The 144,179-nt window shown below is 38.5% G+C and overlaps 4 protein-coding genes across 4 annotated transcripts; 3 read left to right on the forward strand and 1 right to left on the reverse strand.

Annotated features, from left to right (window-relative positions):
* The first annotated feature begins 27,408 nt into the window (after window positions 1-27,408).
* LOC139740917 (A.superbus venom factor 1-like) lies at window positions 27,409-51,761 on the forward strand. Its single transcript, XM_071651506.1, has 9 exons — window positions 27,409-27,573; window positions 35,962-36,128; window positions 37,471-37,671; window positions 38,476-38,528; window positions 44,762-44,915; window positions 45,439-45,481; window positions 46,422-46,509; window positions 48,927-49,029; window positions 51,715-51,761. Exons 1-5 carry the CDS (start codon window positions 27,503-27,505, stop codon window positions 44,801-44,803), a joined length of 534 nt encoding a protein of 177 aa, XP_071507607.1. The 5' UTR covers window positions 27,409-27,502; the 3' UTR covers window positions 44,804-44,915; window positions 45,439-45,481; window positions 46,422-46,509; window positions 48,927-49,029; window positions 51,715-51,761.
* Window positions 51,762-55,625: 3,864 nt separating this feature from the next.
* On the forward strand, window positions 55,626-91,624 carry LOC139740952 (complement C3-like). Its single transcript, XM_071651539.1, has 24 exons — window positions 55,626-55,736; window positions 56,181-56,306; window positions 57,759-57,830; window positions 58,133-58,333; window positions 59,136-59,285; window positions 61,737-61,811; window positions 62,999-63,053; window positions 64,500-64,547; window positions 66,271-66,419; window positions 67,110-67,252; window positions 68,709-68,937; window positions 70,660-70,872; window positions 71,973-72,081; window positions 73,553-73,657; window positions 77,147-77,335; window positions 78,309-78,387; window positions 78,866-79,028; window positions 82,905-82,991; window positions 85,232-85,451; window positions 85,955-86,166; window positions 87,134-87,292; window positions 88,367-88,432; window positions 89,747-89,871; window positions 91,564-91,624. The coding sequence occupies exons 1-24, from the start codon at window positions 55,641-55,643 to the stop codon at window positions 91,622-91,624; spliced, it is 3,132 nt and encodes a 1,043-aa protein (XP_071507640.1). The 5' UTR covers window positions 55,626-55,640.
* Window positions 91,625-91,856: 232 nt separating this feature from the next.
* Window positions 91,857-105,575, forward strand: LOC139740929 (complement C3 alpha chain-like). Its single transcript, XM_071651517.1, has 8 exons — window positions 91,857-91,942; window positions 92,395-92,466; window positions 99,543-99,648; window positions 100,535-100,624; window positions 100,863-100,940; window positions 102,672-102,755; window positions 104,271-104,412; window positions 105,176-105,575. Exons 1-8 carry the CDS (start codon window positions 91,880-91,882, stop codon window positions 105,294-105,296), a joined length of 756 nt encoding a protein of 251 aa, XP_071507618.1. The 5' UTR covers window positions 91,857-91,879; the 3' UTR covers window positions 105,297-105,575.
* A 27,403-nt stretch (window positions 105,576-132,978) lies between these two features.
* LOC139740953 (cytochrome P450 2D17-like) lies at window positions 132,979-136,298 on the reverse strand. Its single transcript, XM_071651540.1, is given in 4 exon segments — window positions 132,979-133,165; window positions 133,535-133,767; window positions 134,964-135,197; window positions 136,212-136,298. Coding segments are annotated over 4 exon segments (741 nt in total).
* Between the last annotated feature and the right edge of the window lie 7,881 nt (window positions 136,299-144,179).

The raw sequence follows: 144,179 nt of genomic DNA on the forward strand, positions 1-144,179 counted from the left end.
ATGTATTGAAAGCTGGCACATACTAGTCTATTTGTAAAGGTTTTGCTGAAAATTCATGTACCATTATCCCTGAATAAAAAGACTCTATAAGGCATTCAAATGTCATAGTAATGAAACGCTTTGAGGAAAATAAAAAAGTTTGAAAAGACTCTAAGTGGCCAGCTTTTAGACCGTTTCCGTAAGATTTTAATGTACCGCTCTCTCGCTCGAGTTTGAAATTCTCCCGCTCTGTAGTATCTGTGTCTCCCGATTATTAAGACGTTAGATTTCTCCTGCCCAGCATAACTTGGTGAAACATAGTTCAAAACACACAAAATAGCACCAGACAGCACATATAGTGACCCTAGAGATTCTTGGGCCGTTCACCTGATCAATTAAGTGAGCGAGCACTTGCCTCCGGCAGCAAGGGACGTCGCGCTTTTTCATAATCAGAAAGAAAAACAGATTGCGGAAGTAAGCTGGTGCTTAAAAAGAATCGCTTAATCATTTTAAGAATTTTACGAAAAGTGTGTAACTATCCCTATGTTCTCTGTTCCAAACAACATCCGGTCGTTAATGCAAGTCACATGAGATCCCAGATCCCTGTAAGATTGAGGACCGTCATATTAACTCAAAAATTAGTAATCTTACACCAGCAATTATTTTCCATGACACTAAATAAAACAAAAATAGCGCGTCATATACCAAAATGCAATTCCTCTTCTCGTACTTCCTATATCCTACTTGCATGCAGAACATGTTTTGAAAACTAAACAAAGTCACTTATCATGTGAACCTTAGTCAAAACACCGTGTTCACTGCATTCTACCGGAACACACATCCAGTATTTTATACGTCACCTACATCTCAATACATGATCTTCTTTGAAGCGTGGAGTACACTTTTCACTTCAATATAATTTGATATGTTTGGTATGACAGAGCGATACAGCCCTGAACTGTCCATTGTATGTGTGTGTGTGTGTGTGTGTGTGTGTGTGTGTGTGTGTGAGGGGCAGTTCGATGAAAAAAGAGTTTCCAGGGATGTTGTGCTTGAACGGATTGTTAGCTGGAGCTGCTCCGCCCACTTCTATTTTAGACACACCCCTTTTTGATCATTGGCTGACAAAAATCCCTTGTCAGATTGTTTGATTGGCCGCCGAAGGAAGCATAACGAAAGCTTCCTGCAGTTTCACGTTCCTGAGGCGTTTCATCAAGCGTTTTGTCAGATACAGCTTTCTTCTGACAAATTTGCTCTCAGCCAATCAGGTGTAAGGATTTCAGGAGCTTAGAACAGTTTGTCAAAAAAAGAAGAAAATGGCCAAACTCTTGATGAAAGCCCCCCCCCTCCCACCCCCACTCATCGTTTTCACCGTGATCTTTCATTGGCTAACTCTTTTACTTGTTGACAAAAGGAAGGTGGTGTATCAAAATCCAGCACGAGCCAAGGATATTATTGCTATGACAAGGATCGATTTCTTTTGTGAATCGAAAGTCAATTGGTAGAACAGGCTCAATTGTCTTCAAATCCCTAACGTAGACCTTATTTAGTCGTTATGTTCAACTACTAGTTAATTTGGTCATTGTTAATCACAGTACAGGCAAAAAGGGGGGGGGGATGCAAAAATGACAAACCCATGTACATTCACAACATCACACATATACAAAAACGCACACTCATAGAGTTATTATATTGTGCAAGTGATATATGTCACGATATCAAGAGAAAATTAAAAGTTTACATAGATTCTAGCTTTGGCGACTACTATACATGTAGATTGGCCTTGGATATGGCCATTTTAATAGTAATATGTGTAGAAGGCGTTCCTCATACACTTATGTCCTTTCTGTGCATGCTTTTCTGCAAAACGAGTAAATGAAGTCTATGTGCACTGTTCGTAATGAGAAGCCAATCACTCGACCGCGGATTTGCCGATCTCTGAATGTCCCCAAACCTCAAATGCACACACACACACACACACACACACAGATAGACATGAACAACAACGAAAAGAACGTAAAGAATTTCTATTTGAAAAGACAATTTTACATCGATTTGGACAACTGAATTAATCTCTTGTGAACAAAAATCACTGTTATTTTGATAATCTTAAAAAAGAACTAAAGATGATAAAAACACTTTCCAATCAAGTTGCATGTGAAAGGGACATTTAAACCAATACTCTGAATACCAAAAACATATAACATTGAACAAGGATGATGACATAGGAGGCTCAAATATTGCAGTAATGTAGCGATGTAATTCCACATCTTCACTGCCTGTCGCCATTTTTATTCATCATCCCAATTAAAACGTATGAAATTCTGTACCCAGGAATACCAATTCAGAAATGTCAAAATGCTTAAGCCTAAAAATTATCTGGAAGTCTCCTTTAATAAATGGAAGATGATATCCAAATCGTATCGACTCAATGTAACATATAAGACTGACAAAAAAAAAATCCGAATATAGTGTATAATTCGACTTTTAACCAGCCACCTGAGAGCTGTGGAGTCAGGATCGAGTCATGTGACAGGTTTCAAGTAATTTTTGCTTGTTTGTGACGATGCTCTTTGTTGGACTCAGGTTTAAAACATTCCTAAGTGAGATAATGAGAAGCCTTTTATCAAACATGAAATGGCATGTAATTTTAAGAAGGATTGAACGTTTATTTGATGAAAATTGGTATTCAAATGGCTGAGATATCCCCCAAAAAGTGGTAAAGGCGACAGGCCACGCCTCTTATTAGGATCTCTTTGTTTCACCTTGTTTTTTGATATCTTAGCCATTTCGAAACCGATTTTTATCAAATAAACTTTTGATTCCCCTTAGAATTGCATGCTCTTTGACATCACATAGAGTGGTCCATCAAATCCTTTTATTTCAGTTTTAAAAATGCGCGAAGCTTCGTCAAATGGGAGGGGCATCCCCCTCTTATACATCCCCTTCCCTCCCACCTCCATAAAATTAGTATATAGTGGCGAATCACACGTAGAACAATAGGTGGGAGATAGGACATCCACATTTTCCATTTTGTATTTATTATGTCTTCCTTTTTATCAGGAAAACTCCTAATCTTTCACGAAAAGTGTGCACCCTTCTGACAATTCAAAAGCTCCCATGTATACTACACACTAGTGGTACACTTACGAGTTGAAGGACACGATGAGAATTCAGGAGACTGTGGAGCAGATAGGCAAAGGTCGACAGGCGACTGAGAAGAATGGTCTTCCAGGTAAACTTAAACGCTGGTGCCTTCAACTTGGTCTGGTGTCATGCATCATAATGTGACCGTCAACCGTCTACGATGTTTATTGTCCCATGCTGGAGCTATGGAACGGAAGACTAATTGATGGCTATAGTCAAGAGGTGACTGAATGCAGTTCCCGATTGCCTGACTAATGTTGCCCTTCAAAGCAGTCAGATGAAGCTGAACTTTCAAGTCAATTTCTTGGTTGATAAGTTCAAAGTTGCAAAGGTTAGTTGGTTCATGGTGTTCCGAAAGTCTCACGATCTGGTCATCAAGAATTATCAGCCAATTAAGGTGAAGTCGGGTAGAAGGTGGCGTGCTCAGGATAGCAGTAGAGTAAGCTAAGTCAAGGCTGATGCATAAAGAAATGGCTTGTGCGACCCAAACAGGTCGTGTGAGTCTATGGTGTGGTGTGGACCTCATAACCAAGAAGTGGTCAAGAGCTTCAGTCAAGGATAGAGCAACGTGGCCTTGTTTTGCAAGAGATTCGTGAGGCTATAAGGAGAAGAGATTGCCCACAGCAGTAGGCCAGGTTCAACAGTGTTCCTGGACAGAATGAGAAGGAGTAGAAACTAGGAACCTGACATGATCTGTATTATGGCAAATGGAGCCAGTCCGAATCTCTTTCCTTGTTGGATCAGCATACGACCTTCTGTCAACGTACTGTTATCCTTAATAAGTGGTACAATGAGCCTGATAATTACAGTGTGAAGAAAGAGGAACCCTCCAGGACACTCTGAGTGCCTGTGAGATCAGTCTTGGATGTGTAATGTACACATGGAGACGCAATCAACTCTTGAAGATCATCGTAGAGGCTGTAGAGAAGAGGGTACCCTGCCACAATTCCACGAGTGGTACCTCCGATGTTGGTTGGTTCCAGTAAGATTTTGTTGAGCAGGGGACAGAGCCAAAGCATTTTGTCATAAACTCACGACTAGCAGGTGAAGTGTGATCTGGACAGGAAGGCTTTTTTGTTTGTTTGTTTTTTCTACAACATGTGGCGCTCACCTACCTGTGTCCAGACAGAGTACTGGTGTGGGCTGACTCGATCAAAGAGATTATCTTTGGAGTGTTGACTGTCCCACGGTAGGACAACATCGTTAACGCCAATCAGCGTAAGCTTAAAAGAGATATTCTGATTTGGCAGAAGAGTGCTCGGACAAAAAGTGGAAGGTTTTTCATGTGAGGGTGGCTATCGCGGGTTTATGGCTCGCTCGTTGAAGAAGTGGTTTTGGGATTAGCATTAATTCTTCAAACAGAGAAACTGTTAGTCCATGGTCCAAGACCCGAAAAATGGGTTATTGGTACCACCTGAGGTGGCAAACCCTTTTCGGTGTCATTTTGTTTGTCGGGCATAGATATGCTTATCAAGCTATGGTAGCATATCCAAATGAGTAGCTTAGTCATAATCAATGAATTTTTAACCATTTGCTCTCGTTGTTATATCCTCAACTTCTGAATCGAGACTAACCGCTATACAAAGAAAAGCAGTGTCCTCTGTATGTCCACAGGTGTTCTGTTGTAAACGCCGTGCGCTTAGTGTTTATTCAAGGCAGCGAAGGTAATATCCAAAGGGTTATGATGTCCACAGGTGTTCTGTTTTATAAATCGCAGGACGCTTAAGTCTTTATTCAAGACGGCGAAGGGAATATCCAATGCTAATGATACAGACTGTATGTCCCTTTATCTAAAAAAAAGGGCAATTCCTCGTGGATTTTGCCGTGTTTTTCAATTATTCATCCTTTTCCGGTGAAAACGCTACGGTGAAAATGCTATTGCCACGCCAATGTCACTTTATTTCCGTCCAACAATGAAAGATAATGCAAAAACAATGTACTGGTACACTACACTACATTCTAATAAATAATATTGTAAATGAACAGAGTGATATTTGTTTAAAACTGATGTATTTGTTGAGAGGGTAGTATAAAAACAGTATAGATGATCCCTTTTATTAGGAACTTTAGATATGATTACGGTACATTGTTTTGTTTTGTTTTTCTTTTTAGCAGTGTCTACCAGAATATTGTTGGTAATTAGGCCAAACACACACACACACACACACACACAGAGATACGGAACAACTTATGTCACATAATTAGTCCATGGGCCAAGACCCGAAAATGGGTTATTGGTACCACCTGAGGTGGCAAGTTGTAGTTGTGCATTTTCATAAGCTTTGGATATTCCCTTCGCCGTCTTGAATAAAGACTGAGCGCTGTGGACATCATAACCTTTGGATATTCCCTTCGCTGCCTTGAATACAGACTAAGCGCACCGCGTTTACAACCAAAAAAACATTAAACCAAAAAAAAAAAAACAAAAAACAAACAGTGAGACAATTTTTGCACTGCTTAAGAATGGATAATATTGGCTTAAATTATAATCTTTTTATTGCAGAAGCATGATACCGGGCTATGTGAAAGATGTGGAGTATCAGAAACCACGAAACATTTTCTAATCGAATGCCCTAGATTTATAATAGAAAGATCAATGTTGTTAGCTGAAACAAATTGTAAGGAAGTAAAGAACATTTTGAGACTTCTAAATTCATCAGAATATTTAAACCAAAAAGCATTGGTGGCCTTCGTAAGAAGGACACAGAGATTCTCCTTCCTATAATTATTATACAATAAATCGTTGAAGATAACAATTATGTACGTATGTATTTTATATGTAAGTGCACGTATGTGTATGTATGTAAAACAAAAATGTACGTAAGAAGTATATTATGATCATCTGCACCTCGAGAAGCCCAGAATGTCTGCTTTGATTTTATGTTATAATGGTTTCAAAATTATTATATTTTGTTTTTTGGTTTCAGTGATTCAACCGGAAAAGGAGACATTCACATTAACAGACATCATCCCAGTCTTGGCCGGTATTGGAGGGGCCTAGGCTTGCACGCGCGCATGCGCAAGCTGAGAAGCCTGTTCACGACGAACCGGGCTGACCAGAAAATACACAAAAACGGCCAATGATGGGTGGGTGACAGTCTGTTTATAAAATCTCCACAATTGCAGCAATAATGTAGCGGATAATTTTTGAATTTGTGTTGAATAATAATAATCACAAAGATATTTGTTTAAATTTTAACAGGCATTAGGCGTAAATATTCATAAATGAATGATACACGCCAAAAAATTGAAATAACAACAACAACAACAACAAACAACAAAGCGCACCACGTTTACAAATGGCGTGATTCACGCCATTAAAACCAAAATAATAACAACAACAACAACAACAACAGAACACCTGGGGGCATTTCATGAAGGAACTTGTCGGATAAAATATCTGACAAGTCAATTATATCCGACAAGTTTTGAGAAATTCTTTAGTCTGATTGGCTGATTTCTCTGAACTTGTCGGATATAATTGACTTGTCGGACATTTTATCCGACAAGTTCCTTTATGAAATGCCCTCCTGTGGACATGCAGAAGACAGTGCTCTTTTTATATAGCGGTTAGTCTCGATTCAGAAGTTGAGGATACAAAAACGAGACCAAAATGGTTAGAAATTCATTTATCATGACTAAGCTACTCATTTGCAAATGCTATCATAGCTTGATAAGCATATCTATGCCCGACAAACAAAATGACACCAAAAGGTTTTGCCACCTCAGGTGGTATACCAATATCTGGCCTGGCCCATGGACTATGTAGGCATGCATGCAGAGCTGCATCTGAGCAGGGAACTTACCTCCCTGATCTGAGGCAGCGGATAAAGGTGTGTGTGGATTTGTACCAAGTATACGTCCCAAAGCTAAAAGTGACCAGCATTTATACTTTCCTTTCTTTTCTGTTATTAGTGGGGAAGGTGGTGCATTGGACTGCTGACCTACCACCAAGAGGGAGTATCGTTGATCCGGGTGCACGTCACAAGACCGACACCCACAAGTCATACAGCCCACGAGTCATACAGCTCACAAGTCATACAGCCCATGAGTTATACAGCTCACGAGTCATACGGCCCATGAGTTCGACACTAAGTTAACAAGGCCCGCGAGACCGACACATTAAGTCCCGTGTTGTATCTGTCCAACCCGTGGGCTGTTTTTACCTAGTGTCGAACTCATATGGGTTTTATTTTCTTAAGCCCCTTTTACACTTTCACGGATCGCATCACGGATGAACACGGATCGTCGAACCGGGTTCATCCGTACTGTTTCCGGCATAACCTTGTTGACACCTTGAAGTCATCCGGCATTATCCTTGATCATTCGTAATGTCCGAGGAAAAAATTAAGCTTGCTTAATTTTTCATCCCGGACATCACGGATAAAAATCAATACGAACTCTTCCTTGCTGGCGCCGTCTACTCCGTGTTGCTTCCGTATTCCTTCCTTGTAGGCACCGGCTATTCCGTGTTGCCTCCGTACTCATTCCGGGACAATCCGTGAAGACATCGGGACGTCCGTATTAATAGCATCGGCTCCATCCGGGATGAAAAATACGTGTATTTTGCCAATACAAGCTCATAAAGCCCATGAAATGTGCTCACATCTTACCCCATCAGTGCAGACAGCAACCCCTCATACTGTTTGTATAATGGTCGTCTGAGAAGCTTCAGTGACCCACACACATTTCTTTGATGTTGTTTTTTTTTTGAGGGGGGTGTTTTGATTTATTTTGTTTTGTTTTGTATTGTTTTGCTTTGTTTATGTCATGATGTGAATGAGACTTTGCAACAAGAGATTTGCCTGATGTCGACAAGCCGAGGCGTATAGGCTGCTGTAGATTTTCTGGTGTGCTTGTTATTATTTCTAGAGGCATTTTGCCCGAGAATGATAAAAGTATCAAATGCAAATGTAAATGTCATCTGTCAACATTTTTGAGATATCCGTGTAGAGACCGAGAAGGGACCCAGTTGCATCCGTGCTCTTCCGTAATATCCGTGTTAGCTCCGTATCGTTTCTGCTGTGGTCCGCGTTCGTTCCTTGTCTGTCCGTGTAGGCACCGTACATGTCCGTGTAGCCTCCGTACTTCTCCGTGTAGACACCCAGTTAGGATCGTATTCACACCGGCGTAGAGAGGAAAATCGATATTTTGCATGCCGGAACACCACGGATGACGATCCGTGGTCATCCGTGAAGCAATCCGTGAAAGTGTAAAAGGGGCTTTAGTGTCGAACTCATGGGCTACAATGTATGACTCGTGAGCTGTATGACTCATGGATCTATTTTCAATTTCGAACTAGTGGTCTGTATGACTTGTGGGTTCGGTGTAAAAATGGCAGAGGTAAAAATGGCAGGGGTAAAAATGGCAGGGGTAAAAATGGCAGGGGTAAAAATGGCAGGGGTAAAAATGGCAGGGGTAAAAATGGCAGGGGTGGCAGGGGTAAAAATGGCAGGGGTAAAAATGGCAGGGGTAAAAATGGCAGGGGTAAAAATGGCAGGGGTAAAAATGGCAGGGGTAAAAATGGCAGGGGTAAAAGTGGCAGGGGTAAAAATGGCAGGGGTAAAAATGGCAGGGGTAAAAATGGCAGGGGTAAAAATGGCAGAGGTAAAAATGGCAGAGGTAAAAATGGCAGAGGTAAAAATGGCAGGGGTAAAAATGGCAGGGGTAAAAATGGCAGAGGTAAAAATGGCAGAGGTAAAAATGGCAGGGGTAAAAATGGCAGAGGTAAAAATGGCAGAGGTAAAAATGGCAGAGGTAAATAATTATGTGGTAAAAATGTCATAGGTAAAGTTGTCAGTGGTCGAAATGTCAGTGGTCAAAATGCTAGAGATAAAAATGCCATTGATAAGAATTTAGTCGTTGAAATGCAAGAGGACAAGGTAAAAGTGACAGAGATTTTTTTTCTTCATGTTTCTGACACCTTTCTCGCAATACGCGCGAAATGATACGCCTGAAATAAAGCACGGGGGAGACCGGGGAGAAATGGGACACGGGAAGAAATATGGGACACTCATGTAACTTGAAAAATGCTCGGCCAGTCAACAATCCAATTATATCAGTAAAATGATAAGCCTCGGTACACCTGAAAATGGACATATTAAACACTAAACAGCTCGACATGTATCTTGTCAGTAAAATATCAAACTTACTTTAGATCTGGTAGGGCCTATACTATGTTAATAAGTATTTCAAAAAGTGTGTAAGCTTCTGAAAATACAATTGCTTGATAACAGACATGCAGGTATGACAAATTGGCAGGGATCTTTTATTGTTTCTGTTACCACTGGGAGAAATCTAAAAGGGCAGTGTTACATTTCTCCCCGCGGCACATGTAAAGAGAGTCTTGCAGAGCTTCAGCGATCCTTGTGTAAATTGAATCGCGATCATTATGGTAGTCATGGACGGTGATTTCAATCTACATGGATGGGATTGGATTGGATTTTCTTACTGTTGTTGTATAACGAGGGAACAACGTTATTTTCGGTGGCTGAATCTATCAATCTTTAGCAACACACCATGTTGATAACATAATTGAATCTGACTTTGGAGCAACAGCTAAGTTTGAAAGGCATCAAACATTTACATTTTTTCGCCTGCGAATTCGTTGAACAATGGTTGAAAGAAATCCCAAGCAAACTATCAGTTTTTACTCTCACTAGTAGAACCGTTTATTGCTCTAAAGTTCGTCTCCAGTTTTAATAGGCATAAGTTGGTAAAGTGACCATAAAGTGTTCATTAAACTTCGAGATATTTGTTTTTGCGCCATGTGATACTTGAACAATGTAATACAATATTTCGCAAGAGCTTACTTATGTCTGCCGATACATCTGCTGTAGTTTGTTTTCTGTGTTTTGTATTTCTACTTCTACATTATGTCGTGATCAGGCCTTGTGAGATAAATAGGCTCCTACGAAACCTGAATGTGAGAAAATAATATTGAACAGGTGAAAAATTAGCGGTTTGCTTCGACTATGTCTCCTTCAGTTCTTTACACTAAACAGTTCAAAAATATGAAAAGTAATGACAATATACTAGCCTGGACGTGAGCGGAATTCGTTTGTGCAAGACTGTGTATGTGAGAGTATGTATAATTTGCGTATATGTTTATACCCAAAGTGGGTTCGTGAGTGTGTGTATGTGTGTGTGTGTGTGTGTGTGTGATAACTTCATTGGGCGAAACAACGTAAGATTATACTGTTTAAGGGCTTTGCAGCATTGTTGGAACCCCCTTATAATGATAGATAATAATAATAATAATAATAATGATAATAATAATAATAATAATAATAATAATAATAATAATGATAATAATAATAATAATAATAATAATAATAATACTGGATAATAAAAATAATTTCCCATAGGCCTACTAGGCTCTTAGCTGGTTTATTATTTCTCTGCACACAGACAGATTACGCCACTGCACTTGAATCAAATTCAGAATAATGAGAGAGCTCTAATCTTTTTAAAACATAATTAAATCAATATTCTTCAAATCTGCAATTTGGATTTGATAATTCCATAAATGCAGTTTGTTCTGACTAGGTTATCATTCAAAACCTCTTCATACGATTATATCTGACGAAACCGCTCTCATTACTTCTGACATTTTACTTCTGCCATTTTTACCTCTGCCATTATTACCTCTGCCATTTTTACCCCTGCCATTTTTACCTCTGCCATCATACCTCTGCCATTTTTACCCCTGCCATTTTTACCCCTGCCATTTTTACCTCTGCCATTTTTACCCCTGCCATTTTTACCTCTGCCATTTTTACCTCTGCCATTTTTACCCCTGCCATTTTAACCTCTGCCATTTTTACTTCTGCCATTTTTACCTCTGCCATTTTTACCCCTGCCATTTTTACCCCTGCCATTTTTACCTCTGCCATTTTTACCTCTGCCATTTTTACCTCTGCCATTTTTATCTCTGCCATTTTTACCCCTGCCATTTTTACCTCTGCCATTTTTACCTCTGCCATTTTTACCTCTGCCATTTTTACCTCTGCCATTTTTACCTGGCACCGACTTGTGGGGGTCGGTCTTGTGGGATGACCCCGTTCATCCGGGCCGAAACTCCCGGCAAATGGTGGAGAACAACTGATGGTACCCCGGCAATGCATGTGGTTTTGGACACCCTACTAGCATCTCGTATTTACCTTAAAGGGTGTGTAGGGCCTACAGTTCTGGTCGAGGTGAGGATTTAGCTTTTAACGTTTTGCGAGATATTCAGAAACCACTCTATGAGATGTCAAAGAACATGCAATTCTAAGGGGTATCAAAAGTTTATTGATTTTGAGAAGGCCAAGATATCCAAAAACAAGGTGAAACAAAGAGATCCTAATAAAGTTGTGGCCTGTAGTCTTTTATTATTATCACTTTTTTTTTGGATATCTCAGGCATTTGAAAACCAATTTTCATCAAATAAACGTTGAACCCTTCTTAACATTGCATGCTCTTTCATATTTCATATGAGGTTTCTCATTATCTCACCTAGGAATGTAAAAAACATGAATCCCCACCTCTACCAGTACTGTACAGCCCCTTTAACAATCTTTATCCCTACACTCTATGTGGGGACTGTGTGATTCACCCTCACGTGCGCCCGCTCACACATACACACACGCAGTCATTGTCCGAGACAGGAAATGCAAACCTACCCGCACAACTACAGGCACGCACCAACAAACATCCTGTATTGTAAACAAGTGATGGGATATCGTACCCTGGGACATTGCTAAAACGAAAGTGTATGGTAGATGTTATACTCATCTCTGATATTACCTTACTTAAATTAAGGTATACTCACCTCGGGAAACACATATCCCTCGCATTTATTGTTACGGAAAAAAGCTATTCGTATCATTTGCAATGAATCATGGAGCAGTCACACTGATGTCTTATTTCATGAAAATAGAATTTTAAAGAGAAGGATTTGTATTTTTGACGTTTCGGACAATTATGTACAAACTTATCAACGATCCTCTCCCATCCAACTCATTTAATAGATGGGGCTATTTTTCCTAATCTATATTTTCTTTACCGGCCCTAAATTTTGGAATTCTCTTGATAATAGTATGAAAGAAAGCTTTAAGTTTAAACACATTTACATTCTTATTGAGGAACTTGTTCATAAATTCTTATATAGCGGAATGAGTTACTTTTTAGTTAGTTTTAACTTTGAGCTCTCTTTCATATTCGTCATACTCATTATTTTTTATCTATTTCTTATATTCATATCAGTGATCCATCGCTTCTTGTTCCTTGCGCGTGTTGGTATAGACCTTTCATCTCCTCTTTCTTCTCGCCTTTACGCCTTTCCCTGCTCTCATGTCTCCTTCTGTTCCTTCTTCCCAGAGATTCCTTCTTTTCTTTTATTTTTGTTGGTTTTCTCTCTCTCTCTTTTTCTCTTTAACAGGTGCGCTTACTTGTGTTTGACTGTCCGTCTGTTTGTTTATTTGTATAAGTAGGCCTATGTATCAATATGTGCGTACGTGTTTCTTTTTTTATCTAAAGCAACTGATCTCTTGGTGTTATTAGCTTTGTTCAGAATTTAGTTATATCGTCCACGAGGAGACTGCAAAATACAAGCTTGGCTTTTGAGTACGTCTCCTCCATTTCCTGCAATTTTAATTTTATGTCGATATCATGTGACAGCGATGCATAGTATTATCAACTTCACGTATTTTTCGTCGTTACTACGTTGTATTGATTTTGTGTATATAAATATTTTTTGCATTGTTGGAAATGATATAAAATAAAATTAAATTAAATCATCAAAGATTACATATATACACAATACGTATATCTTTATATTCTGTCCGTCAGCCGTAATAGTAGGGTGGTAATTTATGCAGATTTGTATATTAGCACTTGTTACATTGGCTCATTTCTAAATTTGTGAATGTATTTTGAACGATATTTTCCTGATGTACGGGATATTTGGAAGAGCAGTTTCGTTTTACAGTAGTTTATCGCATTTCTCTTGTTTGTTTGTTTGTTTGTTTGTTTGTTTTTTGATAAAAATGAAGGCGTCTGGCATTGGACGATAGCCAGATGGAACTGTAATTTAATGTACAATGTAGATTGCCAGATGGGGATACTTTCTGAACTGCCCGCGTCTCCTGCTGATCTATTAAAAAAAAAAAACACTTAAAACATTTGGATCCGGATTGTGTTCCAGACAAATACTTACAATTTTAATTCCTTCGCCCATTTGTGACTTTTGTGTCAAAAATTCGCGATATTTTTTTTTTCTTCTTCTTCTTTTTTTTTTTTTTTTTTTGGGGGGGGGGAATGATTTTCTCATCACCCATAACGTATTACAGAAAAAAAATAACCTTTAGTAGTATGACAGTAGCTGTTTTTTTTCTCTTACATAGAATTATCTCGCTGTTAGAAAACCTCTTTTCCATGCACTGTATTTTGTTAGCCGTATAACTGACACAAAAACAATGTGAAAGTTATGCTCAGTCTCTTATTGAGAAAGGACCATTCAAAGGAGTCATCCCATGAGACCGACAACCACGAGTCATGCATAGAAACTAGGCCCATGAGTCATACAGCCCACGAGTTATTCAGCCCACGAGTCATTCAGCCGCTTAAGTTCGACCGAGGCAAATAAATCCCATGAGTTAATTAGACATCCGGCAAAAAGAAAAAAAGGCTCATGAGACCGACACTATATGCAAAGAAGGCTCACGAGACCGACACTACGCAAACAAAGCTCACGTATATATAATAGGCCTAACATATTGTAGGGCTACATAATGCTAATTACGTGATTGTGCTAATTAGGCCAATTACAAAATAAAGCTGTCCAAGGTTGCCAAGGTATAGCAACCAGGCTAAATTTATTTCAATACTCATCTAGTACAAACAAAAACAAAAACAACACCAACCACAAGAACAGTAACAAGAACAACAAAAACAATAACAAAAACAACAATACCTTGTACATGTACTTAACAGCCTTTCCGGGTCTGAAAAGTCTTTATATTGATTGTTAGGTATCATGGAAGTTCATGTTAACTTTGTGTATAAATAATTATTTTAAAAATGGTGGTATTATTTATAAGTTAAAGCAGTTTTTCCTAAGCATATTTTGCATTCATTGTACTATTCTTTTTTATTTGCCTTATATAAATTATGGAATTCCGGCCTAGGAAAACTGCGGTACATTACAAGACTAAATTTTTATCACTGATGCAGAAAAGACCCATATGGATAATATTGATCTCGCAACCTTCCTGGAACACATTAATGCTTTTTTCAGTTAAACACTTTGAAGGTCCAGTATTTGTTTTATTTCAATATTGGATCATTTATGTTTCAGTTGAATACATGTCAATGATCCCCAGACTTGTTTTCATCGATAAGAATTACCTGAAGAATACCAAAGTAAATTCTTATCTGTATACGAGACAAGAACATGTTTGTATTATTATTTATTGTTATCACTATTATTATTATCATTACTATTATCATTATTATTATTATCATTAACATTACTATTATTATTATTATCATTATTATTATTATTATTATTATTAATATTATTATTATTATTATCATTATTATTATCATTATTATTTTCTCCTGTACGGACTGTATTTGCTCTTGAAACAGTAACCTGTATACCACAGGAGCGTAATTCTGCATTGACCTGGATAGACAAAATTCATTCTCAGTCTCTTGAATCATTTTAGCTTATTTCGCACTATATAGCACACACTGAATCATTGCTCCATGATTTAAAGACACTCAAATCGCCTGATATACTCAATACACATAATATGGAAAATTGCAACATTCATGTGTAAACACACCTAGGTGGCCTATAACAACCTCCCTTCAATGTTTAAAGATATATCTATCTCAAACTCCAGCATTCACCAATATCCTACCAGTCATGCAGATCAATATCATTTTAAAAATACCAAATTTATTATTGCACAAAAATCCACGAGACATTGTTGACCTGATGTTTGGAACTCATTATCTGTGGATCTTAGACGCAGTGTCTCTCTTTGCAATTTGATAAAATCATCTTACAAAAAGTGTTTCTAAAAGAAGTATTATCGAATAATAATCCCACTTATTAATCTAGTGTACATTTCAGTTATTTACCCCCTGTTGTTGCTCATGTTAACATTTGGGCTTGAATGTTCAATACATATAATTTATAGGTAATCAATTTGTTTTCTTGAATACGATTAGAAAGTAGCTCCAATCCTTCAAAAACTGTTCATCTCTTTTCTCCCTTCTCTCTACTCCTGTTATCCCCTTCTTTCTCCTTCGCATTCGTCTTGTTAAAGTCCTTAGTTTAACGTTTAATGCATTCTATTCACTGCACATGTAAAATTGTAGGTTATTTGCAATGATTTTTTTTTTTTTTTGTCGTTCCTCCTTCAACTCAAATTAGAACTCGATTTTCTAATGTATCAAACAATGTCATCCGAGGCCGTCATCCCAGAAAAGCACATTGCTTATTGACTGATGTCGGTCTCGTTCACTCGTACCTCGAAATGTGTAATTTTTCACACGTATAACGTCACTTCCTTTTGTGTATACCTGTATGTCTATGTCACGGGTAACATTAGCAGTTCCAGGTTTTGTCATTTTCATCGTGCATTTTATGTATTTTTCTACAAGTGGACAAATAACATCAAACTGAAACGGAAACGGAAACGGAAACGGAAACTGCACTCAAACTCATTTTTCTGAATTCATACCTGTATTGATCTTTTTTTTTTATCTTCCTGGGCTTTCTACGTGCATGTACTTTGTATTTCCGTTATACTATTCGCCCCTCGCTCGGGTGATCACGCCACTATCTGGTAGTCTTGTGTAGCGGACATTGTTACGACCAAAATCACTCTGAGAATGATCGCACAAAAGAAACAATCAACTGATGTTCAGGCGGTTTATTAACAGTGATATTGTGGGTACAGACTGGTAATCGGTTTCACATCAGTACAATAATGATCAATAGAAACAAATATAGTCAGTAATGGAATCACTTACGTACGCATTACACGCAATATCCCTGGAAATGTCCAAATACGATGCTCGATGCACAAACGAATGATCCGCGATGCACCGATGACGTAACTCCAGAGGTACAGGTTACGATAGTCCACGGTATAGATCCGGGGTAAAATCCACGATATACGTCCACGGCGAAACGTGCAGAGTCCAAATGTTGTGACGACCACGTCCAGTTGATGCGTTGAATGATGATTCACTTAATATTGTCCAGCTAGGAATCCAGACCGTCACAGCTTTTCCGTAGCAATGTCCATTGACATAGAAATATGGAGTCTATCTTCAATGTAGGCAAATTAATTATCTGCAGGCAAAATGTCTCCCAGGCCTTATCTCCACAAACATAACAGGTCAGCAGGTAACACAGGACTGACTATAACAAGTCGCTTCAGAGCCAGAAGTGACGTAACTCTCAGAGCAGAGGTGTTGGGTACTCTGCCTACTGCAGAATTTCTCTGGCTTATATACTATCCATTCACCCCCTTCTAGCACATTCTATAACTCTCTCCAACCTACTAGCCAGTCTAAGTTCCAGGAAACCTGGATGACTCACTGCCTAACTATGTACAAAACATCACTGCCAAGAATAACTACCAATCACATTGGGCTACAGGGACAGTGCCTCACTCAGCCAAATATGTTAGCACTTCCCAGAACTTTCTGGAATGGGTGAAATCATTCTAGATTGAGTGAGCTATAATGTATTTCCTGTTACATGCATGTACTGTATAGCTACATTGTATACCACCTAGAAAATTCTCCACTTATCTGGTCAGCCTGTATGTACTATATCTATACCACATAGAATGTTCTCCATTAATCTGGTCAACCTGTGTACATACACATTAAAACAGCCATGCATACAGTACATCATACTGTACATAACTACTATAGTGTGTACATTTGTGACACCATCCCCCATGGGAAAAAGAAAGCCTTGCTGTAGCAAGGGTTTCTTTTACCTTCACAATTTCTCATTGTTCTTTACAACGAATGTGAGGTAAAGTCCAAGTCAAGCAACAATAATCACATACTATCACATGCCTTTTGGATAGCTATATTAATTCCATGTTCTCTTTTCATGGATACTATTTACAATGATATTGCTTGGATTCTCGGAGCTTATACAATCATATCAAACTGTTTTGCACACATTAATGAATATGCTTAACACATACACTGGAAATGATATGCGGTGAAAACTTTTCACCTTTGATACTCTCTTCATGTTACACTCTTGACAGAGCGTCGGCAATTACATTGTTTTTGCCTGCCACATGTTTGATTTTGAGTGCATATGGCTGCGTCATCATGCTCCATCTGAACAACCTGTTCTTCTTCATTTTGAACCGGTCTAAAAAGACCAAGGGGTTGTGGTCAGTATAGACTGTGACCTCCCCTTTGCTATTTGTCAAGTACACTTCGTATTGCTGGAGGGCAAGGATGAGACTGAGAGCCTCCTTCTCAATTGTGGAGTACTTCTTCTGGTATGCGTTCAATTTTTTGGAGAAGTAGCTAACTGGTCGTTCAGTGCCTTCTTCATCTTCTTGGAGCAAAACCGCTCCCACTCCTACATCGCTAGCATCTATTGCCACCTTGAATGGCTTTGCGAAGTCAGGAGCTGCCAAAACAGGCTCATTAGCAAGGACTGCCTTTAGTTTCTCGAAGGCTCTTTGACACTCATCAGTCCAGGTGTACTTTGCCTTGCCCTTCAGCAGGTTTGTTAGGGGGGTGACTACAGTGCTGAAATTCGGTACAAATTTCCTGTAGAAACCAGCCATGCCCAGAAATCTGAGCAACTCCTTCTTGGATTGGGGGATGGGAAAGCCTAGTATAGCCTCTACCTTGGCTTCTCTTGGCAATACTTGTCCCTGACCGACTACATGCCCGAGATACACCACTTTGGCCTTTGCAAATTCACTCTTTGCCAGATTAATCACCAATCCGGCCTCCCTGAGTCGATCAAAAAGTTGCCGCAAGTGTGTAATGTGCTCCTCCCACGTGTCACTATACACAAGGATGTCATCAATGTATACTACACAGTGGTCAAGTCTGGCAATGATTTGGTTTGTCAGCCGTTGGAAGGTGGCTGGAGCATTTTTCATGCCGAATGGCATTACTTTGCATTGGAACAAGCCATCTGGTGTAGCAAAGGCAGAAATCTCTCTGGCTTTGTCGGTCAAGGGCACCTGCCAGTATCCCTTTAGAAGGTCTATTTTACTGACATATGCAGAATTTCCGACCCTGTCAATGCAACCTTCTAATCTGGGAATGGGGAAAGAGTCTGTTTTCGTCACGGCATTCACCTTTCTGTAATCTATACAGAATCTTTGAGACCCATCCGGTTTGGGCACCATGACGATTGGGGAGCTCCAACTGCTTTTACTCGGTTCTATTATGTCATTGTCTAGCATGTATTGAACCTCTTCCTTTACTTTTTGCAGTTTGCTCGGGTTTAACCTGTAAGGGTTTTGCTTGATAGGGTCAGCATCTCCTACATCAACATCATGTATAGCCAGAGGGGTGCAACCTGGTTTGTCTTTACACAGTTCTTTGTACTCATGTAACAGACTAGTCACATCTTTCCTCTGATTTTCAGGTAGGTAGTTCAGTGCCTCATCTACTTTCCCTAACATCTCTGAGTTAGACAACCTGGCACTAGAGGGCTCACTTCCATTCTCATCTTGAGCTTCTCCCTCTTCATCTACTTCTTCTACTACCACCTGAGCTACGCCTACCGGCTGACTAGCCTTTCTCTCGTAGTACTCTTTCAGCATGTTTATGTGACACACCCTCTGATCTTTTCGTCTATCTGGCGTACTGATCACATAGTTCACATCATTGAGTTTCTTTTTGACACTGTATGGGCCACTGAACTTGGCTTTCAGTGGTTCACCTTGTATGGGCAGCAGTACAAGAACTTTGTCACCTGGGTTGAAAGTTCGGGCTTTGGCATTTTTGTCTGCCTTTCTCTTCATAGAGTCTTGTGACACTTTCAAGTGTTGCCTAGCTACCTCACAAGCCTTTGAAAGCCTTTCACGAAACTTTGACACATAGTCAAGTAGGTGGACCTCATCATCCTCAGTCATGAATTTCTCTTTGATGAGCTTCAGTGGGCCCCTGACTTCATGACCGTACACCAACTCAAATGGGCTGAAACCCGTTGACTCATTTGGGGAGTCCCTCGTTGCGAACAGTAGGAAAGGGATGCCCTTATCCCAATCCTCGGGATACTCCTCACAGAACGCCCTAATCATTGTCTTTAGGGTCTGGTGGTAGCGCTCCAACGCACCTTGGGATTGGGGATGATAAGCTGATGACTTCAGCTGCCTCACACCCAAACGATACATCACCTCTTGAAATATGCCTGACATGAAATTTGACCCTTGGTCAGACTGCACTTCCTTGGGCAACCCATACCTAGTGAAAAACTGCACTAGAGCATCTACCACTGTCTTAGCAGTGATATTTCGCAAGGGGATAGCCTCTGGAAACCGTGCAGACATATCCATGATTGTCAAGAGGTACTTATGACCCGACCTAGTCCTAGGCAAAGGTCCAACACAGTCAACTAGAACCCGACTGAATGGTTCTTCAAACGCAGGTATCGGAATCAATGGCGCCGGCTTCACTGAATGCTGTGGTTTACCAGCCACCTGACATGTGTGACAAGTCTTGCAAAACTCAGCCACATCCACATTCAACCCCGGCCAATAGAAATGCCTCATGATCCGATCCTTTGTCTTTCTGACGCCTAAATGGCCGCCAACAGGTAACTCGTGAGCAATCCTCAAGATCTCACCGCGGTAACTAGGAGGGACAACAACTTGACGGACCACCGTCCAATCCTCATCAGCTGGCCTATGGGGAGGTCTCCACTTCCTCATCAAAATGCCATCTTTGACATAATAGCACTCAGGGACCTTTTCAGCCTCAGCCTCAGAACACGCCGTCTGAGACAAGCCTTTCAACTCAGAGTCTGCCTGCTGTGCTTCAACCAAGGAAGACTTGCTAAACAGCCCATCACTGTTAGCCTTGGAGCCTAATACAGCAACCCCATCATTCAAATCCTTGAAAAAGGTTTCTGCCAACCAAACACCGGAATTCTCCTCCACATCAACAGAATCCGCATCATCTTGAACAGCTCTACGAGCGTGAGACCTAGTCACAACACAATCTGGGAAAATTCCAGGAAACTCCTCCTGCAACTGCTCAGTTTCAGCAACCACCACTGGTTTATCCGAAACAACTGGAGACGCAACCACCTTGTCCCCAGCCAAGTAATTCCCCAACAGGAAGTCAATGCCTGCCATGGGCAACTCAGGAACAACTCCAACAGTAACAGGACCAGAAACTAGGTCACACTTCAAATCCACTCTATACAGTGGCACTGACATATAACTGCCATCAACAGTCTGAATCAAGACTTTTGCATTCACTGCACTATCTGGTGGAAAAGTCATACCACCACCCACCATCAACGACTGAGAGGCCCCCGTATCCCGCAGGATGACCACTGGCTTACCTGCCTCACCAGAAGTACATGGGGTCACCTCCCCATCGAACAAAAAGCTACGATAGCTCTCATCCACCTGCTTCATCCTATCTTTGAATTTGGGAGATTGACTTTCAATGGCCTGTGTTTCACTGAACGGGACACTGTTTTCGGGTAGGACACTTTTTGACATAACAAATCCCAAGTCCTTCTTTGTTTTGTTTTGCAACTTCCAACACTGTGACTTTACATGCCCTGTCTTATTACAGTGAAAACATTTGATGACATTTGCACTTGTACTGGACCCTTTGTCAGATTGAGGCTTTGGTGCCAATGAAGTTTCAGAACTCGTGCCTTTTTCAGAACCAACATTCTTTGGACTGCTCGACTGAATTTTGTCTCTCTTATTTCCAAAGAAATTCCTGAAAGGTGGTCTGTTGTCATTTCTGTGGGTCAGCTCATACTCATCAGCCATCAAGGCTGCTTTATGGAAACTTGTCACTTTGTGATCATCCAAATGTGACCTCACACTGAAAGCAACACTCTTTTTGAATTCTTCCAAGAGAACAACCTCACATAGGTTATCAAAGTCCTGATCCACTTTCAGGGATCTGTACCACCTATCAAACATCATTTCTTTTTCACGAGCAAACTCAACATGTGTCTGGCCTGGTTTGCGGTACGAATTTCTGAACTTGTGTCTGTACGCCTCTGGCACCAACTCATAAGCATTCAACACTGCCTTCTTGACTGTAGCATAGTCACGTGATTGCTCTTTTGAGAGAGATGAGTACACATCGGCTGCTTTGCCGACAAACACACTTTGAAGGAGCATGGGCCAAAATTCCTGTGGCCAGTTCAAACTGTCAGCCACCTTCTCAAATGACACAAAATATGCATCGACTCTGTTTTCTTCAAACTTTGGCACCAATCGAATGTTCTTGGCCAAATTCAAATTCAGAGGGAGCCCTTTCATGATTTCCAACAGTCTGTGCATGAGTCAATTCCATCTCACGCAATTTCAGTTGTTGCTCCATTTCCTTTTCAATTCTCTTCATTTCTATTCTTTCCTTCATTTCTAATCTCATCTTCTCTTTCTCCATTTCCAATCTAGCAAGTTCAAGCCGTGTTTGATCAGAAATTTGAGCTTGATCTGGAGTGTCAATTTCTTCTTTGAGCTCCATGTGACCAGCTACTAAGTCAAGAATCTCTGCCTTTCTTGCACCTTGTGGAACATCTACATTCAAATGCTGTGCAACAGCAGTCAAATCACATTTGCGTAACCTTTGCAAATCTTTGAGGGACAAATCTGTCCTCTGAACAAATGCCTGAACATCCATTGTACTGATTGACATTGTTACAATGTATAACACACAATATACAATTGAACAATCAACTCAACTGGTATTTTGTCTGTACCAATATTCTGGATTCCGGAACGTTCCAAATTCTAAGTTTTGGCTTAAATTCACTTCCCGGACACAAGCCCCCAATTTTGTTACGACCAAAATCACTCTGAGAATGATCGCACAAAAGAAACAATCAACTGATGTTCAGGCGGTTTATTAACAGTGATATTGTGGGTACAGACTGGTAATCGGTTTCACATCAGTACAATAATGATCAATAGAAACAAATATAGTCAGTAATGGAATCACTTACGTACGCATTACACGCAATATCCCTGGAAATGTCCAAATACGATGCTCGATGCACAAACGAATGATCCGCGATGCACCGATGAATGATTCCTCTGACGTAACTCCAGAGGTACAGGTTACGATAGTCCACGGTATAGATCCGGGGTAAAATCCACGATATACGTCCACGGCGAAACGTGCAGAGTCCAAATGTTGTGACGACCACGTCCAGTTGATGCGTTGAATGATGATTCACTTAATATTGTCCAGCTAGGAATCCAGCCCGTCACAGCTTTTCCGTAGCAATGTCCATTGACATAAAAATATGGAGTCTATCTTCAATGTAGGCAAATTAATTATCTGCAGGCAAAATGTCTCCCAGGCCTTATCTCCACAAGCATAACAGGTCAGCAGGTAACACAGGACTGACTATAACAAGTCGCTTCAGAGCCAGAAGTGACGTAACTCTCAGAGCAGAGGTGTTGGGTACTCTGCCTACTGCAGAATTTCTCTGGCTTATATACTATCCATTCACCCCCTTCTAGCACATTCTATAACTCTCTCCAACCTACTAGCCAGTCTAAGTTCCAGGAAACCTGGATGACTCACTGCCTAACTATGTACAAAACATCACTGCCAAGAATAACTACCAATCACATTGGGCTACAGGGACAGTGCCTCACTCAGCCAAATATGTTAGCACTTCCCAGAACTTTCTGGAATGGGTGAAATCATTCTAGATTGAGTGAGCTATAATGTATTTCCTGTTACATGCATGTACTGTATAGCTACATTGTATACCACCTAGAAAATTCTCCACTTATCTGGTCAGCCTGTATGTACTATATCTATACCACATAGAATGTTCTCCATTAATCTGGTCAACCTGTGTACATACACATTAAAACAGCCATGCATACAGTACATCATACTGTACATAACTACTAGTGTGTACATTTGTGACAACATTGATTTCTTTTTTTTTTCTTTTCTTATATTCCCAGACGTCTTCATTTTCCTCTTTCATACGTCTAATGGTCTTCTTTGCTGTATTCGACGATTCACTCAGGGTTTTTTTTTTTTTTGATATGTTTATTTTTTATTTTAAAACGCGGAATACATGTTTTTCAATTTCAATTTCAATATATTTTTCATAATTCTCGACGAAAAAGTACATCAAATAAAAAAGAATAACACATTATATCCAGCTAGGAAACAAAATATAACAGAATGAAATAATACATGATATCCAGCTGGGAGCCATAGCAGAGTATTGCAAACATATTATATAGAGGTCGATCTATGAAAGCTGGAAAATGAGAATGAATGCTAAAGAAATGTGATGGAACCTACTTAGAAGCAAGCTTGGAACATAATACATACAAATGGAACATAAAACATTCAAACAACAAACCCACACACACAGACACAGTATAAACACAGACGGACAGACACACACACACATCCACACATCATCATCATCATCATCATCATCATCTTTTTCAGGGCTCATTGAAGGCTGTAGACCCCCTTATCATTGTATTCCACACAATGACAAGTAGGCCAAAGTTTCCCTAAACCGACATACTACAATAAACTTATAACGAACACACATCATGTTCGTCAGCTTCTGTATAATATGCCTACACATAGGCAAGCATGAGTTTGGGTGCTTCTGCACCAAAAATTTTATTTTTCACAGAGGTGTTATCTCCTTTCCCCAAAAGTCAAGGGTGCTGCAGCATCCCCAGCACCCACGGCTCTCAGCTGCCTGACCCGCGGGGGAAACGAGAAGAGGGGTCGGCCAAGAAAAAGTGTATTGACTGGGATGATGGCGGAAATATTTGCGATTGTGGTCTCAATAGGGAACTTCCCTAAAAGGACCAGATATGAAAAGAAAAAGAAAACAAAAGAAAAGAAAACAAAGGCAAACATTCCACAGCATCCTTGTTTGGATTCCTAAACTTATATCTTTCTTTCTACGTCTTTCTCATCTACTTCTTATTAAAGGAGAAGGAACTTTAATATACATGTGGATTCCTGAATGTAAAGAGATAACCATTAGAATTACGCAGTTGTCTGAGATTAAAACAGGGCATCCATAATACAGATACGTCCAAAAGTTACTTATTTTTGATACTAATTGCTTTCATCTCCGGATAAAAAGACCGTACCAATTCGTGATGTTACAGTAGGGCAACGGGATATAGGGTAAATCATGTTTATGTCCGATTTCCCTCAAACTTCACAGAACATGTACAAGTCTACATTAAGTTCCTGAATCCCCGCACATAATTTTAGGTAGATTCCCCTTTCAGTTCCCGCGATCACAATCCGGATGTCGTCGCTACCCAGCACTAGTAAAATCTATCGCGAAGTTCGAGGGGGTCATGTGGATACGTCAATGACGTTTGAAAGTCAGCAGTGGATCACATTGCATCTTAAAGGGTGTCAGCATTAACTAGGTTGTGTGACATACACAGGACCAGCTCTAAAGAGAGCACGGTCAATACCTATGATGCTACCCTGGATAAAGAAGATCGTATTACATACCTGTTGAGTTACCTATTAATTCAAACCTATCATTAAATTTTGCACATACAGTGCAGTGCATGAACGGTATAATAAGTCATTCAGTTTCGTTGTTAGGGCAGCCAAAATCGCCTCCAGTCATTCAGGTTTTACAAAAAAAGAAAAAGAAACAAAAGATGCACGTACTCGAGTATCCTTTCACTGTGGTTATTCAAGCATGATTTAAGTAGGGGGAGGGGAAAGAGGGTAAAAATATGTTTAATATGTATCTTTGTGTTGGGGGAAGGGCACGCAAGCGAAGGTATTTTTGCCACAGCAGGGAGCTTTTACATTTTTAGAATTAAAATTCAACGATTTGGTGCACACTTTGATAGAATATTTGCAATTTTTTCAATCAAGTAAAGGAAGAAAAATAAGTATTTGCAGAAAAAGTGAACGGCTGATTCGTGATTTCAGTTATTTCGTCTCTTTCATGCACGTCTGCATCTGCTGGTGGGCTGGTGGGGGGGGGGGGGGACTAAACAACCGTCCCCCACCTTCGCATCCATCCCTTTCGGCTTCGCCACTCCACTATTATGATGTTGCAGGTTGGGAAAAACGTACAAAGAATGTATTAATTAAGATCTCACAATCACACAGAACATCAAAAACATAATTGCTAAATCTCAGTATATCAGACATGCCTTGAAATAAACATTTAAGAAACCAGGGCCCTGTTTTATGAAGGGTGAAGTTGATTGTATTGTTGATTTCGACTGTAAGTCTATGACAGCCTACGTGGTAAGGAAATTTAAAAGCGATTTTATCTTTTGATAAAACGGGGCCCCAGAAGGAAGAATTGCGCGTACAGAAATTACAACATTCATAAAGAAAATAATCTTTGAATGAGTGATGTAAAATATAAGTAATAATGATTATCATTGTAAATACTATGTCATACCGTGTACATGTGAAAATAGTGCGTTCCAATGCCCATCACGCTTTTTTGGATGCACGATAACGATTTTGAATAACTATGTCAGGGGCGGATCCAGGAATTCTGTAAAGGGGGAGGGGCGTGACTAATATTTTTGGTGCCACTTCTGGGTTTCATTTCATTTTTTTTCTTTTTATTTCTTTTGTTTTTAACGAAAAATAAAGGGGGGGGGGCGTGCGCCGGTTGCGCCCCCCCCCCCCCTCTGGATCCGTCACTGTATGTTGATTTGTACTTTTTTTGGCACTTTGGCGATATTGAATCATCGATCTATACTCTTGAATGTCTGTACAGTGTAAGTGTGAAATTTGACGGAAAAACCTCCATTACATCGAAGGGATAGATGGAAGTTATGCTACAGGCCAATTAAGGGGGAAGGCGCATTCCATGTGTTATTTTACAAATTGTTTTTAGTACGTGTACTTTAGCAACAAAAATTGACATATGAGGTCACAAGTGATATTGATGTGGTAGATTATTACTTTTTGGTCGACGTATATATGTCGAAGTATTCTGGAGAAAATTGTGACAAAAAATATTATACAATATATGAAAGCTGATTAGATTATTACTTGTCCACCAAATAGATGTCGAAAGTATATCACGAATCATCACAAGTCAACATGTGTTCGCATTACACCATTCTTTTTAAGACGGATAAAGACAAACTCTTTTAATAGCATATGGGGTTAACCCAAAAGAAAAAAAGTGGATTGAGTGAAAGCAGCAACGGTAGCAGAACATATCAGTGAAAGTTTGAGGAAAATGGGACAATCGATGCAAAAATGTTGAATTTTTAAAGTTTTGGTGTTGGAACCGCTGGATGAGGAGACCACTAGAGGTTATGGGGTCATGTTTGGACTACAATACCATGAAAATATAAAGGGAATACCCCCCCCCCCCCCAAAAAAAAAAAAAAAAAAAAAAAAAAATCATGAAAATTGCTCATTGCATCAACTTGATACTGACATTAAGGGCAGCAATTACTCTTCCTGCTTTCTGAAAGCGGTTTGTCAAGTGCTCTTTCATTACGCTAGAAAAGTGAATTTTTGTGGAATTTTCTTTTTATTTCTGAAGTGTTCTACTAATGTTGCTGCTTTCACTCAATCCACATTGCTCTTTGGGTTTGCGTTTCCTATAACAGTGGATAACCCTGTCGACAGGAGTCTGTGCCAAAAAGCCTACATGAACCACTGGCACGTTGATTGGCCTTGCTGTCCCATGATGGTGCAGCTTCAGCGCAGGAAATATTGTGCATGCAAAGACGCAGTGAGAGGGATCATACTTTGACTGAGATCCCTTTCTACCAACAAGGTTTTTGCTTGCAAACTACTCATTATTATGCGTTGTAGACTTTGAGCTGATTTTTATTTTTTTTTATTTTTTTTTAACTCTTCCAGGCTAAGACTCAAGATTTCTAGGAAAAAAAAAATCATAGTTTACTGCGCAGGACCATTGCACAGATCCGGAAGGAGTAACCAAACATTTTTTTTTTTTTTTTAGTGAGAGCGGAGCTTGCACTTACTTGAAAGCTGTTATATTGGCAAGCAATGACTGTCAGAAGTCAGTTCTCTTAGAAACCACTAAGAGAACAGAAGGTAAAGTTTTGGCAAGTTGGCACTACTCACCGCTGAGTCAAAAAGTCATCGTCATCCTACTACCACCGACATCACCCCGAGCGGCAGCATGGCGCCCTGGCAGCTTAGTCTAGCTCTGGCTGCTGCGGTAGTACTGATTTCACGGGGAGCTGCAGAACCGTAAGTATACATTTTGAGTGATTTTTATTCATCAACTTCAGATTTTCTTACTGGTTGATCATCATATTCAGAAGTTTTCGAGCATATTGTTTGAAATTTATACCCAGCGTTGCTAATCGGTGCAAAAGATAGGTATCATATACAAGCGCCATCGGCCGTTTTTATGTCAGGTTGAAGTCATATTTTGTTCTGTTCATTACAAATTCAACAGCAGACGATATCGTTACAATGGAGGCAAACATTATTCTAGATAAAAGCAGAGACATAATAACTGAACATTGATATTATAAAACATAAAAGGGGACCATAACAAACTGAAAAGGGATCAACAGGACGAAGCACTGAGCCTAATAAAATGCTGACACCTATAGAATGCTAAGGAAAAATTAGAGAAGAAAGAGAGAGAGAGAGAGAAACAGAGAAGAAAAAGAAAGGCAGATAGGAAGAAAGAAAAATGAATGGATAGGTATAATCAAAGTGCAATTGCTATATTCAGTTCGAATGAGAGTATGAATTTAATAATATAATTGTAAGCATACTTAAGAAAATTCCAAGATTTTTTTATGTATACACTCAGCAAAAAAAAAAAAGACAGTGAACACTTTCTTGAGTTCAAAATTTTCATAGAAAATTTTCATGAAAATCAATATATTTCATACTACATTAAAGGTAATTTAATTGGCTATCAATCTAGTAGGTCAATATGAAGGAAAACTTTACCCATGAGTGAACGCATTTGTTTTTGTCCTCAAAGGCACAAAAGTAAAAATCGCAAAAATTGACATATTATTGTCTGTCATTTGCAAATGCCCTTTAAGACAACAATGATAACAAAAGACCAGTTCAACACAATGAAAGGCACAAATAAATGGCAAAAATAAGTTTACATTCTCTTTATCTCTGTAAAACCTCAAACAAAATAAAAGTGGGAAACTTTTTCCCTCAACTCAAACTTCAAGTGACATAGGGAGTAAGGGCACGGAGATGATTAAATGGACAGAATATCTTTATTTCATTTCATTTCATTTTATTGTTTCTGTATGGTACAATATAATCAACTCTGATCACTTTCAGAAATAAACACATGATTCATAATAATTCATGGCTGATTTTGCACATGACAGGTTATCAGATCATTGTGACAAAGAACGAAGACATAATGATAATAAACAAAAAGTCAAGGTACCATATATGAGGATCCCCAGTAAGCCGAGCTTGATATTGGGGCCTCGTACACAGATAAATAAGATCAACCAACTGTCGGTTTACTTAACTACAACAAGACAAACTACTTTTACACAACAAAAACAGTTACACAACAAAACATACACGGACATGTACGCAGGTGATGCTAAGAAAGAAAAACAGAGAAGAAGGGATTCTTCATTGATGCAATGTAGTAATAGGAGAATTCATAAGAGAAATTCAAGAACCAAATATAATTTACAATTTTCCTAATTTGAATATTCAATTCAAAATTCTACCATTTTTGTTAATGTTACTTCTTCTCTCATTTCATGTGAATTTGGATTTGACAGAATATTCTTCATTTTCCTCCATTATTTTTAGCCTTCATTGCTCTTTTGGGCTTTAAAGATATTATAGAGATCATAGGTATGTTTTTGCAACTGAACCCATGTTCATTATTGTGTTAAATTTGTCTTTTGTTCTTATTGTTAAATGGAAGAGCATTTACGCATGAATGACAACTTGATCATTTTTGCAATTTTCACTCTTGTGCCTTGGAAGAGAAAAACAAACGTGTTCACTCATGCGTAAAGTTTCCCCTTTTATTGACTTACCAAGTTGATAGATAATTAAATTATCTTTCATAGGGTATATAATACGTTAACATTTCACTGAAAAATCTATGAGAAATTTAAACTTGAAGAAGTGTTTACTTTCTTCTTTTGCTGAGTGACGATATATATATATATATATATATATTATATATACATAATATCAATGATACGTCGTTCCATAATTTATGAGGACCTGTATTCTTTGAAACATTATATTGTTCTAACACAATCATGTTGGTTAATGGGATTTCGGGCGCTATATACGGTCATGTATTTATATCAGAATTCAATGCATTTAGGGTGAAATTTGAAGGAGGTTAAAGTATCTTTGAGCAATTTAACGTAGAGATATGTTTATAACGGTTTTAAAGGAGAATACCAAACTAGTTTAAAATAATTAAAAAACAAAGAATACGATTCCATGAGCACAAAAGTGAACATTTTGCTCAACTTTGCATAAAAATTAGTTAAAGTTATGAGATCATGAAGTTTTGCTGATTTTTATTCACAAATATATACTTTTGGCATAATAAATGTGAGCTGATAATGTCATTTCTGTACAATTTTTGTTGATCGTTCGTACAAAAGAATGCAGTAAAATTGTCGTCACACTCGTACACAATTTATTAAATGTAAACGTTTCACATCTTCCAAGAAACAGCTATGCCTTGCAGAAAGTCATGCTTAATGTTAGATATAGGTAATGCGGTGATGTCAAAATAAGAAGAACATGATATTTTTGAATTTTCACCCTTTTGTTTTAAGATTTTTGTGTCATAATTTTTGTGTGTTTTTTTTTTTTGTTTTTTGGTTTTGGATGTTGGGTAAGGGTGAATATTGAAATTAGAAATTAGGAAATCAGTGAACACCGAGGGAAGTTGATTGTAGTTGTATTTGTGCACAAGAATTGCCGTTTGGAAGTCGGAGTTTGGGGTGCACATCACAAGACCGACACCAGCGAGTCATATACAGCCCGCGAGTCATACAGCTCACAAGACATACATCCCATGAGTTTTACAGCTCACGAGTCATACAGCCCATAAGTTCGGCCAACGAGACAGACACATTAAGCCCCGTGTTGTATCTGTCGAACTCGTGGGCTGTTTTCACCTATAAAGTAACTCATGGGCTGTATGACTTGTGAGCTGCATGTATTACTCATGGTCCTGTTTTCAGTGTTGAACTCGTGGGCTGTATGACTCGTGTGTGTCTGTCTAGTGGGATGACCCCGGAGTTTTTAATCAGCCACTTTCCTCGTTTTTGTAAAAGCAACATTGAGTTTGTTTTAGATGTACCACAATTTCTCCATACGATGTTACAATACATAATATCAAAACATTACACAAAATAAACAAAGGTATCTGACAACCAAGTTTCTCAGGTGGTATAAAATTCCGATGCGTCAAGAAACTGAAGTAGTAACATTGTGTTAATGATCATTTCAAGACAAATGCGAATTAATAATAATACCTAAGATTTAAGTAGATATCTTTTTTCAAAAATTAGCTGTCCCTCAATATAAATACAATAATCAGTGTAGTCCATATTTTTATGAGGAATTATGGATCTTAAATCTGACAAAATTTGTCTCAGAAATACTTGGTGACAACTTATTGCATATAACCCATTGGTATACTTTTCTTATCTCCGAATTGAATGTGGTAATAAGACTTTCAAATACTTTATGAGAGTTGAAAAAAAATGTTTGTATCAGAAGCAAAAAAAAAAGTATAAAACTGAGGATGAATATGATATCATTAGTATGAATCAGAAAAAGCAGTGGACTCAGTATGGATCCTTGGGCGTGTTGGGGGACACCACAAGTAATAGGGAGCTTTAGATCTTGACGCGCGGACGTTTGAGACGACGTCACGACGAGTGCGCTGGACGTTCTCCTCCCCCCTGCGTCGTGCTGAAAAGTAGCTTTAGATTACGCTGGGACGCAACGTATAAAAAATAAAATCGCGCCCCCACATGATCAGTGCATGAAGTAGCTCTCTACGTTGCAAACTGTGCGGACGTAAAAATTGCCCAGTACGCGTAGTGAAAAACTCAGGCGACGCAAGCTAAAAATAGATCGACTTGACGCGTGCTTCTGCGCACGTTCAGAACATATTTTTTTCCCTCTGAACGTCCGCGCGTCTAAAATCTAAAGCTCCCTAATATTTGGAGGACTCTGATTAGTGAGATACTGCAAATTATTTTCTGTTGAATAAACAATCACTCATCCCTGATAAGGCTATACCTCGGACGATATATCTCATCAGTTTATCAGTCAAAATGCAAAGATTGATGGTATCAAATGCCTTTGATAAATCAATGAAAACGCCAATCAGATACCCCTTATTCGTAAGACATTCTGTCACCTTGTTCAATAACTGGACAATAGCATAATCAGCGGAGTGTGTTTTTACTAAATCCGAATTGGTTAGCGACAAGCAAATGATTAATATGTAAAATAAAGAAATAGACAACCGTTTACGAATAACTTTCTCCAGAATTGTAGACATACGGGGTGATATGGTAATCGGTCGATAATTTGTCAAAAGTGAAGGATCGTCTTTTTGAAAAAGTAGAAACACTTTCGCTATTTTAAGGACGTTTCTCAGTTAAAGTAAAGTGCATGTCATTTTCTTCAAACTTTCTTTACCGTAACTTTGACCCACCCGAAGCCCAAATTTATCAATAATACCACACGTTCATGTGCTTGTTTTTCTTCTACGGGACTTTGAAGAAAATGACATTCTACCGTCCAGTACCAAAAAGATAGCGTTACAGGATCAAGATCATGATTGGGAACAAAATCTGCAATGATAAACTTAAATCCCCATAATTCTTTCGAAATCCAAGGTATTTTCTCCAAATTTGCAAGAATTGTAAAGAAAGGTACCCAAAACGAGGAAAAGGTTAAAAAATTGGGGTTCACACTCTCATTCTTGAGCAAGCAGCGCCCTCAAGCGGCAGAAAACACCGAAATCTCTCAAATCTTTGTCAGGGACGTTTTCTGTTAGGGGTGAGCTAAAGGACAGGGTTCATAAAACTTATGCAGTACATTCAAAACCCATGCCATTTTCACGAAACTTGACCAAATTGTAGAGGGAGACTTACCGACTCCAGAAAAATAGTCAAAAGTGGGGATTCAAGTGCTCATTTTTGAGCTGACAGCGCCCCCATGCGACATATATTATCGAAAGACCCCAGTATCTGGTCAGGAACCAATGCAGAGATGCCCTGACAGGGTGGGTCCATCAATCTCACACTTTACATTCAAAACCCATGTCATTTTCACTAAACTTGACCAAAGTGTAGAAGGAGGCTTACTTATTCCAGAAAAAACAATCAAAAGTGGGGGTTCATGTACTCGTTTTTGTGCTAGCAGCGCCCACATGCGACCATTGTCATCGTAAATCCCCCAATTCTGGTCAGGAACGTATGCAGGGATGCCCTGATAGGGCGGGTTCATAAACCTTATGCTGTACATTCAAAACCCATGTCATTTTCGCGAAACTTGACCAAATTGAAGAAGAAGGCATACTAATTCCAGAAAAATGATAAAAAGTAGAGGTCATGTTCTCGTTTTTGTGCTGGCGGCACCCTCATATGATAGAAATCATCCTAGGACCCCAAAATCTGGTTATAAACCTATCGTGGGCATGGTGGGTGCCCTGATTAGGTGGTTCATGAATGTCATGCTGTACATTCAAAACCCATGTCATTTTTAACGAAACTTTATCGAATTGTAGAACTAGAAAAGCACTCTGAGAGTGCAGACCCCCGCCAAGCATCTACTTTCCACATTGATCTTGCTCTTCCATAGAGATAGTGAGCAAGTGATAGAGAGTAAGTGTGGAAAACTCCACAGTGGCATGTTTGTTTGTTTGTTTGTTTTGTAATCATGTGCAGAAAGTGATAATGGGGAAGAAGAAAGAATATAAGGAAATGGGAGTTTTGGCATTAGTGTGACGGTCCTCCAAAGGAAAAACAAATATTAACTGAATGACGTTGATTGTAGATTGCATGTGTTGGTTGTTGCAGCGGTTGGTAAAGTGCATGTTGTAAACTATGGAGATGTACCTTGAGTACCCCCCCCCCCCCCCAAAAAAAAAAAAAAAAAAAACACGAAATAATTCTTTGATTCTCCTTTTGTTACACCATATTTGGTAATAAAAAATTACTATCTGAATGGTGAAAGTGACAAATACTCTATTGTTTGATATTACTTTCGTGTCCTTTTTTTTGTAACCAAAATTTAAAATAAAAATTGTATTAGTAATGACATGTTTAGATTTAATTTAGATTTTAACTGAGACACTCAGATTATTTTAGTTGTTACACCTTAAGATGAACTGTATATCATATGTTTGTTTTGTTGTTGTTGTTGTTGCTGCTGCTGCTGCTGTTGTTTTTAACACCTAGTCTAGTGGACTAGTAGTCCCCGACTATAGGGCCTATTGGCACGGCTAGGTACCTTAGCACTCGACTTGACCATGTTGATGAACAGATAGTGAACTGCATGTCACAAAACAGATCTATGGATTGAAAATGTAAACAGCTCAGTTCCACGTCCAAGCTTCCCGATTCCGTCGATCAGTGTTCTGCTACCATGACCATGCGGCTCGGACGGCTTAATTTTGCGTAGTGTAGGGCCCAGTGCACTGGTAGGGCCTACAGATTGTAACGGTGGGGAGCTGTCGGGTTTCCGTACGTACCACACTCTAGCTCGATCTACTAGTAGCTGCTCAGCTAGCTCAGCTCATCACTCGTGAGTGCGTTTCTACGCTCTTTGTTACGTCACTGCCATCATGCGCAACTAGGATGCGCACAAACTCAACTGAGGAACGTTAAAAGAACTGGAAAATTTACCCGTACATATAGATAAATTCAAAAAAATAAAGGCCTACGTAAGAGGTTTAACTATACTCGAAATAATTTTCTTCAGTAGACGCACGCTAAGTCCGTCATGGCCGGGTGACCTGCTATAAAGGGTTCTAACAATCTGAAAATTTTCTTCCTCTTCTGCTGGAGTAAGAAAAAAGTGTCATTAGGTAAATATGTCGATATGTATAAAGCTTTAATTTTGATGATGAGACATAGACTCACGTTAAGGTAAAGCATAAAGTGAAAGAGGGAAAATCGGGGAAAAATCGAGTTTGGAAGGGAGAATAAGATCTCACTAAAGAAAAAGGAAAAGTCGGGAGGAGGTACCTTGTCATACCCAGGAAAAAAAAAAGATATGTTCTGCGGTTCTAGGGCAATGGACTTTTGAACAATTACCCCAAACCCTTCCCCTGACCCATACCCTAATCCTTGTAACAAACCTTTTCCTAAACCTTACCCTAACTCTACCTCTAACCGCCAACCCAACCCCAAGCCTAATCTGTTAATAATACCTCATCATTAACCGGTATTTAGCCGGAGGGTAAATTGTCCTCGGGTGTAATTGTCCTGATACGAGGTTCTGCACATAAACCACGGAGATGTCTCCCTCCAACGCTTCCCTTCATACACGATTGTTCCCTATATCGAAATCCAAACTAATGTTTGACATGATCCTGACATTCAATTGAAAAACTGAGAACACACTCATACAGCCCATTAAAAGTGTCAGCTATGAACAACATTATCAATATCTGGGAGAAATTAACCTAAGGACAAATTATCAGCGGCTATAGTCTGGGTGCCAAAGACAGGTTTAGGGGTAACCTTGTTTTGCCGTCTGCCCGATGTTTTTGATGGTTGTATCCTATCTCGGGGGTGCTGAACCCGAATCTAGATGACGGAACTTTTGTTATCATTGAGTATTTTTAGCTATTCAAGATGGCCGCCAAAAACGGAAAGTCCAAAGTATTTCCTTCTAAATGGTTAAAAGATAAAGATAATTCGTGGTTCTACACTATTTCGACGGTGATAAATCTTAATCGGCAAGATGCAAATCTTGATCATTGCTAAAATAGCCATTAAAACGGATGTCCTAATGTATTTCCTCTAAAATGGTAAAAAAAAATAAGAACACGGTTTTGCCCTTTTTCGAGGGTCCTGCAGCCGGATCGGGCTGAAGCAACTTTTGCATTCTTGAGGATTTTGAGTTGTTCCAGAGTGGGATCCCCCCCCCCCCAAAAAAAAAAAAAAAAGAAGAGAAGGGATTCATATTTAGCGCCCTCGAAATAGGGTAAAACCAGCAATTGTTTCAGATTTTCACGAATAACATGTAAATACTAACAGGAATTTCAGTATTTGGCTGCCATCTTGAATATCTCAAAACTCTCAAGGATACAAGAGCTGCATAATATTGATTCGGTTTCAGACTCGAAATAGGGTAAAACCTTCATTTTTTTCATTTTTCACCCCTTAAAAGGAAACAAATAGGAATTTCCATTTTGGGCGACCATTTTGGCGGCCATCTCAAAACCTTCAAGTATGCAAGAGTTGAATCATTCAGATTCGGTTTCAGTGCCAGCGAAATCGAGAAAAACGATTCTGTTTCACTATTGAAAGCCATCCATCCAGGTGAACACTACTGTAGATCGCTGTTAAAGGTCAAAGTAGAAATGCCAATAAATTATGTCACTTCCCACTTTATTGTCAGAGTTTTCTTCGCCACTGCACCCGAAGTGTTTCGGGTCGGCGTGGACGAGACCGTGTTCTTGAGCGTGGATGGAAACGTGGCTGATGATGTCCCGATGTTGGTGTATCTGACTCTGCCGAATTCAAACAGGCAACTTACGAACACGACGGCTGTCATTCCTCGATCAGGTAAGATGCTGTACTGGCAAATAATACTACTTACTGCCTAGGTTACAACGCTATGTATCTGGGTTGTTTTTGTGTGTGTGTGTGTGTTGTTTTTTTTTGATGCATATGAAGACCTACATATTATTTATACTTACAAGTCGCATCATGATAGAAAAAAAAGGGGGTGCAAGAAATGCGATTTATACTTTTCGTATGGATATTCTGAGTCTATCAGTTTTGTCAATGCATTTTATTCGTTTTTATGTTTGGTGAGCCGGTTCATGGTCCGGATGTAGGAAGCTTTTATAGGACGCGTGCGCAGCTGTAGGGCGGTAGCCTTTGGACAAGGCCTCCGCTGTCTTGAATGTAGACTAGGCGTGTCCTCCTGAGTTGGCGTTTGCAACAGTGTTCTACGGCGCGAGCTGCGTCATCCTGAAGTCCTGCGTCGCGAGGAAAGTCCCACACCGCACTAATAGGGAGCTTAAGATTTTCGGCGTGGATGTTTGACGTTCTCCTCTCCCTAGATTGCGTCGTGCTGAAAAGCAGCTTTAGATTACGCTGGGACGCAACGTATAAGATCTAAAATTGCTCCCCCATTTTATGATCGGTGCATGAAGAATCTCTCTACATCGTGAATTGAGCGGACGTAAAAATAGCCCAGAACGCGTTGTGAAAAACTTAAGAAGCTACAAATAGATCGATTTTGATAGGCGATTTTGCGCATGCTCACAACATGTGTTTTTTTTTCCCCTCTGGACGTCCCCGTCGCGAAAATCTAAAACTCCCTTGTATGCCTCGTGAACGCCGCGCAATTGCCCCCACAGCTCGGAGACAGGTGGTGGTAGTGTTGACGGTTAATCGTGTAGTATCACCACTAGATTTCTCCTAACTGTTCCATAGTATAGTCTGAACATGGGTTATACTAAGAAGCATCGTTGCTAGGTCATCCTTGATTAAGACTTTAATTCGAAGAATGCAACTTTAAATTGTATTATCTGTGAAAAACAAGAAGATCTCTAGAAAGGTCTACATGCGAGACTTGTCAAATTAATGAAGACATAAACTCCTCTAGTTACTTGCTAGTTTTGACGTATGTAATGCATATGTTGTATCACAATTTCGGGAAAACGTTTGTGTTTGTGTTTTTTTTTTTCCTTTTGTTAGTGTTGCCCCGGTATCTATAAAACCTCTACTCTTCTGTTTAACATTTTTTAAATCTAAGCCAAATTGAACATGATATTGTATTGCTCTCAATATACCAGTGCATGAGTAATCACCCTCTTCTTTAGAAATTTTGACGTGAATTCAAGAAATAAGGGACAGTGAGTTCATTCGAATTTCCGACATGGCCTCTTCTGACCAGGTTCACAGGCGGTGACAACGACCATCAGGGTTGAGCCCAGGTACCTCCCTGCCCATGTGGCCCAGCACCATGTGAAGCTGGGAGTTAGGTCTCAGAGTCCGAGCTACCCATTTCAAGATGAGCAGAGAGTGCTAGTCACGTTCAAGTCTGGATTCGTGTTCATACGGACAGACAAGCCTATCTACGTACCGAACTCAGAAGGTACTCTTTAACCTTTATATGACGCTGATACGAAAGTTGGAAACGTGCCTGTCACGTATGCTTAGGTTGTTAAGAAGCACCAAAAAAGTATTGTTAACCTTGAAAAGCACAAACTATATCCGGTCTTATGAGAGTTAATTGAAAATGGTGATAATAAACACGGTAATTTATGTTCGTATTTCATAGTATTTACTCCGGGATGTTGATGGATGAATGTCAGTGATTGTCCGCAAAACTTTTTGATAATGGGATCCCCACATATTCTGTGATGAATCATTTCAGAGTTTTCGACGAGCGACAGCTCACTGTACTCAAGGCTTAATTGAAAATAATGGAATGAATCAACTATTCTGTCGGACGCCAAAGAAGTATCTTTCATCCACATACATGTATCTTTTGTTTGTAGGGATGCGAGCACATCAAGCACTACTTTGCTTGTAGCTTGTATTTGTATGTTTGTGCAAATGTTTTCAGTATGCTCTTCGTTTGTTTCCCACTCTTTTTGTATACACAGATGTCACATTTCTTGCGACTTTCTGTGTAATATTTTTGACTTTCTACAAGTAGGCTTCTGCGAAGTAATGAAACAGGGGAACCACGGAAGAAGTGGAAAAGCTAACTATAATTTGGCAAAGAAATGAATGCACTCGAACGCATGCCAGAACATTATTTATCATGTTTTCTGTTTAATCTGGAAAAATTGTGACAAGACACGATTAGTGTTACGATTTGCATATTCAAAACGTTTAGATTCATCATACACTATTATTATTATTAAGATACCTTGCTCACATTCATTTCCAGTTAAAACCCATGTGATTTCCTTGGATCAGAATATGCAGCCGTCCTCCCGTAAGGTAAGTGGTCAGATTACAGATACAGTGGCATCACAATACTACTTTTTATAAGTGGATTATATATTGGAGTATTTAAAGATTAGCTTAAATAAATGAATAGCATCTATCCTATAGTCAAGAAGCTGGTTGTATCCCCCAAGGTATCAACCATTGTCTGGTGACTGTCCGACTGTCATTGCCTAGAAAGTGTAGGGATTATGCCACAATGATCAACGCCTACGCACCCACAATGACCAGCCCCGATGGTGTCAAGGAAAGGTTCTATGAGGATCATGCAAGGGACCATTTCTGCAGTGCCCACAGCAGATAAACTCATCATCCTTGGTGACTTCAACGATAGGGTCGGCACCAACTACGCATTCTGAAAAGTAATCCTAGGGAAGAATGGACTTGGCAAATGCAAATGCAATGGTTACTGCTACTAGAAACCTGCACTGCACACTAGGAACTAATTACTAACGGTCTTTCGTCTCATTCAACCGTAATAAGACGTCATGAATGCATCCTCGCTCCAACCACTGGCACTTCCTAGATTACTGGAAATCATCGTCAGACAAGGGGACAGAAAAGACCTTAGAAGCTCCAAAGTCATGTGCGGTGCAGAGTGCCGGACAGATCACTGCTTGTTGATTTCAAAACTCAGTATCAGGATTCAACTACTCAGACGCCCGCAAGGAAATACAGCAGCATTGAAAAGTCTAGATGTCGACTCAAAACTGGAGAGGGAGAGGGAGAGAGAGAGAGAGAGAGAGACAATAAGCTGCAGCAAGAGAGTTCAACTCCCTGGAGGTTCAGTCCAGCTGGACTCTCTCTCGCAGCATTGTTTATAGCGTTGCCTCAAAGGCGGTAGATCTCACGAAGGCACTAGGACTGGTTCGATGACAACAACGACGAACGCATCCAGTCTTTGCTGGAAGAGAAACGTCACCTTTACCGACCGCACCTCAACGACCTCATCGTCCAAGAAAGCTCCTTTTTACATCATCATCAGAAGAGTACAGGGGAGCTACGCCAAATGCAGGAAGCGTAACTGAACGATAAAGCCGATGAGATCCATTCTTATGCTAACCACAACGACATGAGAGACTTCCACAAAGTGCTCAAGACTACGGACAAACATCGTCGGGATTGTTTCCCCTACTCATTGCAGAAGAAAACATTCTGACCACGGACAAGAAAAAGGTTTTTGAACTCTGGGCAGGACACTTAAGAAATGTCCTCAACCATATATTTTCCATATCATCACAAGGCTAGCTGCCCCAGGTTCCAGCCAATCACTCTCTTTCTGACATCCGTATTGAAACTGCAGTGTAAAATACAGTGAAGCATTATGTCCTGTGGAAAAGCACCTGGTGCTGACTCCATCCTTAGAGAAAACTACGCCTCTGATGGCCAAACCCTCACTAGAAAAGTTTCTGAGCTAATCCAGTCCATTTGGAACCAAGAGAAAACCCCAAAGGAACTTAAAGATGCTTCTAGAGTTCACTTGTACAAGGGGCAAAGGAAATCGAAAGGCGTACGACAGCCACCGCGGCATCTCGCTACTTTCTGTTGCCGGAAAGATTTTGGACAGAGACTTGCTGAACTGCCTGAATGACCATTCGGAGGAAGGTTTTCTACCAGAACGTAAATACGGCTTCTGCAGGGTTCTGCAGCGCGTAAACTCCAGGAAAAATGCCAGGAGCAAAATGTCGGTCTACACAATCTTCGTAGACATGACCAAGACTTTCGACACCGCCTGGCGAGAAGGGCTCTGGAAGATCATGGCGAAGTTTCGGGTACCCTGCAAAGTTCATTTCACTGACCAGTCAGTTTAATGGCGGCATGCAGGATAGCCTGCAAGTTATACGGAAACCACTCAGCGCCATTCCCTGTCACTACGCTGCCCCACACCTCGCCCCAACCCTGTTCACAGCCATATCGACATATGCTTTCCATGGTGACATCAGAGTCGGCTTCAGAAAATTCAGAACTGATGGAAAGCTCTACAACCTAATAGAGACAGCAGGCAAAATCGAGAGTGCAGAAAGACATCCCCGTGACATTCTCTTTCCTTTCGACAGTGAACTGTATATGAGTATAGCCCCTACCTAGTCAGACATGCAGGAAAGCTTTGACCAATTCGCCAAAGCCTACGACGACTTCGGTCTAACGATAAGCACAAAGAAGACTGAGGTCATACATTGAATAGCCAGCTCTTGCAATTCTCTGCACGGAGCCGACCATCACGGTCAACGGCGAGAAATCTAAAGTGGCCGACAAATTAATTTGTGTACCTTGGCAGCACATTGTCACGAAATATCAGCATCGACGAAGAAGTCTCCTGCAGAATTGCCAGGGCCTGCTAAGCTTTCGACAGACTCAGAGATGGGGTGTGGGAGAGAAGAGGAATAAGTCTTCAAACCAAACTTAAGGTGTACCGCGCAGTCAACCTGCCCTATGCGAGATCTCTACATGTACCCCTGAGAAACATGGACAGTGTACAACCGGTATACCAGGCAGCTGTACTCTTTTCTCATAAAATGCCTGATCGCTGCACATCAAAAAGGCAGGACAAAGTGCCAGACACAGACGTACTTCGGAGAGCCCGAATGGACAGTATTCATTATATGCGATGCTCAAGCGCTCCCAGCTCAGAGGGGAAGAACATTTACTCCGACTGTCCGACGATCGAACCTTTGTCAAAGAGACTGCTCGACGTGGTGAAGCGCTCTCACGGAGGTGAGAGGAAGCGCTACAAGGACACACTAAAAGCTTTCAAGTACAAAATACCGCAGCATCCGCTCTTACGAGTGGGAAGCAACGGCTGTATACGCGTGTAATACGGAACCGCCTTGCCATCAGTAGTCATCTCTGCTGTGTCAGGCTGCGAAGTGAGACCTGCGGAGGAACAGGGACAGAGATGTCAACGTCGAAAAAAACCCCAACAACAACAACAGAGCAAGCACCACCTGCGCTAGCCTGGCTAATGCCTATACGGCATTTGCACGTCCACATTGCACTATATAGTAGTGAGGATCGGACTGACAGAACCATCTTGGCACTCACGTAATAAGAAATATGAGAAGTTGTGTGTGTGTGTGTGTGTGTGTGTGCGCGCGCGCGCGTATGTATATATATGTATATATATATATTACTATATATATATACATATATATATATATATATATACTAGGTGTTTCAAAAAACATTTCCCACTTTTGATCGTTAATAGTTCAATAACTATTCATTCAATAAAACTGTCATTAATAGGAGTAATAGCTGAATAGTGTACAATTTTGTTGAAGGTAATTAAAATGTGAAAGCATAAGTCAGTATCATTAAATCTAAGATTGATATTGAAGTAAGGTTTCAGATTTTGGTCAAATTTTAACCCTCTGTACAAAAATGAACTTTGCACAGGAACCAATGATGTGTATGTGAGTGTGTGCTGACAATGGCCCTGAACAATGGACATGCCTGAACCACCTGTTGACTAGGCGTCAGTCTCGCGCTCCCAGGCACATGAATGCCTAATCAATAATTCATGTGGATTGCCCTCGGCACTGCTAGTCTGAATTAATGCTCGGTAAAGGGTAATATGCATGCACATGGAAAAAGTAAGCACATGGAAACTTGCAAACACCACATTTCATTCCAGCTGGCAATCATTTTCAAATTTTGCTTCACATATCACTAAATTTAGGATATAAATAAGCATAAATGATCGAAAATTCCTAATTTTAGTACAACTGTCTCCTAATTAAATAGTCTGACAAATTTGTCGCTATTTCGATAAAAAGAGATCATTTTTGGTAAAGAGTTCAGCAGCATTTATCAATGGGGCGATTTGTTTCACAGTAGATTAAGGCTCCATATACACAAGTGTATACTCTAATTGATTCTCTTCGCTTCCTGTCACCATGTTTACGATAGAACAGAAGTTATTCATTGTAATTTCGTTTTCCAGAAGTAGAGAGAGCACTGTCGCGACTCAGTGACGGTATATCGGCAGGCGTTTGACTTTACACAGATACTGCCAGAGGCTGAATAAAGACTAGTTGTGATAGTGGAATTTCTCATGAATAAATAATGAAGCATTCAAACCCTGGCCATTGTTCAGGACCATTGTCAGGCTGTTAACCACACACTCCCATACACACCCATTGACCCCTGTGCAGAGTGAAATTTTGTACAGAGGGTTGAAAATGGAGCAAAATCTGGAACCTAACTGTAAAATTAATCATTGATTTCATGAAACTGATATATTCTTTCATATTTAAACCGCCTTCAACTAAATTGTACACTATTCAGCTATCACTCATATCAATTACAGTGTTATCCAATGTATACTTTTCGTATTATTAAGAAACAAAAGTGGAAAATGTTTTTTGAAACACCTAGTATATATATATAAAACTACATTGTATATATATATATATATATATATATATAACTATATATATATATATATATATATATATATATATATATATAATTATAATTATATACAGGGTGTCCAAAAAAAAACCAAACAACTATACACTTTTGAAATGGCTGCCGAATAAGAAATATATGATTCTGGGGGAAAATGTTTATATGTATGAATAGCTTATGGACTCAACTTTCATATGACACCAAAAAGTCTACAAATAAATCATGCTTGAATGAGCACAGCTCACTTTTGTAAAGGGTATGAAATTTAGGCTGCGCAGGAATTAGCCTTTTAAATTTTGCGACAGGTGAGTCCGTTGGAGCTTACAAAACTGAAGTTGATATAATAAATTTATGATCAAGTGCGATCAGTTTGGGTTTGCTGAATGAATTTGATGGCTTTTTAAACCAAACCATTTTGCATGAGTGAACCGCAGTTGCAAATTGTTTTATTGTAGCATTGAAAATTTCCCTGGTAGACTCAGTAATGTGTTCATGTGAGTCAGGATGAGGTGATGATACATTTTGCAATTTCCATGTTACACACTCTTATTTGTTCAATGTGGGGTGGAGGTTTTTATTAAAAGTCAGTGATGTTAAAAAACTAACAGTGTGTAACAGTGTGTCACTTGATCATGATACATTAAGAATGAATTAAGAGCTGTAAGTTGTTAGTCAGCCCTCATTCATCTTGGAGTCTTGGACTGACAACCAAAGATGGAGAGGCCTCAGTTCACACCGCAGCAGCGTTCTTTTATGGTAACAGAATACCACTTAGGTGTCATATGAAAGATGAAACCATATTGTAACTATCCTTACAAATACATCTTTTCCCACAGATTGCAATTGATCGTAAATTTAGGCCTATCATATCAACTTCAGTTTTGTAAGCTCCAACGGACTCACCTCTCGCAAAATTGGAAGGCTATTTCCCGCGCAGCCTAATTTTCATACCCTTTACAAAAGAGAGCAGTACTCATTCAAGCATGAATTATTTTTAAACTTTTTGGTGTCATATAAAAGTTGAGTCCCTAAGCTATCAATACGTATAAACATTTTCCCCCAGAATCATATATTTCTTATTTGGCAGCCATTTTAAAAGTGTATAGTGTTTTTTTTTAGACACACGGTATATATGTAAATATGAATATATGATATATGTATATAGGGACGAATCTAGGAATTCCGTAAATTGATAGCCCCTTCACAAAATCAAGGGGGGGCGCACGCACCTCCTTTTTTTCTTTTTATTTCTTTGCTTTTAACAAAAAAATAAAGGGGGCGCGTCCCCTCTGGATATGCCTCTATTTATATAAAATTCTTCGTTTTCATCTCTTTACCTATAATTGTTTGTATCTATAATGTCATATTTTCTAGAAATGCTCAGCATCATACGTACTTGAAAATTGAAAAAGCCACCTTTACTGAACGTATTATCTGTTTCGTTACATCATTCTGTTTCTATATATTTCAAGACTTGGTAGTATAATGCATCTATTTTTGCTGGTGGTCAAAAGAGTTGACATGTGTACAAGTTGATAGACACTCCCTGCTGGAAAGAATACAGTGTCACTAAGTGTGAAACACAGTGTGAAATCTCTTCACACTGGTTTATAAGAACGTTTTCACAAAGTTAACTACAGATGTGAGTATGAACAAACTTGTGAACACCACTGTGGGACACTATGTTCTTTGCGCCCAGGGAGCTGCGACGCGTAGGATATTGATATCATGTTTGTTACTGAAAGTACATTGTGACGTCACGCGATGTATCATCATCTGTTAAAATGTGACTGATATGCCCATTTTTCTTTGTATAGCTTCACGTTGAAATAAAAAATCCAGAAGGAATCAGTGTGTGAAGAGATTCATGGATACAAAAGCCAGGCCCAATGGGTTTATTCAAGATACATTCACCCTTTCAGCGAGGCCAATGCTCGGCATCTGGACTATCATGGCTTTTACGGACATAATGTAAGCACATGTTTCCAATTCGCTGAGGATATTAACAATTTATTTGTTGTTGTTTCTGCTACCGATATCAGAATTACCAATGACACTTCGTCATTGACACATCATTCGATATTACAATTATGTTGAGGGAAGCTTAAGAGGATATAAAATAAATATCAAAAAAAAAATCGTTTCCACTATAATATGAAAATCGACTATTCACTGCTATTGGTATAACTTTTTCAAATGACCTTTTCTTTGCTTATACATTTTGTCAACAGTTAGAGAATTTGTTAGTTGTCCAAGCAGATGGAGAGTGAATGCATTTGTACGGCTACTTTACACAGATAATGTTATTTTGAAAAATGTTTTGCTGAAAATCAGGCTTACAATTGCGTGGAAAAGAGACTCCTGAAAAGATAATTACAAGTTATTTTAACAACCGAAAGGATTTTATTATGATTTCAAGCTTTTCTGTGCCCTACCATGAGAGCATTGAAAGCCAACTGTTTCTATTATGCTTTTTACCAAAACAATGACACAGCTTCAGCTGACGACTAACGTGACCTTTGAAGTCAGAGAGTATGGTAAGTGTGCAAAAGACCTGAAATATTTGTCTTTATCCACTGTGAACCCAAACTGCATAAACTACGGGCATGGTATCATCAATAACATGAGAACCAGTGTCTCAAATATGCAACTTGATTCTTCCTTTCTCTTTGCAACTTCAACGCAAAATACGACTTTATAAGAATCAAAATCTTGCCATCAACAATACCAATTTCTCTATCTCGAGAAATGCATGTTAGCCAGTTTGCGTAGACAGCGTTTGATTTAATGTATTTCTGCGTTCAATCTAATACATATGTGACCCGCTACAACAAAATGGTCCTAAAGTCGCGCACGGTCGAAGCCGTGAAAATCGAGTTTGAAGTCAGAGCATCAAATTGGTCAAAACTTACGATTTTCTGAATTTGACATATTATTAGAATCTGACATGTCTTCTATAATCTGTCGAAATTTTGAAGCAAAATGATGAAAGGAAAGACCAAAAAATAGCGTTTTTCTGGGCCATGTTTTTTTGGCGTTTCAACGAAGCAGAAACTGGTTCATAACATTAATTATTGAATACAAGTTTCAAAAAGACAAAGACAAAGAATAACAAGGGCATTGAAATAAAACGATAACAGTACACTCAAATACAAAACACATAATTGCATTGATAATTATACATACACAGAAACATGAAATGAAATATACAGTACTTTTTATCACATAACAGAGATAACTGAATAAGTGAAGTTTTCAAAGAATAAATAGTTGAACAAGATTTTATGTTGTCCTGGAGATTATTCCAATTGTCCGGACCCGAATGTCTGATAGATTTGTGTGTCACTAATAATTTGGAATTGGAGAAAGATGGAAATTTCTACATTATATACGAGTATAACAGAACAGAAGTATCAAACCTAACCATGTTATGAAAGATAGTAGAAGTTGACCATGAATGCATTTAAACATTTACAGTGTTGCCGACGTTCTCCGTGACTGTACATCCAAAAAAGGGATACATTCTGCAGGATTCCCAAAGTCTCGAAGTAGACATTGAGGCAAAGTGAGTATGTTTTACACTCTTAAAACATCCGAGTCAGAACTGAAGAGTCATGAATTGGGTCAGGGTGACCCCTTTCGGGGTCGTCATGACCAGATTCCAAGTCATTTTTGACCCGGAACGGTGTGTGACCCCACGGACCCAGTTCCGGGTCAGTTCTGACTCGGATGTTTTAAGAGTGTATACTTTAAATATCGTTTTGATGTTGTTGTTTTTAAAGCTGTGGCGGAAGAGCATTTGCCTGAATACCAATCCATTACTTTGGCGGCATAATGAAGTAATGTGAGGCAATTATGCATTTTTTTTTTTGCTTCTGTATTTGAGTATTATCAAAATGTATTTAACTTAAACCTCGTTTGTGATTGTAGGTCTGTGCAAAAGCAATCTTCGACATAGCTCTTCCTCCCGCTTTTCCTGACCATTCTGACTACTACGACAGTCATTTGCAAATTTGTAGAGTAGAGGACCTGCACGTGCAAATGAAAATCGGTCGCGACAGTGGCAGTGATGTTCCAATTTGGCACCTGGGGTGGTTGCAGGATGCGATAATTAAACTAAATCAAATTAAACTAAATCTGTTTCATACTTCTCGTACATTACAATATTATATCAAAAGTAATAGCACAAGTTCTTGTACCTTGTCCATAGTGTACAAAAAAACAAACGAATATACAATGTACATAGCCTACATGGTATAAACAGTAGCTATTCATGATAACTGGTCGAAATTTCGGTTAGGTTGTACAAAGAGATATATGACGGGAGCCACATGAAAGCAAGCTTTGTTTGGCTATGAGCCCTGAGTAATCAGTGTTTATGAAAGATAAACCAAGATCACATAAACATTAAGACCAATTGATTTAATTATACCCAGTAAGGAAACTGGGAAATGCTTATATGACTTTAAAAAGGCTCCAAGTTTTAAAAACAATGTGAAGCGAATAATGGTGAAACAAAATTTGCCAAATCTCGTTTCACAAACCCCAAAATATAGCTGTTGTGACCCTTGATTTTGCAAATTTCATTTTTATACAATGATATTAATGATAACAATATTGATAATTCTTAATTCGATAATGATAATAATAATAATGGCAATATAATAATTTGAATTTCATATTGCGCGAAATCCACTCAGTAAGAGTGCTCAGCGTGCATACATACTACCATTACCTCTGGATACATTTTTCCCCGCCAGCACTGACAGTGCACACTCTCCACTCCGTTGGGTGCATCTCAGCTAGCCAGTCGCCATTTTACAGGCGAGCATATATGCTGCACTGCAAAAAGTCCCGTGTTAAATAGTGAACACCGAGCTGGTGTTAAATTTTCGGTGCTCATTTATGGTGTTAAACTAAAACCTCCGGGTGTCATTTCCAAAATACAAAACTGTTTTTTTGAAGAGTTTCTTAGTAACTGCACTTCTTCAAGAATTTTACATTAAAATACTAGATTTTTGAAAAAAATGTGAAATAAATTTACACCACAGTAACACCAGCTGGTGTGGTCTCTTTATTGAAGCTGGAAGGGTGTTAAACCATTGATATTAACACCAACAAATATCAAATCAACACCATGTGTGTCATTTTGTAATTAACACCAGTACAGTGTCAAAATATCACGCAGGTACAGTGTCAAATTAATACCACGAAGTGTCAGGTGAACACTTTTCAACACAATCACAGGTGCATTTTCTACACCTGTGGGTGTGGTACTCTATTGAAGTTTGATCGGTGTTAGATTTTACACCCATGGTGTTAAATCTAATACCGATGTTTTTACAGTGTGATAGACTAATTATATAAACACTGTCACACTATCGGGTACCCATTTGTACTTCTCGATTGGGAGCAGCAATGTTTTGTGGATAAAGCGCCTTGCTGAAACACAAACCTGTTGGACTCCGTGGGGCTCGAACCCACGATCCCAAACCACGCTCATGTGATTCAGAAACATGCGCTCTTACCAACTCGGCCACTACATCTGCGGCAGATACGGACTAACAAATTTGATAATTGAAATGTTTGTGAGGGGTCTTAAAAAGGCAATTACAATGCAGCGATAACATATAAATGTAAGAGAAAGAGTCTGTACACTAAAATGAAATCAGGTGTGTATTGTCCAACTTTATACAATTGCTAGATCTAGCGAGCACGAACATATAATCTCTCTGTGTTTTTTAATAGTATGGGGATACTCCAGGAGAGCAGCGCTAAATTGTAACATTGGTATAGGGGAGATTACTTGGTAACTGAAATGATTCACATGTCATTATTGTCCATCCCTTCTCCCAAATTAACCTCTCAACTAAAAATAACAACATCAACAACACCAAGAGTGGAGACCCAGTTTACTGTTTGATTATGTTCACTGTTTCCTCTAGGCTACGTTTGAAATAAACTTTAACCATTACGTTTCAGGTACGTGTATGGAAAGTCAGTTAACGGGCGATATGTCTTCAAGTACGGCTTCGTTAGAAGTAACGGGACGATCGAAATGATGGCAGAAATGAAGCGGGGAAACGTAAGTTCAGAGTAGTAGTCCAACCTATTGGAATTTACGTGGTTTTTTCTTAACTGCTAGTGCTGCATTTCTCTCAGATGCACCTTGAAACTTAAGAAACTGATTATTAAGATTACGATTAAAAAAAAGCACACGAACATTTCATATTCAACATTCAAATTAATCACTTGAACCCATCCAGCTTATATCGCCAAGTTCGTTCTTTAATGAAAGTAACTTAGAGATTCATTTCGATTCGTTCAGAGGTTCAGATATGATTGTGTGTGTGTGTGTGACAGTGCGTGTGCGTTTTGATCAAAGCATCTATGATTATATCGACAAAGAAATTCGAGATCCTTAGACTAGGAGCCCAACGTAGAGGGTTTCAATTTATGTAGTTTACAAGGTGAAGTTTACACCCTAAGACCGTCAACCGGTTTCTGATTTTTGTTTTTTTAATAGACAACCTGTTCTTTTACCGACAAGAACCTGAAAATCATCTTTATTTATTCTTACATTGTACAAAGGTACAATCATTATTTTTGACATTTTCAAATGTTTGGATTAAGACTTATGGATTTAAAAGATATTTTCGATGGATTTTTAAGAAAATAAACAGTTTTCGTATCTAAAACATAAAAAGGCTGCAGTCAGCTGGATTTTTCTCTGAGTTTTTCTTTGAGTGGTTCACAATATACAAGCTTGCTTTTTAGTGGACCTCTCCATTTTTTTCTTTCAACTGAATCATAACTTTGTGTTGTTTGTTTGTTTTTTGCCATTTTGCATGCAAACCTTTACCTTTATCATTTATCCTTTGCAAAGTTGAATGTATACGTTTATGATATAATTCCTGATTAATTTTGTGTTATGTTTTGTTGGAAAAAGAAGAAAGAAAATACATGAATTGAATTGAATTGAATTTATTTTGTATTAAGAAAATTTACAATTTTTTGGACCTAATAACAAGAAATGGTAAGAAATTATTTTTTTTTTTGTCTAACAGATGAGGAAGAGAGTTGCATTTACATTTCCCAGAATGGGAAGTTTCTGTTGAATGAACCAATATAAATTCTACTTAATTTCAAATTCAAATTCAAATTCATATTAATATTCAAATGATGTTATATCCGTATAAAGTAATACAAAGCATTATACTAGTACATAACGCTTATACTTGAGTATATAATATTTCAAGGAACTTTGAATCACATATCTTCAACAAAAACATGGATAAAATTGTAATGATATAAACTTTGTTTTAGATAAACAAAGTGAGCAAATACAATTTCATTTTCCAACTCTATATGGAAAAGAGGAATTTACAAGAGAAGCACAACTTGTACATTTTGTGAATCACTCTGGGAAGTGAGGGCATCTCAAGATCCGTCAAGGACTCCATGTATGAAAATTTTTATATCAAGACGAGAGGCGAAACAAACAGGAAAACAAACACAGATAGGCGTAACAAAGGAGAAAGGGAAACAAAAACAAGTGGTCTACAATTCGGCTTTTAGGGAGGGGTCGCTAAGGCATAGGTAGAAACTTGAAGATCAATAAGAAAAATTGTCAAATGATGATATACTCACTCTTAATATCTAAGAGAAAATTCTTATCAATTATCTACTTATTTCGTTATTTGTCTCTTTTTGAGGATTAAAATAACAAATATACAGTGGATCACAAGCGGTGACTGTGACCTCAGTTACAAAATTGGTGTGGGAATAGTTGGGGTATCCAATTTTTTACTAAGAGTATAATGCTTACTGCTTTTCTTGTTTGTTCATTTCTATATGTCGCTTCTCCTCATACGCTTCTCCTCTTTCTCCCTATTTCTCCTTTCGTTCGTCTTTTTTTTTCTTGGCGCTCCACTATCTGGAGGAATGACTTTTAAGATTTGAAAATCTATGTTGGCAGACTGATATTAGCGTGGGCGTTAGCAATAAACCTATTTGTAATAAAATGCAATCAGGTATGTGTATACGTAAGTGTGAGTGTTGTGTGTGTGTGTGTGTGTGTGTGTGTGTGTTTTGTATGTAGGGGATTGACAGGCGTAAGGAAGGAAAAAGACAGGGAATGTGGGGTACCACAGAATCGATGCAGAGAATCAGGGTTACGAGGGGCAGTTTCGGAGCGCTGCAGTGATTGGGGTGGAGAGGGGAAATAAGGGCTAGATAAGTCTGTTATAATTAAATATGCAATATGTTTGCATTGTGTTTACTGTACCACTACACTTTTAGTTTAGCGGTCACACTATGAATGAATTAAATTCATGGGTTTTTAGTTTTACGATTAATTTCTACTTTTACTGCTTAAGAAAAACTCCACTTCAAGGGATATTTATAGTCAATTGTTTCAAGATCAGTGAGTATTCTGTTATTTTGTTCAGAAAGAATAGGGAAGATTACAATAATTAGGACCTACATTATTCTAATGAAACGAAACCATGGACAGAACCAAAAAATGATAAACGTCTGTTTATAATAACCAGTTATTTTACCCTGGAAATGAACATGACACTTATTTAGATACGCTTGAATCAAATTATAAATTATATGCAACTTACACAGTTCCACACGAAATAATAAAAAAGTATCAATGTATCAAGTGCAATCTCCAAGAAAAATTGAACTTACTTAAAAATAGCATTGATAATTATCTTAATTGTGGAAGAAAAATGAGATCCAATGAATGGTTTTCATATTTCAGTTGCAAGAAGGAAGAGCAAGCAGTGGTCATAGATTCCCTGGATACGCCTTTGGTGAGGACTGGTTTGAGGAATTCTACGATTGCCGCTTGCACGCTGAGGCTATTGTGGGAGGAGAGAACAACGGGCCACACTGAAGCAGCTATCGACACTACAGCCATGGTTGTGTCCACGCCCTTTAAGTTTTCCCACAAACACAATAGGAACTTCTCAAGAAAGGTCTCAACATTCATGTCAGGGTACGTCACTTTTCTTTTCCGCCGTTTTGCAAGTTACACTGCATTTAGTGGAAAGAAATACTCAAGAAAAGATAAAATGAATCTTCTGTAAAAAAAAATAAAAAAAGATATATATATATAATATATATAATATATATGATATATATATATATATATATATATATATATATATATATATATATTGATAATTGTCGTCTCAAATGTCTGACTCTGACCTGATAGTCGACCAACACATGTCGGACCAATCGGACTGCGATTCGATTTCAATAAACTTCGGTGGGTGGCCGGGGAAGTGATTAACTTGAGTGAGTGAGTGATTCATGAGTGACCGATGAGAGAAAATCTCTGTGGAAAGGCAACTTCTTTTTCTTGCGCCCAATATCCCGTTGTCTTTATACAAATTTCCTCAAAAGTAGGAACAACACCTCCGACCTTAATGATTAATATTTCGGAATGAAAGTTATTGTATCACAACTTTTGCCAATGTCCTGTGGTTCTAGATCACAAGACATTGGATCTAGAACCACAGCTAGGTTCTAGGAGGAGTGTCTAGGAGGAGGTTTGGAGACAGTCGCAACTCCGTACACATAGATGATCACTCATATTACGCATATCCATATTCCAATATGGATATCGTTCCACTCTGCATTCCGAATGTCTATCATTTTCTGCCACAAAGGCTTAACGTGATGTTTTTATAATTGTACCATATTTTGATTACAAAAGAAGCAAAGATTATTTATTAAAAACTAAACTTGAAATGAGGTGCGTTTCTATGAATAACTCCATAAAATCATGATTTATTCTGAAAATCACTGACTTTGGTTAAAAACGTTATACTTCTTGGTGTAAAGAAAATACTTATATTTTTTACACACACACACACACACAGACACACGCATATATATGAATATGATCTAGATACATATGTATATATATATATATATATATGTATATATATATATTATATATATACACATATATATACATATATAAGTTCCCATTGTAACTTGTATGATTACTGTAGATTTGGTATAAAAATTTCATACCCCTTTCTGGATGGGACGTAAAACTTAAAATGAAATTATATTCTGGATAGATTGTCGAAACACTAAAATCCTCTTTGTCAACAGAAAAATAAATAAACTCATGTATTCCCCTCATATTTTTTTATAGTTCTTAAAAACTGCATTTCATTTTTTTTTTTCAAATGTTAACTTTCGCGTTACCTATCTAGTCCTAAATAAGGAAGGCGTGTGACTGCTCCTAATGATCCCAAATTTGCTCCACTTCATAGATATTTTTTTCCTATAACAATCCTAGTATAAAAAAAGAAAATTCCTTCGCGCGAATAATTTTTGGGATTAATAGGATTAATCTTCCCTTTTTTAACATTTCTACTATTCTAGATTTTTTTTAAAAATAAAACACCGATAATCTAAGCCTTAATTATCTGGTTTCATAGTTACCCAGAAAAAAAAAATCTCCCCCTTCTTTCATATAAATATAATAAAAACAAGTGTCTATCCCATTTTCTTCATGAAAAAGCCTTTTGACCCACATATGTCTGGTTTTGTTGTCCCCGCCGAACGAGTTCGAGCAGGGGACTATGAAACGGGCTCCGTGCGTGTGTGTGTCCGTGTGTCCGTCCGTCTGTGCGTCCGTGTGTGATCAAAATGTTCAATTTGCTACTTCTCTGTCATTTATGAGCCAATTTTGATTCTGTTTGCTTTATATGATAGCACTACATGGGAGCTTTGAAACTTCTCCACAGAATTTCAGTTGTGACCTTTGACCTTGACCTTTGACCTATATTGTACATTTTGCTTCAAAATGCTACTCCTTCGCCATTTCTAACCCGATTTCGATTCCGTTTGCTTTATGTGATGGCACTAGGTGAGGGCTTCAAAACTTCTACACAGAATTTTGACCTTTGACTTCTTTGACCTTTGACCTTGATTTTTGAACTGTATTGTACATTTTGCTGCAAAATGCTACTCCATCGCCATTTCTAACCCGATTTCGATTCCGTTTGCTGTATATGATGACACTAGGTGAGGGCTTCAAAACTTCTACACAGAATTTTGACCTTTGACTTCTTTGACCTTTGACCTTGATTTTTGACCTATATTGTACATTTTGCTACAAAATGCTACTCCTTCGCCATTTCTAACCCGATTTCAATTTCGTTTGCTTTATGTGATGGCACTAGGTGAGGGCTTCAAAACTTCTACACAGAATTTTGACCTTTGACTTCTTTGACCTTTGACCTTGATTTTTGACCTATATTGTACATTGGCTACAAAATGCTACTCCTTCGCCATTTCTGACCCGATTTCGATTCCGTTTGCTTTATGTGATGGCACTAAGTGAGGGCTTCAAAACTTGTACACAGAATTTTGACCTTTGACTTCTTTGACCTTTGACCTTGATTTTTTGACCTGTATTGTACATTTTGCTCCAAAATGCTACTCCTTCGCCATTTCTAACCCGATTTCGATTCCGTTTGCTTTATGTGATGGCACTAGGTGAGGGCTTCAAAACTTCTACACAGAATTTTGACCTTTGACTTCTTTGACTTTTGACCTTGAGTTTTTACCTATATTGTACATTTTGCTACTAAATGCTACTTCCGGCGGGGACATATATTACGCACTGCGTAATTTCTACTTTTCCTTGTTTTGTTTTGTTTTGTTTTGTTATTTAGTTTTAGTGAACAATTCAAAATCTTTTATCTTGGGACCACAACCACGTATATTCCTGATTGCAATAACCCTTTCAGTTCATTCTTAATCGTTTTACATAAGTTCGAAAGAAATCATCCCTCTCTGCAAATTTATACCCACTTTGGAATAGCTAGAAACGAAGAAACATAGTTCAGTTTATAGGTCCTATTTACCATTGGGAGTAGTGATCATAAAAGTTTTTAAGATATCACTTTTGATGCATATGTGTAGGTCAGTTGTATCACAAAACACCCTACAACAAGACTAGTGTAGGCCTACAACATAAAATTTTTGCTATAAAGCCTAAAATATAAGGAGATATTATTTTTTTTCATTAAACCATAGCTGTAGAAGTTTTAGACAGGAAACATTTTTGTTATAACTATTGTTCACATTTCGTATCTTTAACAATACTTAACATTGATTATACTGGTTCAAATTTTTGCATTGGATTTTTCTAGCCGTAACTCACATTTTAGAACTATTTTGAAGCACTATTACTGGGTTTTTGTTTCATCTGCAAATGGTGAATTATGCCTCTAAGCAAAGGGTATGTTTTTTAGCAAAACTCCGTGCGCTCCCCCCATGGCAAAAGTCTTTTTTACTATTAAGTACACACCATACACGCACACACACACACATACACACACATCACTCAAAATGTCTTAATAAAGAGAAAGATGAATTTGTCAGTGCTGAGGTGGTTTAGCAAGGGATGAGGTTCTAAGTGCATTAAGTGCAATCCTTAAGATCAGATGGACACTTTTATAATTTTAGAACTTTTTAAAACTTTAATTGATGTAATAAACCCGAATTATAGAGAGTTTTGACAGACTACTTTTCATAAAGCCGATTTTTCTTTGCACACCAAACAGATTGATCTACATTACGCGAATAGAAGCATCGCATCAGAAGTGCCCGTCACAATTAAACTAGAAGCATCACGTGCAGACGGATCGAAATATGTTTTTCTACGACGAACCACGGGAAACCGATACGGAAGGTCGGGTAGCATTGACAAAAGATACTTCTTTTAACTACACGTCAATTGAAGTTCTGGTAAGTACGTCGTCAAGACATCACATCAAGAAACCCACCCGTGAAGACTGTGAAATCATTTTACCTACATTGTGATTGTGTGCTGCTTCAAATTGGAACTTCCCCTTCATGCAGTGTCATGCACGCTTGGGAATACCTGGGTGTAAAATCCTCTTATCATCAAGTTTCCACAGTCATTCATAGTTATGGTCTTCTTTGTTTTTATTCCTTTCCTTCTTTTTTTTCAAAGGGTGGGGAAAATAAGAGAATATATGTATAAATGTTTAAAACGTTTGCAGTTTTTCATTGCGCATGACCGTTTCCATGCAGAAGACATTTTGTATAGTAATAAGTGTGTAATCGAGATAATATCATATCTGCTTGGAATGAAGCGACATCAGCGTTGCGATCTACATGGACTAAGAACTCTCTCTCTCTCTCTCTCTCTCTCTCTCTGTTTTTCAGTGTCAAACTAATGTCGAGGAGTTCGGTGAGAACCAAGCTCTACTAAGATTTGAACTGATGCCCTACGAACCCAGCGTTGGAAATGAAGTAGTCACCATCATCAAAGACGACTTGGGGCCTTTGCAAGTACTATCATAAAACAAGAAAAATACCATGTCAGTGAAACCATACCAGTGAGAGTTCTTATATTTCATTGCAAGTTTGTTTGTTGCTAAAAGTGGTTATAACCAAAACATAAAGAATGAAATAAAGAAATTTTGTCCATTTATTCACCTTTATGGCCGTATGTCACCCAAAGTTTGAATTGACAAAAAAAATCCCCCTTTAGTTTCCAAATTTCATTTCATTTCATTTCATTTTATTGTTTCGACAAGTACCTTTAATCAACTCTGATCACTTTCAGAAATATACTCATGGTTCATCATAATTCGTGGCTAATTTTGCACATGAAAGGTATGCAGATCATTGTGACAGAGAACGGAGACATAATAAAAGAAAAAAAAATGGTACCATACAGGAAGATCCCCAGTAAGCCGAGTTTAATATTGGGGCGTCATTGGATGCACATAGAAATAAATAAACAGTTTTAACTAACTATCGACTTACTTGACTACAACAACAACAACAAAAAAACTATTTCACACAACAAAACATACACGGTCGTGTAAATCTGTTTTTTTTTTGAGGCTATAAAGAGATGCAGAATAACGAAGGCTTACTTTTGCTATTTAATCATGTCTCTCATTGTGTTAGAGTAGTATTTTGTTATCACTGTCATCTTCAAGGGCATACACATGAGTGACAACATGTCAATTTTTGCAATTTTTTTAATTTTGTTCTTCGGAGGACAAAACCGCATCTGTTCACTCATGCATAAAGTTTCTGTCAACCTGTCAGGTTGATGGCCAATTGACCCTGAGTTACCTTTAATAATTATGGTATATAAGACATTGATTTGTATCTGAATTTTCAATGAAAATATGAACTTGAAAAAACATTTATCCTTTCTTTTTTGCTGAGTATTGGTTGTGATTGCTACTATATAGATGACAATTGAAAGTGTTAGTGATCATCAGAATTATTGAATTAATCAAGTTTGCATACTGCACAATCCAAATTTCAATAGCAAATTGTCCATCTCGTTACGCTTATATTCTTTGTTGTTAAAAATGGAAATGAATGAAATGAAAAGAAATGAAATTGAATGAAATTAAATTGAATTAGATGAAAGCTGTGTGTATGGTTTTCGTTGCCCCTTTTTTTCAGGAGGCTGCCATCGTTATATTATTTCAAGCATTGCTTCAGATGGCAGACTTCTACATTTTTCTCCCTCCACAAATGGAAAAAGATTTCTTGATTTCATGGTATTTGTTAAAATACTTTAAACGTTATGGTGACTATTATTGTGATACTGTGAATTTATTATGCCCATTTATGTTCTAAATACAGTGCACTTGTAACGTCATGTATGGTTTTTATGAAAAAATGCAGAAATAAGATCAAACTGAAACTGAAGAACAGGGTTAGTTCGAAGCAGCCTTATCGATTGCTATCAAATCATAATCTTTCCTGACTCAGGTTAGTGCAACACGAGAATCTCTGAACATCCACAGATCAGGGTCTTCTCAGGTCAGGGCTTTGCATTATATGGTAAGTACTTTACTTCACGATGTACAAACTGTGTATGATTAATCCCAAGGAAATCTAAATTGTTTGGCGAACTGATGTAATGTATCGCACTCCAATGCGCCGTGAATCCGAAGTGATAATACACAAAACAGAAAGAGGGATGCTGTTGATAACACATCTCTTCAAAGCGTGTAAAGGAAAGAGAAGATTGGAAATGGAGACATTTAGAGTCGACATGTTTTCACTCTTTTGCAGATAGATCCACGTGCTAAAAATGTCATCGTTTGCTGTTTTTTTTTTTCTCCTCTTTATTTTTCACATAGTGCGTGACAGCCGGTCGTATCGTACAATCAGATACACTTCGTAACGTTGGCACCACCCCAGTTCTGCACATAACCGTTACACGAGACATGGTGCCGAGTACACGGATCATTGTATATTACTTCACTAAAACACCAGCGGGTGAGACCTACGTCACAGCGGACTCTTTGCTGGTGGACGTGGAGGAAAACTGTGGCGACGATGTGAGTTTTTGTATTCGAAGGGATTGTGTGGTGGATTCATTGGTGAACGCACAATGTATGGATTTTTTTTTTTGATCAACCTTTTGACTGCTCAAAGATCATTTATTTTGTGTGGTTTGTGCTGCCGATCAAACTCAAGGTATATAGGTTGACGGTGTTGATGTTAGTATTGATGGCAAGAAACTCGATTAAATGGTGTTCAAGCAACTTAAAATCGCTTTAAAGGATATTTAAAAGGGTACTTCAAACGATGTGCCAATTTCTCCGGTTGAATGGGGAAGGGGATGAGATAAAGCTTCCATTTGATAATAGTAATGATGATTATAATAACGATGATAATAATAATATTAATAATGATAATAATAATCGATAACGTCTTCTTTGTCCAGGATATGGTCTTTTCAGTGTTGCCACTGTTCTACCAGAGGGTCCCGCCATTATTATTACACTGGTGTTGCCAATTACCCATTTATACACCTTGGTCGAGAGGGGCGTTGCGGGTAAAAAACATCTCGTCCAAGGACGATTTGTGTGACCAAGGCCCTGTTTTATGAAGAGTTAAAATTGATTATTAAATTGATTTCAATTGTAGGTTTATGGCAGACTGTGTTGTAAGGAAATTTAGAATCGATTTTATGTTTTGATCAAACGAGGCCCAGGTAACTACGATCACACCTAAGATGCATGGCAAGCATCATCTCCTGCATTATCATGTATTGGCTGGTTTAGGTGAAAGGGACAGGATGAATTAAAAAAAGAAGTGAAACCAAAATCACGTGTGTTTTTCTTCTAAACACGTTAGGTGACCATTACTAGTGGCAACAGTCAGTACTTGCCCCATGCTGCAGTGAACGTAAGGATTAGAGCACCAAGGAATGCTACCGTAGCATTCATGGCTGTTGATACGGCTGTCTATCTCCTAAGAGACAAGGACCGCTTGACCAGACGGAAGGTATGTATCACCACTTCATTCAGTTTTCATTATCCATTTTGTTAAAGGACAAGTAGTTCAACCACGTGTGGATTTAGTGAGGGCAACAATTTTAGACAAGCACATCAATGAAAGTTTAAGGATAATCGGAGGACATTTCGTTCAAAAGCTATGAATTCTTAAGTTTAAGTGTCGTCATCGTAGGATAAGAAGACTCCAAACAGTTTGTGACGTCACTGCGGGACAATGATGTAAAGAAAATATTTACACGATTCTTCATATTTTCCGGTAAAGTGAAAGAGCGCTTGCCGTAGGCCTACATCTTTCAAGAAGCAGTGAGAACAATTCTATCACCTTTTACTAGTGTCAGTAACGAGTCGAGGGAATGCGTTCTTTTCATTAAAACAAAAAGTGAAATTCTGTGGAATCCTATTGATATTTCATTTTCATCGTTGCCGTATTACCAGTGGTGTCACATGCCGTTGTAGTTTTCTTATTCAGCAACGGTGGCTCTGAAACTTTACAACATTCATCACTTTTGAACAGGATGTCCCATTATCCTAAAACTTCCACTGATGGGTTCAACTAATATTGCTGCATTTATTCAGTCCAAATATGTGTGTATAAATGTACATACATGTATATATATATATATATATATATATATATATATAATTGTGTGTGTATATACATATAAATATATATAATACGTATATAATATATATGTATATATAATATATATTATGTCATATATATATGTATATATAATATATATTATGGACAAACTTATCCTTAACTTTAAATCACATTCTAAACATACTTCCACAGATCAAACAACATTACCAGACATGTGAAAATCCTAAGATGGTATAACAAAAGGATCTTTTCATATTTACATTTACAGAATGCACTTGACTCAGCTTAGAGTAAAGTAAAATAAAGATAATGTCTAAAAGGAGAGCCTACAGAAAAGTATAGATACTTGTGAAGGTAGGTCCCCGGAAGTGAAAAACACGTCATACATGCACATAGTTAATATACGCCTAGCAAATAGCATGCGTGCACACACAAACACACTTTAGAAAGAAATAAACAAGAAGTTAATTCTCTGTTAAATCCCTCTCAGTCACAATGTCTATCGATTTTGCTTTTCCACCATTATCGTTACTTTAATTTTGACGGCATTTTGAATGCACTGTACACTTTTTCTTTTGGAACAGCCGCATGAGATCTGAGGTCGAAAATTTGGTTTCAGATTTCAGGAAAGAATACTAATGGGAAAATTACAATGTATTTACTTCTCATATACAGCCCCGTGAGCTATAATGTTGAAGTTCATATAAAATTAAATTCCGTTAAACTCAATTCTATGCGATTCAATTCAATTTGATTCGATTCAATTTTAATGTCCGTTTCTTGTAATTTGTTTTGATTGCATGCATACACAGTACATCCGTATACTAGACTGCATAAATAGTACAGAGCATAGCAGGACCGCGGAACCACCATACATCACTTTTTTATATATATAATACATAAGAATAGGAATACATAGGATCTTACCATTTACCCCCCCCCCCCCCCCCTCACTTACTTTTGGCTCAGAAATACCATCAGAAAAAAAAAAAAAGTGGTTTAGATTTTTTGTGTGTTGTATCACAGGGCGTAGCCAGGAGTGCGGGGAAGGCTTATTTGTTTTGTTTTTGCTTTGTTTTGTTTTGTTTTTTGCTTGTTAGGTGATGACAACCGGAAGTGGCACCAGAAATAAAAACTGCCCCCCCCCCCCCTCCCCACACACACACACACACTTGTCAAAACGTGGCGCCGGCCGTGCACAGGCCATGCAGGCAGCCGTCAGGCATAATATAATATGTAGGCCTACATAGACAGGATAGACATGTGAGAGATATACAAGACAATATCAATATCTATATCAGCGATACATTAAATTACATAGCATTGGAGGAAATATCAATGTATTTAGTGTATGAGTCAACATGAACATGGTGTTTGGTTTGATGTGCATGTTTTCACGTATGTAGGCCTAAATGTGCATCAAATGATAATGACTGTATAAGAGTCATACATGATAAAAGTGAGTGTGAATGTGAGTTTGCATAAAAATAAACGTTGTGTATGTGTGTGTGTGTGTGTGTGTGTGTGTGTGTGTGTAAAAGAAGTTGGACGTATACATTTTAACAAATGTATGTCACATCACGGTTGTACTCATTCTCCTGAGTCAAAATACAAAATGATCATATCCGACTTTCAAAACAATAGTATCAATATGCAAATAATGATGTTATAATGCTATATCGGGTAGAATTCATACTCTATGGCAACGTGTGCTGGTGGACAGCATTATGATTCATATGTCATATCGGACCATCGTGGCGCCCCATGCACGAGAACATAACCCATCATCCATTATCTTTAAATTGTAGTCTTATTTCTGTCCTTATCCCCGTGTAGATGTTAAACCGAATGAAGGGGTATGACGTTGGCTGCGGACCGGGTGGAGGACGTACGGTGTCAATGGTCTTTGAGGTGAGTTTATATAACAACTTTGATGACATAACGATCACCCACCCCCTCTCTTCGGTTCATTTTATACGACAATTGGGTAAGAAAGCACACACGCCAGAAGCCTAATTGTCTGAAATATTCTCAAGCACCTTGACGTCTTGTAAGTGTCCAAGATGTCACCTGTAGCGCATTCAATACTAGCGCTGAAAACCAACTTCAACAGTTCGATCAAGTCCCTATGTATTCTACTTCCTCTGGTCATGTAGGATCCATGCTCTGACAGAGGGTATCCCCCTCCCCTGATCCTAAAAGGTTTGCATCGAGACCAGTACTTCCTCCTGCATAGCGTATACCAAAGAGGCTCTGTGATTTAGTGTTCTTGTGTGACGTTATGCAGACTCTATACTGAATTTTACTCCTATAGCTGTATTTTGAAGGAGTTCAATATGACAATCTTGATAGATCAGTATTTAACCAACTTTGTGGACCAAAAGGCGCATTTGAATTCCTCCGATATGGGACACACTATAAGGGTTCTGTTTTATCATAGGTGTGAAGACAGCCGTTCTTGGTTGAATATAACAACTTCCCGTATAGCACAGCCAATCAGAAAGATAAATACCATAATATTTGCCGCACCAACAAGAGCTGCTATCGTATTTTTATTTATTTATTTATTTACGAAGTAGGACCCTTTTCCTCTGTAGATCATGACATGCCCGTACACACGAAGAGTAGGTGTACACAGGGAGATCAGAAGAATTTGTCTCACCACCCTCCCCCCCCCCCATACAGCACCACCACAAGCATGACAAGCTGATCAGTTCAAAATTGCTATCACACATTGTCACACTAGAAATTACAAGGAGATGAAAATGTAATGCTATTGCAGATATACCACAGATTATATTACCGACGGTGTATTGATCGTTTAAGTTTCTCTGCAAAGACAGATTTTAATCTTTATTTTTTAGGCAATGGAAATCGTGTAATTGACTGCTGGTATAGGGGCCAAGCTCCTCATACCATGCACACATGCTTACACTTTACAAATGAGATGAATTAGGATTGAACGTTTTGAACGATTTAACCAGTGTATACGGACTTTATCAGGAAATTGGCTCCTCACTGATTGAGTGACAAAATCTTTTTTAGAAGCATCCACATTTTACTCCAACACATGTCAGCTTTGATTGTTTTGATAACAGGACTCAGGAATGACGGTACTTACAAACGCGCAACTCGATGTCAACCCACGCGAAGGTTAGTAAACATAACCAAAGGAAATTCTCCCCTTGTAATATTTAAAGTAAGGCGATTAACACTTTGTCAAAGGTCATCCAAGTTTGGAATCTGACGGACAAAAAAAAAATTGTAATTATTTCTACCGACAAACTTCCGAAAACCGTTCTGTTAATGCACAATATGCATTATTCTAGTTCAACATTTTTTTTTCCTTAAAATATGGCGGCCAACAAAATCAGCAAGGCATTTTCGATGTCAAAAAGCGTTTAATGTTGTTCATTTTTTATCTTCACTGTCTAATAACATTCCCAAATACTGTTGTATAGTGTATTTACTTAAATTAAACTTTCTTTTCTTTGGAAAAGGTATTTCAATGACCGCACTTGCGGCATTGCTTTCCATTTTTATAACATCCCATGCCTATGTCTGTACGGTATGTGTTCATAGAACATAATATAGGCCTAATAAGTCAATATGCCTTATTATTACCCGTATCAGGCATCTGAGCTGTGATTCTTCGAAATTGTATTCCCCTCCCCAGCAGCGAGAAGAGGAGCAATTGTCCATATTCCCCGCTTTGACGAACGCCAATGGGATTTGCGTGTTAAAAACGAGGGGAATATAGGATCCGGGCACTTGAGCTTCCAGTGAGGAAAATTTGCTGTTGATGACATTAAAGTTTCTCGCGGAGTGATTTTGCGACGATGGGAGAATTGCCATAGGTTAACACGTAAAACTAAACGACGATCGCTTTTACTGTGTTAGCTTGCTGTTTTGTACGCGCGCCGCATACCCAAGTTTCGCGACAGAAGGCAAATTTCCATAGGTTAACTCGTAAAGATAGGGGACGATTCCTGTGCCTGTGTGAGTTAGCTGCTTTGGTTAGCTGTTATACGCGCGCCGCGTACCTGAGCTGTGTATAGGGATGCAGCGCGCAGTGTGGTGTAGAGCTCGAGCTGGTGCCGAGTGGAAAATTGTTAATTTTACATTGTAGTGTTTTATTTTGCTGCGCTCAAGATGCCTGAAATGGGTAATTATAATGACATGGACTGTCTGTTTTCGGGGGATACGACATTACTTGCCCTCACTAGATATTGTATTGCCCTCGTCTTCGACTCGGGCAATACAATTCTAGTTCAGGCAATAAATGTTGTATCCCCCTCAAGGCCAGTCCATATTATATTAATGGATGTACATGTTCATGAAAAGATCGATCCACGACGCTGGAAAATTGATCAAATGTAGTGGCCTATACGGTTAGTTCTCTAGTTGAGTGTGTCGTGTAATTTTATTAAAAAGTATCTATCCATATAAACGGTTTTGGTAATTATTGTTAATTCCAAGTGTCGCGCAGTCACGGCAATGCGGATTATCGTTTTCTTTCCTTCTTTGTCTAATTCCATGTATCTTCCTCTTGGCAAAATGACGCGAGAAAGTGAATAAGTGTTTCTATCATCTTTTTAGAGCCTCAATGCAGACGAGAACCTTCGCGAAAGCGTCGAAATGTTGCAAGTAAGCATTTTTCCTCCCTCTACCACTACGAGCCATTTCTTTCATTAAATGGTTGTTTGTATCTCTGTTTATTGTACTATACATTTCTACAAGCTTTTCTTTTACCTGTGTCTCTCTTTTCCAACAATAGCATTATTTCGACCATTAGTTTCATATGTATATGTACATATCTATTGTTGTATACTTTGTATTTTTTCCATTGAAATTGTATAAAAATGTATTATTGGAAGTAAAATCTCATTTCATATTGAAATTGAAATTGATATCGAAAATTGTATTGGTTACCGAACCTCCGGAATAACGCCACAAATGTTCGGATTAACGAACCCTTTTTCATTAACGAACCTCAATGTATAGGGAATTTGTGTGTTTAGGATTGACGAACCTTTGGAATAACAAACCTTTGGAATAACAAACATCACCCGAAATTCTCAAGGCCAACACATGAAAGACTTATTTTCGTTACAATATAAAGGAATGAGACTTATATGATGTATTGTTTGGGATAGGTACATTGGTATCACATTTCATATTTATATAATATTGGAATTTTGAGTTAGTAGATAGATAATATTATAATCAATGATTAAAAAATGATACTACAGGTATAACTTGGGTGAAACATTCAGATTGACACGAAATAAAAAGGGGAAAGGTTCTGCAAAATACTGCATTTTCATTAGCTCTGTAATGTATCCATTGTTTGATGCTTATGTTTGAGTCTGAGCTTATCTAAAACAACAACATATGTAATACAAGACAGTTTGAATACATGTTTATACATAAACATTAATACATAGCACACATAACTGTCTAAACGATCTAAAAACATATTGAATATAATTTATAATATAAAATGGATAAATTATTAGGTAATCTAAAACTATTAGAAAAAGAGATACAGTATGGCAATGATGTACACAATGAGGTTACTAAAAGAACCGAGAGGTAGAACAGGTGCAAGTAGGTGTTGGTCCTTTAACATGTATTACATAATGAACTAATAAAATACAAATGAAATACTGTTATAACGTTATTGATTGTAATACTATAATTGTCTATACATATGTAGTGTGTTTTGCTAAATTACTTCGGAAATTTTTCCTGGTATACTCCTTAATTTTTTTGGCAAAAATTTGTATATCAAAGTGTTCGTGAGAGAATTTTAGGATAAGTCACCAAATTTGGTTGAAATTGCGGCAGGAGTGGCAAATGAAAATGTGGTAGGGGCACAATGTGCACCCGCCCCCTTTGGGTTTAAAGGGTTAATGAAAGAGGTAGTGTGCAAAACCCGATATGATGTTGAATTGCACTTACGAAATGAAATTATGTTAAATTTGATGAATGCATTTAATTATTCAGTCAACTGATATATAAACTCATTCACCCGTTACCGTGTAATTGGCATGTGTGCGATTATGACCAAGTTCACTGTGTTTGCAAGCTTCGGACATGTCTGTATTATATACCAGACATTCGCCGATGTGTCTGAACTAACTATGCTTATGACATATTATCCGTTCCATACTGAATTCCGAAATTCCCATAGACTTAATACACGGGCCACCAGGTTCCCGTATGGAATGGGTTAACGTGAACGCGGTGTGGCGCTTCTTCTAATGAAGGGAATTTGATCCATTCTTGTCGGTGAAACTTCATTGACTGTGTTCAACTTGTATATACGGTCTTTATTTCTTCCCATCCCATGCATTTTTCATTAAAGCTTGCTTGACGACCAGGATACAAGAGTTATGCTTGTCCACCCGCCCACGCTTGCAAGCCCTACTAACTAGCGGGCAGAACCCTGACTGTACACGATGGACCAGTCTATTGAGAAGGAATTGTGCTTCAATCACACGAGATGAGAGAATAGTAAGCATTTCACTCCCTTTTCTTTATGCTTTCCATTTGTTTTTAGGTGGAGCCTTTTATTGCTCCAAACGCCACGCAATGATACCTAAATATGCGCCTTCGTAAAGCGGCGTTTATCATGCGTTTTTACGCGACATTCGTTTTTGCCTGAGCAAGCGGCGAGAGGATTGATACTTCATAAACCTCCCTCCAAAAAAAGAAAAGGGGGATTGTAAAATATAATCGTAGCGTTAAAGGGAAAACGCGTTTGCCAATAATTTATCCACATGTGTACCTTCTCATTGCAGCAAGACAATATATCGCCAACAACAAAGAGAAATAAATCATTTTAAATGGGAGGAAAGTTTGACGTCTTCACCATCAAGACCTAAACAAGCTTGCACACTCATTATATTCCAGATCATAAAGTCTTTTAAATCACAGCTGCAGTATAATCATGCTGAAAAGAAAAAGTAATACAAAAAATTAGTGGAAACTATGAGATCTTTGAATTTGACAATCAAGCTTATGTTGAAAAACAAAAAAGGTATATAACTGAAAGAGAAGAAATATGCCAATCCTTGATATTTCACCTAACATTTCGGAAACTTTTAATAGAAATATTACAGCCGAACAGAACAAATGAATAGTGCGGTTCTACAAGAGTAATGATGAAATGAAGAAAAATAATAATGTTCTAACACAATGCAGACGTACAGAATATGCTGCCAAAGTAGGACCCAGAACTTCCTTCTTCGTTCATCTGCTGACGAAGACGTAGGGGAGGTGAATACCAACGTGGAAGTTCGGAAGGATTTCAGGGAGACGTGGTTTTTTGAGCTACAGGAAATGGGGTAAGACTTTGTAAGAAGTGATGCATATCCAAGATTTGTCTGATTAACCCTATTAAGCCCAAGCTATTTTGACCCTTCCCAGGCCCAAGGGGGGCACATTGTGCCCCCCCCCCTCATATAACTTTGTTATTGTTTGATGTTTCATCGTCATATTTGGCATATGGGTAGAGCAAGTCATACTCTACATGACCGCATACTTGAATTTATTTTTCAAGGTCACCCATAGAGGGCGCTATTTACCAAAATATAAAGAAATACATAGGAAATATGCTAAAAACATGATTTTTCTGTATAATTTCTTTATCTCCAGTATGCATAGACCAATATCCTTCATATTTGCCACAAATGATGTGCAAGTCAAAGGTCATCATTTATTATGGTTGAAATTTCTCAAGGTCACTGCATGGGGTGCTATTCACAACAAAATAAAGAAATACATTATGAGACCTGTGATGTATTGTTTGGGATAGGTACATGCATATATTCCCATAATATTGGAATTTTAAGTTTGCAGATTGATAATGTGATAAACAAATGATATCAGAGGTATAACTTGGGTGAAGGAATCAAAATGACACAAAATATAACGGCAATCTTGGGAAAATACTGTTATTTTCAAATATCTCTATTATATCTATTGTTTTATGCTGCTGTCACAGAAAAAACAAAGGAAATAATAGGAAAAACATTTCAGGGCCATAATTACTTCACATTTTGCTTCTTCAGCAAATTTCAGCCAAGAAATGCCCATTTCATACATTGTAATATTGTAAATTGGAAGTGGAACAGAAAAATACTCAAAATATGACTGACATGGTTGTCAGTTTATGGTTTCCATGGCAACCAACAATATCAAATATAGCTAAACTATATAACAAAATGTTCAGAATAAGATTTTAGGAAAAGTCACCAAATTTGGTTAAAATTGGATTAAGGGCGAAGGAGTGGCGAATGGAAATCTGGTAGGGGGCACAATGTGCCCCCCCCCCCCCTTGGGCTTAAGCGCCTTTATTACTCCAAGCCATGCATGAGCATAATATATACATATTTGTGGACAGGGCAAACAAAAATGGAGATATTCACGACTCACAGTGTAGTGACCATAAGGATTTGATTGGGCTTTTATAAACTTTTTCTTTATTACGCCTATATCAGGTGAAATACTGAAAATCAAATTAATGATCTAAATTTTATGTTGCCGATGAGTCAATATTTATTGCACATTTATCGTTGGAATACATTGTACGTTTTGTTTTTTCTGAATCAAACGTGTATAATCAAAAATAATATTCCATTTCAATTGAATTGAATTGAATATCTAGAATTTTCGCCTTGAAAGCCCCTTCGTAGCGTGGAAGGAGAGTTTGTGTTAAATGAAGGGTGATGTAAGGAGTGAGCCATGGACTATATAAACACATGGAAACAATTACCGTCGGTTTTTTTTTCTGTCTGTAAGTAACGAGACGGAGCTCGACTACATAACGTCAGCACCAAGCAGCATTACCAAGTGGGAAATGGCCGCCGTCAGCGTGTCACAACTCTATGGGATGTGCGTGGCAGCTCCCTCGTTCGTCACAGTGTTCCAGAACTTCTTCATTCAGCTTCACCTGCCGTACTCAGTGGTCAGGATGGAACAGATGCAGGTGTTAGTGACGATTTTCAACTACGGGAGAGTACGGCTGCAGGTACACACATGATAACAAACTCAGAGTACTCAGAGCGTATTTGTTATACCTCCGCCAAGAAGTGTCGCCGGAGGCATTATGTTTTGGGGTTGTCCGTCCGTTCGTCCGTCCGTCCGTCCTTCCGGCCGCAGTCAATTTTGGGACAGCGTAACTAAATAAACCGTTTGAGGCTTCCTGATGAACTTGGCATGTATAATATGTATGAGTGAGCAAAGTTGTGCCTATCAACTTTTTGGCGCATGTGATCAATGTCAAGCTAGGTCAGAAAGTGAAGGTTAAATGCTCGAAATTTCACTATATTCCCCCATATCTATGCAATGCCTGAAGTTATTTTCTTGAAACTTAGTATACACATGAAGTACCAAATAAAGATTCTTCAGTGTTCATTCTTCTTCTTCATTCTTCTTGTGTGTGTGAGTGTGTGTGTGTGTGTGTTTTAATGTAAGCTATGTATGTTTTGGAATGTGTTTTAGACATTAGAGATTTTTCTCACCATAAATACTCATTGAAATAAGCTCTTTGGTTTTGACATATACGTGAACATGTTATTTTTGTTATGCCTCCGCCACGAAGTGTCGCAGGAGGCATTGTGTTTTCGGGTCGTCCGTCCGTCCGTCCATCCCTCCGTCTATCCGTCCGTCCGTCCCTCCTTTCGTCCTTCCGTCCTTCCGTCCGTAGTCAATTTTGTGGAAACCGTAACTAAAAACCGTTTGAGATATCCTTATGAAACTTGGTATGTATATGTATGAGTGAGTGAAGTTGTGCCTATCAACTTTTGGGTGCCCATGCTTAAGGTCTAAGGTCAAAAGGTCAAGGTTAAATGCTCGAGAAAAATCACTTTTTTTCCCATATCTTTGCAATGCCTGAAGTTATTTTCTTGAAACTTGATACATACATGAACTACCAAACAAAGATTCTCCAGAGAGAGTTTTGGGTGGTGAGGTCGAAGGTCAAAGGTCATAGGTCAAGTGAAAATGTTAAAATTTCACTTTCTTCTCTATATCTCACAAATGGTTCAATGTATCTTCATGGAACTTGGCATATATGCATGTACTGACTGGCAGTTATTATCTAGGTAATATAGGGGTCAGGGGACAAAGATCAGGGGTCAAAGCTCAGGGTAAACTCCTTAAAATTTCACTATTTCCCTATTATCTATGCAGTGCTTTCATAATTTTTCTGAAATTCAGTGTATGCATGTATTACCAAATAGAGATTCTCTTGGAGGTCAAAGTTCAAGTGAAATAAGTGCTAAATTTTACTCATAAAAGGGTAAGAAGTCTAGTAAAAATCCTAAAATCCCCAAATACCTGCACTTTTAGATAATACATCCATTCATTAGAATAAACCTGGTTCAAGGGAAGTGAGCATTCAACACATTTGTGACAAACATTTCATTTTTAATAGTATTTTGTCCATTATGCGAAGCTGTCATCACACATTGTCAAGACATTGTACTATAGACCTATTAGGAGAACCATGCATTATGGCGGAGGCATACCAGTCGCCATAGCGACATTTCTAGTTACAAATATGCATGTCTGATATCCGTCAGTGCTTTGTATATTATTCTATTGCAAAAAAAAAAGAGGAAAATCAAATTTGGATCGAATTGACATTGAGTTGAAAAATGGTTTACAAAATGAGAACGCGAGCCATTTACCTGCGATATAAACATTCTGTCTCTAGATTTCGTATACTCATTAATTCTTCCTTCCAAAGGTTGACGTAAGCTTCTCCACTCCGGATGGTCTGTGTGCAGGAAACGGAACGAGGGGAGCCATACAGCGAACCTTGATTGTCCGTCCCAACGATGCCAACACCACCACCTTCCTCGTTCTACCAATAGAGGTGGGCGAGCACCCAATCAGGGTGGAGGCAAGGGCGAGGTCTGGCAGTGTTAGGGACCAGGTCGAAAAGAAGCTCCGAGTCGTGGTACGTTTCGAGCGCTATCATTTCATTTTCATTTCATTCATATTCCACACTAATAAAACGGGTAAATCACATCTACAGATCAATGAAAATATTATAGATTGATGAACATTGATGAAGAGAAAGGTTAAGACGGGAGTAGTATTGCGCACCCTTCATCAGGCAGAATTAATGAGAGTCTACGTTTTACAATGGAGAAGTAGCAATGCAGTATTTTCGCTCACAAGGAAATATAACGTAAGTGTAGTAGGGACATTTTCAGCTGAGTAAAATTCTAAGTTGTGATGAGCACATTAGCACGTCATCTCCCAGTGGGGGCCCTGTGCCATAGTGGATAAGACTCCCGACTCTAAGTCGAAAAATGCCGGAGGACACGAGTTCGATTCCCGTCCAGTGCTGTAGTCCTTGGACAAGATATTTTTAACTACCATCCCTCTTGACCCAGGAGTATAAAATATGGGTACCTGGCAACGCTTGGCCATTCATGATGGCAGGGCCCTCTGGTAGAAAAGTGACAACACTGAAGAGACTACTCTGAAAAACGACTAAAGAGGACCATATAATTATTCTTATTATCATCATTCACCACAGTCTGACGTGGTATCGTGGTATCAGTATCGAAAGCCGGTTAATATTTTAAATCATGTTACATTCGAAATTAGCGGAGACTTAAAGGAAAGTCAAGCCAAAAGAGCAATGTAGATTGAGTGAAAGCAGCAACATTAATAGAACACATCAGTGAAAAATTGACGAAAATCGGACAATCGACGCAAAAAATATGAATTTTTAAAGTTTCTCTTTGAGTTTGGGTATCCTTTAAAGTGGGAGAATTAGATTGATAATTACACTTAGCCATGTACGTGGACTATGTTTTTTTTTTATTTGTCTATCTTCTATTGTTATCAGGCGCAAGCAGTGCGGAAGAAAGCTATTGAATCCTTGACCATTTTTGAGGAAAATCGGACAATCGATACAAAAGTTATGAATTTTTAAAGTTTCTTTTTGGGTTTGGGTTTCCTTTAAAGTGGGAGGATAATATTGAATAATAGTCATGTACCTTGATTGTGTTTTTTTTTTTCTTTTTTTTTTTCTATTTTTATCAGGCTCAAGGAGTGCGGAAGACAGCTGTTGAATCCGTGACCATTAACCCGAGCGAAATTCTGCTGGATGAGGGAAGTAGTACCACCACGCAAGCCCCGGCCAATGTCCGCGGTATGTGCCACATACTGGTATACCTGCTCTCATAACAGGCATGACAGTGCAGTGAAGTTTAAAAAATTATGAGATTCGACTTGCTTATCAATTGTGGCAAATATGAAAATGATTGGTCTTAAATGAGACATATATACATGCACTGGGGATAAAGAAATTACTAGTATACCGAAAAATCCTGTTTTGGGCACATTTCCTATGTATTTCTTTATATTTTGGGAAACAACACCCTCCATGGATGACCTTGAGAAAATTCAAATGTACGGCCGTATAGAGTTTGAGTTGCTCTACCCATGTGCCAAATGTAACGATGATACATCTGACAATAACAAAGTTAATAGAGCTTTGGGCCATGGAAGGGTCAAAATAGCTTAGGCTTTATAGGGTTAATACGAATAAGCATCTATCTCAGTATACCACTATCCAGTGCCGTATATTAAGAGAGTCTGGCCAACTGCTACAGTCAGACCGCAACGTCCTGAAAAGCCTTCGCATTTATCGTACGCGTATGCATGGACCTCGCGGACATGAATACGTAATGAGCTGGGAGACCACATTTTTAGAGTCTCTGTAAATCTAAACGACATTATCAATCTTCATGATTTATACATCGATGAAAAGCTGAAGAGTTGTACTTTGATGAAATTCGACCACTTAAAAGGTTATGACATATAAAATATACTGAACAAGGAAATTATAAAACACAAAATTTGCATATTTTTCATTTTTCTTAAGGGGTACACTAGACCAACGAAATTAAGGTGGACCAAAATGGAAGAGGTATAAAATGAAAGAGGAAATATCATTCTATGAAAACATAATGACTTTATGTGGACTGATCTTATGAACGGGTCAGGTTGGCGAATAAATCATCGCGTTGTACAGTTAATTTTTGACGAGATTTCAGTTTGCCGCGAATACGCGTTTCTGATTGGTTAATTCCCTCTCTTAAGACTCTCTTAATATACGGCACTGCCACTATCCTAGAGTAAAGACGGTTAGACACTTGTGACTTTTGGATGTGATGTGATGGTGAGGTTCAAAGAGTTCAATATCCTGCCGAAATCATAGCCTTCATATTAAAACAAAATTGTATCATGAGCTTCGTTATTGGAATGGCAACAATGTGCAGGATTCTTGCTTCAAAGTTTAGTGATTTCTCGCCCATCCACAGACTCTTTCCACCTCTAACCCCTTTCCGCTTTCAGAATTAAAGTTGTTTTTTTTCACGCTGTCTGAGACAAGTTTCATCACATTGATGTACCAGCATACATGGCATGGCATAGGCTGTCATGTGGATTGATAAAAACTTATTTGCGATTATTTCTGAATTTCTTCATTTAATGATTGCTCAATGTTTCCTTTATTTCTTTGCTTCAATCTGGATTTTTTTTTTCTTTTCAATCCTGAGGCATACATTTTTATGAGAAATCCTTGTTCAATGATTGTACCCATTTGATCAACTTCACAGTTGACAGTTATCGGCCCAACCGCGAAAATCAAGTTTCCAAAATGAACGTGTCTCTTCCACGATACTCCATTATGGGTACGGAGACGTGCCTCGTTAGTATGATTGGTGAGTCTTATATTTCTTTTTCTTCTTTATAAAACACCTAGATAGATCCTTGTCATTTGATTGGTTGTTAGCCATTGATCGTTCGTCCCATTTCATTATGACGTCTTCATTCGTGCAATTGTGGCTCCATCTACCGTGCCATTTTGAGCCATACGATTTGCTCCATTGCACACATGCACAGCGAGGGTCCAGTACACTATGCATGTAAATGCTTGAGTTTGCAGTGTGTGTATGCGACAGCGCACTAGCGTAAAGCGCTTAATGAGCATTCTCTCGATCTCAGATCCCGCACATTCTCTCGTGTTTCTAAATTCATAAAATATAAAATGACAAGGATCTATTCCAGGTGGTGTGTAGAACAAATGATAAATGTTTTTTATTCTTACAATGGACAGAATATTTCATTCGGTGAAAGATAAAATTATTGATCTATTCAACGAGGCGCAGCGAGTTGAATGGATCTTTTCATCTTTCACCTCATGAAATATTCTGTACACTGCATTCATAAATATGCATTATTTGAATTCATATCATTTTATCTTTAGTTTCCAGTTGCTGCAATTGTAAAAGACTAACAGCTACAGGTGTGGTATACTACTTAAGATGCTCTGCTGTCGTTTGGTGTTACACTTTATCTTATAGGCAATCACAAATTATATGAGTGATGTGTTCTAACTTTTCAACATAGCTTTAAGTTCCATTTGACACTTCGCCACAAAGTGCATTTTACTTTGATATTGATTATAGCGGATTACTTTAACGCAAAACAAGAAAATCTTCAGCCCTCCCCACTCAGGTGGTCATTTCTGTACTGCATGCATGTTCCTGATCTGTCGGAAAAAGGGGTACTACATGTAAAAAAAAATATTTAAAAATGTATTAAAAATATGAAATAAAAATAAATAAATAGAATAGAAAACATCTGAAATCTCCTTGAAATAGGGGTCTTTTAGTATTCTTTACCAACATATTTTTGTTTAGAGGTAGTTTTTATTTTTACCAGCACAAATCTAAAATAAGAAATTGGAATAAAATTTGTTTCAACCCCCAATGTGTTTGTCTCGATCCTCCCAAACATTGCTTGCTGTGCATGTTCTGCTTCAACGCAGGCCGCACTGGCCCTCTTTTAGTAAGACATTGCAAAAAAAAAAAAAATATGCGCAGCACATAGGCCTACATCAAGCCATTTTGGACGTACGGACGCTAGCAGGCTTCAATTCCTAAGCCCATGATAGGGGTCGAAATCCAAGGGTTATCCACGAGCTCGACACCCACGAGTCATACAGCTGAATATAGCTCGACACTAGGCAAAAAGGCTTACCAGTGACACTAAGCAAAAAGGCTCACCAGCTCGACGATAGGCAAAAAGGCTCACCAGCTCGACACTAGGCAAAAGGGCTCACCAGCTTGACACTAGGCAAAAAGGCTTAATAGTGACACTAAAGCAAAAAGGCTCACCAGCTTGACACTAGGCAAAAAGGCTTACCAGTGACACTAGGCAAAAAGGCTCACCAGCTTGACACTAGGCAAAAAGGCTCACCAGCTTGACACTAGGCAAAAAGGCTCACCAGCTCGACACTAGGCAAAAAGGCTCACCAGCTTGACACTAGGCAAAAAGGCTCACCAGCTTGACACTAGGCAAAAAGGCTCACCAGCTTGACACTAGGCAAAAAGGCTCACCAGCTTGACACTAGGCAAAAAGGCTCACCAGCTTGACACTAGTCAAAAAGGCTCACCAGCTTGACACTAGGCAAAAAGGCTCACCAGCTTGACACTAGGCAAAAAGGCTCACCAGCTTGACACTAGGCAAAAAGGCTCACCAGCTTGACACTAGGCAAAAAGGCTCACCAGCTTGACACTAGGCAAAAAGGCTCACCAGCTCGACACTATATAGGCAGATAAGACCCATAAGCTCGACGGTAGGCAAACAAGATCTGCGAGTCCGACACGTGAACATTAAAGGCATTATTTATTATTTGCAGAAGAAACAAAAATCCAGCTTTAGTGCTCTAAAGTAGTTCTAAGACTTGAGTTAGGGATTTGATTTGATTTATTCATTCTCCGTATGGCATCATTTACAATTTTTTTTCAAGATAATCAACATAATGATATACAAATATGAAACTCATTATAGCTGGTTTCAACAATTTCAAAAATTTTGATTACAAATACATTTAAGAACATAGGTACAATGTGATAATTCAAACATTTTCCAAATGGTAAACAGTGGCTTAGATCCTCGTGATGAGCGGTCTCGTGGGCGTTTTCGTTTGTTTGTTTCGGTTTTTTTTTTTGGTTTTTTTTGTTGTTGTTGTTGTTTTTTTTTTTTTGGGGGGGGGGGTTGTGTCCTTTTTTTTTTTTTTTTTTTTACCTGGTGTCGGACCCGTCATGGGCCTTGTTCGCAAAGCATCGAGCTTGTGGACCGTTTATCTCATGGGCCTATTTTACTTGGTGTCGAGCTCATGGGCCTTGTTCTCTGTAGTGCCTAGCTCATGGGCTGTGTGACTCCAGGGATGTATAACTCGTGGGATGTTTGACTCATGTGAAGTGTGACTCGTCGGCTGTATGACTCGTGGTTGTCGGACTCGTGACGTGTTCCCAAAATTCTAACCCACTTCTATCCTTAAATGGAGTATCTCAGAATCTGTAACAAGCATGTGCATGGTCGACCGCCTTATGGGGTGGCCGTGGGGACTTCAGGTGGTGATGGCTAAGGTAAACTTGACGTTAACCGTGTAGCCTATTACTTCACATGACACGCGTGGCAGTTTATCAGGGTTTTTTTTTTTCATTTTCACATGTGAATAACGTGAAATAATACTTTCTTTTTCTTACAGTTTGCAAATAAAAGAAACACAGACCGTGTATATGTTGTAAATTATAATGATGCGTATTTTTTTCTAAATCCAAGCCTGAAATATACCATTATACCACATTTTCCTTAAAATCTGATCCTCACCCAGCCCTAACCCTTACCTTAATCTTTACGTTAAATACATTTTACCGTTTGCAGATTGAACAAAAACCCAGCTTCAGTGCTTCAAAATAGTACTACAAATATGAGTTAGGGATACAAACAACCAATGTAAAAATTCAATCATTATAATTAATGTCATGCATTGTTAATACATACAAACGTGAACAATAGTTATACCAAAAATATGTTTCTATAAATAACCGTCTATAGTTATGGTTTATTGAGAAAAACAGTGATATCTCCTTAAATTTTAGGCTTCATTGCAAAACTTTTGTATGGTAGGATGTTTTGTGATACTTGACCTACACCTATGCATCATAAAAATGTGATAACTCGATTTTTTTTAAAATCACTGCTCCCAATGGTAAACATACCTTTAACCCACTCACTAACCGCATAATTGTGTGTGTGTGTGTGGGGGGGGGGGGGGGGGGCTAATTTTCCTGATACGACCACTTCCCTCCTCGAGGAGTTTTCTCACTAGTACTCTTGCCGAACTCGTATACCCGAAGCTGATCCACTGGGAACGATAGCCGCAGATCCAATTCGAGGACTCGAGGGCCTCGTCATACGCCCTACCGGATGTGGAGAACAGAATATGATCACACTCGGCCCTACTGTCTACGTGTCCAAGTACCTTCGAGTTATCGGTGCAGAAACCAGTGAGATGGAAACGAGAGCTTATAACTTCATATCAGATGGTAAACGCATGCTTGCATATCTTAATCAAAGTCAAATTCAGGTCATTCCGAGTCAATTTGAAAGTGTTTACAATAATGATGATAAAGGACATTTATATTGCGCAGCTACTGTAACGATATACTCTACTGCGCATTTCAATGTAATAATCACGACATACTTTTAATCAAACGTAAAATGCATTATTCAAAAGATGAGTTTTTTATCTGGTCTTAAACAATTAACAGCTGCTTAGCTTACAAACAAATGGAGCTTATTCCATCATTTCGGTGCAGCATATATACTAGAATTCCCTGCCACCAAGGGTATAGCTTTTGATTTCCCCGATGGATATTTCAATATTGTTTGATCCCGTGAATTTTCGGAGAATGTAGAATGTTTTGAAAGATGATTTTAATCTACAAGTTCCTGTATGTGCACTGAAGTAACTAAAGGACCCCGTTTGAAGTATCACTGTAATATGAAACTTGCCACTGAATTAAACAATCAGGTTGTAATCGCCAGGCTTGAAGCCGACATAATGCGCACTGGTGGAAAAGAATAAAGGAAAGTCTCGAAATGTACGGACTGAGCGATATTGTAACCATACCATCCCGTCTCTAGCAAGAGACAAAATATATATATTTTCTTGGGGGGGGGGGGAGAGGGGCACATGCAAAAGTACAGATGATTAAATTTTCTTCTCTAAATTGGTTATCTGTTAGAATATTAATTAGTAGAGCAAACCAATGTTTACTTCCTTTAGATTTTTTTTTTTTTTTTACTTTCAGTGATTCACGGCGCAGACGACATTGATAAAATAAAATCTAGGTTACCTTAAAACTTTTGCTTCCATGTATTCTCACCATGGACGACGATGGGGGTTCTCGGGTGTTCTCTGTTTGTCCAGTTTGAACGTGCGCTTTGTCATGACCGTTTGTTTTGTTCCGTCTTTTATCGGATTGTGGCCCTATCATTTGTCGTTTACCCTTCTAGGAATTGCCAAGCAGATGAGGTTCCATCTTGAGAGTGGTGCCTTCTCCGTTTGGTACGAGAACTACCCGGGGAGTACATGGTAATTGCAAATACGATTTTGATTTAATTGCCAATCGTAGCTGCAAACGCTATAAATCTTCGTGTCGCGGGAACAGAGTTATAAGATTCTAAAACTTTCTTGCCTTGTATGCAGTTCTATGAGTCTAATTGTTTGATAATATTTCTTTTCACTGAAGTCAATTTTATCTATTCTATATATATATATATATATATATATATATATATATATATATATATATATATATGTGTGTGTGTGTGTGTGTGTGTGTGTGTGTGTGTGTGTGTGTATGTATATATATCCGTTTTGTATATATCCGTCGGGAATATATAGCTTGTTGAGGATTGATAAAAAGTGTTCGATGCTGTAAAGCAGAGCATAACAGGCGTACCTGTGCTTTGGCGTCTTGACCGCTACCGGCAGTTTCACGCTGTGGCGACCTTCAGTCAGTCTGCTGGAGGATCGATACAACGTTTTTTGTTTGCTTGTTTTCATGCAGGCTCACCGCTTTCGTAGTGAAAGTGTTCAGTCAGGCTAACAGGATTGCTCCAGTGAAGCGGCAAGACGTTCTCAAGAGTGTGCAGTGGGTGATACGGCAAAACCAAAATGTAGACGATGGCTCATTCGAAGAGAATTATGCCGTCCACCACAAAGAAATGATTGTAAGTCATTATTTCAAATCATTTTATAAATGAGAGTCCTCTCTACTGGTTATTCTTTAATCGATTTACAGTAAGCGGGTGATTTTCATTTGAATATAGACAGAACATTAATATCAATGACGGTATATGAGTGTTAGAATGATTTTATTATTACTATCTTAGTAGATTGGGCTCCCCTTTATTCAATTTCATTAGTGCATTTAAATTATTTTTCCCCCGAGTTAAAAGGAAATGATAAGAATTAATGCCGCTGTTTGTTCTATCTCTCTTCGTATGTATCCCCTTTTTATGCCTCCGCCACGAAGTGGTGCCGGAGGCATTACGTTTTCGGGTTGTCCGTCCGTTCGTACGTCCGTACGTACGTCCGTCCGCATTCGTTTACGCGATAACTTGAGTAACATTGACTGGAATTTTACCAAACTTGGTCCAAGTATAAAGTATGATAGGGCAATTACTTGATTAGATTTTGGGTGAAATCGGTCAAAGGCCAAAGGTCAAAGTTCAAGGTCAAATCATGAAATTGTATCCTTTTACGCGATAACCCAAGACTGGATCAAGTAAATTTCACCAAACTTTGTCCGAGGATGATGTATGATGGGAAAATTACTTGATTAGTTTTTGAGTGAAATTGGACAGAGGTCAAAGATCAAAAGGTCAAGGTCAAATGCTAATAATGTTGCTATATCTCCCATATCCATGCAATGTCCGAAGGTATTTTCTTGAAACTTAGTGTAGACATTTACTACTGCATTAAGATTCTCCAGAGAGAGTTTCATGTCATTAGGTCAAAGGTCAAAAGGTCAAAGGTTAGTTGAAAATGTTACAATTTCACTTTCTTGCATAATGGTTCAATGTATCTTCATGGAACTTGGTACATACGCATGTACTGACTGGCAGGGATTATCTAGGGAATGAAGGGGTCATGGATCAATAGTCAGGGGTCAAAGGTCAAGGTCAACTCCTCAAAATTTTACTCTTTCCCTCATAAACTAGTATATGCAATGCTTGCATTATTATTTTTAAAACTTGATATATACATTATTACCTAATGGAGATTCTCTGGGAATTTGCCAGCCAGAAGGTCAAAGGATAAGGGTCAAAGACCAGGTTTAAATGCAAAAAAAAAAAGAAAAAAATCTATTTTATACTGTAATTCACTCTATCTTATACCTTGAAAATTACTCAATGCATAAACTTACATAAAAGGGTCAGTCAGAAGTCAAGTAAAAATCCTCAGTTCCCCAAATACATGTACCTGCACTCTTAGACAATTATGGCAAACCTAGTTCAAGGGATGTGAACATTCAAGATGTTTCTGACAAACCTGTCATTTCGATATCTTGCCAGTCATCACACATTGTGAAGACATTGTACCATACACCTATTGGGAGAATCATCAATTATGGCGGAGGCATCAGTCGCCATAGCGACTTTTCTAGTTATTTATATATTTATTCATTGACTTATCTATTTATTCATTCATTTATCTAGAGAGTATTAAAAGAATGTTCTCATTCGATTGTTGTATTGAGAATACGATAGATATTAACCTGATGAATTCCATGGTTATTATAGTGAGTATATTGTCGGTTCATTCGTACACTCATATCATAGCCATGCTTGCGATTGATTATGTCACTGCCATGTACTGTAGGCATGTGAGTGTAGGAATACTCTAGCTCTATCTCCTTACTGCAATTTCAGTATAATTCATAGTAGTGTGCCTGCACGTTGCGTTATCAGAAATGTTGGTCCTGAAAATGATGGAGGAAGGGGTAAACACATCATTACGTCCCCGCCCCCCCCCCCCAAAAAAAAAAAAAAAGTAGGTCCGGGATAAGAAAAAAAAACAACAACAATTAATAAAATGTCAATGACAAATTTATAGCAAACGCTGCTGCTAGCGATCAAAAAATCTATGCCAATCTTACAAGTTTTCCGTCGCGTGTCTTAACAGGAAAATCCAGCCAAAAAATAAGTTAGTCTAATAAAAAAGAGAGTAAAATCTTACGAGTTCAACGGTAAATTTTTTTTAATGAAATCGGATGAAAAATAAAGAAGTTGTTACATTTTAAAATTTTTGCTAATTTCTGTAAAACAGTTCTTGTACAGTGGATATGAATATGGAAATGAGTTAGCTAACCATGTCATAACGTCACAAGTTTCCATAAGATCGTGAAGAAAAAAGAAAGATAAATAAAAAAATGGTTAATGTTGTTGTTATTACAGTCTGGAACATGATGTTATTCGTGGTGAAATAACTACAGAATATAGTGATCAGTAAGATATACCAAGATTTAAGCTTTGGGCATAATTGCGTTTGAGTGAAAAGATTGAAAATTTTTAATTCAAAAGTCTTATGTACAAACTTTATGCGAAGTTGCGATGAGATGACATGCTCACTTTTCCATTTGCATATATTCATATTGACCGTTCAAGAGCTGTTTCCTGACAAAATAAAAATGCGAAACTTCAAAATATCATTTTATAACTTCCTTTTTTTTCACCCGATGTCGATCAAATTTTATCGTTGAACTCGTAATATTTAACTCTTTCCTATTGGTTAAACTTATTATTCAGACTTGATTTCCCCTTGAATATGCAAAACCTCCCTCGTATGGGAAGGAGTCCACCTTAATAGACTTTGTACACAGTGATGTCGCACACGAGGATAGAGAAAGAGGAAACTGTGATTTAGCTCTCACAGTTTCCCTGGAATATTTACTTTTCTCATTTTTTTTCTTCAAATTTATACCTTCCAAATATTTTACCGAAAAAGTCTACCAGATTGTTGAATTTCAATTCTGTGAATGAAAAAGCTCCCACGTACAACCTTCCCCACTCTGTCGCTTCGCTCCCTCGCAAATACTAGGTTGACCCTCCCCCCCCCCCCCATTTCCTAAAGAGGATCGACGCCCCTGATTATTAAAAGAATGTGTTTTACTATGTTTGTGAGTGCACAGTAAAGGGGATTAAGAACATTTCTGTTTTGTTATGTAGATTTTGTATTTTGCTTGGAAACATCATACGCTTGACATCCGCATTTTTTTTTTTTTTTTTGATTTCACGGTCTCTTTAGTGTCAATGTAGTAATAATCCGGGAAGGAACAGTCCTGCTGGGAAGAACACAGTGTCTTCACACTCACACAGTGTCTTCACACTGTGCCCACATAGCCGACTATGTGAAAACGCTTGAATTTAACGGTGTGAAGATTATTTCACACTGCGGGAGATTTTTCACAAGAGATTCACATATAGAAATATTCTGTTTCACACTGTGAATCAATTATTCACAGAGTAAATTGATGATCCACAGTGTGTATACACTGTTTATAACGCTCTGATTTAACGGTCTGCAAGAATCGTCAGCCTATTGAAGGAGGCAGACTTAATTAGAAGAAGAAGAACAGTGTGAAGAGATTTGACTCTGTGTTCACACTGTGTTCACACTGTGTTCACACTGTGTTACACTGTGTTTCTTCCAGTAAAGAGTAAAAGATTTTCTTCCAGTCAGAGAGTAAAAGATTTTCTTTATGTATCTCTTTACCTGGGACCATCTTCCTCGTCAAGCTTAGCTTATGATGATGGTCCCCTACATTTCATTTTTATCATTTCGTATTGCTTCCTTTTATATATAATATTCGTTCTTGAAAAAAAAAATGTATGTATGATCCAAACATTACGAATATTAGCTCTGTAAATGACTATGTAAGTATTTTGTTGATTTGTTGATTTGTATTGATTTTGAAATGCAGAAATAAAAACTGAACTGAACTGAACTGAGTAAAAAAGGAAAGTTAGATGACATTCAAGTTGTCAAGTCGGAGAGGGTAATGATCAATTATTGTATCTGCGCCCTTTATGTTTTTAACACAGGGTGCTGTCAAAGGCCCAGTAGCCATGACTGCCTTTGTTCTCATTTCGCTTCTGGAATCTCGACAGTTTCTGGAACCTGAAATTGAGGTAAAAACAACAATGTTCTACGTTTTGTGTGTACTTTTACATTCGTATAGTTGCATAATGTATAATTGTTAATACAGCAGGAATGTACATTTATTATATATATACATGAAAAGCTTGATGGCAAAGTGGATAAAGAGCCATGTAAACTACGTCCATCATCAGACAGAGCAAAACTTAACGTTTTCAGTCATACTCTATGTTATGCTATAGTTGAGAAAAAATAAAGAATTGAGAGATCCACTAAGAAGCAAGCTTGTATGTTGTGAACCACCACCACCAAAAAAAAAAAAAAATCTTATGAAATACTTATTATATACTTATCTAATAATTTCCTTTACGCTAATACATGTACACATCAGTAGTTTTCGTTTTGTCTTGTTTTGATTTGTTTTGATTTGTTTTGTTCTTCTTCTTTTTGTATTGTGTCATAATTGTTGCTGTTTACTAGGGAGAAGCCTTGACAGGTCAATGGCCTTTGCTTCTTCCTCCACACCCTGTATTGCATATTATGATTGACATGTTGTCCTGTATTGTTCATTCTTTTTTTTTAACCAGTTGTGCAAGTTGTGGAAATAAATGAAATGAAATGAAATGAAATTAGCACAATATCTATAATGATATATATTATTTAGGACAGGACGGAACGAAACAGGAGAAACACAACAACGTAATACGACTTGACAGAATAGATGGAAAGAATAGAAGAAAAGAAAAAGAGAGAGAGAGACACTGTCCCACAGCTGATAAACAAAGATTGACACAGACCAGTTGAAAAACAGCCATGGGCTGAAGCAGGTTCCGTGCTAAAATAAAAATTAACTGAACTGAACTGGACACACGATGAAGGAAATTCTCAAATTAAATGAAGGGAATTTTTCAAGGGAATTTTCAAATTCGACTCTGATTGTATGAACATAGGCTCATTCGTGAGGGCATCGTAAAGGCATTATTTACCCTTTAAAGTTAAAGATGACAAAACCCAGTTTTAGTGCTTCAAAATAGTTCTAGAATAAATGTAAGTTAGGGATATGAAGCAACTGGTATAAAATGTTAATTAGGTTAAGTAATGTTGAATATAGAAAATGTGAACAAAAATTATAATAACACTGTTTCCAGAATAAACCGTCTACAGTTATGGTTATTGAAAAATATAGTGATATCTCGTGATATATATATATATATATATATATATATATATATATATATGTATATATATATATGTATGTATATATATATATATATATATATATGTTGCGAATTCACGCATTGGCTCCAATTTAACGAAGAATAAACCGGTAATGCAATATTTCGCCAATATAGAGTTTATTGAGCAACTCAAATTTTCGGTGGCTTCCATCCACCTTCTTCAGGAGTCTCGACATGGGTGGCTTTATTGTGAAATTTATATGATTGGATGTTTTCTGATACGAGTGACCTAAACAACTGCATCAAATGTGGGAACTCAAGCAATTTCTTTTTAAATCACTGCTCCCAATTAAGTTAAACGATACCTTCGAAGACTCATGTCTCCAACAGCAACTTCGTTAGTGTGTCCATCGCATAACGCTTCGTGATAATGCAGGTGTACAACATTGTCCCGAAAATGAGCAAGGATAGACGCAAGACAACTGAATTATATATTAACTTCGAATATTCCATATTCTTATGGCCGTCATGCGTCAATTTTGGGACGGTGTGACGTTACCCTAAACTCATTCACACTAAGTTGAACAAGTTCGGGCCAACGTTGAACGAAATTGAAAATCCCATGTTCGTATTTCCATTTTGTGTCAATTTCGGAACAGTGACACGACACTTCTATCTGGCAGGGCCATGGCTTGCAAGAGAGCATAGGGTACCTTTACACAGTAGGCAGTGAACGCATTTTCTGTTATCAAACTGTCTATGCATGGCTTCGTGATTATGGACACTCTTGAAACTAGACAAAGTTATGTTCTTACTCGTGTGCATTAATTTGCAGGACTTTCAGAACAAGTATGCTGCTCTTCAGAGATATCAATTCCCAAATAGTTGCTATTCTGCGTGAATCTATGCAATATTCGAGATTTTTCATTAACTCACCAAAAAGTGTCAGAAACCTAAACAAACTCAACAAAACTATGCAATCCCTTTTAACACGAAGAAATAACATTTATCAACGATGTCCATGTATGTTCGAAGATTATGTTCTTACTCGTGTTAAGGGCATGCAGTATTAATGTCTCCACATTTTTGTGCAGGAAGAAGAAATGAACGAAATAGACACGGCGATTGATCGCGCTGTCGATTTCTTGGAGGGGAAGATTCAAGAAATGCAACGGTCGTACGACAAAGCCATCGTCGCCTACGCGCTGGCCCTGGCGAGCAGTGGGGGTGTTGCTGGAGTAGCGGACGACAGCTTGATAACAAGTGCTAGACAAGCGAACGACAGACTGAAAAACGAATCAAAGTCTATTGAACGTAAGCAGTGAAAGTCAACGAGTGTCGCCCGTGGAAAATCATCTGCGCGAATAGATAAGTGTTCGCTAAATAAACTTGTGTCAATGTATTGTGAGAGGAAATTCTCTATCACAGGTTATATCGTTTTCTTATACTATAAACACTACATGTTGATTAAATGAAAGTTAGAAGGACGATGTGAGCAAGAGAAATTTTCGTGTTTTGTTCCTTTTTTCTTTGTCATTTTCATACTACTTTTCATGCTATAACCACGTACCAAACATTAACATAAACATTAACATGTAACATTTAGCACAAGTAAATTTGTAGAGAATATCCAAAATAAATTGAAAACCTGCGACTTCCAAACGCCTTATGTCTAGATTATTTTCAACTGTGATAATGATAAAAAACTCTATTTATTCAGTCATTTACATCATAATTCCTATTTAGAGTAAGCAAACAACAAAAACAGAACCAAGATGGAAATTATACCGCACTGGCCATGTCTCTACTTGTTACAGACACTAATGCCGTATACTGGGACCCAGATGAAGTAAACTACGCGGAGAACGTGCCCTTTTGGTTCCGCCATAAACCCAGCGCAATTTCCATCGAGACTACTGCCTACGCTTTACTCGCCCAAATCACCAGACAGGATTACAGCTACGCAGGCAGGATAGTTCGATGGCTGAGCAACCAGGGAAATTACAAGGGTGGATTCGTGTCGACTCAGGTTTGTTGAAGGGTTTTATTTCCATGCAGGAACGCATCATCATCATCATCATTATCGTCAACATCATCATCATCATCACCATCATCATTATCAACATCATCATCACCATCATCACCATCATCATCATCATCGTCATCACTATCGTCATCACCATCATCATCACCATCATCTTCACCATAATTATCACCGTCACCATCATCATCATCACCACTACCACCACCACATCATCATCATCATCATCACATCATCTTCATCACCACATCGTCATCATCATCATCATCATCACCATGATCTTCACATCATCACATCATCATCATCATCATCATCATCACAATATGGTTGTTTAAAAAATGCCCCGGAATATGTTCTTCTATACACGTCTACCATGCACGTCTGTACTTCTATAACATTGAATAATCGTTTACCATCCCTACTGAACTCACACCCAGCCATGAATCTCCACGTTAACCTTCATCTCTTTATCTCACCGTCCTCACCGGGTAAAGATCCATCCTCAGTAATGATTTCTTTTCCTCGTCATATTCACGATCATACACTTGTTCATGCTTACGCCAAAAAGCAGCAACTGTCGCCAACCACATTCGGGGTCGAAGGAGGATGGTTTCATAAACGGAGAAAGAAGAAAAGTCGACGAAGAAGAAGAAGAAGAAGTAGAAGAAGAAAAGAAGAAGAGGAAGAAAAATCACCGCGCTACACGCTCTCTGACATTATCCTAGAGTCTTAGCAAAAAAGAAGAAGAAGAGTAGGCCTACATAGATCAATAGTACACGACATCTTTTGTATATGGCTTTCCTGGTGTATCTAGTTCAGGTACAACTGTCGAGCTTGGTAATTGCATTCGCAAAGTCAGCAGTCCGCGATTATTTTGTGCATCTCCACAGACCATAGCTGGTAAGCTTTCCTTGGTAAATAAAGTCATGAAAACATGTTAATTTACTCTCAATAGGATACGGTTGTGGCGATGCAGGCTTTAGCCGAATATTCCTCGAACCGTCCGGCGGAAGACAGGGTCAGGCTTACATGCGGCGTGCAGTACAAGGATCGGGAGAGGACTAATAGGTACACGTTTTCGAATGACAACGCAAGGGTGCAGCAAGAAGAAGATGTAAGTCAGATTCGAAGAGATTTTTTCTCAACACCACCGACTCATTCTAAGCTCTTTGGTCAGATTTGATAATGCTTATATTTGATAATGCTATTAATCTATACTCTAATCACTGTTCTTGATAGTTGAAAGATATGTGAAAGATATTTTTATTGATTGTGTTGTCTCCTATGAATACTTGAATAATGTTGAAAATATAACATATTTTGTGCAGTGGCGTATTCTTGGTATACATGTATTGTATCATCACATCGTGCATACAGTTGGGCGAATAATGAAATGATCAAAATTCCCCCAGCCAATGCCGAATCGACATCACAAATTGTCTGTTTAGAATGAGCTGAAATTCTCATCTTGACATGGAAAACATCTTGGAATCGAGATGCTATGAGCAGTGAACACATCATGTGAACACTGTATAAGAGAAACGGTCGCCCTTGATCAGTCAAAAGCTCACAAGTAATTTGCCTGAAGTAGGAGGAAACAGATAAAAATTGATTAATAACAGATACTCTTCATAAAAGGCCCGAATTCACGAAGGTGGTACAAATGAAACCATAGTTTAAACCATGGACAAAAACTATAGAGCGCCAAGTGTCGCATGGAATATTCCGTTACGAAATCAGTCATTTCGTCGATGAAATGATTATTCTGTAACGAAATGACAACATTTTGTAACTAAATGAACATTTCGTCCACAAAATGATAATTTCGTTAACGAAACGGTCATTTTGTCGACGAAATGACCAATTTTGCAACGAAATACTTGGCGCTCCATGGTTTTGTCCATGGTTTAAACCATGGTTTCATTTGTACCACCTTCGTGAATTCGGGCCAAAGAGGGAGAAAGAGGGTGCGCGCGTGTGTGTGTGTGTGTGTGTATGTGCTGTGTTTTTTTAATACTGTTATGGTTAAACACATTTAGCTGCTGTTATCCTCTATTTGTTTGTCATGACCATTTGATCACGATAGGCAGTGAAGCCTGTGTTCGTTATAATGAAAGAATGGGTGGGTAGATTACGCTTTCTTAATTAAGCCAATGTAGTATAACATTTGTGATTATTGATGTTACAGATAACTCGCGCTATCGGTGAAGAATTAACTCTCACTGGGACTGGACAAGGAATAGTCAAGGCAAAGGTAAGTTTTCAAGGCGAATGAAGCCGGAATGGTTTGTGAGTTGAAGGAATACTTATATTGAATATTTAAGCATTCATTTTATGGCATTATGAAAGAGCACTTGAAATACCTCGACACAAAGGTAGGATTTTTACCTTATTTTCAGTAACAAGTTCCAGTTTAACTCAGTTTGATTCATTTCAATTTATTTCCACCATAAAAAAAAAAAATACATATTCATATATATGTATTAGTTCATGAAAATGAGCAAGTTGAAAAAAAAATATACAGATCACGGAATATAATGCAACAAAAACTGTATCCATACAATTGTATACATGTATCTGGAAACACAATGCACACTTTAAGATAGAAACCTCGAAAAAAAAAGCCGACGGAATAATATACAGGTAACTTAGGGGCGTAATTAATGTGGCGGCCGCATATTGCTACTCATTCCCACCCACCAACATTATTTCATTTTTTAATGAAAAATACATATTTAATATTTACTTGTCAGAAGAATGAAACGATGTGATTATATTATGTACCTTTAATAAAAAATGTGAATGGTTGAGCAGATGTGTAGCACTCTGCTGCAGCAACAAGTTAGACACCAAAGAACAGTATCTACAACCGTCCTTCTGGGTTAAAGGGTAAATCCAGTCCAAATAAAAGTTAGTCTGATAAGAAAAGTGAAATATTACGCGTTCAGCAGTAAAATCGGGTGAAAAATAAGGAAGTTATATAACATTTTCAAGATTCACAAATTTTTCAAGAAACAACGGACGGTCAATATGAATATGCAGATAGCAAAGAATGCATGTCATCTCCTCACAACTTGGCATATAGTTTGTACACTTTCCCGTTTTTCACTCAATCGCAATATGAACTATCTGTATATAGGCTCAAATCCTGGTATATCTAACTGATCACTATGCTGAAGCTGAAGTTATTCAACCAGGAATAACATTCATGTTTCAGACTTCATTGACAGAAACATTGAGTTTTTGTCTTATTTTTGTACACCTCAGTGGAAAATCATGAGGGTATGGCATGGTTAGCTCACTCATTTGCATATTCATATCCACTGTACAAGAATTGTTTTGCTGAAATTAGCAACACTTTAAAATGTCATGACTTCCTTGTTCCTCGGAGTTCCTCGGAGTTCCTTGTTCCTCGGAGTTCAGTTTTCACCCTTGAACTGGTAAGATTTTACAATTTTATCAGACTAACTTATATTTGGACTGGATTTCCCCTTTAAGAATGACGTGCCTCTAAAGATAATGTCCGTCTTACTCCACTTTGCCCCTATACTTCTACATTGTTTTGCAGGTCGAACTATCCTTCAACACGGAGGCATCGGATATAGACACCTGTCCGTTCATACTGAATGTCAGCGCCTCGGAAGTAAGAGAGAGAGGAAACCTGAATCACATTGACATTACAGTCTACACAAGGTATGCTAGTGTAGGGAGTGCAGTGATTTACATACAATCATCTATAGTTCTCGGAGGGTAAAAAGAAGATCATTGCACAGAATTTCTTTGTTGGCATGACGCCCGAGTCGGCCACGACAAAGACAGAGCATGTCGCCATGTGTACGCAAATGATGATAAAGATAATAATGATAGTATTAGCTCATCATCTGTGAGAAGAAATAACTGCAAGGAAGTTGTAAAAAAAAATGCGTGAAGTTCACGCATGTAAAGCGTGTTTCTTGTTCAAGAAAACGTTCAGGACAGAATGTGATATGCTTTTTTTTGTCGGGTCCGCCGAAGGTGAGGGGAGACTAAGGGGATCGCCTGCGGCGTCTGTCCGTCCGTCGTCCGTCCGTCCGTCCGTCGTCCGTCCGTCTGTCCGTCCGTCGTCTGTCCGTAACGCTACAAAAACTTCAATAACTCTTTACTCTTTTCATCAATTGCAATCAAACTTCGAGGGAAGAGGGGTCATACAAAGTTTCACATTTTACCATATATTGAGGTCACCTCAAGGTCAAAGCTCACAGGCAGGGGTCAATGAACTTTAGGGCCCAATGTTAAGTTTTATGGCACGTTTCTATCATGGGTCATAACTTTTGATCCATAGGTCCGTTTGTGACTTAACTTGGATGGTATATGTCCCTTGGCGAGTGTATGATCACCACAAGGTCAAAGGTCACAAGCTGGGATCAACGAACTTTTAGAGCCTAATGTTAAGTTTTTATGGTGCAGTTCTATTATGGGTCATAACTTTTGATCCATAGGTCCGTTTGTGACTAAACTTGGATGGTAGATGTCCCTTGGGGAGTGGATGATCACCACAAGGTCAAAGGTCACAAGCTGGGGTCAACGAAGTTTTAGAGCCCAATGTTAAGTTTTTATGGCACGTTTCTATTATGAGTCATAACTTTTGATCCATAACTCCATTTGTGACCAAACTTGGATGATAGATGTCCCTTGGAGAGTGGATGGTCACCACAAGGTCAAAGGTCACAACCATGGGTCAACGAACTTTTAGAGCCCAATGTTAAGTTTTTAAGGCGCATTTCTATCATGGGTCATAACTTTTGATCCATAGGTCCGTTTGTGACTAAACTTGGATGGTAGATGTCCCTTGGGGAGTGTATGATCACCACAAGGTCAAAGGTCACAAGCTGGGGTCAACGAACTTTTAGAGCCCAATGTTAAGTTTTTATGGCACGTTTCTATCATGGCTCATAACTTTTGATCCATAATTCAATATGTGACCAAACTTGGATGATAGATGTCCCTTGGGGAGTGGATGGTCACCACAAGGTCAATGGTCACAACCATGGGTCAACGAACTTTTAGAGCCCAATGTTAAGTTTTTATGGCGCGTTTCTATCATGGGTCATAACTTTTGATCCATAGGTCCGTTTGTGACCAAACTTGGATGGTAGATGTCCCTTGGGAAGTGGATGGTCACCACGAGGTCAAAGGTCACAGGCAGGGGTCAACGAACTTTAAGGGCTCAATGTTAAGTTTTTATGGCACGTTTCTTTTTTTCCATAAATTTTTGCCATTTTATATCTCTTTTTAACTGTTATATCTCTTTTTTTATGTTATATCCCATTCGCGTACAATTTCTTGTACGCGAATTTGCGAGACACATTATGGCACTTGCCTTGTTTCTCTCTTTTTTCATCGTAGTTATAAAGTCCCCCCTCACCGCCGAGTGCCGTCAACCCCGGTCAAGCCATGCTTTTGCTGACGTTATGGAGTCTTATGTCGCCGAGACTATTCTGTTTTCTCCTGTTTTGGAGTTACAATGCGTATACATCGATGTATCTGTCATAAAATTTTGATGTATAGATTTATGCATGAAGTCATCATGTACTACTGTGTATTGTACTTATCAGTTGTTTTTTATCACTTTGGGAAAAGTGATCTTTTCCAAATGATGTAATGTTGATATTTTAGAATATTTTGTTTACTGTCAAGGTACCTCCGCGAAAAGGAGACCCACATGGGAATCATAGATGTTGGAATTTATTCTGGTTTCCGCCCTGTGATTGAGGACCTGAAAGCGGTGAGTGCCCAGAAAAACAAAAACAAAACAAAACAAAACAAAACAGCCCACAATGAATCCCCATGATCTTTCAAGAGGAATATGAAATTCTGACTCTTGTTCTGAACGTGTGGTATATAGTTTCCATGCTGAATGCACTTTCCGTACTGATTACCAGGTACACTTTCTTTGCGAAAAAACAAACAAACAAAAACAAACGAAAACAAACGAACAAGAACGCAAGAGCGGTACATCACTTGCAGGTGCTAAAGAACTGAACTGATTTCCAGTGTCCTTTCGGTTCACCATCCTGAGCACAATGTTAGGAATGGTTTATTAAAGAGCAAATATGTGTGTGAGCTTCATGGAAGTGTGTTATTACCATGCAGGGAGGACGGTTTGTTGTACTATGTCCATGAGAATGATTGAAACACACTGAATGGATTCATCCCTTTTCATTCGTCTCTTAATAGGTCACGAACAGTAGCGACCTTATCGCATCCTACGAAGTAAACGACCGATCCGTGATCTTCTATGCTGACGCGGTAGGATACATACATTTCAAGGATTGTTATGCAGTATCAAGAAGCAATGAACCTTGAAGGAGAAATCCAGTAGAATATAAGTGTTAGTCTGATAAGAAAGAGTAAAATATTACGAGTTCAATGGTATAATTTTGATTGAAATTGGATGAAAAATAAGGAAGTTATAACATTTTGAAGTTTGGGTATTTTTGGGGGGAAACAGTTCTTGAACAGTCAATATGAATATGCAAGTGGCAAAGTGAACATGTCATTCCCTCACAACTTGCCATATAAATAGTTTGTACATCCAGTTTTTCATTCAAACGGAATTATGCCCGAGGCTCAAATCCTGACATATCTTATCGATCACTATTCTGAAGTTATTCAACCATGAATAACATAATGTTTCAGACTTTAATGACAAAAACACTGAATTTTTGTCTTTCTTTTTGTACACGATCACTGAGAAAAATTGTGAGGGTATGACATGGTTAGCTCACTCATTTGCCTATTCATATTCACTGTACAAGAGCTGTTTTGCAGAAATTAGCAACACTTCAAAATGTCATAACTTCCTTATTTTTCATCCGATTTCAGTCAAATTTTTACCAATGAACTCGTGATATTTTCTTCCTTATTATCAAGCAAACTTATATTTGTACTGAATTTCCCCTGTAATGCAATCTATGACATGACGACGAGAAGAGAAGCTACATATCTTATAGTAGCAGTTTTCAATCTGATGATATTATAAGATTTAATACAATGTCGAAATAAACACAGAATATGGACGCAAACTACATTGCAACACGACGCAGGGAGAAAGTAGAAAGGCCAACACAATCGTCATCTCGAACGTCAGCGCAAAACTCCCTTTTAAACTGGGAGGGGTGGGGAAAGAAAGCCCCGAAATTATGGAGTCATTTACAAGTCTTCTATATACGCCAGAACCACACCAGATTAGCTAAGATTGTGCAATCAATAAGTAATTTCGTATAGATTGGTGACTGTACTTTCAAGTTTATTATATGAATAAAGAATATGAATGAAATACATGGAAATATAAGTTTGCAAGAATGCATAACAGGTGAACTTGCGAAACTCGGTAAGCGCGAGACACACGGGTCTCTTGTTTTCAGACTATAGGATAGAAGTGTTTTGTCTGCATACTATCTGAAAACAAAAGTGACTGTATGTAGAATACACTGTAAAAAATGCGACATGCGACATGTTTATGAACTAAACACAGTGTTAAAAATCTAAACACTTTGTTTAACATCTAAACACCCGGTGTGTATAGCACGTGTAAAGTATTGAGAGTTAAAGTGTTTAGCTTGGAGTGTTTAGTTGGAGTGTTTATTCTGGCTATGTCCATGAAGTGTTGGAAATGGTGTGTAAATTGCAATTTCTAGTTTCTTTTTATCACGAGAAAGTGGAAACTGTTACGACATCAAGATGCACTATGAAATAATTCATGTTTTAGGCCTTTCATGGAAATGCCTAATCAGTAAGGAAAAAGGATAACCTAAAAATATGTAATACAACTGTAATAAATTTATATTTTGGTTTCGCATGTACCGTTCTATATTTTAACTGCTAGAAAAAAATGGGAGTTGCCTTTGTTAATAATTTCGTTCATGGTTTAGGGCATTACCCAAATGTTTGTTGGTTAGGCCTAAACACTTCTACTGTCAGGGTAAACAGAGGCGTTTACATTTAGAACGCCTCGTAAACACGTTCTAAACACCGCACGTGTTTAACATAAACACTGTGCTACTCGTACTCTACAAGTCAGCCGCGCATGTGACATGACGGCCGCGGCCACAACGCAAGCAGCACCATGCCCTGTGCGTGCGCTTGTAGCGCACACTCGTGCTATGCATAATTATGACCATAATCAATGCACAATTGGCGGGAAAGGAGATGTGCGCGTACGGATGGATCTGTCTGATTGGCTGGCTGGCGCTGCCCTCCATAAGGAGCGTGATGTGCGTAGGCCTACAGTATGTGCGCATTCGTTCGAGGCTTGGTATGGTATCGTCGCGTCCACTTCACTGCCCTTATCGATCGACTGCGCTGCACTGACTGTACTGTCGTACTATAGGCCTACTGCACTAGAGCGGATCTATGGCGTCGAAGCGATAAAGTTCTAGCCTGGCCGGCCTGCATGAAAGCGGTAAGTCTGCTAAGTCTGCTAAGTCGATGAATAACAAGATTTATTGCAAAATTGCCCTCGTTTAATGTAAAACTGTAGTAGGCGTAGAAATAGGCTACGCCCTGAAAGATTTTGCTCGTTTGTTTTAGTTTTCTATTTCTAAATCTAACGTTAGAACGGGGAACGCTCTAACGTTAACTGTAACGTGTTAGTGTTGTTAACGTTACAATATTCCTACACTCTACAGATTACCGGTACCGTAGTTATGGGTAAACTCGGCCTAGCGGGTAAACTCACTGTATCTTTAATTTCACGAAGTTATGAAGTATCTTTCATGTGAATGACGATGGGTTAGTGACTACATTTTGAGTGAAATTCGGTTTTATTCCCTGTAAATTCTTCATAACTCAACAGGTGGTGAAAATTGAATGTAAAGCCCATTAGGATGTCTTGGAAAGGGATGCCGATGGCACCAAAGTGGGTGACGATGATGTCCTGACGACTGTTTTATTCTGCAAGACATTACCTCTGCTGGCAGAGAACGAGGAATGGTGCAGTCAGCAGAGTAAATCAACTGGGGATAGTACATCACTGTATACTACCCATGTGGAAAAGTAAGTACATGTACTCAAAATTGCAGAGCCAAATCAATGAATATTATGTACTTAAAGGGCACGTAAATGAGTTTCTATAAAATGCAGATTTTAGATGCTTTAAGTTCTTCTGTTTGTTTGTTTGTTTGTTTGTTGTTGTTGTTGTTGGTTTTTTTTTTTTGGGGGGGGGGGGAGGATTACCTACTCCCGACTCCCGAATCCAATCCATTAGCTAAAATAAATATGAAAAATTGATTTATTGCAAATATTGTTGAAAGTGTAAATTACAGATGTGAAAATCTTCACCCAAGAGACAAAGGATACAGTAATGGTCGTAATTCTGCTTGATAATTATGATGAATAAGAAAGAAGCAACAACAACAACAACAACAAAGACTTGAATTATTTCCAGAAAATTCATCAAAGTAAGTAAAAACTGACGCAAGACACTAAGTGCTAATGTGATGAAGGGATTCTGTCATTCCTTTTAATTTGAACTTGCTTATGGATTCAGTCAACTTCTTTGCTATCCATTCATTTTCAGAATCTATGGGAGCAGTTAAGTCCATTGTATTGTAAAGCCAACTGATTTATTTTCCTTGTGTAATCATTTCTTTTTACCAGCACCAGTACGTCATGGAAGAATTGATCAGGGATCCTGCCAAACCTGTCTGGATTAGAATGAAAGATGCATGCGCTTACTTCTATACAATCTGAGGATTACAAGGACATCGCAAGATACATCGGTATACTGATATACACTATATCTATAGGCCTACATGCCATATGAAGGAAATGAACCATGGATAATAATTTTGAATGTTACTAATCTTTTTCCCGCTAGCCATGTGATGTCTCACATCGTCATGATGCACTACAGATCTATTAGGAGGCATCCCACCTGTTAGAGCAACCTTTCTATTGTTTTTTTTTTGTCTTCACTGACAGTGTGCATCTAAACCTGTATACTAGAATAAAGTAAATCATATGGGGGATGATAGGGTTTTGTATGCGATGGGGCTTCAGTTCTCCGTGTGTGTGTATGCGTGTGTGTATTACATAATGACGAACCTCTAAAGAAATATGAAGGTAGGGGGCCTGGATATAATTCGAAGAGGAATTCAATGCTTATTTGATGAAAATTGGTTTTGAAATGGCAGGGATATCCAAAACAAAGCGATTCTATTGTCCTCTGTGCTTACGATAATGGTCACCTGCATTCTTATTGCTCATAGATATGTGTAATTGTCTTTTTTAACAGCTGGTACGTAAAATTGTAATTTTATCTAACATGTAAAGACACTTGCTCGAAATCGTTTTGCACTATTAAGAAAAACAATTTTATTCACTTCATTTCATTCATCAACCAATGCCCTTGTAATTCATTGTTAAGGTATTACTCAAGAACTTTGTTCGATTGGCTTTCTGTTATATTCTAGTGCAAAAAGGAATATAGAAATCAAAACAAATCAAATCAAAATATCAGCCATTTCATTTCTTTTTCCCTCAGGTGCTTCCAATACAATCAGCAGATATTGGACGCAAATAAGAGGCCAGTAGTTGCATTTGTTTGGAATTCTTTGCAATTTTCTTGTAGACCTGATAGGAAATGCAGTATACGGTAGTTAATATTTTCTTTCTGAGATATTCTTGAAATCGGTCACATGGAGAGAGGTATTAGAAATGTAGTACAACATGTATGGAGAATAGGGAGGAGTCTTGCAACTGACTGACAAATTGACAAGGGAGGAGTCTTGCTGATCACATCGCGTGTTCATGACAGCCTTGCATACCCTCCCGCCTCCAGTTTCAATGCATTATTTTTTCTTTGTTCATATCCTCTTGTCTTTACCAAAAACTCTGCTGTGTCGAGATTGAAAGCAGCCCTCTATACCATGATTATGTGGAGTATGATGAGACTGATTAGACTCTAATAGACTATTCATGTACATACCCATTGAGTTTGACTTCTTTCTCCAAGGTTCTAGCAAGGTAGAAGTTTTTTCTCACTCACCCCTTGAAATCCACTAACATTCTAATATTTCTCTCAAAATAGCAAAAGTGAAAAATCCATACAGTACTGTTAGCCTACATGTACTTTCAGTGATCGTCGCAGCGAAAAGAACAATATCATGTATGTATTTAAGTTCCATTATTGGTACTGATCAGGGAGTGCAGATGTTCACCACAGGCTAAATACATGTACAGTGAAAACATTTTTTTTTTTTTTTTTTTTGGGGGGGGGGGGGTCTCCTTATGATGGAGTGCATCATCTACACTCCCTGATCAGTACCAATACGACCATAGTGTTGTGCATGGTATAATTTGCCGTGAGCTAATCTGGTTCGGGTACACCCCAAAGCACTTTGCCAATAATTGATGCAATCTTCAAGGTCGGCATGGACTTGTTCACAGACTGCAGTTATGTTGTTACATACATGTCAAGCTTCCGAAGCGTTGAGTTGCAATTCACAATCAACAAGTTTATTAGTTTGTTTTACAATACTAAGAATTAGTTTTGAATATAGTAGAAAGACGGCAATTCTTGAAAGTAGGTCAAGAATTACATGTGACTGAAAAGTAATTGTTAAATGCAATATTTTTTTTTCTCCAAAATGAGTTGTGTGCCATTTCCTGCATATACAAACTTTACTGTGTGTATAGGAGAGAATTTCATTTACGTCTTCGTGTACAGGTCAGTGACTCCCAGGTATCTTGCATTTAACTCAGTATTGTGTCGTATAGCAAAACATGGCGATATTTAAAGGGGAAATCCAGTCCAAATACAAGTTAGTCTGATAAGAAAGAGTAAAATATTAAGAGTTCATTGGTAAAGTTTTGATCGAAATCGGATGTAAAATAAGGAAGTTATGACATTTTGAAGTTTCGCTAATTTTTGAGGAAACAGTTCTTGAATGGCTGATATGAATATGCAAATGGCAACGTGGGCATGTCATTCCCTCACAACTTACTTAATTTCAAGTTTTTCATTCAAACGCAATTATTCCCGAGGCTCAAGTCCTGATATATCTAACTGATCACTTTTCTGAAGTTATTCAACCAGCAATACCATAATGTTTCACATTTCATTAACATAAACATTGAATTTAATATTTTTTTTTGTACACGATCAAAGGAAAATTGTGAGGTTATGGCATGGTCAACTCACTCATTTGCATATTCATATCCACTTTAAACTGCTTTGCAGAAATTAGCAAAACTTCAAAATTTTATAACTTCCTTATTTTTCATCCAATTTCATTAAAATTGTTACTGTTAAACTTGTAAGATTTTACTTTTTTATCAGATTATCTTATTTATTGGACTCGATTTCCCCTTTAAAGGATTTTAACTTTTTATTCATCAGATATTGCCCAAGCTTTGACTGATGTTTTGATAACTTGCATTCAGAAAATTGCCTTTGACTCTTGTAGCCAAAATGTTTGTGAAAGCTAACCCAGGTCTTCCCTGGTATTATGCGATGTAAGTGTGCTGATGATTTGGTACATACTGGGTAAATTTAATTCTATATAATGTTATGCGTTTATCTCATTCCATGCAAAAAAAAAAAAATGGAAACAATCCACTTTACATTAATAAATACATGGGAATTAACATGCATGATGATATGTCTCATTTAAACACGTAGAAATCAGCATGTATGAATGTATGATGTGTAAACATGTCTCATATAAACAATTGGAAATTACCATGTATGATGTGTAAACATGTCTCATATACTAGTAAACACTCAGCATGTATAAGGTGTAAACATGTATCATATAAACACTGAGAAATTGCGATGTTTAATATGTAAACATGTCACATGTTTAGTGTATGCAATTTTGTGATCGATCTAAAAATCAGACATGTGTTCTGAGAATAAACACTAAAATGGCAAATAAACATGTCGCAGTGTTTTTAATCTGTCACAGCGAATAAACATGTCGCAGTGTTTACATTGTAAACAGTGCGTCATGTTTATTTTTTGGTTCAGTGTTTAGATCTTAAACATTGTGGGTGATTATGTGACTGTGTGGTGTTTAGTATTTAAACACTGTGAGTGATTATGGTGTAAACGTTTGGTGTTTAGGCTGTAAACACAGCAGGTGTTTAGTTTTTAAACATCAGAACCGTTTAAAACATAAACATGTGTGTGTGATAAACACCTCGGGTGTGCTGAAAATAAACACAGCATGTGTTTAGTTCCTAAACATGTTTAATAAATAAACGCGTCGCAGTGTTTTTAAACTGTCACAGAAAAGTGTTTAGTTAGGTGTTTAGAAACTAAACAAATTTTTTACAGTGTACAAACTAAGATGGAAGTGTAACGCTCTATTAACTGACAGATTCCACACGACGAACTCCTCTGCGTCAACTTTAAAGTGATTGCAGATAGCATTGTTGGAAACATCCAAGCCGTGCCTGTTCATGTGTATGACTACTATGTTGGAGGTAAGAGCTCCAGAGCATGATCCGATTGCTTATTATTGTATCTATGCATGTATCACTGTCTTACCTTATTTGATCACACGTTTAAAGCCCGCTAGTTTAACACTTCAATTTGCCTAGCGCATATTTCAAAGCACCTTGGACCTGCAAGTGACCGTTTTGATGATGATTATCAGTTTTATATCAGATTCGTCTTCCTAGTCTCTCGGAGGTTATAACACGAGTTCGACACCCACCCACGGGTCATAATTATATCACATGATCATTAGCTTTGAATGTATTATCATTTGGAGAGATGAAGAAAACATACAGAAAACGTGAAGATTATAAGAATACAATTATTTATATCAGAAGAATTCACAAAGTCACAGAAACTGTAGTCACTCAATCATATTGTGCATCACCATGCTATTTTTTTTTTTTGTTGTTCAAAAAGATGCTAAACTCACAAAATTTCCCAAATTATGAATTCATTGAAAGTCAGTGTAGACGTTAAGATTTGTGTTGTTGTTTTTTCCCGAGGAGAAATTTCTGTACAATTGTATCCATTTCTGCGGTACTCCCCTGGGATATACTTTTGATTGCGTACAAACACATTGAAGCATGTGAAACTTTAAAAAAAAACAGCACACACACATCAACACTATATTCACCCTCTACCATTAAAAGGGGACTTTTAGCACCTTTTGAAAAAGAAATCTTCATAATCTATGCAGATGTAAGATTGTGTAAATATTGTATGGAATGAGACATCTGCTATATAGAATAGAAATTGCTTTTCGTGTGAAGTTGAAATTCGTGCAATCATTTTACTTATTCAAATTGAGTTATTTTTGACATATTATATTATTGGGTTGTTCTCGTATTTCTTTCTAATAACACACTATAGAGGAAACATGCACAGTCTTTTACAAGCCTGGGAACGAGAGCCCGCTGCTTTCAACTCTCTGCGCTGCTGATGAATGCGTCTGTGTTCGAGGTAAAAACAAAACAAAAAAGAAATGTATATCGTATATATCTATATATATATATATATAAAGGCTCAACACTCAACTCCTAAAATCTATGACTTGAAGTTGTGGTGGTCCGAAATAAAAGAAAATATAATAGTCCAATCGATGTGACCCTGTTTTTAATCAGCTCATCATTTTTCATCCTTCCTGTTGTTGCTCTTTTGTCATGTTTGTGATGTTTGTGTATTTTTGTGCTTGCTCTAGATGCTTGTGGTGGAGCCCGGGAGCGATTCGATGCAACACAGCTGCGGACAGCGGCCTGTGAGACTGATGAGCACTTTGGTAAGTGTTTTTCTTGTGTGTGTATGTGTGTGTGTGTGTGTGTGTGTGTGTGTGTGTGTTTGCGTAATGCGTTTGATAGAGTGTTTGAAGAGGAACAGATACTTAATAGTTTACAGTAATATTGTATTCTGTCATACATGTTCAGAGATACAAGTAGTTTCCATTATTCCGTAAACTTATATTTTACTATATATTGTGATGTAATTTATGTGTTTGATTTCTGGAAAATATTTATACGTTTCTGTTGAAAACATGGAAAAAATGAATGAATGAATGAATAAAAAGTATAATCAGCATATTCTTCACTGTTTACATTTTCAACGAGAAGATTTTGTGATGCGGATGCTGAAAATCTCTTTTCCTCAAATGTATTGTTGACTAATGTTCTGTAATGTTATAAACTGTTTGGTTCTTTCTCTGATTTGAAATCTAGATACACCTTCCATTTCCCCATCAGTTAACCCTAAAAGGGCGGGGGGGGGGGGGGGGTTGGGGGGTTGAATCAACCCCCTCTCCCCCCCCCCCCCCCCGACATTTTTTTGACTGCGCCATTCACCGACTTTTTACTTTCAAGTCTCGCGCAATTTTTGACACCATTTTCGCAAAAATCGTGCATACCGTTACGACGCTGCACGACCTTTCATACATGCCTGTCAGACCGAAAATGGCTTTAAAACGTGATTTTGTGTATAAAGTCTATGCAAATGGAGTTTTCTCACCTTATTCATAAAGATATGATTATTTTCACTTTCATAAGCTGAAATCAATTAATTTCAGCATGATTATGCTTGAAATAGATTCTGTCCTAAATTTTGCTAAAAAATGATTTTTAAAAAATCGAAAAACAAAGAGATACATAAGAAATTCATAAAACAGTAAAATACATTAGAAATTAATTTCTATACCAGATTTCTTTTTTGCAAGTACATTGTTTGGAATGCTACAAAGAATGTCATCACCAAAAATTAGGATTCTAGGAGCTTTACTTTCTGATTTAGAGCAAAATATATGATTTTATGCATATATTAGCATAATCAATTAATATCATTAAAATTTCCATTTCTTTTTGCGTAGTTAGGAAGATTACGCCACAGGTGATGCGTGTGTCAATTTTCATGGCAATTGCACTATGAACGGCCGAGATCTGGGGGGGGGGGGGGGTGAATCAACCCCTCCCCCGGCCACAGGACACCCAAAAAGCCTGTAATGAAAGGCCGTTCTTAGGCCGTACTCAGAAAACATATCGCATGGACGAGTAAAGGAAACCAAAACCCAAATACATTTGTATGGTGTGGATTGAAGGAAAGTAGCAATAGGCCTGTATATGGGTAATCATAATAGAATATATCGAGAGTTTGAGACATTAAATTCACACACACAAAGTGTTTTATGATATTGGAAAGGTTTGAATTGCTAGGTATTTTTAGACTGCCAAAGTCTGGCAGGATGCATTTATGAAATATGTATCAATCTGAGAAGTTGTTGGTTAAACAATTAGCATTTTTTATAACGTTCAGCCAAAGCATACTATATTGTGAATTGTGAATTATTTACGATATTTTCACGTTCGGTGGCTGGGCTGCGTGGTGATAAGATGTTGGATGAAGTCTTTCTTTATAATTGGTGAAGTGGATCGAAAGTATTACCTTTCATTACTTTGTAGGTACGTTTAGAGAGATATCGTTTTCACAAGGTAACGTGAATAATGTTGATTATATCCGTATATTTCAGCGTTAAAGATAAGAGTCAACGCAGTAGTCGAGGAGACTGGGTTCTATGTCATCACCGCTACCGTTGTAACACCAATCAAAACAGGTTGGTTTCTAGTTCTCAGAAAGACATATTACACACAATGGTTGCCATTGTTGCAGGATCAGGTGCTTGGATGATACCGGCAGAAGACATGCAGTCTTTCTCTTTTTTATCACTTTAATAATGTTGGACATACATGACGTCACAAACTGATGTTGTCTTCTCATCCAGTGATGGCTGCACTGAAACTTTTATCATTCATAACTTTTTACGGATTGTCCGATTTCCTCAAACTTTCACTTGCGGAGAACTTGTAATAAGCCCAGGGTCTTCGTTAAGATTATGAGCAATTATTATTACATGTATTTTCATTTGCTTCTGTTTTGACTTAAGAGGAGATTGTTATACTTTACATTCCATATTTCAAGGGAACTGCAATCTGTAAACCAAGCTTGTTATCGTATATGCCTCATCCATTGTTCCAATGCTCAAAATGTACCGTTTATTTATCTATTTAGATATCTATCTACCTATCTATCTATCTATCTATCTATCTATCTATCTATCTATCTATTTTGTTTGTTTTATCTATTCTATAATGCTGGGTAGGCCTGTTCAGTTTCAGTTCAGTTCAGCCTGTTCAGTTTCCAAAGGTGCTCTGCAGTAATATCAAATATCATGTTACACGAACACACCAAGCTATATGTAATATGAAATCTGCATTTCCGAAACGTACAATGAAAAGAAAAACACATTCTGGTATTATGTATCCACGGGTGACAAAGCCAACTATTCTAAGTACGAAAGAGTATGAAATAAAGACTTACGTTGAGGGACACTTTCTCTTGCCTTGTGAAGTATTGTTTGACGGCTCTCTCGCTTTCTACTTGTCTATGATAATATAATGAGTGTGATTAAAGGGTGTCACACATTGTGGTAGCAGCAAGTGTAACTAGGGTAAGTGCCACTAGCCCCATTCGATGCTGCACACGTGGCAATACCCTTTTGAAAAGCAAGTAAAAAAAACCCAACATATATATACATATAATTAAATATCTTTATATATATATTCATACACATACATACATGTAAATATAGGTTTAGTGTGTGCTTTATCTAACGTTTTCGACGCTAAAGCTGTGTTTATCGTTTTTTTCTCATCGCAACTCACTACGCACTGACTGATTATTCAGTAGCCTACTTTTATTTATTGTTTGATTTATTTTGTTGTTTTTTTTGGGGGGGGGGTGTCTTTATGGGAAATTGACATTCATCCTGTGGACTGCAACAGGCAATGTCAGTGCAGATGATAAGAGATATATTATATTCAGTGATTTTTGACAAGTTAAGAGGAATTACACTTTCCCTTCGACCGCGTGCAACCTACAATCCGTATCTATTCGTAAATGTATCTATTGAGGCAGGAGAGAAATCCTTAGTCCAAGTTGACTTTGAATTTTGATATTTTGATACGCTCGGCTGACCAATCCTATATGTCTCTATTAATCATGAACACGATCAAAAGGTCGATATTCTTGATCGTTGTTTTTGTGTCTTTTCACTATACCGGCTACTCAGGAAACGATAGGGTTAGCCGTCAAGAACAACGGGAGTTCTACTTGTCCCAGCACTGCACCCGTGTCGATGTAAGGCCAGGTTGGCATTATCTCGTCGTGGGCTCCAAAATCGTGACATACACTACGGAAACTGGAGAAGAAGGGTTAGCTAAAGCCTAAAATTTTAGGCATTTTCTTTTTCTTTCTGTGCCTGTATACCTTTTATCTGACATTGTGTACACGTAAATCAACCGAACTATACTGTTATAGCATTCCAGCATGTGGAAGGACCAACATGCGTATACCTTATTTTCCAAGCCCTCTGATCCTATTTCCGCTCTACAGACATTTCAGAAGACAAAACATGTACAAGAAGAAAAAAAAAATAGCCATGACACGTAAGACAAATCCTTCGTATTATCTTTATACTTTTTTTATTGCATCTACCAATTGATATCATAAATATAATGTCGTTGTTCTAGGAAATTTATTCTGCAATATAGGCCAAGAATTGTATTCCTTAAAGCATTCACCTTATAAAGCAGATGTTTTATACAATGAAGATTATTCGAAATTACACAGCATTTTATAAAGCTCAGAAGAACTTCTAATAACTTAGACCAGCTAGCTGTGTATGTTTAACATTATATCTTCTAGTTCGTATTTCTGTATGGTGCATTTTGTCTGATTTGCTCGTTCACTCATTCACTGGTACTTACTTCTGACTGCACTCAATGAGTTTATATGTTATGTGTAAGTCTAAATTGGAAAATACTCGCAGAAACTAAAAAAGAAAAAGGAGACTGCAATTTGTGGTTTGGTGTATATGTTACGCGATATGTTTTCTATACCAACTAGACTGCACTAACGTACCAATTTCCTGCTTTATTAATTCCCCGAGCTTTGCCTATGATGTGTCACTCACAGATTCCGGTATTTGATTGGCTCTGGGTCAAAGTTCACAAAATGGCCGCCAGGAAATCGTGGGAAGGCGAGGATTCTGAATACGTTCAGCACGACGTTGACAGGATCGGGCTGCGAGGGATAAAGTGGAAAATAATGAACCATACATTGCAACTGACAACTTCGCCACGTATTTCTGATATATAATAGACTTATTTGCAGATTATCTTAGCACTATGCTACGTTAATATGCTAATTACGCTGCATGAATATAATTAAGTAAACACTGTGTATCCTATTCATCTAGACTTGCATTTGTTAGAATACGACGTCAACTCGTGGGTCAGTAATACAACTTATACTCAGTTTTGAGGCTTCAAGAAGTCGACAACCTACATGAACAATGCAGGGCCGGCGGCGGAACCGGGGGCCGGGGGCCGGGGGCCGGGGGTCGGGCCCTCGGACCCCCACTTTTTTGCATCAGCTGGAGAAACCCGCAAGTGACACCAGTGTCTTAAAGGGACACAGTCCTCACGAAATTTAAAAAAAATATGTTGTTGTTGGTACCTCCAATGAACTACTTTCACCAAAAACAAACTTTCAAATCACCAAATAAGCTCGTACATTTTGGTTGAAAAAGTGTGATTCTGCATGGTGAATATGCTAATGAGCAAGTCTTGGCGGAGAGTCATGCGTCATCGATGCACAACTCTTCCCAGCCGTGTTCTGCTCGTTATCCGTACGCTCCCTAGTTTACCCGGATGCATGAAGACGTCGGTGGCTACTCCGACTCGTATTTGACATTGTTTCTACGTTGTGTGTGTGTGTGTGTGTGTGTGTTTGTGTGTGTGTGTGTGTGTGTGTGTGTATGTATTGTGTATTATATTCGCACGTGTGGACGGTACAACTAGATGATAGATCTACGGTAGATACGCGTACGCACCCCGTACGCGGTTTGCCCTTCGCACTTTTCCAGTCTCAAGCGCAGCTGCAGCCCTGTCGCCGCTCATGCATGTTCTATAGTACGTACAGAGTGTACATATTTGTAGGTAGAAACGATTCTACACAGGCCTGCTGCTAGTACACTATAGGGGCGACCGCATTCAGCGTCGTCTGGTCAGGCTATCTTACATCAGTAGTTTTGCTCGAATAGTGCAGAAAATTTCCCAGGAAAATCCTTTTTTCCGTCCCAGACCCACAAAAGTATCGTGAAAGGTGAGCTGTATGGCTCGGAAATATCGGTACAATGATGCCGAACATAAGAAACTTAGGGCCTACAAAATCTCGAAATCGTGTTGTGACCTACCTGTGCGTGGACAATTTGAGAAGCGATGTTTTTACGTGGACCGGCAGGCTGTGGCCCTCGCGGTTATAAACCGAGAAAACTCCTGAAACCAAATGCAATCCCGACCATTTGCTCACATGAGTTATAAAACACAGAAACACCTCGAGCATCGACTTCGAAGAGAACCGAGGGAAAAAAGCGTAGAGAGGTAAGGAAAGTGGCTAGCTATGTTTAATTTACCGTGGGCCTGCAGCCGGGGTTGGACTGCAGTACAGTGCCACTGAGCTAGCTGCTGCCAGTGCCGACTGGACATGCACGGCAAAGTGGAGCGAAATCATATCCCTACGACCCCCTGTGTTTACCCTTCCCGGCTCACGTCATATTTTTTTTATTCGAGGAAAGGCGATTATCTGACTACTTACAGAAATATTGAGATACAAACAATATTTTCTTTGAAGAATTCGACTCTCTCATGCACAGGTTATCTTCGGTTTGAATGCCAAAATCGACTGGACGGAGTCGAGTGTACTGTGTATACATTGGTATGGTAAGGATTTGCGCGCGAGAGTGTTTTCTACGCTAGGAAGTATGCAACACGGACGGAAGCTAGAAAAGGACCGTGCCTATTTGATGTCAAGTTCATGGAATATTTGGTTTAAAAATACATATAAATTTATGTAAACAATATTAATTTTTCGTGAATTATATATATCTAAGCTTGAAATATTTTGTTTGAAATTATAAGACCACAAACTTTCACATTATGTGATAAAATTGCAACTAATCATTTGAACACTTAAATTGGTTTTTAGAGGCACGGTTGTCAACTTGGTGAGTAGGGCATGCACTACGTAGCATCTTTTTGCCGGCTCTTACACGATCGCTTGCAGGAATTATTTTTCAAAAATCGCGTACGGAGACAATTTTTGATGTCCAAGCGTATAAATTGGTGAAAGTTTATATTTTTTACTCTTCTTAATTATCAGTACAGTGAAAATCTCAGGACTGCTTCCCTTTAAGGTTTATTTTTGACACTTTTTGCCCCACTTTTTTAAAACGTGGCGCCGGGGCCACGCAATGATGTACGACCGAATCTCAATATTATCTATCATAATCTATCACCAGGTGAAATACTAGCAGCAAATGGCAAAAATTGCAACAAACAAATGCACTGTCGAAATGGATCAGTATGATCAAAAATATTATCAGTATAAACTCTTGCCGCCATAATTCCACCTCAAAAGCAAGAAAATTGAAAAGACACGATGATACTAAAGTATGAGATTCAGGATTACCTATCGAAAGTGTAACCGCGATGCTTTATTGAGTCGTGGCAAGCTACAGTGAATAAGTGGCTTTGTACGACCCAGAGTAGTTCATTCACAGATGAAGAGGGTGAAAATACACTGAAGTATGAAAGCATGCATCATCATTTCCGTTGATTTATATATACACACCCTGGACTTGACCTACACACCCTTGAAAAAGACTTTTCAATTAAAAAAAAAAGAAGTAGAAAAGAACATGAGGAAAAGTTCAAAAACGCCACGACGCTTTTAATTATGATTGCTCGACATCATGCTCTGACAACTATACTGTACAAGTTTATTTTCTTCCCATATCCAACATTATAAGCAAAAGCACATACGTACAGGGGAGAGAGATGTCAACATAAGTAATCAAAAAGGGTACGATATACCTTTAATGAGAGTTGGAAGTGAAGCATTAGTTGAGTGATGACTAATGTAGTGGCTGAAGATGGGGGACCCACTAAAAGCATCACGGGCAACATATTATGTACAAAATGTGTCCATCGACACATACAAATATTTTGTAGCTTATGTATCCATGTGATAGTTTACCAGGGCCCTGTTTCATAAAGCTGTTCGTAAAGTTACGAACAACTTACGAGCGAATGGCGATCAGTTCTGATGTGCTATACTTATCAGAATTTCCATAATTCAGCATAACAACTGATCACCAGTCCCTCGTAAGTCGTTCGTAACTTTACGAACAGCTTTATGAAACACCCCCCAGAAGTGTTCCTTGTGGTTTCTTTCGCAAGGCGTATAATCATTAGCGAAGTACCAACTCACAATTATTCATCTTTTCTTCTCGCAGGTATACTGTGTTTGTTTCTTTTCATTTAACGCGTTTCGTGTAGTTTAGGACTCTCTTCACGGTATTATAGAACCGTCATGTTTATACCAGTCATGTCGTACACAGCAGGTGTGCGTAGTTGAATTAATCAAACATCAAGTTGCTCAGAATAAGTAGGTATACTCTCATTGGCTGTGTTTATGATGTGTAATAAGCTTATATCTAGAAGAAAAAAACACGTAATTCAGTTAAGCAATCACTTCATTCATTTCCACATATTGAGTAAAACGACAAATGACATTCATAGATATAAAGGTACATGAATATACTGTACTAAAAGAGGAGAAATCAACAACAAGAATAAGAGCTTTTCAAAGGCTAATCTCTGTCAGACAAGTTAACAATAACACACACAAAAAAATTCTTAGTCATTAATCATCAGATCTTACAGTAAATTCTTGACATTTTCATGTGAGCTTGCGCTTCTGTTTGATCACAATAAAGAATGTATACTTTTTCTTCATCATGAAATAATCCACTTGAAAAGGTTTATGTTTCGTGTTTATATGTATGTTATATATAGATATGTATAATCAAACATATATATATATATATATATATATCTACACACTAAAGAATTAAGGTTCAAATTTGCACCCAATTTGTCCCTATACCAGCACCCGCACATTTGTACTTTTATCATGCAAGTAGAAAATTAAATCTCTTGATATTTATATTTGTTCCTACAAAGACGCGGACATATCCATTAGAGTTTAAGTTTGATCTTACGAGTAAAACCTTGGTACTCGTGGTCCAAATGTTTAATTGATATTGTATTAATGTTTATGGTGCATGTTTGCACCCTTGATTAGCACAAAACTGAGGGTGCAAATGCGCACCCATGCAGGTTCAAAATTCAGCATATTGCACCTCTAAGGATGCAATTTGCTTATTGCGGTGCGAAGTTGCACACATTAGGGTTGTTGTATAGGGACAAGTTTGGGGTTCAAATTTGAACCCGTATTTCTTAGTGCATTATATATATATTTATATATATAAAGATATGTGTATGTATATTTATATTCATATTATATATATATATATATATATATATATATATATATATATATATATATATATAGTGTGATGATGCTGATATTCCTACCGCACGCCTCTGTCATCTTAAGTGAAATTATAGTTGAGACAATGTAGATAACAGAAGATGTCGCATGAAACCGGCAGAGTTGTGAAGCTTTCGACCGTGGTCTTCCTCAGCTTTAATGTCTGTTCGTGAAACGAAATATATGTTTTTGAGCATAACAAATCTGAAGTCATAAACATTGAATATAAGTTGAGCATGAGTTAATAGTTACATGACATACTTGGCAACATTTTTTGGCACTTTGCAACACATTCAACAATGTATAACTGTAAATGAGTGTATAGTGAGTATATATAGCATACAAACATATCATACAATAAAAATTATCAAACATAATCATAAATAAACTAAATAATATAATTACCTGCTAAGCAGACGTTTGCGTTGCCTGGATGTCTTGTGGCTGTCTTGTGGCGGGATGTGAGTGATCATGTGATATTGGGGGAAGGTTTGTGTGCGGTGGTGCATGTCAGGCAGGAGTGGGGTAGTGTAAAGAATTAGGTTGAGTGTTACAAGTGTGTCAGTCGTGTCAGTGCAGATAAAGAATTGTTAACAATTACGATACAATGAACATTCTCGTGGTCATTAACCCCTACAGCTGATTTACCAACAATCAAAATAGCAGGCATGGAACCCGGGTACAGATAGAGTGTGGATAGAGAGTGGATAGTGTGTTGCCACTTGTCCCTAGGTACATAACACAGAAATATACAATATACACATCATTTTATGTACCAAAATTATTGCTGAAACAATCTTCATACTCCTGCCACATAATATAACAAAATTGTGTCGCACAGTATAATTTTTCTGTGTACACCTCTATCAATCTATCTATTAATCTATTCATATTTCATATTTATATATATTCATATTGAGATCGTATATATATATATATATACATATGTATATATATATACATATATATCCATATACATATGCATGCATACATACACATAAATATCATATGCATCTAGGCATATTATTAATAATGATAAGTACATTGAAGATGAAGCTGATGTGGCAGAAGTATTCAATGAATACTTTGTAAGCATAGGACCTAATCTTGCCAGCAGTATTCCGCATTCAAATACTGATTTTTATTACTTTCTAAAAGACCAGAATCAGCAGTCTCTTTTTTTTGAACCTGTCATTGAAGAAGAAATCAAAGATATCGTGCAAAACTTGAACACTAAGAAAAGCTCTGGATGTGATGGAATCACCAATTTTCTCCTTAAAAACATCATTAATGAAATAGTTATACCATTAACACACATTTTTAATTTATCGTTATCTACTGGCATAGTTCCACAAAAAATGAAAATAGCTAAAGTAGTACCAATTTTTAAAAAAGGACAAAAAGAATCTGTGACAAATTATCGCCCTATATCTTTGTTAACTTCATTTTCAAAACTTCTTGAAAGGTTGGTATATACGCGCACACACAAATTTCTCGAAAAGTGTGAAGTTTTTTGTAACTCCCAGTTTGGTTTTAGGAAAAACCACAGTACGACCCATGCCTTACTCACTTTTATCCACAAAGTTGCTCATGCTATAGATGATGTCTCCCACACTATTGGAGTTTTTCTTGATTTTTCGAAGGCCTTCGACACAATTGACCACGATATTTTGATTTACAAGCTACGACATTATGGTATACGTGGGAAGGCTTTGGACTGGTTTCGAGATTATTTATCAAACAGAAAACAATTTGTGAGTATAAATGGCCGTGATTCTCAGTTAAAGTTAATTTCATGTGGTGTTCCACAGGGCTCCTTACTAGGCCCACTATTGTTCATTTTGTACATTAACGATCTTCCTAGTTCCTCGCCAATTCTTTCCTTTATATGTTTTGCTGACGACTCCAATCTGTTTTTTACACACAGAGATCCTTATACTCTTGTTAACACAGTGAATAAAGAACTTAAATCTGTGCAATCTTGGATATACGCCAACAAATTGTCACTTAATATTGATAAAACTCATTGTATGCTTTTTAGCAATAGTCTTAAAACCCTTCCTTTTCATATTAAGTTTAATGAAACCGAATTAAATCAAGTCAGTAGTATAAAATTTTTAGGGCTTTTTATTGATAGTGATTTATCTTGGAAATCCCACGTTAGTTATTTAAGTAATATTCTTTCTAAAAATACGGGTGTTCTTAATAAACTTAAGAGTGTTTTTCCAAGTCAAATTCTGCTTAATCTTTATTCTACTTTGATTACTCCGTACCTTAATTATGGTATTCTTGTGTGGGGGAATGCAACTAGAAATCTTCTTGATATACTGTTCCGTATTCAAAAACGTGCCATCAGAAATATCAACCATGTCGGATATTTGTCCCACACGAATGATTTATTTTTGAAAAATAAAATACTGAAAATATCAGATCTGTTCAGTTACAACGTCGGCATATTTATGTACAAATTTTCTGCCAACGAGTTACCGGATGTTTTTACTAGCATGTTCAGAAAAAACTATTTGATTCATAATTATCCTACCCGCCAAAGTGACGCATTTCACCTTCCACGTACTCGAACAATTTTCGCTAAAAAAACGATAATGTATACGGGCCCTAGATACTGGAATGACCTCTCCCCCGAAATAACAAGCTGCTCGTCTATATATTCCTTTAAACGTAATTTAAAAGAGTTTTTATTGAGTGCATATTTTGCAGACACTGAACAGTCGTAATGTCTTATGTAATACTGTGGTATGTTATTGTCCAATCAAACATTTTGTCAACACGTTACAGATTCCATTTAGGGTCTTGCCATGGGGCTCTCTGAATTCATCATTAGCAATTCCACACTCTACTTCGTTTCCCTCTCTTCCTCTTTCCCTCTGCCCCTCTCTAACCTTCTATGCCGAGCTTGACGGCAGGCACCAAATGGCTTAATAGTTGTACATGTTACTTTTTGTGTCTTACTGATCATATCCTGGTGAAAGTTTTAATGCAACAATAGTTTATAGTATATACACCAAAGTAGGCTGTATAATAATGATGGCTCGGTCACAGTAAGTTCATATTAATGTATAGTTTGTTTGTTTTTCTTCTACTTCTTTTTCTTCTTCTTTTTTATTACATAAAATTTGGCAACCTTACATCATCATTCTGGTCTTCTATCCGTTCTCCGTTTCTTTTTCACAAACACTGATTACTCGGGGCTTACAGCCAAACAAGCTAGCTTTCATGTAGGTCCCGTCATACTTCTCTTTGATCAACCCCATTTCGATTTCGATTTTGACCAGTTATCATTACATGTAATTACTGTGTTATCACCATGTATATTGTTTGTTTTCTGCACATTGTTCACAAGGTAAAAGAACTTGTCTGGTTTCTGTTGTAATGTTCATAAATGAGAAGTATGAAAATAAATAAAATGAAATGAAAAATGAATCATATACACACATACATACACATATGATTACATAATTCCTTCTGTCCACATTATATCATAACTGAGTATATAACAATACCTATCAGTTAACCAATACAATATCAAAAAATCGCAATCCTTTACAAACATTCTATCTTTTCCATAAATACAGTCTCATTTTACATAAAACCCGGGTACAGATAAGGAGGGGATGATGTTTTGCCACTTATCCCTAGGTACACAACATAAAAATAAAATATATACCAAAATTATTGCTGACAAAATCTTCATGCTATTCCCACGTGATATAACAAAGCTGTATCGCACAATATTATATATACTGTTTCTCTGGTGCACAACTCTACCTCTCTCTATCTATAATCATCATTTCTTATACATAATATATAATATTCATGCACCCATGTTATGATTATATACACATGCATACACTATATACATACATATATACATAGAAGAGCCTGCTTGCAAAAACCGACAAGTCCATATTTGCCAAATGGAGACACATGCGGCTAAAGGTCAAGAAAAATAAAGAGAACAACAGGTAATTTCTGCGTCTCCTGACCATAACCTCAAAAACATATCTTTATATGTAGTGACCAATATATCATTCAAAAGGTATCACCTTGTACTTCATGACAGACATCGTACCTCAGAATCTTAAGAAATGGACTCATCGGCCCCTGCAAACAAACCCCTCATACATATATACATATATATATATATATATACATTACATATAAATGTACATATACATGCACATATACATACATACATACATATACATGTATGAACATATTATATATATATATATATATATATATATATGTATTTAATTATTTGATAACTTGATATATAACAATGACAATGACTATCAATCATCCAATGCAACATCTCTTCTGATGAATACAATATCATCTTTCATATACATTTCCTAAATACCATTCTATATTACTCATCTACATTAATACCATACGGTGTGAGTGTTTTAAGTTTCAAGATCCAGTATGATTCCCGCCTTAAAGTGACTTGATTTGATTTTTTTGTGGATAAGTTCAATGCCCGTGACCCGTACATCGTCGATTGTGTGATCAAGTGTGCTGAAATGCCGTGCTACCGGAATTTGTTTACGTTTTTCTGTGTTATATTTGCGGATGTCAGAGCGGGTGTTGTTCATGCGTGTGTATAACGTTGTGGTGGTTTTTCCGACATATTGTTTTCGGCATCGGGCGCATGTGATCAAGTAAATTACGTAACTTGATTTACAGTCAATATGTTGCAGTATGTGAAACTCCTCTCCCGTGACGGTGCTGGAGAATTTATTTGTGTTCTCCATCAGTGGACAGATACAACATTTTTTGGCATTGCATTTGCTTGATCCCCTTGGTCTGTTTGCATGTACATCAGCCTCCTCATGCACTTTGGCGGAGACCGACCTCGGCGAAAGGATACAATAGGAGGCTCAGGGAATATTTGTTTCATGTCCTCTGACTGACGCAAAATTGGGAGGTGTTCACGCATGACCTGAGAGAGTTTTCTTAGATTTGGGTGAAATGATACAACAAAGGGCGTCCTTTTCAGTGGCTTTTTGATTTTGTATTTCAGAAGGTCTTCTCGGGGGACGGTGGAAGCTTTATCTACAGCTTTCTGGACATCTGTTTTGTTGTAGTTGCGCTGTGATAGATGTTCTTGTAGTTGTGCTATTCCCTGTGTGGCATTCACCTCTTCTGAGCAAATTCTACGAATGCGCAACGCTTGACTATATGGGATACTCTGCAAAGTATGGGAGGGGTGACAAGATTCGGGAATTAGATAAGCATGACTGTCAGTGGGCTTAGAGTAGAGGGTAGTATGGAGTGTTCTGTTCTTAATGTAAATCAAAACGTCCAAAAAGGGAACCTGAGTAGTGGATGTTTCAAATGTGAGTTTGATAGTGGGATGAAATGAGTTTATCAAGGAGATGAAATCATCAAGGGGAGATTGATCATGACACCATTATGAAATTGATGTCGTCGATGTATCGGCGCCATGAGTCTTCGTACGGTTTGTGTGGTGATGCATGAAGGATTTCTTCCTCTAAATCGGCCATGAAAATATTGGCATAGGAGGGAGGCATTGGTGTGCCCATGGCTGTTCCTTCTATTTGTAAATAGTGGGTGTCAACAAATTTGAAATTGTTCAGTTTGAGAATCAATTCAATTAGGCGGGTTAGGTGGTCTGTGGGAGGGGATTTGTCGTCCCGTTTATCCAGAGCCCTCTTGCATGCGGCTAAGCCTTCTTTATGTGGTATATTGGTATGGAGGGAGCTAACATCAGCTGACACTAGTATGGCATTCGAAGGGACTGGCCCTTTTCTGTTGATTTTTTCAATGTGACACAAGAAATCTGTGGTATCTCGGACATAGGACGGCGTGTTAGCAACTAATGGCCGGAGCATGGTATCCACAAATCTTGATATCTGTACTGTGGGACAGGAGCATCCCGATACGATTGGACGTCCGGGGTTGCCTACTTTGTGAATTTTCGGCAGAAAATATATATTCGGGCATTCAACATTGCTGGGTATTAGTAGTGGTTTGATGTCCTTAGCTACATCTAAATCTTTGATCACTGCTCTAACTTGCTTAACATGTTCATCAGTGGGATCTATCCTCAATTTGTTGTATGCTGGGGTGCAAAGTTGCCTATTACCTTCAGCAAGGTACTGTTCCTTGGATTGAATGACTACTGTTGAGCCTTTATCAGCCGGTTTGATAATGAGGTTCCTATTGGTTCGAAGTTCTCGCAGAGCTGTCCTCTCTGCCGGTTTCTTTGTATCTTTGCTTACTTAGTTTCTCCAATGATTCATCAATTTTATCCAAATACAGCGCTAGCGATGGGGGGACATTGTGTTTGGGCAGCCATACATTCTTATTTGTAATTCCCCTCTTCAGGTGTTGTACCACTTCATGGTGGGGTGGGGGACCTACGGTTGGTGTTGAGCCGACACTTTGATCCGAGTTATTATTCTGATCTCCCACTACATTTTTATGCCCAGTATTAGGAGAGTTGTAATGATACTGGAGAATCATGCGTCGTTTGAATACTCGGAAATCACATTGTAACTGTAGGGGGTCTATTCTCGGAGGGGTCGGGCAAAATCCAAGTCCTTTCGAAAGAAGAGTAAATTGATCAGAGGATAAATCACAATCAGACAAATTTACAATTAAATTACTTTGTGGTCGAACATCAGTGTGGGATTCAGTCTCACAATTATCTCTCTGAAAAATTGTTGGTATGAGAGATGTTCTGAGATGCAGAGTTTGTAATGAATTGTTGTCTTCTCTTAACATATCTTCTATGGTTATATCTACGATTTCTAGATGTACAGGGGGTTGTTTGATTACACTGGTACACATCATGGTTGGCATTAACATAATCTTTCATACCTTAAGCATGACGATCTGTGCTGTTTACTGGAGTAAAGTTCGTATGCAGATATCTGTCTCTGTTCAATTTCCTTCGCTTAATTCCAGATAGTTTTGTTCTCTCTATACACACATCTCTGTTTATGCCGTTGAGTATTCCTCGATATTCATCTCCATTGCATAGTGAGCGAAGTTTGTTTTTAAGACGTTCTATTTCCTCCTGAATTGTGCTAATGTTTGTGTCAGTTGCCAAGATGCTTATGTTGCGCAGCTCTGCCGATGCCTCGTGAAGAGTCGACTGCCATTTCCTTTGGATATCCTCAGATGCGTTTAGGCGACACGCTTTCTTGATGCCGAGACCTCTGGGGGTGAGGCCTTCTTCCTTGTATAAGTGAAGATAATCCCTGTGGAGACGGTATCTCATGAGCTTGGAGTATTGGCGATGCAGTCGTTGACTTATCTGGCTGCAGGTCATTGGAACGTGTGTCTCGGGTGTATGTGACGACATATCTGCGTGCGATATCGGGTTCATGGTGGTTGGTGGTCGTTGTGGCGGTCGTAGTCCTGCCTGTTGCCAATGTTGTGAACGCGGTGTCGTTCGATGCGTGGTGTTTGCTGGTGCCGGGATCTTGCCATCCATAGCGAACGGGATCAACAAGTAGTGATGCGATATCAGCGCAAGAAGTGTAGCATACAGTGTGATGATGCTGATATCCCTACCGCACGCCTCTGTCATCTTAAGTGAAATTATAGTTGAGACAATGTAGATAACAGAAGATGTCGCATGAAACCGGCAGAGTTGTGAAGCTTTCGACCGTGTCTTCCTCAGCTTTAATGTCTGTTCGTGAAACGAAATATATGTTTTTGAGCATAACAAATCTGAAGTCATAAACATTGAATATAAGTTGAGCATGAGTTAATAGTTACATGACATACTTGGCAACATTTTTTGGCACTTTGCAACACATTCAACAATGTATAACTGTAAATGAGTGTATAGTGAGTATATATAGCATACAAACATATATCATACAATAAAAATTATCAAACATAATCATAAATAAACTAAATAATATAATCACCTGCTAAGCAGACGTTTGCGTTGCCTGGATGTCTTGTGGCTGTCTTGTGGCGGGATGTGAGTGATTGCGTTGCCTGGATGTCTTGTGGCTGTCTTGTGGCGGGATGTGAGTGATTGCGTTGCCTGGATGTCTTGTGGCTGTCTTGTGGCGGGATGTGAGTGATTGCGTTGCCTGGATGTCTTGTGGCTGTCTTGTGGCGGGATGTGAGTGATTGCGTTGCCTGGATGTCTTGTGGCTGTCTTGTGGCGGGATGTGAGTGATTGCGTTGCCTGGATGTCTTGTGGCTGTCTTGTGGCGGGATGTGAGTGATTGCGTTGCCTGGATGTCTTGTGGCTGTCTTGTGGCGGGATGTGAGTGATTGCGTTGCCTGGATGTCTTGTGGCTGTCTTGTGGCGGGATGTGAGTGATTGCGTTGCCTGGATGTCTTGTGGCTGTATATATATATATATATATATATATATATATATATATACATTTATATATACATATATTTGTGTGTGCATGATAACTTTCAGAAGGCTCTAGTAACGCTCCTAAGCGTGATTGTCAGTGAGTTTTCGACGAAGTCTCTGACAATGACTTTATGTTTTGGAGGATGTGCATGATGGAAGGATACGGTTCTGATGCAGAGTGTTTCTACCGAGCAAAATATGTGAATGATGACATTTCATCTTCAAATAAGCATGGGGATAAAGGACAAGTTTACCTTCATGAACATGTGGATTGAGAGCCTGCAGCATTGTTAGTAGAACACATTGGTGAAAGTTTGAGTAAACTCGGACAATCCCTTCATAATTTATGAATTTTTGATGTTTCTATAGTTCCAGGATCGCTAGAAATAAAAACTACTAAAACTTGTGATATCTATACATAGAACGATATGAAAAAATGTAAAGAAAAAGCAATATATTTTCACTTTTCTCGCATAATAAAAGAGCACATGACTTGCCTCTTTCAATAGGCAGGGGAATAATATTACTCACACATAATATATGTTAGTTTAAAGGTGGGGGAATGTGCACTTTTGTCATGAAATGAAATTTAGTGTTATTCTCTTTATATTTTTTTACTGTTTTACGCATGTGACATCATCAACTGTACAGTAGTCTTCTCATCCAGCAGTGACTACACAGAAACTGTAGAAATTCGTAACTTTTTAACAGATTGTCTGATTTTCCTCAGACTTTCACTGATGTGTTCTACTGATATTAATGCATAATTACGTGTATAAGGAGGTAAACTTGTCCTTTAAGTGCAGTAGAGCCACAATGGTGTAGTCAGAGACAACAGTCTTATGACATCACTGTTTTTGTATTCCCCTACAAAAACAATATAAAATGCTTATAGTAATGGCCTTCCTTATCCCGTGTAGCCTCTTCAATGTTGTTACTGCTCTACCAGAGGGCCTGCCATCATTATTCCCCTAGCCAGATACCCAATAAAACCAGGTCAAGAGGGACACGGTGGGTGAAAACATCTTGTCCAAGGACGTGAACTAGGGTCCGCCGATTGGGAGTCGGGAGTCTTATCCACTACGCCACAGCGCCCCGCTAGCATCACACAAATGGCAAAAAAAATATATAACAGACGGCTGGCAGTAACACGCTAAAATACCACTCTTTCTCGCATTCACTGTAATAAGCAATGGTATCACGCTTACAGAGAATATACATTTTGCTGCTGCGTAAAAGATAGTACTATACCCATCGAAATAAGTTCTGTAATTGAAGTTCGATCTGATATGTTTCTCATATCACGGCATTATCTTAATGAAATATGACATCATCATATATACACTCTTAAAACATCCGAGTCAGAACTGACCCGGAACTGGGCCCATTGGGGTCATACACCGTTCCGAGTCAAAAATGACTTGGAATTTGGTCATGAAAACCCGAATGGGGTCACTCTGACCCAATTCATGACTCTGAATGGGTCATATCTGACCCGGAACGGTGTATCACCCCAACGGACCCATGCAGTTCCGGGTCAGTTCTGACTCGGATGTTTTAAGAGTGTAGAAAGAATGATTACATGTACTCATCTTCAGAATGACATCTCACTTGCTAAAGATTGTGTGTTCCTGGAATGTGCAAAGCAGCTGAGTATAATGGGGATAGATCAAAGTAAAAAGTCGCAACAATTCTGCTATTTATAATGTACTGTTTCGATGAAAGAGAAGGACACTGGAACAACGGCGTAGCCAGGATTTCATCTTAGGGGGGGGGCGGTCAGTCTGCGAGGGAGCGAAGCGACCGAGCCCGAGCGAGCGGAGCGAGCGAGGGGGGGGGGGGAAGGGTGTGGGAGGGGGGTGTCCCCCCTCCCACGGTAGGAACTTTTTGCATTTTGATGTTGTAAATGGTGCAATTTGATGCATGTTTTTGCGCGTTTTATCGACGTGAAACAGTCCCACTTGTTTAAGGTAGCAGTTTATTTTGTAAACAATTTGCCTGTAAAATGGTATAATTCAGATAAACATCATTAATTCTTTTCACTGAATATCATGAACGCGATTGAACCCGAGCGAGCGGAGCGAGCGAGGGGGAGGGGAGGGTGTGGGAGGGGGATGTCCCCCCTCCCACGGTAAGAACTTTTTGCATTTTGATGTTGCGAATGGTGGAATTTGATGCATGTTTTTGCGCGTTTTATCGACGTGAAACAGTCCCACTTGTTTAAGGTAGCAGTATATTTTAGTGTAGATTATTATTGGACAATTTGCCTATAAAATGGTATAATTTAAATACACTTCTAGTATTAATTCTTTTCACTGAATAGAAAATCATGAACGCGTCTGAAGCCGAACGAGCTTAGCGAGCGAGGGAGAGGAGGGTGTGTGAGGGGAGGGTGTGGGAGGGGGACGTCCCCCCTCCCACGGTAAGAACTTTTTGCATTTTGATTTTGCAAATGGTTCAATTTGATGCATGTTTTTGCGCGTTTTATCGACGTGAAACAGTCCCACTTGTTTAAGGTAGCAGTATATTTTAGTGTAGATCATTATTATTGAACAATTTTGCATCTAAAATGGTATAATTCAAATACACTTCTAGTATTAATTCTTTTCACTGAATATCAGGAACGCGACTGAACCCGAGCGGGCTTAGCTAGCGAGGGGAGAGGGGAGGGTGTGGGAGGGGGTGTCCCCCTCCCACGGTAAGAACTTTTTGCATTTTGATTTTGCAAATGGTGCAATTTGATGCATGTTTTTGCGCGTTTTATCGACGTGAAACAGTCCCACTTGTTTAAGGTAGCAGTATATTTTAGTGTAGATTATTATTGGACAATTTGCCTATAAAATGGTATATAATTTAAATACACTTCTAGTATTAATTCTTTTCACTGAATAGAAAATCATGAACGCGTCTGAAGCCGAACGAGCTTAGCGAGCGAGGAGGGAGAGGAGGGTGTGTGAGGGGAGGGTGTGGGAGGGGGACGTCCCCCCTCCCACGGTAGGAACTTTTTGCATTTTGATGTTGTAAATGGTGCAATTTGATGCATGTTTTTGCGCGTTTTATCGACGTGAAACAGTCCCACTTGTTTAAGGTAGCAGTTTATTTTGTAAACAATTTGCCTATAAAATGGTATAATTCAGATAAACATCATTAATTCTTTTCACTGAATATCATGAACGCGATTGAACCCGAGCGAGCGGAGCGAGCGAGGGGGAGGGGAGGGTGTGGGAGGGGGATGTCCCCCCTCCCACGGTAAGAACTTTTTGCATTTTGCTGTTGCGAATGGTGCAATTTGATGCATGTTTTTGCGCGTTTTATCGACGTGAAACAGTCCCACTTGTTTAAGGTAGCAGTATATTTTAGTGTAGATTATTATTGGACAATTTGCCTATAAAATGGTATAATTTAAATACACTTCTAGTATTAATTCTTTTCACTGAATAGAAAATCATGAACGCGTCTGAAGCCGAACGAGCTTAGCGAGCGAGGAGGGAGAGGAGGGTGTGTGAGGGGAGGGTGTGGGAGGGGGACGTCCCCCCTCCCACGGTAAGAACTTTTTGCATTTTGATTTTGCAAATGGTTCAATTTGATGCATGTTTTTGCGCGTTTTATCGACGTGAAACAGTCCCACTTGTTTAAGGTAGCAGTATATTTTAGTGTAGATCATTATTATTGAACAATTTTGCATCTAAAATGGTATAATTCAAATACACTTCTAGTATTAATTCTTTTCACTGAATATCAGGAACGCGACTGAACCCGAGCGGGCTTAGCTAGCGAGGGGAGAGGGGAGGGTGTGGGAGGGGGTGTCCCCCTCCCACGGTAAGAACTTTTTGCATTTTGATTTTGCAAATGGTGCAATTTGATGCATGTTTTTGCGCGTTTTATCGACGTGAAACAGTCCCACTTGTTTAAGGTAGCAGTATATTTTAGTGTAGATTATTATTGGACAATTTGCCTATAAAATGGTATATAATTTAGATACACTTCTAGTATTAATTCTTTTCACTGAATAGAAAATCATGAACGCGTCTGAAGCCGAACGAGCTTAGCGAGCGAGGAGGGAGAGGAGGGTGTGTGAGGGGAGGGTGTGGGAGGGGGACGTCCCCCCTCCCACGGTAAGAACTTTTTGCATTTTGATTTTGCAAATGGTTCAATTTGATGCATGTTTTTGCGCGTTTTATCGACGTGAAACAGTCCCACTTGTTTAAGGTAGCAGTATATTTTAGTGTAGATCATTATTATTGAACAATTTTGCATCTAAAATGGTATAATTCAAATACACTTCTAGTATTAATTTTTTTCACTGAATATCAGGAACGCGACTGAACCCGAGCGAGCTTAGCTACCGAGGGGAGAGGGGAGGGTGTGGGAGGGGGTGTCCCCCTCCCACGATAAGAACTTTTTGCATTTTGATTTTGCAAATGGTTCAATTTGATGCATGTTTTTGCGCGTTTTATCGACGTGAAACAGTCCCACTTGTTTAAGGTAGCAGTATATTTTAGTGTAGATTATTATTGAACAATTTGCCTTAAAAATGGCATAATTTAAATACATTTCTAGTATTAATTCTTTTCACTGAATATCATGAACGCGACTGAACCCGAGCGAGCGGAGCGAGCGAAGGGGGAGGGGAGGGTGTGGGAGAGGGCGTCCCCCCTGCCATGGTAAGAACTTTTTGCATTTTGATGTTTCAAATGGTGCAATTTGTTGCATGTTTTTGCGTGTTTTAACGAGTTGAGGGGGGAGGGGCGGGCGAGCAGGGAGAAGGCGTGGGCGAGTGTTATCTCCACCCTTCCCTTCCGATGGAGCTTTTGCCTTTTTAAGGTTGAAATTGAGATATCTCGTATACGCATGAATCAACATTTGGGAAAAAACTAATGGGGGGGGGGGGACTGAGGGAGGAAAGGGTCGATTAAAAGGGGAAATTCCCCTTATACATGATGAGGGAACCTTCAGTTTTCGGAATATAAGTGATAAGTCTTGTTCACTCAGAATTATTCATAATTTTTTGTAAATCTGAAAAGTGTACTTAGTATACTAAGGGAAAGAGGCACAGAGGGGGAGGGTTTGGGAGGGGGATACCCCCTCCCAAGCACGAGAGATTTTGCATATTTTGAATTGAAATTCAACGATCTGGTGCACACTTTGAGTGAAATATTCAAAAAAATATCTTATTTCATGAAAGGTTGCAAAGGAGACCCGCTTCATGTGCATGCATACAGTATATACACGCATTTTTTTTTCCGCCTCCCAAATCCCCGGTCCAAATCTTAGGGGGGGGGGGGGGGGGGGGGGGGCGACCGCCCCCATCGCCCCCCCCCCCCCCGGCTACGCCAGTGCACTGGAATGACCATTGCTTAATGTGAGCACTTTTAAAGGCGCTAATTTCCTAAACATTAAATTATCGTTATAACTTTGGCAAACGTTTATTTGTATAGGCATTCCCCGCTTTTGTTATTTGGTATCTGCACCTGGTCTGAACTTCTATCCGTTCTCCTTTTCTCTTTCAGAAACACTGATTATTCGGGACTTACAGCCAAACAAGCTTGCTTTCACGTAGGTCCCGTCGTTATATCTCTTTGTACAACCCCACTTCGATTTTGACCAATTATCATTATAATTACTCTGTATATCATGTATGTATACTGTTTTGTTTTGTACATTATTGACAAGGTACAAAAAAGTACTATTACTTTTGATGCAATATTGATATATGGAATTTATGAAATAAAAATAAGCTTGTTCGGTCAACCTTATGTTTAACTAGCTCCGCCAAGGGAGGAGGTTATGTTTTCGTTACCGTTGGTTTGTTTGTAGTAACCTTCGTCAAGGGAGGAGGTTTTCGTTACCGTTGGTTTGCTTGTTAGTTAGTTTGTCCGTGTGCAAAATAACTCAAAAAGTTGAGCGTGGATTTGGCTGTTACTTGCAGGGAAGGTTGAGAATGACATAAGTAACAAATTATTGAATTTTGGTAGTGATCCGTGAATTTTGGGGGAATTTATGAAGGATTTTTGATATTTTGACAGGTAGGGGTCAATGAACTTGGGAGTTCAAGCTGCGCATTTTTGAGGTTTTCAAACGCGCACCAAAGTGCGTTTTCTTCGATAGTAAGGGCGAGTTTTGGGAAATCGGGCGATTTTTCAGCATGTATAATTTTAATGTTTGGTATATGACAAGCTGGGTTTTTTTTATTTAGTGTCGTGGAAAATAATTGCTGGCGCAAGATTATCAATATTTGATTCAAATACTGTCCCTAATCTTACAGGGATCTGGGATCTCATGTGACTTGTTTGGAACAAAGAACATAGGGATAATTACAAACTATTCGTAAAATTCGTCCTGCAATTAAACGATTCTTCCCACCAGCTTGCTTCCGCAATCTGTTTTTCTTTCTCTGATTATGAAAAAGCGCGACGTCCCTTGCTGCCGGAGGCAAGTGCTCGCTTACCTGATCAGGTGAAGGGCCCTATAAACTCTAGGGTCACTATATGTGCTGTTTAGTGCTATTTTTGTGTGTTTTGAACAATTTTTCACCAAGCTATGCTGGGAAGGAGATATCTAATGTCTTGATAATTGGGAGACACAGATAATACAGAGCGGGAGAGCGGCATACCGTACATTAAAATCTTCCGGAAACGGTCTCAAAGCCTGACACTTAGAGTCTTTTCAAACCTTTTTATTTTCCTCAAATCGTTCTATGACTATGACATTTGAATTCCTTATAAAGTCTTTTTATTCAGTGATAATGGTACATGAATTCTCAGCAAAAGCTTTACAAATAGACTAGTATGTGCCAGCCATCAGTCGGTGATGCATATAAAAGGGGGTAAATGGGTGAGTCGTTTGAGGTCGCATCGATGTTGCATGGCCAATCACTGCATTGGCTATTGAGGGTCTTATTCTATTCTATGAGTTGTTGTTTTAAAAGAAGAAATAAGAGAGAGAAAGAAAATTCTACGAGACCGAGCGCGAGTGCTGAACGTCACTAAACTAACGCAAAGGTGTACATAGATCTGGTTTGTGTCATTTCAGTGGAAATCAAACTAATCACCATCCAACTCGACAGACACACAGTTTGATCACTGGCAGTCATGTCAACTGCGTAGATAATACTACCTCATGTGCTACCCCAAGGTTTTTAGTTGACGCTAAAATGACTTAACGCCATGATGTGAACAAGTCACATTTGACGCTTTGGAAAATTTATATCCCCTTCACACAAATTTTTGCATAATTAGACCTGAAATTTTGCGATTTGGTGCACCCTTTTGCAAAATTTTTGTATATTTTCTATTTAAAAAAAATCACAAAAAATAACTGTTCAGGAAGATGTGAATGTTTGAATGGCGGTATATAACTTATCAATTTCGTCAATTCCTATAATTAGGTCTAGGGAGAGGCCAGGAAACGGTGTGGGAGGGGGATAGGCTACCCCTTCTGGCACGACGGAGCTTTTGTATTTTTAGAATTTGAGTAACACCATCTGATGCACACTTTTTGTGAACTATTCGAAAATGATCAGTCCCCAAAGTGTACTAAGTTAACTTTGGGAGCTCGTATGTATAATAAAACCTGCAGTATGTATGCATCTTGAGTACATTTGTATTCTACAGAGTGGATTTGGCGCAGTAGATAATTTTAGCACACACATTATCCTAATCTGGTGTTTGTTTGTTTTATTTAAACATGGGTAAAAAAATACTTGCACTCAGCCGTTAGGCTGTTTTTCAGCAAGTCCGTATGATATACACTGTACAAAAAACATAATGTGGTACAATCAACGTATAGAATAATACATAGACAATAATCGGTATAACGAAACAAAAAGATGAAAAAAATACATATATACACAACACTCTTTACAAAACAGTCAGACAGTAGAATGCAGTAAGAAGAAGAAAAAAATCTCGGAAAGGAAGTGATTTAAAAAAAAACAGATATTACTCAGAAATAGAAAAACTCATAAATCAAGTAAGAAAACAGAATCGATATCCTTCAGAAATTGTGCTAACCTTGTACATGTTCTCGTGGCTTCCGGTAATTGATTGAATAATTGAGCTGCTCTGTAAACAGTACTACTTTTGCAGAAATTGGTCTTTGGTTTTGGTAACAATACTTTAAATGCCGAGTTCCTCAGATTGTAATTAGATACTTTTACGTTCACTTGATAAGTCAGAAAATCACTTTTGTTGAATCTTGTATAAATTGAATTGAACTGAATGGAATTCAATTCAATCGACTTGAAGTGAACTGAATTGAGGGTGAGGGCGTGCTATGTTTGCCCCCATATTTTCGGGGGGGGGGGGGGGGCGACTGCTCCTTGTCCCCGCCCCCCACCCCCCCCCCCCCCAATTGATGGCCCCTGTCCAAGACGGTTTTATACCATCACCATCAAAATTTGTGCGTATGTGTGTGCATGTGTGTGTCTGTGTGTGTATGTGTGTAATGTGTGTGTGCGTATACAATAATTTTTATTCTGAAATATATCATTTTTAGATCTAGGTCGGAGGGAAAAATTCCTACTTTGGAGGAAATTTGTAAAAGAATTATAAGTTTTCGGGATGAAGAAAAAGAAATTGCTATAAAAAGAAATAAGTTGGGATTACATTTGCTGAAATGGGAAAATGTTTCTGAAACGAGAGCTTAAGTATTGTTTTGTTTTCTTTTTCTTTTTATTAGTACAGTGTAGTTATCAGTGGTGAAGGCAATATAATGTGTCATTGGCCGCGTTCGGGGAGGGGTAAGTTTTTGTTGGTGTAAAGGTTATAGGATTTTGTCCGCAGTTAGGAGTTTGATGAGTTTTGTTTGATGAATTTGAATGTGTATTTGGAGCGGTATTTGGGTGCGGGCGGGCGATGCTTTTCTGCATACGGGGCCTCACGCTCCTTTTCCGGGCTCCCATATAAACCTGTGTTAAATGCAGCATATTCCATGAATCATAAAAAATCAATCGAATCGTAGAATTTTTTTAAATTGAAGTAGATGAAGGGAAATTTTCTCTGCTTTCAAGCAAACAACATATTTTGGGATGTTGTCCAGCTCTAAAAAAAAGTTAAGAGCCTCCATACGAGACTAGTCATCCAGTCACTCTCAAAAATGATAAAAATAGCAAATTACATCATACATCGATAAAAAATCATTAAAAATACAAAAACCCTGATTCATTCAACTTCTTCATAACCTGCAGAAGCTCCTGTCCTCAAGCAATGTCAAACACTACCAAAAGTGGCAATTTTCCACTTGACTGATTTTTAATGATTTTTTTGGTAAAAAATAACATTACCTCATCTTTGTACTGCCTTCCCGGTAGGCAATGCGCGAGTTGAATTAGGAGCGTGAGGCCTATAGAGCAGTCAAGTGCCTCCAAACACTTTTTGAACGCTTTCATCTTGTAGAGATATTAATTCCGACTACAACGATATAAAACTTTCTACATTTCATGCTTGTTTTCATCAGAGTGGACCCCATCAAGCTACAATGCACCATGTACTGAAATCCAATCAATGCACCCTTGCTGGCATTATACCTTGGGTTCGGTGAAATTGGATGTAGGGCCCAAATAGACAATAATTCAATGACATTCATTCAGTCCAATTTGAAGGTTTAAATGCTGGATACCCTGAAAACCTCCCAAAATATCAAAATAATTATTCATATTATATCAAGGTAAATATTTAAGTTCAATGAGCAAGAAAGGGAAGTTCAATTTCACTGTTCCATGGAGCATTTGAGCCCACCACCAGGCCATAAATATACTATGATGTACTTTTAAAATATATATCACTGTAAAACTCGATATAAGGTAGGGATTAGAGTTCACAGAGGTTAGAATATGAAAGATAGAATAAGATAGGATGGGATATGTGGGGGGGGGGGTTCCAGGACATGCCTACAGAATGGCCCTACATAAGGGCAACACCAGAGAGCATGAGTACAGGTTTATACATTTTATGTTTTGTGGGGTTAGTGAGATGCTTGACTGCTTTGATCTGGAGTCAGAATGCAAGTGTTCTTTATTCACTGTTCTCCAGTATTATTATTCCAACACATTTACATGGTCACAGCCTTATTGACTCGGCCTGTAAAAAGTCAGCATACCACTGGATCATCACCCGCACTCTTGTCCATCTTAATTTCTAACTGTTTGGAATAATGTTTGCTCCACTCTTCCGCATTCATATCCAAATCTTCTTGCTTGTCGCTATAAAACACCCCCCCCCCTCAAAAAACAACAACAAAGAAAGAAAGAAAGAAAGAAAGAAAGAAAGAAAGAAAGAAACAAACAAACAAACAAACAAACACTGTTGTATAAAAACGTTCATGAACAAACCTGCTGGCTCCCTCAGATCCAGGACCAGAATATTGTGTATGACAACCTGCAACACAGATATATTATTCATTAAATGTCAGTAAATGACTATGACACTTTGAAAACTGATAGTCCTGCTACATTTTTCTGAGAGAATGATGCTGAGTTCGTTGTTAGAATGAAATGCAATGGAGTGAATGTGTAGACCATGAGTGGTGAATAAATGGCACATGGCTGGTGCGTGAACATGAATTCGTACAGCAAGGAAACTTCCAACACAAAAACCCCCTGTCTGCATGGGACCAAGCACGTCTATCACAGTTTTTACACACATAGCTCTCCATTTTCACAGTAAAAGTGAAAATAATACAGTTACACTGTCACTGGGTGCTAGTTTTGAGGTGTACATACAAGTAAACTTAAGGATATAGGCCCACAGTTAGGACGAGGGGAAGCTAGGCAGGGTGAGGGCTAGGGCGTAAGTTACTCGGTCTAACTTTAGACTAGAGTTCTACACTAGCTTAGACTGGGTTAAATTTGAGCCTTGTTCATATTACTAGGCAGCTAGGGTTAAATTTGGGGTTAGAATCTGATTTTGGGCTGAAATCTTACTTTGGGTTGGCATTTAGGGCTATGGTTTGGATTAGGGTTAGGGTTAGGGTTAGGTTAGGGTTAGGGTTTGGGTTAGGGCTAGTTAGGGCTAGTTAGGGCTAGTTAGGGTTAGTTAGGGTTAGGGTTAGTTAGGGTTAGGGTTAGGGTTGGTACAGGGTTAGGGTTAATAGGGTTTTAGGGTTAGGGTTTTAACAGCTAGGGTTAAATTTGGGGTTAGAATCTGATTTGGGGCTGAAATCTAACTTTGGGTCGGCAATGGATTCAACTTTAGGGCTATGGTTAGAGTTGGGCACAACTTAGGGTTTGGGTTTGGGTTAGGGTTAGGGTAAGGGTTTTAAAAGCTAATGTTAGGGTTAAATTTGGGGTTATAATCTGATTTGGGGCTGAAATCCAACTTTGGGTCGGCAATGAATTCAACTTTAGTTCTATGGTAAGAGTTGAGGGCAAGGGCTACCTTAGAAATAGGACTATCACTTGTTTACTAGTGGTCTGACTTACCCCTTAAAGAATATTTCCGAATTTAAGCTAGCAGGTACCATGGCAGTAACCCCGGGAACCTTCCCGTACACTCTGCACGCCGTTTGCTGGCGAGAACATCGCATTCTAGCAGACGACTCTCATGCCCACTGCCTACCAGTCTCACAGTATAGGCCTCACGCTCCTTTTCCGGGCTCCCATATAAACCTGTGTTAAATGCAGCATATTCCATGAATCATAAAAAATCAATCGAATCGTAGAATTTTTTTAAATTGAAGTAGATGAAGGGAAATTTTCTCTGCTTTCAAGCAAACAACATATTTTGGGATGTTGTCCAGCTCTAAAAAAAAGTTAAGAGCCTCCATACGAGACTAGTCATCCAGTCACTCTCAAAAATGATAAAAATAGCAAATTACATCATACATCGATAAAAAATCATTAAAAATACAAAAACCCTGATTCATTCAACTTCTTCATAACCTGCAGAAGCTCCTGTCCTCAAGCAATGTCAAACACTACCAAAAGTGGCAATTTTCCACTTGACTGATTTTTAATGATTTTTTTGGTAAAAAATAACATTACCTCATCTTTGTACTGCCTTCCCGGTAGGCAATGTGCGAGTTGAATTAGGAGCGTGAGGCCACGGCCCATTACACGCTTGTATGTTGTATGTATCAATCAACATTTGGAAGTCGTTTTCATTAGGAAGGAAGGTGGTATCGCTTCGGGTGTGTTTGTGTGTGGGATGTATGTGTGTATGTGTGTTTTGGTGTTTGGTGTGTATGTGTGTTGGTGTTTGGGGTTTGTGTGTGGTGAATGTGGATGTATGTGTTTGGGGTTGTGGGATAGGTTTGAGTGCATCGGGGTTGGTGGGGATGGGGATTTGATTTTCAATGAAATTATTTCATTCTAGTTTTGTATAACGTATTTTTGTTGCTTTTTTGTGTATATACCCTTGTATATATATATATATATACCCTACACTCGATTTACAATCGAGTTGTTATGTTGAAGAGAGATGATTGGCAGTATAAATATACTATAGTCAAAGATGTATATATATATATATATATATATATATATATATATATATATATATGTATATATATATATATATATATATATATATATATATTTGTACATGTCAATACTTTCTCATGAAGAAATGGTCAGTAGGATTGATTTATAAACGAGTTGTTATGTTGAAGGGAGATGATTGGCAGTATAAGTTGGTAATGGATTTGTCTTTTGAATGGCATTTGTACCGTTTTTATGTTCTTGTTACACCCAGAATGGGTTGATTTATGAATGATTTGAATGAAATCAATAAAATATCATTGAAAAAAAAAGTATGTGTACGTTTACAGTAACGTTGGCATTTGGGCTATAAAATCAAAGTACCCAATATTCAGTAGAAATGACAGCCAAAATTAATACACACTCACACATAATGCAGATGACGTATCAAAGCATGCGGATTTAAACCACATTTTAAGTGATATCATTTATGCCTTAAGTAAAAGGAAGAATGAAACCTGACAGTTCCAACATTTTGTTTCTTAGGATGAAACCTCTAATTTTTACTAAAACACTTTCGATTCTCTCTGCTCTTCGCATAAGGCACAATATGAGAAACATGGAAAACATATTGTTCTTCTGTATACACGCCAAGTAAGTATGGAATCATCGAATATGGTTTGTAACTGTGCTCGTGGCACAGTGGCACACAGGTATGTTTTTACATACTCTAATATATTTACAAAGTAAACATGCGTCGTACAATACACATGAGGTGTGAAAGACCAAGGAGGCTTAAGAGATGGAGTTCCAACTATTCAAACAGTTGTCAGTTTTCTATTGATGTACAAAAGAATTTTACAGATATGTCATGTATACATTTGATAATTTGAGTTCGATGCCGCCGTCTTGCTGAGCAGTCTGAAGACTCATTTTGAACATGAACATAAGAAAGTTAGCTATAATTTGCTTGCTGATTTATTTAATGAAATGGAAATTCATTTCAAAGCATAAATAAAACAAGTCAATCCTGTCCAGAAATATGTCCAAAGGTGTGAATCAGAGCTGTATCATAGTGAAAGTGTTGAAAACTTTACCCTCCTGCATTGAAAGGCGGTTTTCCGACAAAGAAAACTGACAGGAAATAATCTTCAAGTATAATTGTTTATGAAAAGATTATAAAATCAGTGCCCGAGTAATTTTCAATCTTATTTTATCATTTTTAGCAGTTTCTGGTCGTACATCCCCTTGTTTTTACCTGTATATATACATCACTTAGGATGGCATAAAGTAATTACCATCACAAAGACATAATTATCTTCCTTAGAAAGTGGCTGGTGATTATTCTATGAGACACAAGTCAATTGTTTTCTCGCCATGTATTTTGTTAATATAGTCACATTAATATCACAGAAACATGGAAGTTATGCTGAGTCGAGGGGAAGGTGCTTTCCAATGTCTTTTTTTTTATATTTCAGTACTTTAGTAATGATTGGCAGATGAGGTCATCTGAGGAATATTGGTTTGGAAGGATTTCTTTTTGTAGGCGTTCTCAAGTAATCTGAAGAAAAATAGAAGAAAGAAATCGCTAAAAATATGTGGAATGTTTCTAGATCGTCGTTTCACCGCAAAAGTGATGTTGAGGGAATCATAAATCAACACAAATCAACATGCATTTGAATTTCAGGGACCCTTTAAAGCAGCGAAAAGATATTGTTCAATAATTTCCCCTTCCCCCATCTTCCACTTCAAGAGATCCTTTTTTTTGTGAGTTTATGCTTTCAAGAATGTAATTTGATCGTCAAGTAGATTTAGCTTTCTAACTTCTAAGTTTCTATTTTTTTTTCATTTAGCAGGTATGTATCCATGTTTCACATTAAACATACAAATATCGTCACAATTTGAAAGTTATTAAATCACAAAAGCGTTATCAAAGACAAAAAAGATAAGTGAAAATGTATTTTGGGGACAATTTTCATATAATTACCGACACAAGAATTACATAAATAATTGTTGTTTTTGTTTCGATGAAAAAGAAAAGCAATGTTAGCTAATTAAAGATCCTATTTACCTTTGGGAACAGTGATTTTAAAAAAATAATTCAAGAAATGACATTTAATGCATATGTGTAGGTCTGTTGTACCATAAAACATCCTATCATATAAAATTTTCGCTACAAAAATTGAAGCCTTAAATATAAGGACATATCTGTATTTTTCTCAATAAGCCATAACTTTGGATGGTTTATTCTGGAAGCATTTTCATTATAACTATTACTTACTTTTTGTATATTTAACAATATACTTAACATTGACGTTACCGATTCGAATTTTTACAGTGGTTGTTTATATTCCTAACTCACATTTTAGAACTATTTTAAAGTACTAATGCTAGTTTTTGTCTCATCTGCAAATGGTAAATTATGCATTTAAGCGCAAGAGATGTAGCAGACTATATCCTGCTAATATACCATGCATAAGGTTTTTGACTCGATTATTAGTCTTTGTATCATTAAAGTATAGCTATTCACGAGGTGTCTCTCTCGACGAAGCACGTGGTAAACGGTCCCGTGTTGAGAATGAGGCCGAGCACGCCTTCGAACGACAGTGGCGGCGAGTTGGCCGGCTTCTTGAACGTGAAGCGATGGAGGAGAGCGGAGAAGAAGAGGAAGAGCTCCATTCGCCCGAGCTGCTCCCCGAGACAGACTCGACGTGCAGACAAGGTGAGACCAGAATAAGGAAAGAGCCGAAAATTAGAAGAATGAAAAGGGAATACATCTTGTGATTTCATACGACAAAAATTATAATAATGACAAGCCTTATTTTCTTTTTCCGCTCTGTGTTTTTCTTGTCTTTAATTTGTAAATGATTGTTGAACATCATCGCAGGTTTCTTCAAAGAACCCAGGCTCTAAAAAGCTCCTATGTGTCCTTGTCGCAATACTGAAAAGGGTCAAAAGGTGAGCAGAATTTCTTTTGATTATAGCGTGTTTGTGTGTGTGAGCGTGTGAGTGAATGTGCGTGTGTGTGTGTTTGTTTGTGTGTACATTTGTTTAAGTATGTTTGGTCACTATTTTTCACCCACCTGTGCTGAATGGCACGAACTCGTCCACTTTGAGCAGTCACCCGTCAGGAGACAGGAACAGTTCGGGTTTGAACTTTTCGGGTTGATCCCAGTAGCGCTTGTGGCGGAGAATTTGCCAGATGTTGGCGAATAAGACGCCACCTTTCGGGATGGAGTAGCCGCCGAGTGTGGCGTCTCCGAGAGCTGTGTGGGCTACGCCCATTGGCGCCGGTAACGTGCCAAGTCGCATGCACTGAGTCACAAATCATGTGGAAGAAATATAATCCTGTTTATATCATAATGTAATTAAATTTGTGGCAGTCTTGTATTCATTTTTCCTATTAGTGGCTAGTAAGGAAGCAATAATCTACCCATACGCAAGCAACCACTGCTTGAACCGATGTTTCAAGTCCTCCCGTGGACTATATATTAATGATAAAGAGATACAGTCTCTCGCTATAATAATACCATTTGAATACTTGTATACTGCTGCAAAGTGTCATCTATATATTCGAACCGGGGACACAATATTGAAGGTCCTTGCTCTCATCCTCGTTTAGCTAAACGCTTCCCGATAATCAAATCTAGCTCACAATCTCAGGTTCTTGTCAACAGCTAATATAATAATATGCTCAGGTTAATTAATGCCCTGTAGAAAAGTACATCTCTATCTCTATCTATCTATCTTTCTATCTATCTATCTGTCTATCTTTCAATCCATCTATGAATACATACTCGTCACATACTGTACATATCTACGTCAACGATTTTAACGGATTGCTGTTATATAGTCAATAAGGGGTCTAGGGCAATTACCCCCTGGGCAATTACCCCGCACCCTTCCCCTGGCCCTAATCCTAATCCTAATCCTGAACCTAATCCTATCCCTAACTCAAACTCCTAACCCTAACCCTAACCCTAACCCTAACCCTAATCGTTACTCTAAGCTTACCACTAACCAGTATTTAGCCGGGGGGTAATTGCCCTCTCGGGGTAATTGCCCGGATACGTCAATAAGATATAGCTTTATCTGCGATTGCTTACTTGCAAAAAATATACACACAATCACACACGCATGTATAACACCTGTTTATTTGAATACGTAGTCATGTAATACATATATATAATTGATGTATATAATCTCTTATATATATGTATGTATATTTACAGATAATATATATATGAAGGTTTTATCGCAAAATGATCTAAGCGTCATTTTTAAAGATGTCAAAGTAAGTCCATCATCAGATGGAGCAAAATTAAACCTTTCCAGTAATAATGCACTTGTAATGTAACGAGGAATATTCTAGAATTTATGATAAGAATATCCTATATTTTCTTATTATTTTCTTTGTTTTTCAGTACCTTTAATCACAAATATATCAACTTAAGAAGAATGGAGTTAGCTCGTTTTGCGATAAAACCATTCATATGTATAGTAGAAATGACCTAAAGGAGCACGGCGTTGGTGTAGATCAAGTCTTTACGATCATCCAGGGTCGGCAGTCGACTGCGGCCAACGACCTTGTCGATCTCGGCCTGGACTCTCTCCTGGACGTCGGGGTTGTCCATCATGAACATCACTGACCACTTGAGTGACGTGGCCGTAGTCTCCGTTCCGGCCAGAAAGAGGTCAGTGATGGACGCAGTCAGATTGTTCGCGTCGAAGGATGAATCAGAGCCCTTCTCGAACAGAATGCAAGAAAATTAGTTTCTTCTTTGTCTTTGAAGTTTGAGATGTGAATTTTCTTCACACCAATGTTGTAAAATCACAGATCAGCAGTTGCAATTTTTGCAAATTTCATTTGTAGAGAGAGAAAAAATTGAAGAAAGTAGTTGCTTGTTTGTTTGTTTGCATTTCTGTTCCTACGTCAAAATAAACTGCAATTACATCGTTATAAAGAATCAAACACAAAACATTACTCGATTACAAAGGAGCAACGCAAAAGTACAACCTCGTGTAATATCACCACATCATTATAATAAAACATTTTGTGGTTCCATCAATCAGAAAAAGCAGATCATTTCATTTCAATTTCCGTTTATGTTAACATTTTCAGTGAAAAATATATCATATTTAACAAAATGGAATAACGATGATGAAAAAATAATGATAATAACATGGTCTTCTTTTTCCAGGGTATCCTCTTCCGTGCTACTACTGCTCCACCATCAGAGGGCACTGTTATTTTTATTTATCTAGCGATGCCAGGTACCTATCTTACCCACTATGCCATAACCCCCCCCCCCCTTCCAACCCCAAATGATGCATGACATCCAGCTGGGATATACAATAAAATGCTTTCTGACGTATGTGTGGACAACAATTATAAAGAAAATAATACTATAGAGAAAATCAAAATATGATATCACTTTTGTAGCATTATGAAAGAGCATTTGACAAACCGCTTTCAGAAAGCAGGGGGGAAAATGATATGTCAGTATCAAGATGATCAATGATTTTTTGTGGAATTCCCTTTATGTTTTCTTTATATCGTTGTCCACGTATGACGTCATGAACTCTATAGTCTCTTCATCCAGCGGTTCCAACACAAAAACTTTAAAAATCCATAACTTTTGCATCGATTTCCTCAAACAATGTCAAACTTTCATTGATGTGTTCTACTAATGCTGCAGCTCAATCCACATTTCTCTTTTGGTTTTGGTTTCCCTTAAAGAGCCACTTCCCATTCTTACCTTGGTTCCAGCCATCTTCTTGAGGTAGAGATCGATGAAGTCAGGTGTGTCCGCATGATTGAAAGTCTGTTGGTGCGATTCTATCATAACGAGCACAAACCGGTTCAGGTTTTGGGTGCATTCCGCCAGTTCTCGGAAAGGACCAATAGGAAACTGGGAAATCCTGGGTATTGGCAGCTGAACCAAACTCCCTCCGGTTCCTATCAGGTTGAAAGTTTTGGTCAAGGCGTCCAGAACCTGAGGAAGAAATTAGACGATTTGTTGTTGTTATTGTTGTTGTCGTCGTCTTCGTCGTCATTTTTCGTCATCTCTTATGATGATAATAATGATAATAATAATAATAATAATAATGATATAATAATAATAATAATAATATAATAATAATAATGATAATGATAATGATAATAATAATAATAGATATGATTTATATAGCGACAAATCCACTCTGCAGAGTGCTGTAGGCGCGGAAGGAAGAGAAAGTGAAGGAGATAAAGAACATGCAAATTTCACAAATTTTGAGTATAAAAAGTAAAGTTCCACTTATAAAAGAGAAGACATGTCTTCTTTACATGGTTTGGGGTGTAATGATGCTATATAAGATACAGAGAATACAAATAGAGAAATCAAGATGATAAAACGAGTAAACCTTTTTGTAAATCTATTTCTTAGTTCCTCTCGAGTGTACTGTAAATATTATATATACATATATCTTGGAACTTTCCACGTGTTGGAGTTCGAATGTTGCAATTATAAGAAGAAAGAGTCTCAAGTACGCCCATGGATCCAACGAGAAGTTTTTTATTACATAATTTTCGGTCTGCCTCAGACCTTCGTCAGTGTAAAGACAATGATAGACAATGTCTATCATTGTTCTCTTGCCTTGTATAGCATTGTTTGGCGGCTCCCTCGCTTTCTACTTGTCTATAATAATATAGTGAGTGTGATTAAAGGGTGTCACACATTGTGGTAGCAGCAAGTGTAACTAGGGTAAATGCCATTAAAGGGATCGTATAGTTTTGGTTGACACCTTATTTCAACATTTTCGGTCTGCCTCAGACCTTCGTCAGTGTAAAGACAATGATAGATAATGCCTATCATTGACGTTACACTGACGAGGATTCTGAATACGTTGAATACGATACTGACAGGCTCGGGTTGCTAGGGATAAAGTGGAAAATAATGAACCATGCATCTCAACGGACAACTTCGCCACGTATTTCTGATACATACACTTATTTGCAGATTATTCTATCACTTTGTTTACTAGTATGTTAACTCTATAAAGCCAAAGCTATTTTGACCCCTTCCAGGCCCAGGGGGGGGGGGGGCACATTGTGCCCCCCTGTATAACTTCTTTATTGATGTATGACCGTCATATTTGGCACATGGGTAAAGCAATTCATACTCTACATGACCTGATATTTGAAATTTCTCAAGGTCATCCACTGAGGGCGCTTGTTACCAAAATATAAAGAAATACATAGGAAATATGCTAAAATCATGTTCTTTCTTTTTATTTCTTTATCTCCAGTATATATGTTTCTATTTTATATCAATCATTTTTATATTTACTATAAAGGAAAAGCAAGTCAACCTTCACTATTTGTAATGGTTGAAAATTCTCAAGGTCAACATGTGGGGCGCTATTCATTACAATATAAAGAAATGATGAAACCTATGATGTATTGCTTGGAATGGGTACATATATTGGTATCACATTTCATATTTCCAAAATATTGAAATTTTTAGTTTGCAGATTGAAAATATGATAAATAAATGATATCACAGGCAAACCTTGTGTGAAAATAACCCAAAATAAAAAAGCAGTCTTTGAAAAATGCTGTCTCCTTTCGATTATTCCTATCATATCTATTGTTTGATGCCTATGTCGTATAAAAATAAAGGAAATAATAACAAGAGCATTTCAGGATAATTCACAACCATTATTATTTCACATTTTGGTCCTTCAGCAAATTACAGTTGAGAAAAAAACCCCATTTCATCTATTATCATATACTGTTGACTGAAATTGCAACAGAAAATCATGCAAAATCTGACGAACATGGTTGTCAGTTTACGGTTGCCATGGCAACCAGCAATATCAGACATAGCTAAATTATATATCAAAATGTTTGCAATAAGATTCTAGAAAAGTCACCAAATTTGGTTGAAATCGGGTAAAGGGTGTTGGAGTGGCTAACGAAAATATGGTAGGGGGGCACAATGTGCCCCCCCCCCCCCCTCCTTGGGCTTTATCATGTTTATTGGGTTAATTACGCTGCGTGAATATACAGTGCACTGTGTATCCTAGTTGGATATGGACAGAGATTAGCGGAATCTGGTTAAATCATATAGATTTACATTTGTTAGAATATGACGTCAACTCGTGGGTCAGTAATACAGCTTACTCAGTTTTTTAGGCTACAAGACGTCGGCAACCTAAATGAAGAATGCAGGGCCGGCGGAACTTGGGGCCGGGGGCTCGATCGGGCCCCCACTTTTCTGCATGTCAGCTGGAGAAACCCGCAAGTGACACCAGAAGTTGCGAGCCCTGAAGTTTACTTTGCCCCACATTTTATAACGTGGCGCCGGGGCCATGCAATAATGTACGACCAAATCTCGAAAGGAAAATACATTTTATAATCTTAAGGATGAAATGACGAAAATTACAACAAACAAATATGCATTGTCAAAATGCTTTCCTTGATCAGTATGATCAACAAAATTATCAGTATAGACTCTAGCTGCCATAAGTCCGCCTCAAGAGCAAGCAAATTGAAAAGATAGTGCACACGATGATACTAAAGTATGAGATTCAGGATTAGATATCGAAAGCGTAATAACCGCGATGCGTTATTGAGTCGTGGCAAGCTAAAGTGGCTTTATAAGACCCAGCTCATATACAAATGAAGAGGGTGAAAATACATTAAAGTATGAAAGCATGCAACATCATTTCAGTGGATTTATATACAGCACCCTGGACTTGACGTACACACCCCTGAAAAGACTTTTGAACTAAGAAAAAAAAAATAAGAACAGAAAATGAATTGAGGAAAAGTTCAAAAACGCCACGAACCTTCTAATTATGATTGCTCAACATCATGCTCTAACAACTACTGTACAAGTTTATTTTCTTCCCATCTCCAACATTATTAGAAAAAGTACATACGTACAGGGGAAAGAGATATCAACATAAGTAATCAAAAAGGGTACGATATACCATTAATGATAATACATTTAATATAATAATACCTTTTACCATAATACCTTTAATAGTGGCTGAAGATTGGGGGGGGGCACTAAAAGTATCAAGGGCAACATATTATGTACATAATGTATGTATCGACACATACAGATATTTTGTAGCTTAATTAGTATCGATGTGTTAGTCTACCAGAATTGACATTTCCCTAGCGTTTACACTTCAAAAGTTTTCTTTGTGGTTTGTTTCTCAAGGCGTATAATCATACACGAAGTATAACACACAACATTATTCATCTTTTCTTCTCGCAGGTATGCTGTGTTTGTTTTTGTTCATTTAACACGTTTCGTATAGTTTAGGACTCTCATATTGTACAAAGTAGGTGTGCGTAGTTGAATTAATCAAACATCGTAGATTGATGCTTTAACACTTCAAGTTACTCAGAATAAGTACGTATTAGTCTCATTGGCTGTGTGTGATACCAGCCCTTTTTGGATATATAACATGTGTAACAAGCTTATATATAGAAAAAGACGCAATTCAGTGTAAATATCACTTCATTCATTCATTTCCACATACTGAGTAAAACGACAAATGGCATTCATAGATATAAAGGTACATGAATATACAGCTGTACTAAAAGAGGAGAAATCAACAGGAATAAGAGCTTTTCAAAGGTTAATCTCAGTCAGACAAGTTAAATATAACACGTGGCTCAAGTATGACAATACATAAATAAATCCGTAAGATAGCTGCAGCAGGGGAGTTGTTTGTCTTAAGGCTGCGTTTATCAACTTTCCCCTGTTTAAACGACTTTCGAAAGCCCTTTCGATAGCCCTTTCCATAGCCCTTTCCATAGCCCTTTCGAAAGCCCTTTCCATAGCCCTTTCGAAAGCCCTGTCCACTCCCTGTACTATTAATGTGCCGCTTGTTTTCGTCGGCTGCGTTTATCAACTTTCCCCTGTTCAAACGGCTTTCGATAGCCCTTTCGATAGCCCTTTCCATAGCCCTTTCGAGAGCCCTTTCTAAAGCCCTGGCTGCCTGTACTATTAATGTGCCGCTTGTTTTCTAAGAAGGGACGGCGAAAAGCAATTACCATCATAAAGACATATCTTCCTTTGAGAGTGACGAGTCATGATACAATGGCACATGAATCAATTGTCTTCCTGTCTGTGAGGCAGCTCCAGTTTAGCACATACTTCAAATATTTCTGAGTGGCGGCATGAGACATGGGATCAAAGGGAATGAGACTGTTGTTACTCTATTTCTCAAACCTTGTTGGTGAAAGAAACATCTCCTTGTTCCAAGCATATGCGTGCATTACACACAGCTGTATGTATACACCTGTGTACACGTACTCGTGTGCACTTTACGTGGCGCGCGTCTTTTCAGAAACCGGAAACGCATGGTTGCGTAACCGCAGTAGGGCGACCTAAAGGGCTTTCAAAACAGCTTTGCGTTTATCAACTTCGAAAGGCTTTCACAAACAGGTTTCTGATAACCTGTTTAGGAAACCTGTTCGGATCGCCACAAATTTGGGGCTTTTCGAAAAGGCTTTCCTAAAGGGCTTTCAAAACAGCTTTGCGTTTATCAACTCGTGAAAATTCCTTGAAAGCTGTTTGGATAACCTGTTTCTGCCGAGAAAGGAGAGTTGATAAACGCACCCTTTCGTAAAAAGGCTTTCCTAAAGGGCTTTCAAAACAGCTTTGCGTTTATCAACTCGTGAAAATTCCTTGAAAGCTGTTTGGATAACCTGTTTCTGCCGAGAAAGGAGAGTTGATAAACGCACCCTTTCGTAAAAGGCTTTCCTAAAGGGCTTTCAAAACAGCTTTGCGTTTATCAACTCGTAAAAATTCCTTGAAAGCTGTTTGGATAACCTGTTTCTGCCGAGAAAAGGAGTTGATAAACGCAGCCAAGGTTATCTTAGTTTTTTTCTTAGGCATTAATCATCAGATTTCACAACAAATTCTTGACATGTCATGTGAGTTTGCAGTTGTGTTTGATCATAATAAAGAATGTACTTTTTCTTCGTCATGAAATAATCCGCTTGAAAAAGTTTATGTTTCGTGTCTATTATATTGATAATATATATATATATATATATATACGGTTGTTAGCTCAAAATTTGCGCTATCTTCATGAGCGCAAAATCCTTAAATTCAATATATATATTGTAACCAATGAAGAATTGGTAGATTAGTGTATTAGTAAGAAAACGGTGAAAATTAGTCAAATATTGAGAGTTCTGTGGTCGAATATATAATCGATCGATTATTTTAGCAATCGATCATGAATCGATCAGTTTCAAGGAAACTGACGATTATGGATTGTTTTGTTAGGAATTTTAGAGGGGTAATAATTGTTGGAGATGCGATTATGTTCAGCAATAATCTTTCATACAGTTATTGTTTCGTTATCTAATCATTTCCGTATGATGAGGAAGGTTAATAAGCGTTAGTATGTGAGGAAAAGGTCAGTAAGTAAAATGCGTAACTGTTTCGGAAATATAGCGGTCGAAGAATAATAAGAGGTCGAAAATGTATCTAAACAGCTGGGTGGGCCTGGATACAGGCCGATAGAGCTGGGTGGGCCTGGATACAGGCCAAAGAGCTGGGTGGGCCCGGGTACGGGCCAAGGTGTGGATGAGTAGTGTTATTGAGTATTAATAAAGCGTTGATTGAAGTGGATACTACTGCCTGGACCGTTTCCTTTGAAGTCTGCTGCAGTATAACACAAGTATTGGTGAGTAGTGCAGTGCAATTACGGAACTGATGAAATGATATGCGAGTGAACTGGTATTGGTATCTGCGATTGGATGAGCTGCACTGGTATTGGTATCTGCGAGTGGATGAGCTGCTCTGGTACTGGTATCTTCGTTGGATGAATTGTGACTGGTAGTATTCTGGTAGTAAGCAAGTAATGGGAATAGACTGGTAGTAAGTAACCCAGCAATATGGTACATTTCAACGCCGTTCTCCACGCCTGGTTGTATATTTCAACCAAACGGACCCCAGCCTAGCTCGGACCATCCTGACCCTTCTCCAGCTAGTTGCCGGGGCCGGATGGCACACAGCGTATAACAACATATACACTAGCGACAGAAGGAGAGAAGGCTACACGTGGTGTCACGAGTGGGATTGGCAGTAGACAGGGCAGCGCAACATGCATCACTCAGCAAGGACTGCTGGCGTGCGTCAGCAAACTCCAGCGGAAATTTGGTGGCAGCTAGAACAGGAGCTGGCAGACGTGGAAGCGATGATGACAGATCTTCGTGCAGCACTCGGAAGAACTCCAGCTCCGTCGCAGGGACCAGCTACCACCAGCCACCCCAGCTCAGGAACGATGAGTTCAGGAAGGGCAGGAATTAGCAGCAGCACACCACTAGACCAGGATGGCTTCACCACAGCACCAAATGCTGCAGCAGAGTCATCCGGAAGTAAAGCTCCCCCTGCTAGTTTTGCAAGGCGATCTGGTGGAAGCGTTGAGATTCCTCATTCGTTCCCCAGTAGTTTTGCAACACCTGAAAGCAGACCAGTCAACGATGGATACAGCAGGTATCGCAAACAACCAGTTACAGCGCAACGGCTTGGTGTCGGCATGATGACTGGAAGTCAGCAATGGCAGAGTGGTCCTACATGTGAAGGTAGGATGGCAGGCGGCCCCAGCAGGATCCAGCAGACCAGTTGGGAGACACCAGCAACGGGCAACCAGCCAGCACCAGTAAATGAAGTTCTGGTAGGTGCTGAAGGTAATTCATCAGCAGCGCCATCAGCAAAGGGTACACCGTGGCGAAGACCAGAACTGTGGGACGAAGGCAGTTACCAGCGCAGATATAGAGGTGGAGATAAGCTGCGGATGACTCCCGATAGATTCGACGGCAGGGGGCCGATTCTTGACTATCTGAGTCATTTTGAGGCCTGCGCAGGGGTGAACGGATGGTCCGAAGATGAAGCACTGCAGTATTTGGCTGCCAGTATGCGAGGCCCAGCTGTAAAGGTCCTTGTTCAACAGACAGGAAGGAGGTTAACGTACAGCGAGCTGGTAAATAGGCTTAAGCAACGGTTCGGCCCAGCAGGCAAATCCGAGGTCTTCTTGGCTGAGCTGCGGACCAGGAGGAGGAAACCAAAGGAAACTCTGCAGGAGTTGGGGCAGGGTATTCGGAAGCTGACTGCATTAGCCTACCAAGAATTTGACGAGGCGGGGCAAGATCGCTCAGCAAGAGGCCACTTCATGGACGCGGTCGTAAGAGCAGAGATACGAGAAGGTCTTTTCCGCGCCCAGCCCCGCACACTTGACGAGGCGATCGAAGCAGCATTGAGTACAGAGGCTTTCCTGAGGATGGAGACGGAGAGAAGCGATGGCCGGTCGCAGCGGTATAGCAGAGCACTGGCGACTGATGATGTAGAGCAGAAGAGCCCTGCAACCAAGGAGAAAGACGGCGCTATGAGGCGAATGACGAAAGCAGTGGAAGAGCTGATTTCCAGAGTGGAATCTTCTCCACCAACACGATCGAGAACCAACGCGACATCACAATTTGCAAGGGTACCAGCATCATCACTGCCTGGGGACCAGAGCAACAATTGTTTCAATTGCGGCCAAGCTGGCCATTGGAAACGAGATTGCCCACGTCTAGTGAAGCAACCACTTAGAAGTATGCCAGCAAACATCGATGCAGACAGGAGGAGGTGCTACCACTGCAATCAAGTTGGCCATGGTTGGAGGCACTGCCCCCAAGCATCAAATATCGAGCAGATACCAGCGCGCAG

The sequence above is a fragment of the Diadema antillarum genome, unplaced genomic scaffold, assembly GCF_040938485.1.
Source record: "Diadema antillarum isolate AM-2024a unplaced genomic scaffold, OU_Dant_1.0 seq00000891_RagTag, whole genome shotgun sequence".
Lineage (NCBI taxonomy): Eukaryota > Metazoa > Echinodermata > Echinoidea > Diadematoida > Diadematidae > Diadema > Diadema antillarum.

Bases quoted from the DNA above. Each gene is read 5' to 3' on its own strand.
- LOC139740917 (XM_071651506.1), top strand. From the start codon at position 27,503: ATGGCGCCCTGGCAGCTTAGTCTAGCTCTGGCTGCTGCGGTAGTACTG. The intron at 27,574-35,961 runs GTAAGTATACAT...CTTTATTGTCAG, and splicing joins TCACGGGGAGCTGCAGAACC to AGTTTTCTTCGCCACTGCAC. The intron at 36,129-37,470 runs GTAAGATGCTGT...TCTTCTGACCAG, and splicing joins GGCTGTCATTCCTCGATCAG to GTTCACAGGCGGTGACAACG.
- LOC139740952 (XM_071651539.1), top strand. From the start codon at position 55,641: ATGTTTTTCTACGACGAACCACGGGAAACCGATACGGAAGGTCGGGTA. The intron at 59,286-61,736 runs GTATGTATCACC...ATCCCCGTGTAG, and splicing joins ACCGCTTGACCAGACGGAAG to ATGTTAAACCGAATGAAGGG. The intron at 87,293-88,366 runs GTAAGTCAGATT...TTGATGTTACAG, and splicing joins GGGTGCAGCAAGAAGAAGAT to ATAACTCGCGCTATCGGTGA.
- LOC139740929 (XM_071651517.1), top strand. From the start codon at position 91,880: ATGGGAATCATAGATGTTGGAATTTATTCTGGTTTCCGCCCTGTGATT. The intron at 91,943-92,394 runs GTGAGTGCCCAG...GTCTCTTAATAG, and splicing joins TGATTGAGGACCTGAAAGCG to GTCACGAACAGTAGCGACCT. The intron at 104,413-105,175 runs GTTAGCTAAAGC...TGTCACTCACAG, and splicing joins ACGGAAACTGGAGAAGAAGG to ATTCCGGTATTTGATTGGCT.